General features: G+C 42.7%; 6 protein-coding genes across 6 annotated transcripts in view; 4 read left to right on the top strand and 2 right to left on the bottom strand.

The window, feature by feature from the left end:
* The window catches only part of LOC123997751 (hepatocyte nuclear factor 6-like), a 12009-nt gene extending 1917 nt beyond the window's left edge, over positions 1-10092 (top strand). Inside the window, exons 2-3 of the mRNA XM_046302276.1 lie at positions 1-149; positions 5879-10092. The exon at positions 1-149 is cut by the window's left edge and continues 1234 nt beyond it. Coding sequence (XP_046158232.1) covers positions 1-149; positions 5879-6189 — 460 coding nt within the window. The 3' untranslated portion in view covers positions 6190-10092. The remainder of the gene's footprint in view (positions 150-5878) is intronic.
* A 165-nt stretch (positions 10093-10257) lies between these two features.
* LOC123997753 (cathepsin S-like) lies at positions 10258-19619 on the bottom strand. Its single transcript, XM_046302278.1, has 8 exons — positions 19479-19619; positions 18584-18708; positions 18040-18162; positions 17224-17376; positions 15567-15791; positions 15240-15405; positions 14927-15029; positions 10258-10740 (listed from the first exon to the last, which is right to left on the bottom strand). The coding sequence occupies exons 2-8, from the start codon at positions 18704-18706 to the stop codon at positions 10641-10643; spliced, it is 993 nt and encodes a 330-aa protein (XP_046158234.1). The 5' UTR covers positions 18707-18708; positions 19479-19619; the 3' UTR covers positions 10258-10640.
* A 784-nt stretch (positions 19620-20403) lies between these two features.
* On the bottom strand, positions 20404-27525 carry ctsk (cathepsin K). The gene is made up of 8 exons (XM_046302277.1): positions 27367-27525; positions 26409-26535; positions 25487-25609; positions 24388-24540; positions 23344-23562; positions 21466-21631; positions 21212-21320; positions 20404-21017 (listed from the first exon to the last, which is right to left on the bottom strand). Exons 2-8 carry the CDS (start codon positions 26532-26534, stop codon positions 20918-20920), a joined length of 996 nt encoding a protein of 331 aa, XP_046158233.1. The 5' UTR covers position 26535; positions 27367-27525; the 3' UTR covers positions 20404-20917.
* A 14690-nt stretch (positions 27526-42215) lies between these two features.
* On the top strand, positions 42216-59928 carry lingo4b (leucine rich repeat and Ig domain containing 4b). The gene is made up of 3 exons (XM_046302275.1): positions 42216-42697; positions 56481-56597; positions 56726-59928. Exon 3 carries the CDS (start codon positions 56738-56740, stop codon positions 58574-58576), a length of 1839 nt encoding a protein of 612 aa, XP_046158231.1. The 5' UTR covers positions 42216-42697; positions 56481-56597; positions 56726-56737; the 3' UTR covers positions 58577-59928.
* A 10292-nt stretch (positions 59929-70220) lies between these two features.
* Positions 70221-87767, top strand: LOC123996376 (semaphorin-7A-like). The gene is made up of 14 exons (XM_046299760.1): positions 70221-70450; positions 72806-72945; positions 77018-77080; positions 77576-77671; positions 77899-78004; positions 78586-78693; positions 79242-79381; positions 79733-79917; positions 80465-80573; positions 80841-81042; positions 81767-81882; positions 82030-82202; positions 82462-82517; positions 83329-87767. The coding sequence occupies exons 1-14, from the start codon at positions 70369-70371 to the stop codon at positions 83673-83675; spliced, it is 1923 nt and encodes a 640-aa protein (XP_046155716.1). The 5' UTR covers positions 70221-70368; the 3' UTR covers positions 83676-87767.
* Positions 87768-93925: 6158 nt separating this feature from the next.
* Positions 93926-98269, top strand: LOC123997036 (toll-like receptor 2 type-2). Its single transcript, XM_046300983.1, has 3 exons — positions 93926-94920; positions 95140-96322; positions 96522-98269. The coding sequence occupies exons 1-3, from the start codon at positions 93926-93928 to the stop codon at positions 97008-97010; spliced, it is 2667 nt and encodes an 888-aa protein (XP_046156939.1). The 3' UTR covers positions 97011-98269.
* The last annotated feature ends 9520 nt before the right edge of the window (positions 98270-107789 follow it).

The following is a 107789-nucleotide window of genomic DNA, read 5'->3' as shown; positions in this document are numbered from 1 at the left end:
GCTGTGTAGGTCACAGGGCACTCTGTCTGACCTCCTAAGGAACCCCAAGCCCTGGGGCAAGCTCAAGTCTGGTCGCGAGACCTTCAAGAGGATGTCCCGCTGGCTGCAGGAGCCCGAGTTTCAAAGGATGGCCTCACTGCGGCTGGAAGGTAAGATCTCTTTCCGTTTCTCCCCATGTTTTTCTCCAAAAATCCAACACGATCTATATGTTGCTCAGAGGAATGAAAAACTAGTTGTGCCTTTCCTATGATCCTAAAGGGTAGATTTGAATGATAGGTCCATAGTTTGTACGGTCATGCCTTTCACATTTTAGGACTCTCACAAAATACATGTTACAAAGCATTCAAGGAGCAAGGGTACACAATGTATTGTGATCTAGTTAAACCTTCAGAATGGACATTTTCCCTTCTTAAATGAACCATGGAGATCATAATTACAAGGATTAATGTTGGTGAAATCTGCCATAAAACCACCATAAAACACTATTTGTTTGTGTATGCCTGAAGTTAAGAGTTGGGGAGATAGTTAGGAAATGTTGTTTCTGTTGTGGAAACATACACTTATGCTTTCACCCAAACTTAATTTGAAATCCCCATATCTTAGAAAAATAAAATGAATATTTGTGAAATGGGAGTACAAGATAAAACAACATTATGAAAAAAATAGGTATTTTTAAAAAGCAGGACATGATTTGGTTGACATTTGATAGTCTTTGCGGATATGCACTGAAGAAGATAGCACAATATGCAGCGCTGTGTTACAGTGTTGTCACTCCATGGAGACTGAGAACCCATCTGATACATGCAGCACAGAAAGAGATCCAAGTGAACACAGTAATATGATATGGGCTGAGAGGAGAGTGTATATGTTGGCAGGGGTCTGTGAGCTGTGTAAGCAAGCACAGTTGATCACAGCTTTTCACTATCTGTCAGCAGCCCAACTGATTAAGCCCAAAAGCACAATAGGGCTCATAAGTAATGATTGTGCACTCTTGCAATCCTCTTACAATTATTGATCTTTGATTGTTTAGCTCTCTGAACACATGTGTACATCCTCAGTTTGACAAACATTTCCACTAATCATACTCAACCCAGTTGCAAGTGATGAATTATCTTGTTTAGATTTGCAGAGTTTCTGTTATGTGACATGTTATTTTGTCTTCAATGCATCCAATCTTGACTTGAAAGCAGTGTTATTGTGCAAGGAGGACATGTGTCCACTGAGGTGTTGTGCCATCTGTAAACATGATCTTTTTTTTTCTTCATTTTGTGGAAACACCACCTTTTTTATGATAGATGACCCAACAATTTGGATTATCTCACAGTATTCTTGTTATTTTACCTCAACGGTCATAGATTTATTTTTCACGACTCACTGCTCAAAATTCAAGGAGCAGATCAATCCCAGTCATAAAAAATGAAGGAGCTTACATGGGGGATGTATTGCAAGCGTACTAACATTTGACAACGTTTCTCCCCCACACAGTCTAAACTTGCATATTTAGTTAATGGCAAAGGCACAATTTGGACAGCTCTGCACTTTTCTAAATAACCTACTTTCTGAGGGGGTTGTTTTTCCCTTCCCAGCCAACCCCCTTTTGTTTAATTACAAGCCGCTATTGATTTCCATGGGAAAGAGCAGCACGCCATGCCCACACACACCTCGACCGCATCGGCAGATCGAGACAGGAATTAGAATGCACAGTGCCCTGTGCTCCCTAGTCTGAAGATAGCTCAAGTGTTCTTTCCGTCACGCCTCAAGTTTTAAGATGATCTACCTTAATGCAGCACTTCCTTAAATACCCATCAGCTCCTTCAGCATGTCAGTGTCTCAGCCAGCTCTCCATGTTTATTTTTTATCATGCCAGTTATCTTCCCTCGAGAATTCTGTTTGTTATGCAAAGCTTTAGGATAAATGGTGGACCTGATTATGTAATGTCATCATCTTTTAATATTCCTCTTTATGAGACATTCTGAAGGACTTACATTGGAGAAGGTTATTTTTTCTTTCTCCTGTTTAGTGGTTATGCTCTCTGGCTCTGTATATTAGATGCATCTTCAGGCCAACCACAGGCTTTGGAGGAGGCAATCAGGCTGTAGTCAGAGAAGAAGGCAGGGTGCAGCTAAAGACCACACAGTGGTGCTTGAACACTTTAAGTCGCGAGGGATCAGGGAACCTAACTTTAAAGATGATGGCTGAAGCCCTTGACTGAAGGTCTAAATTAATAAGAAAGGTCAATGCGGTTTATGTCTCAGGTCCAGTGGCTGCGCCATCCCCCAGCAATGAAAGCTATGAAGCCAATCCACTGTATATACGCTGCTATATTCAGTCCAGTTATCCTAGCTCAAAGGTCACAAGGGAAACATTTGCATATAAAAATTTGTGGTTTTAACAGCCCAGTCTCCCAAACAAATAATGTTGTTTTTATCGGGTTGTTGCAGCTCCCCATTCTGGCGCTGAAGGGGTTAACCAGCCTCTATGGGTCGAGGAGTCTGAGCTGCACAGATTTAATCAATAATTTCTATCAGCCCCTGGCCCAAGAAATCAGCAGGGGGTGGGCTGGGGCTGGAGGGGGGGAGACAGGGAGGGGGTCGGCTAGGAGGGGGGGTGGAGGTTCAGACGCCGGGGGGTAGGGAAAGGGCTTTCGATCACGTTTCACCAACACGAGACAAGGGCATACATCATGATCAGGGGCTGTTCCCACGATCATAAGAAGCCTATAGGGGAATATTTATGTCTCCAGGAGTAGCCCCAGTGCCAGGGATTTATAACATGGTAATTGCAAGCCTTTTACACATGATTACAGCATAAGGAAGCATTTACTTAATGGTCGGCGTTATGATCGCCAGCCAGGGAGGCAGAAAAGGATAGGATGAAGGGGCAGAGGAAAAAAGGAGGTGTAGGACAGCCTGACTCCTCCAAACAACCCATAATTCCACAGTACAAGCAAACTAACCACTACTTTCATGTCATTGCTTTCATTACAATGTGTTTCTGAGCACAGGGCAGTATGGGTTCTATAGCTGCAGTCTTCGTATTGACACGGTAGGAATATATAATGCCAGTAAAACATGTAGCAGTTGGGAAAACCTATATATTTTAGTTGTGGTAATATTGACATGTTTCTGAAATTTCAGGCCGTTCAGATTTGAATGAGACTTGGTTCGATAACTCTCAGAAATGTAAATGAGCTGTAGATGCCTAAAAGCTCAAGTTGACAAGAGGTTAGACATCGCAGAGTCTAACATTTCCTTCAGATAATGATTCAGAGTAAATAAGTGGGAATTACAGCACAATGTATTAAGGCACAACATTCACATTTGCTAAACTAGACCTCAGCTATAGGCTAGTGAATTGGAAATGTCGTCGTTATAATGGCACTGCTAATAAATGTCCTAATTATAAAATATGTATAAATTGTCTTTGAATTGCTGTTTATCATTTGCACTACTGTGGGTTTAATATTAGGCCTATCAACCCTCAATGTTTGAGATGATTTTCAATGGGGAGATATACAGTAAGCCAATCTATCTATTGAACATCTCAGCGCCTTTTTTTGAGACTGGGGGCAGCCTCGCTGTGTGTGTGTGTGTGTGTGTGTGTGTGTGGTGTGTCACTGCTTACGCTTTAAAAACCCCCTCACCATCAGCAAAAAAGCAATTCAACCACACACTGCTGATTGAGACGTCTTAAAAGTGTGCATTTAGGTAATTACAAGAGTCACCCAAATATGTTTTAGTCCACTTAGGGCTTCTGAACACTCGGAGCAGTGCAGACTCTGCTTGTTTCAATCCTCTCTGACGTAACCTATTTAATAGAAAATAAATGAGTTCTCCCTACAGTGATTATCACTCACTCTCTCCGCCTCATGTAAATGACTTTTATGAGAAACAAATGATGTTGGAGTGTCCACTAAGACAAGTCAGCGGGGAAGAAGAGGGAAAAGGAGGAAGAAGGAAGGGGGGGGGGTCTTCATTTACAAAGACAGCGGTGGGTGTAGTGTTTCCAGTAAACACTATTGTAGGCCTACATGTATATGTGGTCAAATGTTTAGTTGTGGGCAGAGTAGCCCATACACTTTGTATTGTCTAATCCTCATATGGATGCACTGCAGACACAGGCCATAGCCTATAACGTTTTCTCTCAACACTCTAATTAGGCTACATGTAAACATTGAACAATATATATAGCAATTACTGCATTTTCTCTCAGACATGATGTTATTTTTCCTTATGAGGACTGCACTGGATGCTGTATACTATGATCTGGGACTGCACTGGATGCTGTATACTATGATCTGGGACTGCACTGGATGCTGTATACTATGATCTGGGACTGCACTGGATGCTGTATACTATGATCTGGGACTGCACTGGATGCTGTATACTATGATTTGGGACTGCACTGAATGCTGTATACTATGATCTCGGACTGCACTGGATGCTGTATACTATGATTTGGGACTGCACTGAATGCTGTATACTATGATCTCGGACTGCACTGGATGCTGTATACTATGATCTCGGACTGCACTGGATGCTGTATACTATGATCTCGGACTGCACTGGATGCTGTATACTATGATCTCGGACTGCAATTGTGTGTGAATCGCATAAACACTTTTCACCCTCCTGTGAATGATGCACAGACTTGCACATAGACAGTCATTTACCATCCTAATGCAAAAAGACTTTAGGGATTTTACTGCAAAAAATGCTTGTTTATTGTCTACATTTGGATGCTATGAGGTTGGCATGGCTAATTTTGCCTGCCTCAAGTTGGCTTCTCTTTTTTGCCTTGGAAAATCTGTTATTTCTGTAGAATGGTAGCCTCTGCCCCCATTGCTACATCTCCATCCTCTGTCCTGGATAAGTGTAAATGGAAAACAACGACTTGGAATTTAGTCGAACTGAAATTCGAAATGAAAGCGAAGCGAAATTGTAGCGGAGTCTTACCAGTAAATGTGTGAAAATGTTTAGGTAAAACTGTAACAGTAATTATTAAACAAACCTTTGATAGTCAGTAATAGCAACAACATAAGCCAGAACTGCAGGTAGGCCGATTAAAGAAGCCAGTGTTGTTGTGCAGTATGTAAAATTGACATTTTATTTCATGCTCTAGTCTAGCGTAGGCTAATTCTGAAAACTCCCCATTTGCTAATGTACATGTGCTGTGTTAACCTAATTTTCCCACCACACGCAGGTCAGGTGTCACTCAGGCACACTGACCTGTCACAGGTCTGCACATGCCAACAGAAAACAGAGTAGCCCAGTGACGTGTACACTGCATTTGCCTTTCGTGAACTAACACTTGCACTTGACTCCCCCCACTAGCACGGACTTTGCTGTTAGCCACTTTATTGAGGAACAATATACTTGCTATGACTGAGATATGTGGTTGTCCCACCTAGGTATCTTAATATGAATGCACTAACTAATCTGGATAAGAGTGTCTGCTAAATGACTAAAATGTCAATGTTGACCTATTCAGTAAAAAATTCAAAGTGTGCCTAGAACAAATTCTTTATTTGTTATTTATCTGTAGACTATTTTATGTTTTTTCTTTGCTGGTGGGGGATAATGTCCATGACAACAATTATTTTTAGGCCTAGTCTTGTTGTCTATTAAGCATTTATCCAAGTTGAGTGGCCTACTAGTAACAGTGTGACAGCCTAATGTCTTGATTTCTGGTGGATTAGGTTTACTTTACCAACTGTGCAGTGAAACAAGTTGCTGATTCATCTCTTTTAGCGAATCAAACTTGCTTAGCTAATCTGTTTTCCTTCAAGAAATCCACTTTCTCTCAGCTAATCCATTTGTCCTAGTTAGCTAGCCAGTCTGTTTTAGCTAACCCATTTTTCTACTTCTTCTTCTTACAGCTTGCAAGCGGAAGGAGCAGGAGCAGAGTAAACTGGAGCGCAACCAGGGCCCCAAGCGCACCAGACTGGTGTTCACGGACCTCCAAAGGCGTACCCTATTGGCCATCTTCCGGGAGAACCACCGGCCAGCCAAGGACCTCCAGATCACCATCTCCCAGCAGCTGGGCCTGGAGCTCTCCACCGTCAGCAACTTCTTCATGAACGCCCGACGCCGCAACGTTAACAAGTGGGCGGAAGAGGGCCGCCCCTCCTCCACAGGCTCCTCGGGCTCCAGCGTGTCCTCCTCCGCCGTGTCCTGCAGCACGGCCTGATGGGATAGAGGTGGGCTGGGTGGGCGTCCTGGCAGCAGAGGGCACATAGACTGGTCTAGGTAGAGATCAGGCGTAATAATGTACTCCTCGTTATTAGAGGGAGTGATGGAGTTGGCGTAGTTGAGTTTTTATGAAGAATTATCACAGAGCATTTCAAACCAAAGTTGATCACTCCTTGATATTGAAGGGGTGATACCCAGAATAATATGAGAACTTGTATGAGACAAGTTCCTATAATTTGAATGGTCGTGGGTGAATAGTTTATTCAAATTTTAAGAGGGTAACAGTGAGCACCCTTGATTTCTTTCATTTCATCACATTCAATTTGAATATGGTAGGTTATGAAATCATATACAATTTCATTTGCCACATGCTTCGTTAACAACAGGTGTAGATGCTTACTTACGGGTCCTTTTCCAACAATTCAGAGTTAAAAATTCAACTTTTTAATTTTTTAAAATTTAATTATGACACAAGGAATAATATGGTTATGAGGCTATTAATAATCAGGACTTTTTTTTTGCCCTCAGGGCTAATTTAATCTCCCTTAGTAGAAAGAGAAATCAAGAGGCATCACTGCATTGCATAACACACCTAATTCAAATTTCCACCACCCGTTACATCGACAGATCTCCATCTTCTGTCCTTTGTTTCTCTGAGGAGTCATGACAAAGGTCACAGAGAATAACATGGGGATTGTGACAAAATCAGAGCTCCATCACGTTTTCTGAAGAATGCGGCATGTGTTCCCATATAACAGGGTTCGCAGGACTGCAGAACTCTCTGGATGATCAGGAGGTTATTTCTCTCTCCACGATTCTCCGTTTTCAATCATTACCTGTCACGAGAACCTTGACTTTTATTTTACACTTCTTGACAACGGTTCCAGCTTGAATGAATCACAGTTTTCAAGGAGCAACCTTGGTGTGTCTCACTTTAAATCGGGACAGAATCAGTAAATAAGGGCAGAATTTCAAGGGATGCCAAGTCAGAGACTTTTTGATGCAACCCTCCAGCTTTAAGACATTGACTGACCTACCAAACAAAAGCTCTGTAGCCATTTTGACTCAACCAAAACACTTTGAACACGACGGACGTAATGGAAAGAAGTACTTGTAACACAATGTATAGTAATGGTGTAGTATTTTTTCCACTCATGTTTCAAAACACTTAACTGAACAAACCTCGGCTCCATTGCAAATCTTTTTTTACAGACGCCTGGAAAATGGAGGAATGTGATTCTTTCAGCCCTTTTGTACAGATTTCAAGCACATTGCTCTATTTATAGAAATCCAATGGAAGTATGAGTTGTTGTTCCAGTCCTGCTACGTACACCAAGGTCATTTTAGTTCCTCGAGGGACGGTTTTAACATGCCTCTTTATAACCAGTTTCATTGGAGCAAGAATTTAAAATGCCATTGCTGAACTGATCAATGTATTTATTACTGCATTTCTGTATTTATTGTTTTTCTTTTGTTTCTCTCTATTTATTTGGTTGTTTATTTATGCTATCTATATACTGTAAGTATTTATTTAATAATGCTTTGTATGTCTGTGTGAAACATAATTTTTTTCTGATGGGTACTTTTAGTTGTAGAATCCCATCGTAATACCAAAGATTAAGATTGTCCTCCCTGAATGTATGGCCTAAACCCCTTTCCTCTCCCCCGACTCCCAGTGATGTTATGTATCTCTCTCTTTAAGGCCTTTGTTTTATAGAATAATGGGGATTTCTTTACTATTGGCAAATGTCTCTGTGGTCAGGTCTTATGCCAAGACTAAGCTTGTTTGAATGTTGTGGTAATGTGACATCTCATAGGTTCACAGGTTGCTTGTAAAATTGTGTTCAAACATCATTCGGCAGAGTGTCTAGAGAGTCCAGGGATGCACTTACGGAGCTTTTCAGGCTCTTAAGTGTGAATCCTTTGAGACCCCATGGAAACATGCATGCTGTGCATCTTCCTGGGGTTTGCATAGCAGTGACTCCCCTTGATGCACTGCACACACTCCTATCTATGTCCTGCTCAATGTGATTTCACCATCCTCCAGACTCATCCCTTCTGCCAGTCTTCTCAGTTCCACAGGCTCCTCTAGCGTGTTCTCGGTTTTGCTTTGTAAGGTAGTGGGGAGGGACAGCTTGTCCACCAGCTAGCGTGCACCTCTCCTGTCTTTAACCTTGGGAGGGGCGTGTTGTCGGGGCCCCTTCACAGCGTGCACTTGAAAGATGGGCGGTCATGAAAGAGGCCATCGACTTTTGCAGACTTCAAAGGGAGCCTTTTTCATCCGTCTCCTCTCTGCGTATCTGGTCTAAGGGTCTGCTCCTGGCCAGACCCGTGGGTTTAGGGGTATTCAAAGGGGGCGGGGAGATCAGAGAAGTGGCTGAATCACCCCTGAACAGGGTGCAATGTTTTGGGAGAGGGGGTGGAAGGGCACAATAGAGTAGAATTAAAGTTTAATGAGCAACAATTGTAAGCATGCTGGGACCAAGGGAGGGGGCCAGTCTGGTGCAGGGAACATGAAAACCCCTACCAGTTTTGATGTTCCTTGTTTTCTATCTTGTCATGTGGTGTTCTATCAAAGACAATAGAATAGGTCCCCATGACACCTTTATTCTTTTCCCACTGCCCATATTTTAGAATAGAGTCTGCCTTCAAATGGGAGAGAGACTTCTCAGTCATTGTCTGCTCTGTTTTACCTGAGGAGAGATCTCTCCTTTGAATGGAGAGTTGATAAGACCATTGCAGATGGTCTGTCATCAATTTAGCCTGTTGCACCCCCTAGTGGATCGTAAAGAAATGTCTCTCTAGATTAAAGGACATCTTGGTCGACAATGTTTTCAAGCTCTTCTGGGGCTTAAAAACACAGGTACATTATATACCAAAGTATAACTGAATATGCATGGATACCCTCTGATATTGTTTTTGTACTATACAAGGGGTTATCATTCCATCTTAATTAGTACACCAGAAAGCCAAAGATAGTGAAGTCCAGTGAGATGTGCACAGTCTTTTTAGGTTCAGCATTTGAAGTTGGAACTGAGAGATTGACATGAAGCTGTGACTGTAGAGGAAGTATTTGGACTCTGTAACCCCAGTGTTCCCTTTGTCCCCCTGTGTACGTGAATACTTACCCATCTACCTCAACTGTGTGAGATGTTGTGTGGCAAAGAAGTTTCTTAACCAAAGATTCCATCCTTTCTGTCTATCTGTCTGTCCATCTGTCTCTCATGCTTTTCGAAAACCAAATGTGCTGGAATCAATCTGTTACAGGAGCAACCAAGCACCATCCAGCCAAAGCGTAGTCCAGTGGACTACAGAAGTCATATTTACCAATAATCTGTATATAATCATTTTCAAGACCCAAAAAGTAGGTGACAATCCAAGCAAGGAGGATCTTGCTGTAATCAACGTTGCCTATTCCTTGTACCAAACTAGAATCATGTGACTTACTGTAACAGTTACGAAAGCCCAAGAATCAAGACTTCAACCAAAAACAAAAGGTCAAGAGGAGACTAAAGCTATTTTTTCACATTTGTAAAACCATTACCCCTTTTCCAATATGTTAGTGTATTTGAAATACTGTTTGATCCCACTGTTGGAAGCAGGAATAAATGACTCAATTCAAAAGCTTTAACGAGGCCAAATTGAGGGAAATATTGTATTTGACATGGGTTTGTGTCTGGGTTCCTAAACTAGGACTCGCCCACCATACTTATCGTGCCATTCTCGTCCATGTGTTAGACTAACTAATGAATGTGGCTAACCAACCAAAGGCTTAAAACACAACACTTTAAATGTCAATCATGGTGGGACATTTTGTAACAGCTAAAGAGAATCCCTTTGAATACCTCATGTGAAATTGTTTGTTGTGATGTTGCACCAAAAAATTAAAATGACTCATTTGTAACCCAATTTAGTTTGCTGACTTCATTCACATTACATGGCAACACACATGATGTAGGTCTACATACTTGTCATTTTGACTGACGGAGGAAATGGAAATAAACACACATTGCAAATTACAGTCACTACAGTTTGGAGGTAGAAATATGTATTCAATTCAAATCAGTTCTTTAAAAGTTATATTTATTCAATGACAAAATATACTTACATTTAAGCAAGTAAGTAGCTTTGCACGAGCCTTGGCATGTGCAAGCTAAAACGGCTCATACGAGCAAGAGCCTAGCTCCTGTTTCTGTAGTGTGAGGCAACTTGATGTACTAGTACACCCCCTGGACAGGACGCTAGATACAGTAATAATGTAGATAATCACATTTGCCTTATACATGACTTCTAAAAACTCTTTTAAAGAAGTACTGTCTATATAGACAGAAAGTGACAGAAAGTGAAATGGTAAAACAAGACTAAAACAATGGAGCTAGTAAAAATGAATTATATTCAATTAATAAAAGGGCTCAGTTTTTCCAGTTAGGCCACGTTGATTACCAGGAGTTACATGACAGGGTAGCAGCCGTACAAGGCGATGCCACACTGGTTGTCCTTGTTGCGTGACATCCGTATATATCCCTGGTCTCCCCACGATAAGCCCCAGCTAGACAGAGGGTGAGAAAGATTGAAACATATTTCCAATGAACATCAATACTCAATAAACCTGAGGTCTTCAAGGTTTTCTTGCCCAGGGACCCCCTGCCAGGCAAACCTGGACCCAGGGACCCCCATCCTACATTAGCAACAAAATAAATCACCTGTCTTGTTTTATCATCAGGTGAATCATAATGGAATAGATTTAATAGATAATTTTTCATTATTCTGACCTCCCCACATTATAATTGTAAGAGGAAATGTAAACTCTAACATAGCCTATTAGCAGGGTTCGAGAGTAACGGATTACATGTAAGGGATTACCAAGAAAACGGTAACTGTAATCCGTTAAATTACCAGCTAAAATATTGTAATCAGATTACAGACACTTTTGAAAAAGTAGATGATTACTTCGAGGATTACTTTTTAAATTCGGAAAGGAGGTTTACGAAAAAAAATCTTTGACACTTCTCTGTTTTCTCAATGACATTCAAATCAGCATTGAAGAAAGGCGCAAATTTTAATTTGTTCCATCTAAGCGAGTCTGACCACAAGTCAGGGACCCCTATGATGACTCACCAAATGGATGGGTTTGATGGATCGCGGGAAAAGAGCAGGAATATTCTCCAAGCTATGTCTTCCAATGGTACGACTGCTGTTGGCATCCAAAGATTATCCAACTTGAATAAACGCTTGGAGGTAAGGATGACAGCAGTGGTGTAGTCTACGGCGATACGGATATCACTTATTATTGTTATCTGCATAGCGCATTGACGTGAACCACACTGCTGCTCTCTCATTTAGCTATTTGCGCCTTGCGGATTGTGGTTGTTGTGGATGGCTGTTCACAAATCTAAATGTGTATTTGAACCCAATAATGGTTGAATTCAAGAAGTTTAAACTGTCTATCAATCATTGTTTTTGAAACCAGTGGACAGCCAGTGAAACATGCGCTCTTGCAACAGCTGCACAGTGCATATCCAAGCCTAAGGAATAAAAGTGGGGCTTGTATTGCTCAATCTAATTCATGCTGATAATACAATTAAATCCATAGGCCTAATTGACACGTTCCAACTCGCACACTTTTGATAGACTTAAAGGGGCAATCTGTAGTTGCTACATCCATTTGTGGATTTATAAATTCTATTCATAAACATATATATACATTTATTATTGAAGAATACAACTTATAAATGCCTCATGAGTATAGTTCAACTGTCACACTCCATGAGAACCCAAAATATAAGCTTGTTTTACTCCAATGTTTGTAAACATTGTAAATGTAAACACACACGGTATAGACTCATAACATGGTTAAAATAATAATTGTGATATCATGGATAGTCAGTCCTTGCATCCGTAGCTCTGTCTATGAATCTGAGAGTGGTTACATTTCTCCAGGCCCATCCCTCAGCTTTTTGCCAAAACAGAGGCGGGGCGGCCGTTTTGTTATTGTTTCATCTGTGGACTTGCCCATTAAACAGCTGCATATTATCAAGATATCAAAGTGTCACCAACAGAAAGGTAGACAATAGGCCTCTAGCAAATACAGCATATGGCATTCATTTTCACATGTAAATATCAGTAGTGCTCAAAGCATGCCATTCCATGAGCGCAGCATTTATTTTTCAACTCAAATCAACGAGCCTAATCAGTCCTCCATGACAACTAAATCATAAACAACAGAGTAAGGCTGGCTAATTAGTCCTTAGTTTTGGGGTTATGCTCGGGTAAAACAATTAGGCTAATCTATACTTACATATTTCCAAGTCCTATTCTTGAAGATCAAGGGGTATAACATTTTTTGTAATGACTGGAATTCTGATAGACTTTGGTTTTTAACGTAAAGATATAATTTAATGGTATTATATGTAGTAGAAAGCGATGGGTTAGAAGAAGCCTACATAACCAACCCATAGAGTAAAATGTAACATCCATATATGGCCAGCTATGTAAACTTTAACATTGATTTATCCTGCAATAGATGTGGTTCAATTGGTAACATACATTTGAGTCTTTTAAGAGGAAAGTAATCGAAAAGTAACTGAATGTAATCAGATTATATTGCTCCGTTTGGGTAATCCAAAAGTTATGCTACTGGTTACTGATTACAATTTTGCACAGGTAACTAATAACTGTTATGGATTACATTTAGAAAGTAACCTACCCAACACTGCCAATTAGCTAGAAAGGTAACTCCAAAGGTTAGCCAGCCATGTATGTCCAAATCAAGAAAGTATCCCAGCAGCTAGCTGACTAAACTCAACTCCATCGTGAAGGAAGTTTATGATAAACTCCAACAACGGAGTTGAGCAGAGACCAGGCTTTGTGAATTCAGCTCCGACTACATTGATTCGCTCAAGGTCAATACTTAAAAATAAGTACATTCTGAAACGCTTACCTTGTACCTATGTTTGTCCTCTGTAGTTGTGTGACTTTCTTTTTCAATTAATGTTAATCAAATACAACCACCGACTGTTTGCTCGTTTCTGTTTCTCGAAGGCGGCAAGTCATGCCAAATGTGCTAATTGAATTTCTGATGATGTAGGCCAAGATTGTGCGATTTGATCGGACATGAGCATTTGGAGACCTAGGCCTACTTCATCTGAGATTCAATTGGCACATGCACAGTCGCACTGAGTTACCATCTTCGAGCAAACAGTCAGTGGTTGTATTTGATAACATTTATTTAAAAAATATGGATTTCATCAAACAAAGAAAGACATGCAACTACAGAGGACAAACATTGGTAGGTACAAGGTAAACGTTTCATAATTTACTTTTACTTTTACATTTTTTTAAAGTATTGACCTTGGGCAAATCAATGTAGTCAGAGCTTAAATTCCACAAAGCCTGGTCTCTGCTCAACTCCGTTGGTGGAGTTTATCAGAAACCTCCTTCACCGTGGAGTTGAGTTTAGTCAGCTAACCAGCAGCCAGTGGCACGTGCTGCACTGGTTTGCCCATTCGCTGACGCTTTTTCAAAGCCTATGTTAGATACTCCAGTGAGTGTAATTGGCTCCAATCAGTGTAATTTGCTCAATATTAGGAGTTAAGAGATCAAAGGTACATTATTATACCGAACAAAAATATAAGACAAACGGTGGTCACACCAGATACTGACTGGTTTTCTGATCCAAGCCCATACCTTTTTTCTGTATTCCCAGTCATGTGACATTCATAGATCAGGGCCTAATGAATTTATTTAAATTGACTGTGTCACGCCTTGGTCATAGTATTTTGTGTTTTCGTTATATATTTGGTCAGGCCAGGGTGTGACATGGGTTTAAAATGTTGTGTTTCGTATTGGGGTTTTGTAGGCATTGGGATTGCGGCTGAGTAGGGGTGTTGTATAGGTTTGGCTGCCTGAGGCGGTTCTCAATCAGAGTCAGGTGATTTTCGTTGTCTCTGATTGGTAACCATATTTAGGTAGCCGGGGTTTCACTGTGTATTTCGTGGGTGATTGTTCCTGTCTCTGTGTTAGTTATTCACCAGACAGGCTGTATAGGTTTTCATGTTCCGTTTGTTGTTTTTGTATATTTATAAGTTATTTCATGTATCGCGATCATTCATTAAAGAACATGAGTAACCACCACGCTGCATTTTGGTCCGACTCTACTTCAACAAACGAACGCCGTTACAGACTGATTTCCTTATATGAATTGTAACGCAGTAAAATCTTAGAAATTTTAGCATGTTGTTTTTATAGATGTTTTTAGTGTAGAAAGAAGATATTCTCCTGTTTTCTACAGTAGGTATGTTGTTTATTCTGTTGTTGCTAGAGATATTCATAAAAACATTGGGGGAAAAAAATAATATTACAAGTATTATTATTTTGGCAGACCCCCTGCAGTAACCCTAAGGGGCCGCAGACCCCTAGCTGAATAACCCCACAATAAACAATAGCATTAAATCCCAAACTACCAAGGTTCATTTGTCTAAAGCTCAATTTGAGTTTCACTTTCTCTTTTGACTTCCATTTTTACCCTTCACCATGGTCCTGTTTGTCAGAGTAAAACAAAGGAGCAGACGGAGTTTTGAAAAGGGTAATCTAGTTGAATTCTAGTCCACTTGGAGGATCTTTTCATCTCAGCTCTGAACAGTAGCCCTGTTTGACTAAATATCTAGATACAGAACAACAGAAGAACAGATGAAGCTTTGAAAATGGAAACTGAGTGAAGTTCTAAATCCCCTTACCTGTTCTTCACCAGCCAGTAATCCTGCCCGCCCAGGGTACCGTATCCCACAGCAAGGACAGCATGGTTCGTCTTGTTTGTGCAAGTTGGATCATTGTAAACTCCTACAATTATACATGGGTTGGACCATGACAAGTCTAACCTCAATATATATGCATTTCTCCACAAGTCAAAGCCGAACAGTTGACCATAAAGTGGACACACAATAAAATCCACATAGTTTCAGATTGAGATATACATGACCAATGTCAAGACCATACTGTCCTTAAAATGTAAAAACATGACCCAAGAAGTTGAAATAAAGTTTTCCGTACCTCTGCGGTAGAAGGCAAAATTAGGTCGGGTGGAATCAACGCCGACAGAGATAGGTCCGATGATGGCCACTGCTTCTTTCAGAACCCCCTCATCCCCCTCAGGCAGAAAGCTGTATCTGGAACAGTTTGCAGCACCCTGAGCAGGGTTGTAGCCACACTGTTGTTGCTAACAGGGGAGACAAGACAACAAAGGGGTCAGATACTACTGCACAAGGCTAATGTGGCGTGGGAAATAAGCTACAACCAGCTAGTTACTGCAGCTACTTACCAAGGGCAGCTGACCCCAGCTACACACTATTAATACTGTTAATACTCGTTTATACTCACCACTCCCTTGTAAGGGTAGGATTGGTCAGAGGCAATGCCCTGGTTGTCGATGACATACTGGAAGGCCTTGGTCATGAAGCCACCGTGGCAGCCCTGATTGCCGTATTTGCTGGAGCAGTCCAACAGGTTCTGGGGGCTGAGATCTATCAGTTCACCTGTGGTCTTCATCAGCTGGCCCTCCAGGGCCCCGACAGAGCTGAATGCCCAGCAGGAGCCACAGGAGCCCTATGGACAAGACAATTGTTAGGGAAGCAATCCACATCTAATACCTGGATAAAGTTGATTTGACAGTCCTATTAGTTGACCTTTTTTTGACTGTACTGTTTCATTACTATTACATCTACAAGAAATAATGTGGTGGCAACGGTTTCTGAAACATTCAATAAAACAAAAAGGGGGAAAAAAGTGCAATATAATTCACAAGTAGGTTTCAAATAGTGCTCAGCGGTATTACTATGTAATACATAAACGTTTTACTGGCACAATAAAGTGTAACGGAAATGTTTGTGTCACATGCAGTGCTTGTCACTCAGTGGTTTTAAACTTGCACACCCTAGCACTTAAGCCGACGACTTCCTCACAAAAAAAATGAAATAATGAAATGACTGAGAACAAGGAAGAGGCCTTACAGTAAACAAACAGAGGAAGGAAGTACGACCTGAAAAGAGACAGCTCTGTGTTTTAACATCCTGATATCAGTTATTCTACTGTAACAACAACTTTAATTCATCCCAAGGATATTTACCAATAGTTAAAAAAGATAATACATATAATGTATGATATACATACAACAGTACAATGTACACAATGTATTTGATTTATTTATTATTTATCCCCATTAGCTGTATGGGTGGTTTTGTGAAATAATAATATAGCAAAACAGAATCATTAAAAGCTTAAAATAAACCTATAATTACACCTATATAGCATGAGAAAAGTCAATATACCAAAGAAATAGACACACATTGTAATCCAGATGTATGCCTGGATAAGAAGGGTCATAATCAATATAATGAATGTACTTACGACTGCAGCTTGGTGGGGGTTGAAATGATTTTTTAACCAAACAGTCACAATTGCACCACCAATATAATCAAGCCCGCCCGCAGGAAGGAATTTAGAGTGGGAAACCGAAGTGGCATGAAGCCAAAATGAGCTGATTATTAACATAAAGGGGAAGAACTATAAGATATATGTAAACTTGAAAATGTATAAAGGAATGTGCTGAGACTGGGGAAGGCAGTTGCTCCATGGACCAGCTCAGCTTGTTACTTTGTAATAATGTCTATTTCAATTCACAAGTTCCGGTATCTGAGAGATATTATTGAAACAATATTTCTACGATAGCCGATGCCATTGGCGACAGCTAGTCTTACTGGGGCCCGACACATAGCGAAAAAGACATTATAGCCAAAGACATTACAATTGACAAACATTAACATGTAGTGTGTGTGTGTGTGTGTGTGTGTGTGTGTGTGTGTGTGTGTGTGTGTGTGTGTGTGTGTGTGTGTGTGTGTGTGTGTGTGTGTGTGTGTGTGTGTGTGTGTGTGTGTGTGTGTGTGTGTGTGTGTGTGTGTGTGTGCATCTATCAGTTACACATACATGTCAGTATATAAAGGAGCAGGCACAAACTGCACTGATAGCTGTTCATCATTACCTGCATTTTGACTCCAGTGACATAGCCCTTCTCTCTCCAGTCAATGCTATCAGGTATGGGGGCACCGGAGAATCCTACAAATGCAGAGGGCTCCCTCTTGAGGTCAGCAGGAACAAGCAATGAGGCAAAAGACTGGACAATCTCCTCCTGGGTCTGAAAATGGTTGGCAAGAGAGGCAACACGTCAACCAGACTGAGCATTTAAAGAGCACTTACTTTAATCAGTATAATAAAGCCATCCCATGAACCCAAGGCTACATCAACTGGGGGAAGATACACGTTGAAACAGGATCACACATACATTTAAAGGCACATACTGTAGTGCAATGGGATGATACTTTTACTTGTGTATTTACAGAAGACCAATCAGATGCGTACTCATGCAAGGGTACATCCACTTGTTATACATACTAGAGGCACAAGGAAGTATATGTGCAGTCATGCTCATTAATCACTAAGATTAGGAAGGAATGCATGCACTGTCTTGTCTTCGGGAAAGCAGTTTAAGCAACATTTCAACAGCTATTAGCCAAGAAAATCAAACACCGGAAAACAGCGACAAAGGAACTCAACAAAATAAATAGTAATGTAGGTCAAAATCTAATTGTTTGACTCTTCCTTCATGTAAACCGGGCTGACTGCATTACCTACTGAAAGTATCAAATATTCTGCATATGTTTTTTTGGAAGCACTATCCATACAAGCACTATCAAAATTGTATGGAATCAGGCCAAGATAGGTGCTAAGTTTACTAACAACTTCAGATATCAGAGTTCCAAATTGTCCCTTGGCATTTTCAGTGATCTGAGGCCCTCACCATGTCCCCCATGTGATTCATGCCCAGGTCATAGGTGTGCAGGTCCATGGATGCCTCAAGGTTGTGGAGGCTGATCAGCTGAAGATTCCTCATCCAGACCTCCCTTCGGCCCAGCTCCTCAACCTACACGGTATCCACACACACACACACACACACACACACACACACACACACACACACACACACACACACACACACACACACACACACACACACACACACACACACACACACACACACACACACACACACACACACACACACACACACACACACACACACACACACACACACACACACACACACACACGGGTAGAAAAATCACAGTCTATGACAGGTAAAACAGTACACTTTCAAGTATGTAAACCACACAGGTTGAATCACAATGCATTCAGTGATAGCTAGTTATATGTAAGAAATGTATGTGGGAAAGGTGGTGGTACTTTCAACCTATAAAGCAACAGAACCTGTCTAAATGCCACTATAGTAGCAGCTTGGCCTTATCCTCGCCAAAACATCTGACAGTGATGCTGGTTCATCTCACCTCAGTCTGGTAGTTCTTGTCATGTGTCTTCTTCCACATCTGCCAGTGCTGTTCCAGCATCGGGTCAAACAGGGCAACTGCTGTGCCACATAGCACAGCGAGCAGCAGGCTCCACAACATCATGCCTGCACAGAAGATAGACAAGTGTTATACAACCAGGAGGCAATTATATTGTAGTATTTCATTGTGTATCCAAATAAGGAATTAATAGTGTATGTGCGGCTCAATTACGTCAACTACTGTAGCCTATACACAAAGACTGATGTCACAAGACCAACCATCAATGGTTATTGAAACCGTTCCGCTAGCAAACTGTTGATCAAGAGTCTTTAAACGCTGATCAAATAAATAACTCCATCACTCAGATTCTACAAAAACGTTGCATATAGAAAGATGTTTATGGGCTATTCAATAGGAAGCTTCAGTGCTCAAGATTAGGCTATCTGTTAACCCATCTCTACTGCGTAAAAGAAAGCCCCAAAACGGGTCAAATGATCTAATTTCATAAAAAATAAGAATATTGTGTCGTTGGGTAGGCTTATTATTTAGTTAAATAAGTATCTCAGTAGGTTTGCCACTAGGCTATCAGTAGAAATCATCTAGTTTATGAAACAACTAATTAATGTTGATGTCGTCCAAGTTACAAAAGAGGTTGTAATGAAAAGCGGAATTTGACAATTCCACGAAAGGAAGATAACACAAATGCTGGAATGGTTATAAGCAAATAATGTTACACTGACAAATTAAATACGAAAGTAAAGCGAATGCTTTATGAAAATGTTTTTAAATAAGGGCAAGTTAAAACCAAATTCCTAATTAAAACGAGTCGAGCTAACTACATTATGAACTGGAAATAGTCTTATCTGCCTCGACTGAAAACGGAGAAACGTTTTACCTTGTAAAACTCGGTTGCACCTGATGATGACTTCAGAGGAGAGCAAGGCGAGTCAATTGATTTCAGTGGGATCTGTTTTCCTGCTTGATATTTATTTGTGCAAGTCATGTGGTAGAACTTCCTCACTGACCATTTCTAATGTGTCATCAATAAATGTCTATGTTGACCATGCTAAAATACTATTTCTCATTGCATTAAAAAAAACAATATTATAGACCCCTTAATTATAATGTGTATGACTTCTTGGGGGAAAATATAAAAATATATAGCCAGATATCATACTATTAGCTAGCCCACTATTCTTAAATATCTGTTCAAATATATAAACAACTAGGGTTAAGTGACTTGCTTGGGGGCACATCTACAAATGTTTCACCTAGTTGGCATAGGGATTCAAACCAGCAACCTTTTGGTTACCGGACCATTGCTCTTAACAGTAGGCTACCTGCCAAATTCTGTTTTAAACATTGCCATCAGTATATGTATAAACATTACATTCAATCAACACTTCATTAACTATACAAGAGCTTTCATTTGATTTTGAAGACTAGATCACAGGAAGTCTGTTGTTTGAGGGGGTGAGTCTGAGGCAGGAAAAGGCGTTACTGGTATGAAACTGTTATGTGACATTTTCACCTGTTTATTCTCTCATTGTCCCTCTATCTCATGACCTCAAGAAGGCTTCTTATCAGTACTACATTCATCATCATCAGATTGAACAGTCAACACATGTACATGTATACTTCCTTCATATGGTTGTGTATGTATACATACAGCACTGCAATAAGGTACACTGAATGATTGTTGATTTGAGATACTTAACATCGCTGAAAAACCTCAGGAACCTTAATCTTCCCTTTTCTGTTGGTCTTTCTTTCACATCTCTTCCCTTCAATGGGGAAATGTACAGGCACATACACTCACATTTCAAATGAATCAACTTTTATTCCATTTCATAGCAAGCAATGTTACAATTCAATCATCAGATTTTGGTGTAAAAGTGCTGAACAATAAAATAAAAGTCAACATCATTCAAAGAAAAACCCACCGGGAGCAATCTTGATCGACACACACTTACATTTACTAAGTTTAATACTTTTTTGCATTGACAGGAAAGTGAGACAAAACTCCCATTGCACAGCAATGTTACCCGACCTGACACACTGAATACAACCTATGCAAAGTGCTGTGCACTACACAGATTCCTCATCACAATCATAGTTGTTCCACTGTAGATCAGACTACAATTGAAGTCTGGCAGTTTGAAGATATAACAGTAAGACTTGAGTAGGTTGCAAAAAAAAACTCTGGGATACTCAAACTTCCAGACTATATGAATGTGCTATTCCAGAAACATAGTGTTATTTTTTGTATCGTGTGTAGTCATTGATATGTGGTTTGGCTTCCCTGCCTCCATGGTGCCCTCCGCCACTTGGTGTTCACATGATGGGGTAACTGGCCAGGTTGGCAATGCCACACGCATTCCCGCGGTTACGTGCCATCATGATGTAGCCCTGTTTGCCCCAGCTCTCGCTCCAGCTGTTAGAGAGGGGGAGAGAGAGAGAGAGAGAGAGAGAGAGAGAGAGAGAGAGAGAGAGAGAGAGAGAGAGAGAGAGAGAGAGAGAGAGAGAATATAGAGGATGAATCGTGGTTTTGAAAAAATACATTTCAAGTCAACCGTGTGTAACGTGTTACCTGATGCCATTGAATAAGCCCAGTGCATTGTGACCCACCTGTTCTTGACGATCCAGAATTTCACGCCCTTGGCAGTTTGTCCATAGCCCACTGCAAGCACGGCGTGGTTGATGTCATCCTTGTTGCAGTTGGGGTCGTAGTACACGCCTGAGTAAATGACAGTGTAAAGGAATGAGCTTCAATAAGCTTTAAGAGAAGTGCTTTAGGAGTCTACTGGCATGTGTCGTGTGTTAGACCACTACACGTGGTTGATTCTTCTGTCCATGGTACTTGGAGGCAGAATGTCACTCACCTCTCTGGTAGAATTGGAAGGTGGAGAGGGTGGCATCAATGCCCACAGCCACAGGCCCCACTTTGACTACAGCCTTGGTCAGTGCCCACTCGTCTCCCTCAGGGATCTCCTTGAACCCGCGACACTGAGCACCCATGCCAGACGCGTTGTAGGCACACTGCTCATCCTGTAGACAGAGTGGTAGACATGGATTGGTTTATTTATGATTTAGATTCCGATCGCTTAATGGGCACATGTACAGGATTGCAGGGGTGATTGCAGGGTAGAGTGAACATCTTAGGCTTCGAGCTCCAACATGCAGGACTAAGTGAAATAAAATGATGAAAATGGTAATAAAAACAATAGAAATAGAAATAGCACTATATACATAATAACAACTGTGGCAGTGGTGAATAAATACATGGTCATTGGGGTGGAGGCAGAGTAAAGACTGTTGGGGGGGGGGGGGGGTAGAATGACCACAGGGGGAGCAGCAGCATGATCATTGAGTGGAATCAAAACCAAAAAGTAATAATAAACATATTAACAACTGCAACAGTGATGAATGTTGGGGTGGGGGCAGAGTAAAATCCATTGGGGGTGGGGGAACAGCAGGAGAAAGAATGTCCATAGGGAGAGTAGCAGGTAAGATAAGTGACAGTTGAAGATGTGGGGGATGTCCATTTGCGGGGAGTAGCGGGGGATGTCCATAGGGGGAGTAGCATGGCGGGGGGGGAGCAGATAGCTGACTATTGGTGGCTGTTCAGCAGCCTGATGTACTGAGGGTAGAAACTATAGGCTAGGCTTTCAGTTTTTGCCATGATGCTCCTGTATTGCTCGCGTCTGAGTGATTGAAGTGTGGAGAACAGGGCATGGTTTGGATGGCTGGGATCCCCAATGATCTTCTTGGCTTTCCTGTGACACCTGGTGTTCTAGATGTCCTGTAGGGCAGGCAGTGTGCACCCAATGGTGCGTTCGGCTGCACGTAGTTGCCGTACCAGGCTTTGATGCAACCCTGTGAGGGCCCTCGGGGACATGTCAAATTTCTTCAGCATCCTGAGGTTGAAGAGTCGCTGCCTTCTTCACTACGGTGTCCGTGTGGTTAGACCATTTCAGCTTCTCTGAGATGGCCGTCTCCACAGCAGACCGTCTCCACGGCGGCCCCATTGATGGGGATGGGGCGTGTCCAGCCTGGTTCCTCCTGAAGTCCACAATAAGCTCCTTTGTTTTGCTAACATTGAGGAAGAGGTTGTTTACCTGGCACCACGCCGCCAGAGTGCCTACATCCTCCCTGTAGGCTGTCTCATTGTTGTTGGTGATCAGGCCTGCTGACTTTACACTATAGCTGGTCTTGGTACTATGTTGCTACTGTACATTTCTAGCAAATTACTAATAACTTTCATAGCACCTTGGTAGTGGTGTGTTCTGTATATCCTAGGAAAATGTGGACAACTCTACAGAAGTGGTAAAGAAAGAGTTGCCAGTGTGGTATGTTTTTTACATACAAGCAAAGTACTAAACAATATGGAAGTGAGCAAAGTGCGTGTGTTGTTTGTAGTTAGGCCATTGGAGAATACATAAGACCATGGATGTCACCACTTCCCGGAATTGGCCTCAGAGACACATTTTATGACTTTTTGGTGAACAGCATGTGATTATTAGCTTGTTTTGGTGAACAGCATGTGATTATTAGCTTGTTTTGGTTGAAGAGCATGTGATGTGATAGCTCAATCAGAAACTGCAACTGTCATCCAGCACATTCCAACTTACCTGGCATGTTGTAAGAAAACACTGACTGAAAATGTAATTTCAACAAACTAAAACAGCTGTTTTAGTTTGGCGAACAAACTAAAACGACAGTCACATTCTGTTTCAATGTCAGCCAAACCATGCCCCTACCTGGCCAAGGTAAGGGTATGTCTCCTCTGTGTCGATGCCTCCGTTTTCCTCAACATATTCGAAGGCGTTGGTCATGTAGCCTCCACCACAGCCATTGTTCTCAGTGACACAGTCCACCAGGTTCTGGGGGCTGAGGTCTATCAGTTTGCCTGTGGTCTTTGCCAGCTGGCCCTCCAGGGCCCCAGCAGAGCTGAAGGCCCAGCAGGAGCCACAGGAGAGCTGAGAAAGAGAGGACATAAACATTTACATTAGGGTCAGAGCTGCCTTCTCCAATTTGTCCATCAGGTGGTGCACTTTGACAGAGAGTCAAAGGCCCTGATTGAAAAAAAGCTTTCAGAGCGTTTCAGCAAATAATGTTTTTTCGTCTGCCCTCAGAACGTCTGTAGTTATCATATTCACCACTAGAGGGTAGACATACTGCACTCACACCTCACTATCACATCCCTCCTGAACCTGACAGCTCTTTGTTGATACCACAGATTATTAGTGCTCATGTAAAGTGACCTAATGTTCATTAATGGTATAAATCTAGGGCTAATCTCCTAGTGTTCCCTGGTAGCAAAGATGTACTCCATATTTCAGCCTGGGTACTTAATGTACCACTTAACTAAATACCATGTTGACATGAATAATAAATAATGCCTTAGTGTCCAATTAGATCATAATGAGTAATTACCTTTCATAATCAAACATTCTTTACTTGTCTAAGTCAATTAGACAAACCATGGGTTTTTATTGTCCTAGACAGGTTACGTGACTGTACTGTAACTGTGATCATTTGCTACCTCAAGAAAACAAAGAGGCCTGACTAAACTGACTGAAAGCAAGGAGGAATATGAAATCAGTTCATTATAACCCAGTGTTTCCCCTAGACATTTTCAGATGGCACCCCGCCTAGACTGTTGCTCTCTACCTAAAACCATTATTTTGGCCTCAATTAAGCTTGTTTGAACATTTTGGTGCAATAAATCTAGGAAATAAGAAATACATCTAGAGAAAACAGTGGATTTGAGTGACAGCTCGTTGTTGTTCGCATCCTCTAACCTGGTTCTTGACTGGGGTCACCATGCCCTTCTTGCGGTAGTCGATGGACCTGGGGAGCTTCACCACATTGTTGTCAGGGATCCAGGTGTTGCTACGGTCCCTGTTCATGGGCACCTGGAGGCCAGTCAGCTTCTCAACTATCTCCTCTGACGTCTGGGGAGAGGAGAGGGATGAGGATGAGGATGCATGCACAGCAATAGACTACGAACCATTTACCCACTATGAGTAGGGACAAGTGGTTCCATGTTTATAGTCCAGCAGTTATCATATTAAAAAAGCAATGGTTTATTAATCCCATTGGAGATCATGAAATAAAAAATAAAATAAAAACTGACACAATTTACATAATTTTAAACCCATCATGCCCTGATACCCGTACAAGTGCTAAAACATGTTAGGTTACTGCTAGTCTCTGTGAAACTTTAAGTACTATACATCCTTGTTTTATTTACAGAACATCTCTAAATAGAAGTGAAACTGACATTCAGATGAACTGATCTCTGTGTACTCCGATGGATAAGAAATGGACAAAGCATTAATAAGTGGCATAGAAGCCACTCAGTAAAAGTCAAGCTGCTATATATCAGGTTGTTTTTCCCTACCATTTTGATCTACAGCCCGTTCAGGGATTTCAAGTCTCACACTAACACAGTCATCACTCATGACCCAACCTGACATGCAAGTCACGGCTAGGGTATATTTAATGTTCACTAACCTAACAACCTCCATTTGAATCAGTAAGCCATTGAGTGAGTAAAAACACAGATGGCTGTGCTCTGCATCAGCTAAAAGCCACTACTCTGTTCTGTGCTTGATCTTGTTTGTGAAATAAAACCATAACTACAACTTGAGGGATATTCCCCTATTTGAAACACATACCCAAAATGATAAGCCTTGGACAGTAGGGAGACAATGGTTAGAAAGGATAACTGAGGACAGCAAACACAAAATAGTTTCCCTCGGACATATCATTCCAGACGTATGCTTTCACACGGAGTTCCATAGATCCTTTTTAGACCCTCCCATTTTTTGGTACTTTTTCTCCATGTACGCAACAACAACAAAAAACACCCATAGAGGATGTGGCTCACTAACTCACCATGTCTCCCAGGTGGTTCATGCCCAGCTCGTACGAGTGAATGCCCAGAGCGGCCTCCTCATTGTGGGCTTCGATCAGACGCATGTTCTTCTCCCAGATGGTTCTACGGATCGCTTCCTCCCCCTACCATGAAAACATCCACAAAACACGAGTATCAATCATACAGCTGGCCATTCGTGTGTTCTTTGGTCCCTGTGCTCACAGTCTCTACAGTGCAACTGAACTGATTCATAGAGACACAAAATGGTGGAGGTGAAAGGTAGTTAGGAAAATATTTATTGTCAACTCTTTACAGTGCCGTCGATCACTCATTACAGTGTGTGAGGAATGATGCTTCAAAGCTGGATGTAGTAGGGGAAAAAGTGCTGTCTTGTGTTTTCTGCTGAGGAATGTGCTGACCGTAAATCGTGGGGGACACGCATCCTGAAGCAGTGAGGCCCAAACATTGTCTTGTAAGGTCAAGTTAGCTTATAGCACTGAAATACTTGTGTTCCTAACAGCTTGGCTGATAACTCTTTACTGTAAAAACAAGGAAGTTGAAATTCTGAACGGAGGATTTAGTTCTCATGTTTCCTGCTTTTCTTGCTTGCAAGGTATAATAACAAAACATTTCAAGGGACAACAACACATACAGAAGCGTTCCACAATAGTTTGTAAACTATTGACTTAAAGACAACAGTGTTCTCATACGTATAAGTGACACACTATATTATAACTCATTTCATGAAGATGAATGGCTTTGATATTGAAAAGCATTTTCACCGTCAAAGCAAATAAGAAACATCATGAGTATTTGTTATCCAAGGCTGAGGTAATCGTTCTGTAATTACCAACCTTTAGAGGAACGGGCAGAATTGAAACAAAAACCACTGCAGAAATGTGAGGAGTAGGTAGCCAGGCAGCCAGAAAGACGGACACTCACCAGGCCGTTGTACTCTCTCAGGTGGGTGGTCTTCCAGGAGTCCCATTGTGTGTCCAGTGACATCTCGTTCAGGGGATGGGCTAGGACTGAGCCCAAGAACAGCAGCACACAACCACACAGCAGCATTCTGAGAAAAGACAAAAGGGCTGCTTTAGTCATTGGTGTATACATATTGCATTGATAAATACAATTAGATAATTGCATTATGCATTATATTTCTACATTTCAATATTGTGGCAGCACCTAAGAGTCTAGACAAACCCAAGGAAGGGCACTAATTACAGTACAAATACAGAAATGGTTGTTGACTTTCATACTGACAACGTAACATCCATAAGAGAGGTGAAGTACATTGGGCTTCAGTTCATATTTTTCTAGCTCTGCCTTATTTATTAAGAGGTGTCATAACAAAAGACAGTATCTCTTTGTTCTATGGGAAATTCCTCAGATGATTCATAGGGAACTTCATGCTACTGTATAGGCCTTTGTTGCACAGTAATAATGCTAGCAACTTATGGTTTACTCAATGTCTAATATTCCCATTGTTTCATGGTGCTATAAATTAATGTAGGCTATACAGGCTATAAAGGTCTCATAGTTAACTTTAGAACTGTTTCATTTCTATGATAAATGTTTGGCTACACCATGACCAACGTGCATTCTGTGTTGCAAACAGAATATAGTACACTTATAATCACATCACTGCTCTGCAATGTTTTAACTATAAAACAAACAAAGTCTACTATTTGTCGAAATGCAGTGATTACCAATGTTATTTTTAACAACTAATTCGATGTGGTAATTGTTTTATGGGAACAAAATCCCAAGTGAAACTGAAAGTTCTAAGGAACATAATTCTACAAAAATGCCTGCTTGAAAAAATAATGTAGACATAAAGGCAACATCAAAAGTTTGCGGGTTTAAGAAATTGAAAAAACGTGGAGTTGACAAATTCTACCTTGGTCGTAGACTTGAAGAGAAGATGTCGGATGAATTCCTTTGACCAGTTGTTTCCCTACGATGAAGTAGGTCACTGTGTGAGCAGTTATATAGTCTGCAGTTTGAGGAAGTGCAAAGGGAGCTCTAAATTTAGGAGGGGAAAAAGTTTCCGCAAAGGGGAATTACATCTGGATTCGCTCACCTAAAGGAGCCAACCAGATGATGTCAGGTGTCAAATTGCAGGGGCGTCTCTAACTTTTAAATCAATATTTAACATTCTAATAGGCCTTTATTCGCTGTGCACATTTATCTCAGTCGCTTAGGTGTATAACAAGTGTATAACGATTATTTGAATTAAAATATGTATGCAAGCAGTAGCCTCTAACTGTTTATTTAGAAGATTCAGAAAATAAAGAAAGTGAACGATTGTGAATATATATCAAACAACAAAATATTTGTATAGTATTTATTATTTCAGAATGAGTCTACGTTGTAAATAGGCATGCTGGTAAAATTGAGGGTATGAGCTGTGAGTGGGGTGTTGTTGTCTGGTGGTGGGGGGATAGGCCATTTGGATAACTTTGGACCTTCACTTTGGATAGCTGATGTAACAGTATAACTTTAGACCATCCCCTCGAACATACCCGGGCGCGAACCAGGGACCCTCTGCACACATTAACAACTGACACCCACGAAGCATCGTTACCCATCGCTCCACAAAAGCTGCGGCCCTTGCAGAGCAAGGGGAACCACTACTTCAAGGTCTCAGAGCAAGTGACGTCACCGATTGAACCGCTATTTAGCGCGCACCACCGCTGACTAGCTAGCCATTTCACATCCGTTACACGATGCAAAGTTGAATTTTTCCATGTGACTCAAATCAGGGTTAAGTATAATATATACTGTATACAAGTTTCAAGGTGGCCTCTCTATATAGAATGTGACATACTGTCTGTAGCAAATCCCAACAATTATATGCTATGGTCTCCCCTTCTGCATATGATCACCATTGCTCTGAAGTTTGAACGGGTACTTCCGTGTGTTAGTCAACCCCCTGTGGTCCTGAGCCAATGTGTCAGGGCTGTATGTATATGTAGACTGTCTCGTGATGTTAGGTACATGCAGTCAGACATGACTCTACATGCTTAAATCACTCCTTAAAAAAGAATGCATCTCGTGACATACACTCAACAATGAGAACAACACACTAAACTGCATGTTGATTACTCACACTTGTTCATGTAAAATGGGGCCCTATTCAACCCAAACTGTTCTCCTGTGCTGAATGAATGCATGTTTAAGTGGATTTCCTCAAATTTTTGCATCGTAAGAACATGTTTCTTAGTCAAATCCATTTTTTTATAAGACATTATCATTATTTCAACATAAAACACTAGCTCTCTCTGTTTCAAAAGTAGAAGGTTGATGTTTAAGGTCAGGCCATGTGGAGTCTCGAGTATGAGAGTCATTCATGTGCAAGGGAGCTAGCCAGGCATTCGTCAATGACCATTTGTAATCTGTCTGATCTCTGGTATAGACTTGGGCACCTGGATCATATGCCCTTGGCCCTCCGGAGCTCACTGGGCAGCAGAATGAGACTTAAGCTCCTTTAAGACTCTTTCAGGCACTGTTTGATTGGGCCAGCCACTCTAGATAATGAGACCAGGACTGTCTGCATCGTTCAACCAGCAGTCTCCCTCTCAGGTCGAGAACATGTCATAGTGACGTGGTGATGTGTGTGTGTGTGTGTGTGTGTGTGTGTGTGTGTGTGTGTGTGTGTGTGTGTGTGTGTGTGTGTGTGTGTGTGTGTGTGTGTGTGTGTGTGTGTGTGTGTGTGTGTGTGTGTGTGTGTGTGTGTGTGTGTGTGTGTGTGTGTGTGTGTGTGTGTGTGTGTGTATGTGCATGTTGGTGTGTTTGTGGAGTGGGGGGCGTTGGTATTTTATTAGGTATTTTCTGATTGACCATGTTTATGTGACAGTGCCCATACTTGAATTAACTTGAATTCCAATGGAGGGTTCACTTTGAAATTGCTAAGCAAACAAATTAAATGTGAGAAATATAGTATTCTTTCTAACAAGGAAATCTACATATATAGTACCAGTCAAAGTTTGGACACACCTACTCATTTAAGGGTTTCTCTTTCTTTTTACTATTTTATACATTGTAGAATAATAGTGAAAACATCAAAACTATTAAATAACCCATATGGAATCATGTAGTAACCAAAAAAGTGTTAAATAAATTAAAATATATTTTATATTTGAGATTCCTCAAAGTAACCACCCTTTGTCTTGATGACAGCTTTGCACACTCTTGCCATTCACTCAACCAGCTTCGTGAGGAATGCTTTTCCAAGAGTCTTTAAGGAGTTCCCACATATGCTGAGCATAACTCAGCTTCACTCAACTCATCCCAAACCATCTCAATTGGGTTGAGTTTGGGTGATTATGGAAGCCAGGTCATCTGATGCAGCACTCCGTCACTTTCCTTCTTTTTCAATAGCCCTTACACAGCCTGGAGGTGTGTTATTTTGGTCATTGTCCTGTTGAAAAACAAATGATAGTCACAGCAGAATGCTGTGATAGCCATGCTGGTTAAGTGTGCCTTGAATTCTAAATAAATCACAGACAATGTCACCAGCAAAGCACGCCCACACCATCACACCTTCTCCTCCATGCTTCACGGTGGGAACCACACATGTGGAAATCATCTGCTCACCTATTCTGCGTCTCACAAAGACACTGCGGTTGGAACCAGAAATCTCAAATTTGGACTCATCAGACCAAAAGACCGATTTTCCGCCAGTCTAATGTCCATTGCTCGTGTTTCTTGGCCCAAGCATGTCTCTTATTATTATTGGTGTCCATTAATAGTTGTTTCTTTGGAGTAATTTGACCATGATGGCCAGATTCACACAGTCTCCTCTGAACAGATGATGTTGAGATGTGTCTGTTACATGAACTCTGTGAAGCATTTATTTGGGCTGGAATTTCTGAGGCTGGTAACTCTAATGAACTTATCCTCTGCAGCAGAGGTAACTCTGGGTCTTCCTTTCCTGTGTCGGTCCTCATGAGAGCCAGTTTCCTCATAGCACTTGATGGTTTTTGCGACTGCACCCCTACCTTGCAATGTTACACATTGACTCCCATTCATGTCTTATGGTAAAGAAGGACTGTCATTTCTCTTTGCCTATTTGAGCTGTTATTGCCATAATATGGACTTGATATTTTACCAAATAGGGCTATCTTCTGTATACTACTCCTACCTTGTCACAAGATAACTGATTGGCTCAAAGGCATTAAGAAGGAAAGAAATTCCACAAATGACCTTTTAACAAGGCACACCTGTCAATTGAAATGGATTCCAGGTGACTACCTCATGAAGGTAGTCACCTCATGAAGACTTCCACATCAAGTAACTCATGTAAGCAGTAAAATCAGATTTACAAAACAGATAAAAATACACCTTATTGAACAGTGGGGACTGTGAAGAAACACAAACACAGGCACAGACACATGCATACACACACGATAACATACTCACTGTACACACACATACTCATGGATTTTATGTTGTAGATATGTGATAATAGAGTAGTGGCCTGAGGGGACACACTTAATGTGTTGTGAAATCTGTTGTGAATGTATTGTAATGTTTTACAAATTGTATAACTGCCTTAATTTTGCTGGACCCCAGGAAGAGTACCTGCTGCCTTGGCAGCAGCTAATGGGGCTCCATAATAAATACAAATACAAACTCAACTGAGGAAGGCATTTTTCATAGTTTGAACTTGACTAATCACACTAATGCGAGGTGACTTCAAAAGGGGGCAGGAAATGTCTGGGACAGGGATGTTGTTTCAATGTAGAAATTCGTAGGCAAGTTCTCTGCATCTGAGGCTACTAAGCCCATGAAACTGGTTGGCCAGATTCTTGATTTGTTTAGCAAGCTCTGACCCATGTCAGACAAGATCTTGTGTGCCACTGCTACTCTCTCATAGCCTCTCTTTCGAACAGGTGCATGTTCATTTTCTTTTTTGCCTATATAACTCTTAAGTGTAATTTGGTCCATATTCTTCATCCCTTGCTGTTGCTCGAATGGACTTCTTCCTTTCGCTCACTTCTTTGGCTGCTCTTTCAAGAACCTCAAGGGGCTAGACCCTTGCTTGTTTTTCGTTTGTATACTTGGGACATGATGTTTGCTCTGTAACAATAAAAATGCATCTTCAGTTCCTATGCATGACCAACTGCAAAAATACGATGCGTAATATGCATAAAACCAAATAGCGCAATTTATCTTAAAGAAACCATTTGGACTATATTAGCCCACACAGCTGAGGAAGAGCTTTCATGCTAGGTTTAGGACCTCATATTGTAGTTTATAGAGACCCCAACTAATGTATAAAAAGCCTTAAAACGATCTACTTGGTTTAGATATAAGCATCACGAAACCTATAACACAATAAATTAATTTGACTTAGTGAAAATCATTTTTTGGGACCTAACTTGCTTACCACTTTTTCCATGTGGTTTCTTCCTTCACAGACTCCATGAAAAGATGACCTCTTCCCAAATATTTGGTTACATGGTTCATTTTGTGTACGGTATCCTAGAAACAAGGGGTGGCTAAACTAACCTTTTGGCACAACTTTACCCCACTCTCACCTACAGTCCCTTAAATGGTCTGGTCATTGTGTTACTACAGAGTTTTATGTTCTGTACTAAATCCTGGTCCCATTACATTAAACATATTCAATTTCCTATTTACTTGAATTTCCGTTCAATATTTAGTGAGACCTGACAGAGCTGTTGGAGGGGAGGCCACATCTGTTTCCTGTTTTTGTGCATACCATTGAGCCCACCACAAAACTGGAAGCAGATCACCTCCCAGGATCCTCTGCTCTGATCATATGACCAATCCCGTGACTGAGTCATGGGATGGGATCTCCAGTTTGACTAAGCTGGTCTGGTACTATAATAATAAGTAATCTGACATCATTGTGTTGTTTTATGAGAGCAACAAAGTAATCATAAACAACCATATATACTCCATGTTTATATATACACACCAAGATCCATAAGACCGCTCCTTTACCATGTTTTTACAGCAATTCCACAGTAGAAGCTTTGGAATTTACAACCAATCCATATATTTTGTTATGAGAATTATACATCTATTTTGTTTATTCCCTGTCCAGTATCTGTATATGGAGTAACATTCATTCAGATTTTTTCTAATCTACTGAAATATGTGTATGCCTGGGTTTGAATTCAGATGTGAACTGTGTGCACTTGTGACTGACCAATTCAGAGAAATGCATTTAAACTAGAGGGTTTGAATGTTTTGACAACAGATTCAAGTGTAGTCTTTATTTCATTCTCAGCAGAGATAGTTTATAAAAGGAGAAGCTGGATTTTAATTCCAGTACATTGATTTTTAAATTGACTGTTTAATATATTCTGTATCATCTCTCAATAAATCTACGATAACACATTGTATTACAACAAAGACTTGAGGCCCTAGATGGGAAATCTATCATTGCATAGAATGCATCCAACCACATTCTGATCTTAGTGTTGGTAGACCTTAGTCTGTACTGAAATACCATCAGTGACTTTGACACAAAATCCACGTGACAGCTGTTAGTTTTGGGGTAACTAGTTAAACCGTAAGGCTTGGGATGTAATATCACTTAGGGGCTTCCTCCTTTGGCTTTGCACATGGGGAGGAATGGCGCTGGAACGTATAATTTTGAATGGTTTTCTTTTGCGATGATCTTAACTTTTTTTGTACCAAATGTTTGTGATATTGTTTCCTATGACCGGAAAGAGCTTCTGAACATCAGAACAGCGATAACTAACCTTGATTTGTAGATGGATTTCTACTTCAACAAGTCGGCGGCGCTGGGCATACTGCTCAACCCGGACCAGGCCCTAATCCTAACACTCGGAAGAGAAAGTGAAGACACTTTCCAGCTGGTCAGCGTACTCAGAACATGCGCTGACCAGCTGGAAAGTGTCTTCACTGACATTTTTAACCTCTCCCTGACCCAGTCTGTATTACCTACATGTTTCAAGCAGACCACCATAGTCCCTGTGCCCAACATCCCAGACACACTCCAATTCGAATAACGCCCCAACAGATCCACAGATCCACAGACGCAATCTCTATTGCACTCCACATTGTCCTTTCCCACATGGACAAAAGGAACTCCTATGTGAGAATGCTGTTCATTGACTACAGCTCAGCATTCAACACCATAGTGCTCTCCAAGCTCATCACAAAGCTAAAGACCCAGGGACTGAATATCTCTCTCTGCAACTGGATCCGAGACTTCCTGATGGGACCCCCCCTAGGTTGGGAGGGTAGGCAACAACACCCCCCTCAGTGGTGCGTGCTTAGTCCCCTCCTGTACTCTCTGTTCACCCATGACTGTGTGGCCGCACATGACTCCAATACCATCATTAAGGTTGCTGACGACATGACGGTAGTAGGCCTCATCTCTAATGACAATGAGACAATCTATAGGGAGGAGGTCAGAGACCTGGCAATGTGGTGACAGGACAACAACCTCTCCCTCAACGTCAGCAAGACATAGGAGAAAATTGTGGACTAGAGGAAACGGAGGGCTAAGCACGCCCCCAATCACATCGACGGGGCTGGGTGCAGCGGGTCGAGAACTTCAAGTTTCTCGGTGTCCATATCATGGTCCAAACACACCAACACAGTTGGGAAGATTGCATGACAATGCCTCTTCCCACTATGGAGGCTGAAAATATTTTTCATGGGCTCTCAGATCCTCAGAAATTCTACAGCTGCACCATTGAGAGCATCTTGACTGGCTGCATGGTATGGCAACTGCTTGACCGCAAGGCGCTAGAGAGGGTAGTGTGTGCGGCCCAGCACATTACTGGGGTCGAGCTCCCTGCCATCCAGGACCTCTATACCAGGCGATGTCAGATGAAGGCCCTGAAAATTGTCAAAGACTGTTCTCTTTGCTACCACACGGCACGCAGTACTGTTGCACCAAGTCTGGAGCCAACAGGACATGTACAGCTTCTACCCCCAAACCACAAGGCTGCTAAATAGTTAGTTAAATAGTTAACCAAATAGCTACCCGGACTATGTTCATCAACCCCTTTTTGTACTCATTACATATGCTGCTGCTACTGTTTACTGTCTGTCACTTTATTCCAAGTTATATGTACAGTGGGGAGAACAAGTATTTGATACACTGCCGATTTTGCAGGTTTTCCTACTTACAGAGCATGTAGAGGTCTGTAATTTTTATCATAGGTACACTTCAACTGTGAGAGACGGAATCTAAAACAAATATCCAGAAAATCACATTGTATGATTTTTAAGTAATTAATTTGCTTTTTATTGCATGACATAAGTACTTGATACATCAGAAAAGCAGAACTTAATATTTGGTACAGAAACCTTTGTTTGCAATTACAGAGATCATACGTTTCCTGTAGTTCTTGACCAGGTTTGCACACACTGCAGCAAGGATTTTGGCCCCTCCTCCATACAGACCTTCTCCAGGTCCTTCAGGTTTCTGGGCTGTCGCTGGGCAATACAGACTTTCTGCTCCCTCCAAAGATTTTATATTGGGTTGAGGTCTGGACACTGGCTAGGCCACTACAGGACCTTGAGATGCTTCTTACGGAGCCACTCCTTAGTTGCCCTGGCTGTGTGTTTCGGGTCGTTGTCATGCTGGAAGACCCAGCCACGACCCATCTTCAATGCTCTTATTGAGGGCAGGAGGTTGTTGGCCAAGATCTCGCGATACATGGCCCCATCCATCCTCCCCTCAATACGGTGCAGTCGTCCTGTCTCCTTTGCAGAAAAGCATCCCCAAAGAATGATGTTTCCACCTCCATGCTTCACAGTTGGGATGGTGTTCTTGGGGTTGTACTCATCCTTCTTCTTCCTCCAAACACAGCGAGTGGAGTTTAGAGTGGAGTTTAGTCTCATCAGACCACATGACCTCCCATTCCTCCTTTGGATCATTCAGATGGTCATTGGTCAACTTCAGACGAGCCTGGACATGCACTGGCTTGAGCAGAGGGACCTTGAGTGCGCTGCAGGATTTTAATCCATGACGGCGTAGGGTGTTACTAATGGTTTTCTTTGAGACTGTGGTACCAGCTCTCTTCAGGTCATTGACCAGGTCCTGCCGTGTAGTTCTGGGCTGAACTACACCTCACCTTCCTCATGATCATTGATGCCCCACGAGGTGAGATCTTGCATGGAGCCCCAGACCGAGGGTGATTGACCGTCATCTTGAACTTCTTCCATTTTATAATAATTGCGCCAACAGTTGTTGCCTGCTCACCAAGCTGCTTGCCTATTGTCCTGTAACCCATCCCAGCCTTGTGCAGGTCTACAATTTTATCCCTGATGTCCTTACACAGCTCTCTGGTCTTGGTCATTATGGAGAGGTTGGAGTCTGTTTGATTGAGTGTGTGGACAGGTGTCTTTTATACAGGTAACGAGTTCAAACAGGTGTAGTTAATACAGGTAATGAGTGGAGAACAGGAGGGCTTCTTAAAGAAAAACTAACAGGTCTGTGTGAGCCGGAATTCTTACTGGTTGGTAGGTGATCAAATACTTATGTCATGCAATAAAATGCTAATTAATTACTCAAAAATCATACAATGCGATTTTCTGGATTTTTGTTTTAGATTCCGTCTCTCACAGTTGAAGTTTTTTATTTAATTGATTTATTTCACCTTTAATTAACTAGGTAGGCTAGTTGAGAACAAGTTCTCATTTACAACTGCGACCTGGCCAAGATAAAGCATAGCAGTGTGAACAGACAACACAGAGTTACACATGAAGTAAACAATAAACAAGTCAATAACACAGTAGAAAAAAGAAGAAGAAAAAAGAGTCTATATACATTGTGTGCAAAAGGCATGAGAAGGTAGGCGAATAATTACAATTTAGCAGATTAACACTGGAGTGATAACTGATCAGATGGTCATGTGCAGGAAGATATACTGGTGTGCAAAATAGCAGAAAGGTAAATCAATAAAAACAGTATGGGGATGAGGTAGGTAAATTGGGTGGGCTATTTACCGATAGACTATGTACAGCTGCAGCGATCTGTTAGCTGCTCAGATAGCACATGTTTAAAGTTGGTGAGGGAGATAAAAGTCTCCAACTTCAGCAATTTTTGCAATTCGTTCCAGTCACAGGCAGCATAGAACTGGAAGGAAAGGCGGCCACATGAGGTGTTGGCTTTAGGGATGATCAGTGAGATACACCTGCTGGAGCGCCTGCTACGGGTGGGTGTTGCCATCGTGACCAGTGAACTGAGATAAGGCGGAGCTTTACCTAGCATGGACTTGTAAATGACCTGGAGCTAGTGGGTCTGGCGACGAATATGTAGCGAGGACCAGCCGACTAGAGCATACAGGTCGCAGTGGTGGGTGGTATAAGATGCTTTAGTAACAAAACGGATGGCACTGTGATAAACTGCATCCAGTTTGCTGAGTAGAGTATTGGAAACTATAGTGTACCTATGATGAAAAATTACAGACCTCTACATGCTTTGTAAGTAGGAAAACCTGCAAAATCGGCAGTGTATCAAATACTTGTTCTCCCCACTGTACATATCTACCTCAATTACCTCGTACCCCTGCACATTGGGGCGGCAGGCATCCTAGTGGTTAGAGCATTGGACTAGTAACCAAAAGGTCGCAAGATTGAATCCCCGAGCCGACAAGGTAAAAATCTGTCGTTTTGCCCCTGAACAATGCAGTTCACTGTTCCTAGGCCGTCATTGAAAATAAGAAAACAAAACAATTACACCTTCGGGTAATGCACACCTGAAGTAATGCCAGGGAGGGAGGAGAGTCAAAGGACTTGCCTAGTTAAATAAAGGAAAAAATAAATAAAATTGACTCTGTACTGGTACCCCTTGTATGTAGAAAAGTTGATACTCATTGTGTATACAGTTCATTACTTTAATTATTCCGTGTTTTACTTTCCTATTATTTCTCTATTTTCTTTCTCTCTGCATTGTTGAGAAGGGCCCGTCAGTAAACATTTCACTGTTAGTCCACACCTGTTGTTTATGAAGCATGTGACAAATGCAAATTGATTTGATTTGACATGTGCTGGCACATGTGTAAATTATCAAGGGATACCATCATATCTGGCAATGGAACAAAGCCATTCATGGTTCCTAATATCTAATCATAATAGCTGGGATCATTGTGCAGACGTCTGTTATTTTGGTTCCCTTTAGTTTTTATGGGATTAAAGTTCATGCACCGCAGCAATGGCTAAACTCCACATCACACAGACAGAATGAAAATCCCATTTCAATGCCACAGACTGCCAGCTTTTCACTATTTTATTCCAAAATTGGTAGATCTCATCTGCCACGTGCTGCTCCATCTCCAAGTTCTCTCTTTAGGGATTAGTAGTCCGAGCCAAGATTTAGGTAAAGTGGTGCATGCCTCATGCTTCGGCCTTCAAAGCATATTTTTAGACCAGGGTCAAACACTCACTGTGCAGAAGAGAAAGTGAAATGAGCTGGGAGACTGTAGCTAAGTGACATTCACTTCATAGCGGTGCCAATATTTTAAAGAATACTTGAGCGCTCTGCATTATGGGCCTGCTCATTAGAAGAGCCAAGCAGAGCCAGCAGAGAAAACAGCTGAGGCCTCACTGTGGGTTTAAAAACTGATAGGTGTAACGATCGTCGTGGGTTGAAGAAGGTGAGGACCAAGGTGCAGCGTGGTAAGTGTTCATGTTACCTTTATTAGAACAGAAACACTAAACAAAATAACGAGAGTAAAATGAAAACGAAACAGTTCTGTAAGGTGCAGCAACACAAAACAGAAACAACGTGCGGGAGACTCCGGCAACGCTGGAGTGAAGGGTGGCTCTGGCGGCGGCGGAGTGAAGTGCGGCTCTGGCGGCGCCGGAGTGAAGGGCGGCTCTGGCGGTGAAGGGCTCTGGAGGTGAAGGGCGGCTCGGCGCCGGAGTGAAGGGCGGCTCTGGTGGTGCCGGACAGGGCGGCTCCTGCGGCGCCAGACAGGAGGGCGGCTCTGGCAGCTCCTGACTGGAGGGCGGCTCTGGAGACGCCGGACAGGCGGGAGAACCTGGAGGGAGGAGAGACAGCCTGGTGCGTGGGGCTGCCACAGGACCCACCAGGCTGGGGAGACCTACAGGAGGCTCGGTGTGTGGAGGAGGCACCGGATGGACTGGGCCGTGGAGGCACACTGGATGTCTCGAGCAACGAGCCTGCACAACCTGTCCTGGCTGGATACCCCCCTGTAGCCTGGCAAGTGTGGCGGGTTGGAACAGACCACACTGGGCTGTGCTGGCGAACCGGGGACACCGTGCGTAGGGCTGGTGCCATATAACCTGGGCCGAGGCGACGCACTGGTGACCAGATGCGCTGAGCCGGCCCGGCCGATTTGTGGAGCTGCGATGTAGCGCACCGGGCTATGCACGCGCACTGGGGACACACCGCATAACATAACATGGTGGCTGCCCGGTCATTCTCTCAGCACGGTAAGCACACAGGGAATTGGCTCAGGTCTCCTACCTGACTTTGCCAATCTCCCCGTGTCCCCCCCCCCCCCCCCCAAAACAATTCTGGGGCTGCCTCTCGTGCTTGCGCCGCTGTGCCAAGTCCTTTCTCCAGTATCCCTCCTCGCACTGTTCCAGAGAATCCCAGGAGGGCTCCGGCACTCTCCCTGGGTCGACCGACCACCTCTCTATCTCCTCCCAGGTTGTCTCATACTCCAGATAGCGCTGCTCACCTGTCCAGGAGTCCCTTTCACCACGCTGCTTGGTCCTTTTTTGGTGGGTAGTTCTGTAACGATCGTCGTGGGTTGAAGAAGGTGAGGACCAAGGTGCAGCGTGGTAAGTGTTCATGTTACTTTTATTAGAACAGAAACACTAAACAAAATAACAACGAGAGGAAAACTAAACAGTCCTGTAGTAAGGTGCAGCAACACAAGACAGAAAACATCTACCCACAAACCCAGGTGGGAACACGCTACCTAAGTATGGTTCTCAATCAGAGACATCGATAAACAGCTGCCTCTGATTGGGAACCATACCAGGCCAAACACATAGAAATACGACACACAGAACAAAACAGAGAAAGAAAAACATAGAATGCCCACCCCAACTCACGCCCTGACCAAACCAAAACAGAGACATAAAAAAGGAACTAAGGTCAGAACGTGACAATAGGTCTATTTGGAGTTCCATGCTTTGACCACGAAATAGTATTAGGATGATTTTTGACATCATCTGAAATTCCATGCACCACAGTAACTATTTTGTGTGTGGGCATGTGTGTGTTTGTTTACTTGGTTGGTTGGTTTGGATCGGTCTGTTAAGATTTTAAACTCAAATCTCAAATTGAAATGGTGGTCAAACTATTATAACAGATGAAAGACAGTTTAACAAATTCCCAGTATCCCAGAATCTATTATCTGCATCAACCAAGCAACATTACAAACACAGGATTCTGTTTTGCAAAAACATTTAACAAATTCATCACAACAATGTTTCACTAATTATATGTTTGTCTGAGATTAGCATTTACATTTAATTCATTTCTTGAGTCTTGCTTTGGAGAAGGGAGTGTGTTTTGTTTTTGTTTTTCCCTTGTTTTCATTATATAAAAATATTTAAGGATGGATCAGAGCCACCCAAAACAAATAATCCCAATGTAATCTTCTTGGTTACAAAACGAAGTGCTGGCCGCTAACCAAGCAGAGCCTGTTAGCAGGTCTTTGACCAGCTGTCTGTGGCAGCCGCTACAAAAAGAAAAACCCTCAGGAAAAAGCTCATTCTTAATTTCAGGCTCCTTCCCGTGCAGAGAAAAACATGAAGATTATTCATATTATACAGATTATGATCCTTTACGGTATCATTCTGATGAAGCACAACATTATCTTTCTGTTATTGTGTACATGTTTTGTTTTTGGCTAGAAATATATATCTACATTAATCGTCAATGTTGATATAAAGATTTTGACAATGATGCAAATCCTTCCTCGTTGTGTTTTCTCAGATTTCGTTCAGGTCTGATATATATGTGAAATGGAGCATGTGACACTAATGTAGTCCACTAGATTGTTTTGTTGTACTACTTTAATTCAGATTAAAGTAAGTGAACTCCATTCGGTGGTAAAGGTGAACCTGGCTAATTATAGAGAACCGGCTCCATCTCCCTTTGTTCATTTTAGACATTCTCCCCCCAGTGGCCAAACGTAATTAAAGTCCTTTGGGCTTAGCCAAGAGTGCCACTGTCCTCCCAAATCACTAATGGACGGCGCACCAGTTTCAGATACAGATAAATAAAAGGCCACTCACGATCACTACAGCAAATGTACCATACTGGTCATTAAAATGAATTAAGTGACTGTCAGCTACATTGTGTCGGCAAAGCAACCAACGCCAACTAATGCACCTCAGAGACAAAACAATGTAACAGAATGTCATGTGGAGAGCGTGGTACTCCTGTACAATCAAGACATAATGTATATCTAATGCATTTTTAAATATCAATCCCATTCTATCTGAATGCTGGATATCGCAGGCAGGCCACCCATGATACAAGTCAGTATTCTGACGTCCATCCATGTCCGAGGATGTCAGGAGATGACGTGGAAACCAGCCACTAGGGGCAACAGTGAGCGATGTTACGTTCAAGCATCTGCCTCTAATTCCAAAAGTTGCATGTTTGAATCCAGTGATAGAAAGTCGTTTTCTATATTTTTGTTTTAAGCCTATCCCAAACCTTAACCCTTACCTTAACCTATCTGAGTTCATGCCTAACCTTAAACATTACCTTAAAAATTTGAAGCTGATGCATAAACTTAACCTTAAACACTTTGAAATTTGACATTTGCGAAACATGGATGAATGTCTAATTCTGACGTGAGAATGTGAGAGCTTGTATGGATATCATCTGTTCAAAACGAACTTTGACAAGGCCTCGGGCAGTTTCTCCAAATTAACATGGCCATGTGTTGAGTGTTGTTAAACTCAATAACCTTCTGCACCTGCCTCAGTTTCAGACGCACTTTTCCTCTTGCTCCTCATCAGGAACATACCGGCTGGCAGATGCTCCATGTTATGCTCCATAGAGAGGAACCGCAAGGCTGCCCTGCTCCAATCAGAGAACACCAGGCAAATTGATGAGGATTCTTTAAAATGGAACGTGAGATTGAGACCAAATCTACTATTTACTAGCGGGAGCCAAGGCCCAACATCTAGCCCATCTGGCATCTTTCTGAGAAACAGTCACAGTGTTAGATTAAAACAAAACCCAGAGTATTTTGCCCGAATCCCACTGATGGGGAGTTCACAGGGCATTGTCAGGTTGGCCACACTTGATAAGGTGCTAGACATAATTCTTTTTGAACACAAATCTCTTGTATAACCTAAAGGGAATGCTTAATGTCAGGTTAGAATCAACCATACTAACATGCTTTTGTTCCAATTAAAATATCAAATAGTGTTTTGTGAGGATTATTGGGGCAAATCCACGAATGATTGCAGGCATTTGTATGTACACTTTTGAGGCATGGACTCTCCAACCTAACACTGAAGGGGATGAATTTAGTCTGTGATTGCCCTATAGTTTTTTATTTCTATATATTTCTTTATTTTCTAACCAGCTGGCTGACCAGAGTGCACATTTGCCCATCATTCCCAAATATTGGCCTACCTAGCGCGATAGTAATGTACTGTCCTGGATCATTTCCAGAACTCAATCAGTCTAGTGGATAAAATCACAAATCCTGTCAGAATGCTGAGAGCTCAGGGATTTCGCCACCATATTCGCGCATCAATGGTAGCCTACTATGAACCCGTTGTTGCACACTTGGCCGTTGCTCTCTGTCCTCATGGACAAGTGTTTCATTCATGTCGTTGACTGGTTCGTTGATTCACACCTATAGGCTACTTTCTCGAGTTCGCTTGAGGTAATTGTGATATTTTTCTGTGGGATGCGATTGCGACTTGAGCAAGAGCATCACTACCACGCAGAAGAGCACGAGCAGGGGCAAGAAGGCGGGCTTTCAATAGCGTCAGAAGAGAATAAAGTAGTCGACCTAAATTATTTTCCGTAGCGTAATTATCCTACTACTCCCCGAGGGTGGTGCAGTAATCAGAAGAAATTAATGAAGGAGGACGAATTAAATTGTGTGAGGTCTCAAGGCATATGTTTTAAAGTATTGTATGATAAATCAACCAGCAACCGAACGAAAAGCTTAGGCGAGAAGGAACCCGAACGTTTGGAGTTGTGGGTAAAATATGGAAATGTTGTACTATCAACGTTTCATTGAAGTCATTAGCTGGTGAGTTTTCGTTCATTGTTTACAATTTTCAGTGTACATTTTTAAATTGTGTAACCATAACCCTAATTGATTCTGCAATTGTGTTTTTATATGAGACAGTTCATAAACTAGGCTGATTTACCGATCTGCATTGTAGGCTACTTGTCAATAATATGAACTAAGCACCTGTGGGCAACAATATTTTTGTAACGTTACATATTGTGAATTACATCATACTTGTTTGTTTCTGGAAACTCAAGCAAGACAGTCGTCCAGGAGCAAACTTGTGTTGTCGCCCTTTGACGTCGATTGATTTATGGGTCAGCCTAATTCAGATCCCATGTAATAGTTTTATGGTCAACGTGGGTTTCTGGACAGAGACCTGACCAAAGAGTTCTTGACATGGCTTTCGACTTTAATCCCACAATAAATGCCAAAATGGTGACTGTCATTTCCATTTTGTTCCTTTGACACAACATTTGAACAGGTCCACAACCTAATATGGAAGGAACAAAAACACAGAATATAAATAAATATACAAAAATACAGTACCTGGGTTGGCTACGCTATATTGTCAAAGAAGCAAAGGCTAGACTACTTGATTTATCTTCAGATGTGAGTGTATGCATGATAAGTTTTTCCGGTGGTGACCATTTAAAAAAAACAACATTTAAAGCAATCCTGATTGAGCATGGTAAATGTTCTTATCATTTAGAATAAGTTGGATGAGCCAATCATATGAATATCCATTAAAATGTATAATTAGATAACTAGACGTTTATGATATATTTTCAATTTCATAGTTGATTTTCATCTGTAGCCTGATAAACTAAAATTAACATTTCAATTATAATTCATCAAGGGAGAGAGAAAGATACAATAATGTTATCCAGCCTGTAGATTTTTTTTCTTATTTTTCTTCCCCCCAGCCAGAGAGAAGGCGAATATCACAACAATGAAGTGCGACTGGCAAAGCTGAGTGCCAAAGAGTACGTTTTGGTGACTGGCCAAATAGGCACTTTAATCAGGAGGTGCTTTATGCACAGGAAGTATTTCAGTCTCCTTGTTAGGGGACTGATTTATCCTGACTTTTAATTATTAACGAGACTTGATCTGGGTCAAGCAAGAAAGTATTTTTCATCAGTGCCTTCTTTGTTTTGCTTGGTCATCATTACCGAAGTGTAAAGCCAATATTTAGAATGTACTTGTTCTTCATTTCAAATTTCTGTGAGGCAGGGCTGCTTATACAGTCCCAACAATCCAGGAATGGGAATATATTTTGACGGGTTGCTCAGCTGCAGCTTTTAGCTTAATCTGCAGTCCTTAATAATAAGTTTAGCTAGAATGATTGGGGCAAGGTCACGCGGTAACGAAGTCACACCCACTATAGAAACGGCCATATCTTTTGAGATGTGTCATGGAACAATATGGGAGTCATTAAATGCATACAATTAAGATGCATTATTTCGTTGCTGGGCAGCTGTGACTCCATCAAGCACTAATCATTATTTTGCATTAAAGATATATTTGAACAATTACTTGTTAGTATTGCACTAACTAGTACGGCACTAAAAATACATATATATTTATAAATATAATCATTAAAGATGCAATACATAACATTTTGGGCGACCTGACCAAATTCACATAGAAATGTGGGTTATAGATCTCTCATTCTCATTGAAAGGAAGTCTAAGAAGCGGTAGATATGTTCTATGTGTTTTATTAAGTTTAGTTTTTGCGTCTTTTACTTTCAGTTTTGTATACCAGCTTCAAAGAGCTGAAAACACAATATTTTTGGTTACTGAAAATATATTTCAGAGGTTTAGATGGTACAATAATTTTCTCTCCATTGCTTGTTTTGTCACGTAAACTACATTTTTTAAATTTTAGCAACCAGGAAATGGCAGAACGATTTCTGCATATAGCACCTTTAAGATGTGGCCCCAATTATAAAAAAATATATGCCCATTTTTAAAGTGGGAGTGTGACCCCTCTACCTGCATGGCCTTACCCTTTGAACCCGAAAGACTGCGCCACACATCCCTGCACACTATCATCCATTCTGCTCCAATTTGACTCTTCTAGTCCAGGGGATTAACATCAAGGCAATTCCACAGTAAAATAATGGTGGTGAGACGACACTTTAATAGTATGCCAAACAAAAAACATTGATTTCAAAATTAAACAAACCATACAAGTCTATGCACAAGGACTACTTTTTATTTCCACAGAACATTAAAAAAATACATTTACTCAAAGAACAGTGCAGATGTAAAGTTTGGTAACAGAATGACAGTGAAATCCCCATCAGTGTCTTATGTTACCATGTTATCCAAAAATGACTGAATTAAGATTCGAAGATGTCTGCAGAAATAATGGGGTGTCAGCTATGATATGCTGTATATACAGAAGTATGTAGACACCCCTTAAAATGAGTTAGATTTGGCTATTTCAGCCACACCCGTTGCTGATAGGTGTATAACATCGAGCACACAGCCATGAAATCTTCATAGACAAACATTGGCAGTAGAATGGCCTTACTGAAGAGCTCAGTGACTTTCAACGTGGCACCGTCATAGGAGGCCACCTTTACAACAAGTCAGTTGGTCAAATTTCTGCCCTGCTAGAGCTACCCCGGTCAACTGTAAGTGCTTGTTTTGGGAAGTAGAAATGTCTAGGAGCAACAACGGTTCAGGTGCAAAGTGGTAGGCCACACAAGCTCTAAGAATGGGACCACCAAGTGCTGAGGTGCGTATCGAGTAAAAATCGCCTGTCCTCAGTTGAAACCCACTACCGAGTTCCTGAAAGCAACGTTAGCACAATAACTGTTTGCCGGAAGCTTCATGAAATGGGTTTCTATGGGCAAGCAGCTGCACACAAGCTTAAGATCACCATGCGCAATGCCAAGCGTTGCCTGGAGTGGTGTAAAGCTCGCCACCATTGGACTGTGGAGCAGTGGAAACGCGTTCTCTGGAGTGATGAATCACGCTTCACCATCTGCCAGTCCGACAGATGTATTTGGGTTTGGCGGATGCCAAGAGAATGCTACCTGCCCCAATGCATAGTTCCAACTGTAAAGTTTGGTGGAGGAGGAATAATGGTCTGGGGCTGTTTTACATGTTTCGGGTTAGGCCCCTTCGTTCTAGTGAAGGGAAATCTTAACGCTACAGCATACAAGCATTTTATATGCTTCTGTGCTTCCAACTTTGTGGCAACAGTTTGGGGAAGGCCCTTTCCTGTTTCAGCATGACAATGCCCCTGTGCACAAAGCGAGGTCCATACAGAAATGGTTTGTCTAGATCGGTTTTGAAGAACTTGACTGGCCTGCACAGAGCCATGACATCAACCCCATCTAACACCTTTGGGATGAATTAGAACACCGATTGTGATCCAGGCCTAGTCGGCCAACATCAGTTCCCGACCTCAATGCTGTTGTGGCTGAATGGAAGCATGTCCCTGAAGCATCTAATGGAAAGCCTTCCCAGAAGAGGGGGACCAACTCCATATTAATGCCCATGATTTTGGAAAGAGATGTTTGTGTAGTGTATGGCACCTTGAGTTAAAAAAAAAATATATATATTTTTTTTGGTTATTGAACTATAGTGAAGTGGATTAACACATGGTAACAGAATAATGGTAACAGAATGACATCATGGGTCCCTGATCTGTACTATAGACTGGTTAACAGATGTCACAAAAACAATGCAAACACTTTAATGGGGCAGAAGGCAGTGTGTTGTTGTGATTCTGGATGGCCAGCTAGCTAGCAATAATGATAAGAAATTGCCATGAGGGGAGTTGTTTCAGCTAGTTTTATGTTTTTCTTGATACCATGTCTTGTTTTGAGGTGTTTTGACTGATTTCATGTCAATGCTAATATGGCAAAAAATGTGCTAGCTAGCTAACCAACATCTGTAACGATGTATTTGAAGGACAAGTTCTCATTCTGCAAATGTATTTGTTTTCAATTAACATCGGAGATTAAATATATACTGAACAAAAATATAAACACAACATGCAACAATTTCAAAGAATTTAAGGAAATCCGTCAAATTAAAATGAATTCATTAGGCCCTAACCTATGACTTAGAATACAGATATGCATCTGTTGGTCACAGCTACCTTAAAAAAAGATAGGGGTGTGGATCAGAAAACCAGTTAGTATCTGGTGTGAGCACCATTTGCCTCATGCAGCGCAACATCTCCTTCACAGAGTTGATCAGGTTGTTGATTGTGGCCTGTTGTTCCACTCCTCTACAATGGCTGTGCGAAGTTGCTGGCTATTGGTGGAAACTGGAACACGCTGTTGTAAATGCCGACCCAGAGCATCCCAAACATGCTCAATGGGTGACATGTCTGCTGGGTATGCAGGCCATGGAAGAACTGGGACATTTTCAGCTTCCAGGAATTGTGTACAGATACTTGCGACATGGGACAGTGCATTATCATGCTGAAACATGAGGTGATGGCTAACGGATGTCTGGCATGACAATGGGCCTGAGGCTTGAAATGCAATCATTTTCATTGTCTGTAGCTTATGCCTGCCCATACCATAACCCCAAAGCAACAGCTTTGGTGGACATTCCTGCAGTCAGCATGCCAATTGCAGGCTCCCTCAAAACCTGAGACATCTGTGACATTGTGTTGTGTGACAAAAACCGCACATTTTAAAGTGGCCTTTTATTGTCCCCAGCGCAATGTGCACCTGTGCTGTGGACAATGCTGTTTAATTAGCTTCTTGATTTGCCACACCGGTCAGGTGGATGGATTATGTTGGCAAAGGAGAAACTCTCACTAACAGGGATGTAAACAAATTTGTGCACAATTTTATTTTCAGAGAAATAAGATTGTGTGCGTATGAAACATTTCTGAGAACTTTTTTATTTCAAATCAAATTTGTATTTGTCACATGCGCACACGGGCTATTATTTGAATGAGCTCTGCTGCCAAGCATTCCGTTCATTGACTACAGCTCAGCGTTCAACACCATCGTGCCCACGAAGCTCATCACTAAGCTAAGGCCCCTTGGACTAAAAACCTCCCTCTGCAACTGGATCCTGGACTTTCTGACGGGCTGCCCCCAGGTGGTAAAGGTAGGCAACAACACGTCTGCCACGCTGATCCTCAACACTGGGGCCCCTCAGGGGTGTGTACTTAATCCCCTCCTGCACTCTCTGTTCACCCACGACTGCGTGGCCAAGCACGACTCCAACACCATCATTAAGTTTGCTGACGTCACAACAGTGGTAGGCCTGATCACCGACAACGATGAGACTATAGGGAGGAGGTCCGAGACCTTGCAGTGTGGTGCCAGGACAACAACCTCTCCCTCAATGTGAGCAAGACAAAGGAGCTGATCGTGGACTACAGGAAAATGCGGGCTGAACAGGCCCCCATTAACATCGATGAGGCTGTAGTGGAGCGGGTCGAGAGTTTCAAGTTCCTTGGTGTCCACATCACCAACGAACTATCATGGTCCAAACAGCTACACCATCAAGTGGTCCTTCTGTAGCTCAGTTGGTAGAGCATGGCGCTTGTAACGCCAGGGTAGTGGGTTCGATTCCCGGGACCACCCATACGTAGAATGTATGCACACATGACTGTAAGTCGCTTTGGATAAAAGCGTCTGCTAAATGGCATATATTATTATTATATATTATCAAGAGCATCCTGACACGTTGCATCACCGTCTGGTATGGCAACTGCTAGGCATCTGACCGTAAGACACTACAGAGGGTAGTGCGTATGGCCCATTACATCACTGGGGCCAAGCTTCCTGCCATCCAGGACCTATATAATAGGCGGTGTCAGAGCAAGCTGTACCGGAGTGCCAAGTCTAGGACCAAAAGGCTCCTTAACAGCTTCTAGCCCCAAGCCATAAGACAGCTGAACAATTAATCAAATGGCCACTGGACTATTTACATTGACCCCTCCCCCCTCCATTTGTTTTGTACACTGCTCCTACTCGCTGTATATTATCTATGCATAGTCACTTCACTCCTACCTCGACCTACCTGTACCCCTGTACATTGACTCGGTACCCTCTTTATATAGCCTCATTATTGCTATTTTATTGTGTTACTTTTTATATATTTTTTTACTTTAGTTTATTTGGTAAATATCTTCTTAACTCTTCTTGAGCTGCACTGTTCACCTCTTAAGGATCAGACCCTTCAATTTTCGCCTAAAATGACATACCCAAATCTAACTGCCTGTAGCTCAAGCATTGAAGCAAGGATATGCATATTCTTGATACCATTTGAAAGGAAACACTTTGAAGTTTGTGGAAATGTGAAAGGAATGTAAGAGAATATAACACATTAGAGCTGATAAAATTCAAATAAAAAAACATTGTTTTTGTACCATCTTTGAAATGCAAAAGAAAGGCCATAATGTATTATTCCAGCCCAGGTACAATTTAGATTTTGGTCACTAGATGGGAGCAGTGTATGTGCAAGGTTTTAGACTGATCCAATGAACTATTGCGTTTCTGTTCAAAATGTTGTATCAAGGCTGCCCAAATGTGCCTAATAGGTGTGTTAATAACTTTTAAAGTTCCTAACTGTGCACTCTCCTCAAACATGGAATTATTTCACTGTAATAGCTACTGTACTTTGGACAGTGCAGTTAGATTAACAAGAATTTAAGCTTTCTGCCAATATCAGATATGTCTATGTCCTGGGTATTGTTCTCGTTACTTACAATCTCATGCTAATCTCATTAGCCTACGTTAGCTCAACCGTCCCGTGGGGGACCCACCTATCCAAAGAAGTTTTAATAAACTGCTATCTTTTATGTTCAGTACATTTCCGTACAGTACATTAGAGTAAATTATATTGTACTCTACTCTAGTGTGCTCTACTGTACTGAACTCTACGGTACATTACTGTATTGCACTGACCTACTTTTCTGTACTGTACTATACTGTGATGGGCTGTACTGTACTGTGCTGTCCAAACTTGTGAAACAGATGCCTATGATTGGTTCAGATTTGGGCTGACCAAATTTCAACTACTTTTCAACATCCATGGATGTCCGGTGTAGGTCAGTGCTCAGTGGGTGGGTGTCAGTAAGAGGTGGGTTATCCAGACTGTTTTCAAACTCTTGCTTTAACCACCACGTGACAAAGAAAACAGTTATGAGCTGAACAAAACAGTATGCCAGTGGAAGGGAGGACAGGATCAGGTGACCCAACTGTGGTTTCTGACTACTATGAATTCCCATTGTAGCCATTCAGTTGCAGTCAGCCTGTTACAGATATTTTTGTTATTCTTTTTTCACCGATTTGGTAACAGAATAATCACTTCATTTAATCACTTAATAAATAATTAACCAAATTGTTATCAGTAAAAACATGAACTAACTGGTTGGTCTACCTTTTACTTGTTACTTCTGTGAACTTTCACAATTTTTGTTTTTAAATATCTTAAAGATATGTGGGTTTTTGGTCACAGAATGACAAGATACTAGGCAATATTTCTTAAACTTACACAAGGCAAATCATATTATTTTAAATGTGTCCCCCTGTTAATGGAGGATAATGTATTCTGTTCACACCAACTCTGTCCTGGGTTGACCATTTCAAAGGATTGTTTCTGTCGTTCTTTTAAAAATATTTTTATGCCATATCATTAGCCTCAAACAATACCCATTTGGAACGATTGTTCATAAACATTATGCATACATAATTAAAGTCACAATATGAATATTTAAATGGCAATACACTTTGGCTCATGTCAAACCAGCAAATTACTTATTTTCATCATTGCAGTGGTTATGAGAGAGGTGCTAAAGGACTAGGACTAATATTTACGCATGTTTTCATTCCACCTTTAAATTGGATTATGTTCAGAGAACTTATTAAAATAATCAATGATGTAAACACAACATCACAGCATTATAATAAATCTTCATTGTTAACTTGCCAACCAATCTATTTGAGAAAAAATTAAGCATGTTTGAAACAAAAACCTGCATACTTACTCTGAGGTCACAAGGAAATGGACTCTTGTCTCTGGAGCCTTTATTTGATGATGTATTATTTTAGACTCAACCGCAGTTGTCACATTTATTGGATGAGAGAACAACCCCAGTATGTGCTATACCCAGAGAGTACAGTATGTGAGTTTTATTACCATTCCACATGATTTGACCCACAGTATAGCTTTAGCACCACCATAGCAGGTTACCTTTATTGGAATCAAGTTAGGATTGTGAATGGCTCTGATCAGATTAGCAAGCAGCCCGGTAAGTGTGCCAAAGGGAAAAAGCTCCACCTGTCCAGTGGTGTGTGTGTGTGTGTAGGATTATGTAGTGTAGTTGCTTTTCTGTGAAAAACACAACCTGTAACAAACTGTTGTGGCTCTCTTTCAAGAGGTTGATATCTTTGTCCTCTCAAAGCTGTTTTGGAATAGTGAAAGCAGAGAGGGTATGCTGAAAATGGAAGGACTTTCTAATGAAAGTGTAGCCTAAAGGAGACCTTGTAACAGAGGCCCAATGTAATCCACAAATGGTATAATTGTCCGCTGTTATTTATTCTTGGTATGTTCCCCATAGGCAGAACATTTCCTGACCGCTGAAGTCCACCTTCAGAAGAATCCAGCACCTTTTGATGAAGCGTGCTTGCTGGAATCCTTGTTTACCATCCATCTCCTCCTGTCAGACATTGTTCTTTCTCTCATTGTACCTCGATGGATTCAATCCGTCCATGCTATTAACTAAAACGACCTCATTTGGCATGTCACATCTGTGCTACACTGAAACCAATTAACTTTTCTAATTTATTTGTGCTATTATTAATTTTTCAGATAGTGCACTTTGTGCGAGCAGTGACTTAACTGACTGCCTTGATAAAGAATTATAATATAGTGCACCCTGCAGCACGACGGAACAGTGTCTCTGGAACCAAATTTATTTAAGTGGGCTGTCACAGTGACCCACTTCTGCCTCTGCCTGTGATACAGAGTGAGAGTGTAAATACAAAAATATTCAGAGCACACACACACACACACACACACAAAATGCATAACGCCTAACCCTAAGCATACCAACGCATAAACACACATTCCACCATACAAAGACCAAAAACTCCCCCCAAACCCACAGACATTTAAGTTGCAAATACACACAAAAAGCATTTGAATAAAACACATTTAATCCATATGAAACAAATGCAATTGCAAATGTGGGCACAGTGTCACACAGTTAATATAATCATATTTGTCACAGTTGCAAGCTTACAGTCAGACTAACATACTCTTCTTTATGGCTTCCCTACGTGCAATATTATTGAGATATACCTTGTCTTTACAAAATGTTTTAAAGTGATTGAATCAGAAATGGCTCGCTTGACTTGAGGTTGTTTACGAGCCCTTTCTCCTTTTCCTGGCAGACCCAATGGAAAAAGAATCTGGCATTCTGAAGAGCACTGCTATTCTCTCCCCCTCAGCCTAGCAGCTGTTCTGCTCACAAACCTTTTAATACACGCTTGTAGAACTCTGGTGCATATCACAGGGGCTGGTACACTGTGGCAGGTGCCAGGAGCAATAAACAATGTCTTTCTAGCATATAAAAACATACAGATATACACACAGAGACACTTTCAACAGAGTGTAACACACACCTGGGCCCCCAGGTCCGTGCTGTTGTTTCATAATTGGTCTAAGAATAGCACTTAGGCAAGTGTCAAAGTGTAGCCTGGCTTACATTGTGCATTCTCTTTCTAACCCCATGGCGATATAGAGAGTGACCAATGTGGGGAGGGGAGGAAAAGTCTGCCAGGGTGTCTGTTTGGAGGACAGACTTCTATACAATGAATGAACATAAGACTGTTCTCGTGGCCCATCCAAAGCGGCCCCTAGCTAGACATCATGCACCGGTTCAATTGGGTCTTTTTGCCTATAATCTCTAAGTGTTCCTGCCAGTACTGATTGGGAAAAATATGTCTTGAGGTAGGAAAGACCAAAGGCTCTGGGAAATACTAGGCAGGCTGCAGAGCAGATGTCCCTTAAAAACAACGAATCACATAAAAAAACAGATTAAACTTAGTTTGGGGTTGTTGTTTTGCTCCGTTTCTGCTGCGGGTCATGTCAAAATGAGAAGGAGGCTCTTGAGCCACAGTGCTGAGTGTGTTGGTTACCTAAAGTGATTCCATGGCGTCAGCAATGGGGATTCTGTAGCTAGGCACGCACTGCAAGGTCACTGTTTTGACACTCAGAATGTTCTGACATCTGTCCACAGTTTGATGTAACACGATGACAGCTGAGCAGACTTGATGAGTTTTGTGTGATGATGGGGGAGAGCTGAGTGGGAAAGTCCAAATGTTTGAAAGAATTAAGGAACAGTGGGGACCAACCCAAACACCAAACATGGTTTCTAGATCTGCCATGGGATTGTCTGAGTGGATGTTACATCAGGTTGGCTTTGATATTGTTTGCATTTGGCATTGTGGTTGTCTGTTAGATAAGAGCTGGCCGCTGCGCAGGTTTGGACGGCTGGGTTTTTGTGTTATGCAAAAGGTTTACAGCTGCATCATATCGGCCAATCAGGCAACAAAACAAACCCAATACCCTTACCACCCAGGACAGACTTCATTCAGCAGCTTCCTCAACAACAACTATTTAAATCGGAACAATAGTTGAAATTGAATACTATTTTTACCTGTTAGAATGTACTTAGCATAAATAAAGAGGAATATGATACCGTGTGACTGTGGAATCTAGATTCCTGATACTGTCTAATTTGACAGACTGGGTCAGGTCTCTTTGTGACTCCTAGGTCATGACCATTGACTGCAATCCAACTTCATGGTGTATGCATGGACATACAGTACCAGTCAAAAGTTTGGACACACCTACTCATTCAAGGGTTTTTCTTTATTTGTACTATTTGCTACATTGTAGAATAATAGTTAAGTCATCAACACTATGAAATAACACATATGGAATCATGTAGTAACCAAAAACAAATAAGAAATATATGATGTATTTTAGATTCTTCAAAGTAGACACACTTTGCCTTGATGACAGCTTTGCACACTCTTGGCAGTCTCTCAACCAGCTTCATATGGAATGCTTTTCCAACAGTCTTGAAGGAGTTCCCACATATGCTGAGCACTTGTTGCCTGCTTTTCCTTCATTCTGCAGTCCAACTCATCCCAAACCATCTCAATTGGGATTGAGGTTGGGTGATTGTGGAGGCCAGGTCATCTGATGCACTGCTCAATCACTCGCCTTCTTGGTCAAATAGCCCTTACACAGCCTAGAGGTGTGTTGGGTCATTGTCCTTTTGAAAAACAAATGATAGTCCCACTAAGAGAACCAGATGGGATGGCATATCACTGTAGAATGCTGTGGTAGCCATGCTGGTTAAGTGTGCCTTGAAATTTACATTTACATTTAAGTCATTTAGCAGACGCTCTTATCCAGAGCGACTTACAAATTGGAAATGTAAATAAATCACTGACAATGTCACCACCATCACACCTCCTCCATGCTTCATGGTGGGAACCACACATGCAGAGATCATCCATTCACCTACTCTGTCTCAAAGACACAGCAGATTTTTTTGTTTAGATCAAGATGGGGCACAGTCATGGGTGTATGTTTCATTACAGTACCAATCCCTTTTAGCCTGCAACTTAGACTGAGGATATAAGGTGCAGAGTAAAGGTGGGAAAGGATGTATTATTTGGTGATCAATTAGTCATCAATTAGTGGTTGGAGCCAAAAATCTCAAATTTGGTCTCAGACCAAAGGACAGATTTCCACCAGTCTAATGTCCATTACTCGTGTTTCTTGGCCCAAGCAAGTTTCTTCTTATTATTGGTGTTTGTTACTTGAACTCTGAAGCATTTATTTGGGCTTCAATTTCTGAGGCTGGTAACTTTAATGATCTTATCCTCTGCAGGAGAGGTAACTCTGGGTTTTCCTTTCCAGTGGTGGTCTTTATGAGAGCCAGTTTATCATAGTGCTTGATGGTTTTTGCAACTGCACTTGAATAAATGTTCTGCATTGACTGACCATGTCCTTAAGTAATGATGGCCTGTCATTTCTCTTTGCCTATTTAAGCTGTTCTTGCCATAATATAGACTTGGTCTTTTACCAAATAGGGCTATCTTCTGTATACTACTCCAACCTTGTCACAACATAACTAATTGGCTCAAACGCATTAAAACGGAAAGAAATTCCACAAATTACATTTTAACAAGGCACACTTGTTCAATTAAATGCATTCCAGGTGGCTACCTCATGACGCTGGTTGAGAGAATGCCAAGAGTGCGCAAAGCTGTCAAGGCATAGGGTGGGTACTTTGAATTATCTCAAATATAAAATAGATTTTAGATTTCATAGTTTTGATGTCTTCACTATTATTTATCAAGTACTTTTGGGTGTCCGGGAAAATGTATGGAGTAAAAAGTACATATTTTCTTAAGGAATGTAGTGAAGTAAAAGTATAAGTAGTCAAAAATATAGAAAGTCGTTTTTGGGGGTATCTGTACTTTACTTAAGTAGCACTTTAAACTATTTTTACTTAAGTACTTTACACCACTGCTTTTAATGTGGTTGATTTCGATGTTGCCCTTTGGTGTTTTGAGGTCTACTGTAGATCTACATGTAGTTGCAGTTACGACTAATGTTTTTGGCATTTGTGTCTGTGTAAGAGTTAGTGCTTTAGTCGTCATCAGGATTAAAACTTTTTAAAAGCATTCCCAAAATCTGATTTGTACCGTAGTTGAATCACAGATGTTGCTGAAATGTATGTCATATTATATTTTATATATTTGTATTTAAAAGGATATTTAGAGATTTTGTCAATTAAGCCTTTTTTCTACTTACCCAGAGTCAAATGGAAAAAATGTATGTGTCTGTGTGCAGTTTAAAGGAAGTCAAAGATCGTTTCTGGAGCAATTGCTTATTAGCGTTAGTGCAATGACTGAAAGTCTACAGTAGCTGCTAGCATTGTGTTCATGAGTTCATCTGACTCTGGGTAAATAGAAGGAAAAAAATCTTGAACTATCCCTTTTAATACAGTGTAGTGGAAAATGTTCCCTAATTTCTTGTCCTGCTTAATTAATTGAAAATGAGGCTGCACAGTACGAACAAAAATATTTTTGTTTCTTGGGGTATGTAAGATATCCCTCCATGGGAATGTTTGACTATTCCCTACTCGACCTTCTCAACTTGGTCCTGTATCGCTTACGTGCGCACATCTGCCGTCACATGTCACGTGTCACTGGCCCTTCCCCAGATAGCCTGTCTAATCCAGATGTCTGGCCAGGGGGCACAGCTCCCATCCGAACTGGCCTTCATCGGAGTTTGTAGAATCAGTAAGCATAGGTCTGGATGCACTAATGATGATTTTTTTTTTTGTGCAGATCAAGATGGGGGCACAGTCATGGGCGTATGTTTCATTACCGTACCACTACCTTTTAGCCTGCAGCTTAGACTGAGGATATAAGGTGCAGAGTACAAGTGGTAAAGGATCTATTATTTGGTAATCAATTAGTAGAGATGCTATCAGTATTAAACAGAGATGTAGGCCGATAGTAACTATGAAATCTGCTCTAAATAGTATCCTAATTATGCTCTGATGTTAATAATAATTTTTAATACATTTTTTATTCTCTTGATTCCACACTCAAATTCACCACTTTGTTAGGTTTATCTCAAAATGTTGGAAACTCATGCTTTGTCCATAAATCTAGCATTTGCAATCCACGATTTACAAATGCTACAAAGAATCATTGCTTATGTTTTTTTGGGAGGGGGAAGATTCATTCCTGTCTCTCTTGTCTCTCTAGGCCATTTGCAAGGACATGTTTTTTACAGAACATCATCTCTTATAGAAGACTTAACTCAAGTCTGATCCCAACTTGACCACCACTGGTTATGAAAACCTGCATCCTCATAGTAAATCGGTAAGTTCCTTAACAAATACTAAAATATATTCATACCTTTGTTTTCATTTGTTATGGCATTGCAAGTAAGCATGACTGTTCTTTAGCTATTGGTTCATAACTTGTGTCTTTTTTGTTTCCCTTTTTAGGCAGGAGGCAAGATGTTTGTGGAGTCTGTTGTCCGATGGGGGGCATGGAGCATCTTGCTCCAGTGTGGATTATTGGGTGTGTCAGCAGGGGACTTCCCCTGGCCTTGCCCTGCCAGGTGTGTGTGTCGGCTTGAGACTTTAGAAGTGAACTGCTCTGGCAAACAGCTGACTTCTGTGTCTCAGGGCTTCGCTAGTGGCACCCAGCGAATTAACTTATCTCGTAACAAGCTGAAGACACTGGGTCGTCGCCAGTTCTTTGGATTGACCCAGCTAGAGGATCTGGACATTAGTGACAATGTCATCACCATGATTGAAGTGGAGGCTTTCCAGGGCCTGCAGAACCTCAAGACCCTGTGCATTAGGAGCAACCGCCTCAAGATCATCTCTGTGGGGGTCTTCTCCGGACTGACCAGCCTGCGCTTCCTGGACCTGAGTGAGAACGAGATCCTAGTCTTTCTGGACTACACCTTCCGTGAATTGGTGAGCCTGCACCAGCTGGAGGCTGGGGAGAATGACCTGGTGTTCATCTCCCAGCGGGCCTTTACCGGCCTGCAGAACCTGCAGGAGCTCAATCTGGACCGCAGCAACCTGACCTCCATCCCCACCGAGGCACTGTCCCAGCTCCAGAGCCTGACACGGCTGCGCATGTTCCGCCTCACTATTTCGGCGCTGCCCAACAATGCCTTCCGCCACCTGCATCGACTGCGCAGCCTCGTCATCTCCCACTGGCCCTTGCTGGACACCCTGGCCAGCAACAGCCTGATTGGCCTCAACCTCACCTCGCTGGTCATCAGCAGCTGCAATCTCAGTGCTGTCCCATACCAGGTGCTGCGCCACCTGGTCTACCTTGGCTACCTGGACCTGTCCTACAACCCCATCACAGCCATCCAAGGTAACCTGCTGGGGGATTTGTTGCGGCTGCAGGAACTGCACCTAGCTGGGGGTAACTTGCTCCGCATCGAGCCAGGGGCCTTCAGAGGGCTGGCTTACTTCCGTCTGCTCAACGTGACATCCAACCAGCTCAGCACGCTGGAGGAGAGTGCCTTCCACTCGGTAGGGAATCTGCAGGTCCTGCGGCTAGATGGGAACCCCCTGGCCTGTGACTGCCGACTGCTCTGGGTGGTCCGCCGGCGACAGCGCCTAAACTTTGACGGCCGCCAACCCACCTGCTCCACCCCGGACATGGTGCGAGAGCGGGAATTCCGGGACTTCTCAGAGAAAGAGCTTCCGAGACTGTTCACCTGCCGGCAGGCCCGAATTGTAGACCGCAGGTCCCAGGAGGTCAGGGTGGAGGAGGGCACTACGGTGCTCTTCTCCTGCAAGGCGGACGGTGACCCAATGCCCTCCTTTACATGGTTGTCAGCCCAGCGGATTCCGCTCTCCACTACGGGGCGCATCAGGGTGTTGTCCAATGGGACTCTAGAAGTACGCTATGCCCAGGTTCAGGACAGCGGCACATACCGGTGCACGGCGGGCAATGCAGCTGGCAACGACAGCCTGTACGTCAGCCTCTATGTGAAGGGTTTCCCACGTAACCGCACCATGCCCTTTTTCACCGACGAAGGCTGGATAGAATCCTCACACGCTCCTACTGCCAACTCCTCTGCCCAGGTGGCCAATCAGTACCCGTTTGATGCCAAGACACTGATCATCGCCACCACCATGGGCTTCCTGTCCTTCCTCAGCTCAGTGGCTATCTGCTTCGTCTTCATGTTCTTCTGGAGCCAGAGCAAGGGGCAAATCAAACACACAGCCACCATCGACTATGTGCCCCGTACCTCAATGGGGGTAGGAGGAGGAGGAGGAGGGGGTGGAGGTGATGCTGGCAAGTTCACCATGAAGCTTATCTAAGGTTATGTGGGAGAGGACTTGGGACACATTGACTGTGTCACTCCCTGAGGGTGAAGGCTCTACAGGGACACTGCCTACCTTCAGAAAGCTAGATCCTCAGTGCACCCTTAACATACTGAAATTATACATATCATCCTAAATATCTTGGAGAAGAAAATAATGAACAGTGGTCATCTAGAAACGGGTTTATTTAAACTCTGTCAATTTTTTTTAAATGGTGTCAGTATTTATTCAACATTACAATTACAGTGCTACAAATCGAACATGATGATATGAAACATTATACATGTTCATGTGTATAAGGAATGCTCTTAAAGTGTCAAGGTTAATTTCACTCATATCAGGTGTGCTTGGTGGATCTGATGTATAGTAAGTGTGGATATCATGTGTCAACTTGCCAATACAGGTCAAGCAAGAATTGCCCTCTGACCTGAGGATAACTATTTATGCTTATCCACATAGGATCCATTCAGAGACTGCATACTCACCATTTGCTTAAGGCTCTATGAAACTATAATAATATGCAAACACATGACTGTAGTTATATAGTTATAATAGATGTATAGAATATTGTACTAGGTTATATTCAAATACGGTAGATAAATAAGTTTCACTGTACAGTAACATTTCATGGCTCACTTTTTGACTAGCCTCTAGTTTACGAAAATTCATGTTGTTTTGGGGACGGGAGTATTATTTAGTTATCAGAATTTGACAGTGTCCAGCGGGTGATGAAATTCTAATCTGTACATGAGAATGTATCCAATTCCATGTCATATTATAAACCATCTTTTAAGCTTTAAATCCTATTTCCATTTTCTTTTTTACAACAAAGTAAGAGTTTGCACACATCAAATACAGAGAATTCAAGATTATTTTTAGCAAGTCATTTTCTTTTTATACTGTATAATTTGGTAAGATATTGCAATCAGCAACAATGCTTCAATGATAATATAACTGTATAACATTCATGTAACCTCACACTGTTTATTTTTCCTGAATGTTAATCGATCACAGGGTATTGAAAATATGTGCCTGAGTAATCTCACTCGCCATTCAAGAAACAATGATGAACTGTAATGGCGAACAGTACCTTGTACAATGTCAAATGTAGGTCATGGACATTTCCATGCTATAGGTTACTTTATGGCTGTATCTAGTCCTGTGGATTAGTGCCACTTAAATATACCACTCTTCTTTCATGTACACTTGTTGTGTAGGTACACACAAACCTAAATTCCAATACAATGTAAATGATGTACACATCTATAGTTAAGTCTGTTGTTTTGCTATCTTATTTGAAAAATATAATCTTTTTGCATTTTGAAATGATTAAAAACCTATTTAACCTGCCTTATTGCCTTGGATTGATTCAGCAATATTCCATAGCCTTTCATGAAATGACAAAAAAACTATTCAGTCTGCTACACCATACAAATCTCAGTGGTTCTGAGTTGGGCTCTATTTTAAATGACTATACAGTACATTGTTAAATAATTGCTATGAGGGAGAGACATCCTTCCCTACATAAGACACAGTACGTTATTGATCTCAATGTTTTGACTCTGTTCTGACCATTTCAATCGATTAGAGCAGAGAAAATAAACAGATTTGTTTCATCGCCTCAGCGCAAACGCAGATGGTTATTTGATAGAGCTGTGTTTGTCTGTTACCCTTCCTTGTTAGTCTTAATTTTATGATGGGAAAGGGGGAAATAGTAAATTAGAGTTTTGCTGTATATTGTCTCATTAGTTCAATTGAAGGTGACAGGATGAAGGTCAACCTCAGGAGATCCACGATCCACTGACAATTTCCTGTCCAGACAGATATGAAGCCCACCAGCTCTAAGTGGATTCGGTGGAGAGCAAATCATTTTTTCTCTCTTGCCCTTGCCCAGAATAATCTAGAAAAAATGATAATCACGTGCATGAGCAGAGATTTAAACCCTTTTGGATTACCTCTGCATGTCTCAATCTGTTATATAGGTCTATCTGGTGGCTGCTAACCCAAGGCCTGGCCTGTCATATTATCTGTTTTAATGCAACTATTTCCTCTCATGGAATGGAATCCAAAGGTTTTACTGTAGCGTCATAATCCAATGCTCCCTATGTTAAAGACAGCGAGGACAGGAAATCATTTTTTTTTTGTAGGTATAAATCTATTTAGGTTTACAACAGGCTCCCAAAGAAAAATATACTCTCAAGTAGGTCTCATGGTTTACAGTACAGGTCTACAGTATTATTGCACCTCTACACAGATATACCCACAAGAGAAAGAATGTGTCTGGTGACTGAGTTCTAACATGGTTAACACCTTTGATGAACCCACAGTGCAGTTTTTCTTTACCTATAATTGATTGAATTGGGGCCCTTGTGTCTGAATTCCAGGTGATAAAATAACGATGATGCTTTGTGTTCCCATTATCTGGCCAGATGCTGGCCACTGAGTGGTGCTAAAACGCCACGGTTAAAGATTCTCAAGTCTCATCCATTACACTTACCAAACATATTTTATTTTGTATTAATTATAGAAAGGTGCTGGGTCACCGTTTCTTGGGAAATCATTTTGTGGAACTCCTGATTGGATTTTATAAGAAGGGAAATAAAATGTAGTTTTAGGTGACAATGACTAATTAATCTAGGCGATGGGTACAAGTATGGCATATGCTGCAGATACAGTAGCCTATATCTAAAATAACAGATGCCAAGGTCTGTATTATGTAAATATCGTATTTTGCTAAAAGTGTCTAAATATCTATCACTCCGGAGTTGCTGTGAATGCTCTTCTTTAGTGTCTCAGACTAGCTGGTGTATTTACGGACATATTCAATCAATCCTTATCCCAGTCTGCTGTTCCCACATGCTTCAAGAGGGCCACCATTGTTCCTGTTCCCAAAAGAGCGAAGGTAACTGAGCTAAATTACTATCACCATGTAACACTCACTTCTGTCATCATGAAGTGTTTTGAGAGACTAGTCAAGGACCATATCACCTCCACTCTACCTGACACCCTAGACCCCCTCCAATTTGCTTACTGCCCCAATAGTTCCACAGACGACGCAATCACAATCACTTTGCACACTGCCCTAACCCATCTGGACAAGAGGGATACCTATGTAAGAATGCTGTTCATCGACTACAGCTCAGCATTTAACACCATAGTACCCTCTAAACTCGTCATTAAGCTCGAGACCCTGGGACTCAACCCCGCCCTGTGCAACTGAGTCCTGGACTTCCTGACGGGCCGCCCCCTAAACATCCATCACTAACATTGAGTGGCTGCTGCCAACATATTGACTCATCTCTAGCCACTCTAATAATGAAAACATTGATGTAATAAATGTGCCACTAGCCACTTTAAACAATGCCAATTTATATAATGTTTACATATCCTACATTACTCATCTCATATGTACAGTGGGGAAAACAAGTATTTGATACACTGCCGATTTTGCAGGTTTTCCTACTTACAAAGCCTGTAGAGGTCTGTAATTTTTACGATAGGTACACTTCAACTGTGAGAGACGGAATCTAAAACAGAAATCCAGAAAATCGAATTGTATGATTTTTAAGTAATTAATTAGCATTTTATTGCATGACAAGTCTTTGGTCACCTACCAACCAGTAAGAATTCCGGCTCTCACAGAGCTGTTAGTTTTTCTTTAAGAAGCCCTCCTGTTCTCCACATTACCTGTATTAACTGCACCTGTTTGAACTCGTTACCTGTATAAAAGACATCTGTTCACACACTCAATCAAATAGACTCCAACCTCTACACAATGGCCAAGACTAGAGAGCTGTGTAAGGACATCAGGGCTAAAAATTGTAGAACCGCACAAGGCTGAGATGGGCTACAGGACAGGCAAGCAGCTTGGTGAGAAGGCAACAACTGTTGGCACAATTATTAGAAAATGGAAGAAGTTCAAGATGACGGTCAATCACCCTCGGTCTGGGGCTCCATGCAAGATCTCACCTCATGGGGCATCAATAATCATGCGGAAGTGAGGGATCAGCCCAGAACTACACATGTGGTCTGATGAGACAAAAAGGATGAGTACAACCCCAAGAACACAATCCCAACAATGAAGCATGGAGGTGGAAACATCATTCTTTGGGGATGCTTTTCTGCAAAGGGAACAGGACAACTACACAGTATTAAGGGGAGGATGGATGGGGCCATGTATCGCGAGATCTTGGCCAACAACCTCCTTTCCTTAGTAAGAGCATTGAAGATGGGTCGTGGCTGGGTCTCCCAGCATGACAACGACCTGAAACACACAGCCAGGGCAACTAAGAAGTGGCTCCGTAAGAAGCATCTCAAGGTCCTGGAGTGGCCTAGCCAGTCTCCAGACCTGAACCCGATAGAAAATCTTTGGAGGAAGCTGAAAGTCCGTATTGCCCAGCGACAGCCCAGAAACCTGAAGGATCTGGAGAAGGTCTGTATGGAGGAGTGGGCCAAAATCCCTGCTGCCGTGTGTGCAAACCTGGTCAAGGACTACAGGAAACGTATGATCTCTGTAATTGCAAACAAAGGTTTCAGTACCAAATATTAAGTTCTGCTTTTCTCATATATCAAATACTTAGGTCATGCAATAAAATGCAAATTAATTACTTAAAAATCATACAATGTGATTTTCTGGATTTTTGTTTTAGATTCCGTCTCTCACAGTTGAAGTGTACCTATGATAAAAAATGACAGACCTCTACGTGCTTTGTATGTAGGAAAACCTGTCAAATCAGCAGTGTATCAAATACTCCCCACCAATATACTGTACTCTATACCATCTACTGCATCTTGCCTATGCCGTTTGGCCATCGCTCATATATTTGTATGTACATTTTCTAATTCATTTCTTTACACTTGTGTTTGTGTATAAGGTAGTTGTTGTGAAATTTTTAGGTTAGATTACTTGTTAGATATTACTGCATGGTCGGAACTAGAAGCACAAGCATTTCGCTACACTCACATTAACATCTGCTAACCATCTGTATGTGACAAATACAATTTGATTTGATATGGTTGCCACCATGGGATACACTGACACTACCATTAAGATGGTAGATAAATGGTAGCCTAAATTTTTCCCGGTTTGGATGATTGTGTTATGCTATAGATACTTCTGTGAATATCTGAACATTGCATCCAGAAATAACTGCTCACATTCTGGACATAACTTTGTCAGGACTGTGTTTGTGTAAATAGTTTCTGGAAAAAAGTGTGGCCAGCTCAAATGCTGATTGTTGCGTCATTCGAAAGTGGCCATTCTAAATAAGCATTCTAAATGAGTGTTCTAATCACACGCATGTGATTTTTACATTTACATTTAAGTCATTTAGCAGACGCTCTTATCCAGAGCGACTTACAAATTGGTGCATTCACCTTATGACATCCAGTGGAACAGCCACTTTACAATAGTGCATCTAAATATTTTAAGGGGGGGGGGGTGAGAAGGATTACTTTATCCTATCCTAAGTATTTCTTAAAGAGGTGGGGTTTCAGGTGTCTCCGGAAGGTGGTGATTGACTCCGCTGTCCTGGCGTCGTGAGGGAGTTTGTTCCACCATTGGGGAGCCAGAGCAGCGAACAGTTTTGACTGGGCTGAGCGGGAACTGTACTTCCTCAGTGGTAGGGAGGCGAGCAGGCCAGAGGTGGATGAACGCAGTGCCCTTATTTGGGTGTAGGGCCTGATCAGAGCCTGGAGGTACTGAGGTGCCGTTCCCCTCACAGCTCCGTAGGCAAGCACCATGGTCTTGTAGCGGATGCGAGCTTCAACTGGAAGCCAGTGGAGAGAGCGGAGGAGCGGGATGACGTGAGAGAACTTGGGAAGGTTGAACACTAGACGGGCTGCGGCGTTCTGGATGAGTTGTAGGGGTTTAATGGCACAGGCAGGGAGCCCAGCCAACAGCGAGTTGCAGTAATCCAGACGGGAGATGACAAGTGCCTGGATTAGGACCTGCGCCGCTTCCTGTGTGAGGCAGGGTCGTACTCTGCGGATGTTGTAGAGCATGAACCTACAGGAACGGGCCACCGCCTTGATGTTAGTTGAGAACGACAGGGTGTTGTCCAGGATCACGCCAAGGTTCTTAGCGCTCTGGGAGGAGGACACAATGGAGTTGTCAACCGTGATGGCGAGATCATGGAACGGGCAGTCCTTCCCCAGGAGGAAGAGCAGCTCCGTCTTGCCGAAGTTCAGCTTGAGGTGGTGATCCGTCATCCACACTGATATGTCTGCCAGACATGCAGAGATGCGATTCGCCACCTGGTCATCAGAAGGGGGAAAGGAGAAGATTAATTGTGTGTCGTCTGCATAGCAATGATATAGGAGAGACCATGTGAGGTTATGACAGAGCCAAGTGACTTGGTGTATAGCGAGAATAGGAGAGGGCCTAGAACAGAGCCCTGGGGGACACCAGTGGTGAGAGCGCGTGGTGAGGAGACAGATTCTCGCCACGCCACCTGGTAGGAGCGACCTGTCAGGTAGGACGCAATCCAAGCGTGGACCGCGCCGGAGATGCCCAACTCGGAGAGGGTGGAGAAGAGGATCTGATGGTTCACAGTATCGAAGGCAGCCGATAGGTCTAGAAGGATGAGAGCAGAGGAGAGAGAGTTAGCTTTAGCGGTGCGGAGCGCCTCCGTGATACAGAGAAGAGCAGTCTCAGTTGAATGACTAGTCTTGAAACCTGACTGATTTGGATCAAGAAGGTCATTCTGAGAGAGATAGCGGGAGAGCTGACCAAGGACGGCACGTTCAAGAGTTTTGGAGAGAAAACAAAGAAGGGATACTGGTCTGTAGTTGTTAACATCGGAGGGATCGAGTGTAGTTTTTTTCAGAAGGGGTGCAACTCTCGCTCTCTTGAAGACGGAAGGGACGTAGCCAGCGCTCAGGGATAAGTTGATGAGCGAGGTGAGGTAAGGGAGAAGGTCTCCGGAAATGGTCTGGAGAAGAGAGGAGCGGATAGGGTCGAGCGGGCAGGTTGTTGGGCGGCCGGCCGTCACAAGACGCGAGATTTCATCTGGAGAGAGAGGGGAGAAAGAGGTCAGAGCACAGGGTAGGGCAGTGTGAGCAGAACCAGCGGTGTCGTTTGACTTAGCAAACGAGGATCGGATGTCGTCGACCTTCTTTTCAAAATGGTTGACGAAGTCATCTGCAGAGAGGGGGGGGGGATTCAGGAGGGAGGAGAAGGTGGCAAAGAGCTTCCTAGGGTTAGAGGCAGATGCTTGGAATTTAGAGTGGTAGAAAGTGGCTTTAGCAGCAGAGACAGAGGAGGAAAATGTAGAGAGGAGGGAGTGAAAGGATGCCAGGTAGGGAGGGAGGCGAGTTTTCCTCCATTTCCGCTCGGCTGCCCGGAGCCCTGTTCTGTGAGCTCGCAATGAGTCGTCGAGCCACTGAGCGGGAGGGGAGGACCGAGCCGGCCTGGAAGATAGGGGACATAGAGAGTCAAAGGATGCAGAAAGGGAGGAGAGGAGGGTTGAGGAGGCAGAATCAGGAGATAGGTTGGAGAAGGTTTGAGCAGAGGGAAGAGATGATAGGATGGAAGAGGAGAGAGTAGCGGGGGAGAGAGAGCGAAGGTTGGGACGGCGCGATACCATCCGAGTAGGGGCAGTGTGGGAAGTGTTGGATGAGAGCGAGAAGGAAAATGATACAAGGTAGTGGTCGGAGACTTGGAGGGGAATTGCAATGAGGTTAGTGGAAGAACAGCATCTAGTAAAGATGAGGTCGAGCGTATTGCCTGCCTTGTGAGTAGGGGGGGAAGGTGAGAGGGTGAGGTCAAAAGAGGAGAGGAGTGGAAAGAAGGAGGCAGAGAGGAATGAGTCAAAGGTAGACGTGGGGAGGTTAAAGTCGCCCAGAACTGTGAGAGGTGAGCCGTCCTCAGGAAAGGAGCTTATCAAGGCATCAAGCTCATTGATGAACTCTCCGAGGGGACCTGGAGGGCGATAAATGATAAGGATGTTAAGCTTGAAAGGGCTGGTAACTGTGACAGCATGAAATTCAAAGGAGGCGATAGACAGATGGGTAAGGGGAGAAAGAGAGAATGACCACTTGGGAGAGATAAGGATCCCGATGCCACCACCCCACTGACCAGAAGCTCTCGGGGTGTGCGAGAACACGTGGTCGGACGAAGAGAGAGCAGTAGGAGTAGCAGTGTTATATGTGGTGATCCATGTTTCTGTCAGTGCCAAGAAGTCGAGGGACTGGAGGGAGGCATAGGCTGAGATGAACTCTGCCTTGTTGGCTGCAGATCGGCAGTTCCAGAGGCTACCGGAGACCTGGAACTCCACATGGGTCGTGCGCGCTGGGACCACCAGATTAGGGTGGCAGCGGCCATGCGGTGTGGAGCGTTTGTATGGTCTGTGCAGAGAGGAGAGAACAGGGATAGACAGACACATAGTTGACAGGCTACAGAAGAGGCTACGCTAATGCAAGGAGATTGGAATGACAAGTGGACTACACGTCTCGAATGTTCAGAAAGTTAAGCTTACGTAGCAAGAATCTTATTGACTAAAATGATTAAAATGATACAGTACTGCTGAAGTAGGCTAGCTGGCAGTGTGATCATATTCTTCAGGGACCACTGTCAAACGATCACACCTGTGTGTTGGAACGTGTGAAACATAGGCTACATTTGTCCTAGCGCTAACTGAGGAAAGATTGATGTAACACAACCGGTCATATTTTCTAACTCTCGGCTGACATAAACTACAACATGAATTAGCTAATAGCAATTAATATGTATAATTAATCACATCACGCGTGAGCTTAACATTGATAGAAATGATTGAGTAAAACATTTTCTCGAAATCAAAAGTAATTCGATAACGATTAGTTTCAGAGCGCAGCCATGCTTCTTTTCCTCACAGACACCTGAGATAATAAGAGAAGACAAGACGAGTTTGGTCTGTTTATAGTATGCATGTTTAAGGGGTGTGTCGTCTACCATCGTTCAATTCCCACCATTCACTTAAGTTCTCAAAAAATGAGTGTACCCTTACTCACCTCCTTTTGTTATAGCATTTTTGGTGCGAAAGACGATTACGTGAAACCCAGAATGCATTGTATGTCAACAAACATGGCTCCACACATAGCTGAAAGTATCTTAGCTCATCATAATCAGTACAACCTTCAAAAAAGTATTTTACACACATACTATGTGCTTATTACAATCCATGCAAGAATCGGAATGCATGATTTATCACCGGTAATTGAAAAACATGTTAATAAAACAGTAAATATATCAATAATTACCACAAAAAAACATTTTCTGATAGTGATTTATTGATACAAATGGCGAGCGCAGGCAGTCAATCACGTAACCTCTCACTCCCACTCTGAGCCATTCGGTGTTGTTGTTTTATGGATGTAGCTAGTGAGTTAAGTTGTAGCATTAGCAATGTCTTTCAAAAGGAGACAACTCACAAATGTGGAAATTCTGGAGATGTAAAAAAATTCTGACAATGTGTCTGAAAGTCAGGAATTAGATTCTGACAGTGACAGTGAGGAGCTGCCCCCTAGCCATTGAGAACCCTGAATCCGAGGACCCCTTGTCCACTGACAACGTCCTAGTTCCCTTTGAAGATGCTGGTGGTGATGGAGGCAGACCGACAGTGGATGAAGTACAGGAGTTCTGTGTTAGCTGGAAGGCTGTCAGACATTTCACCCCTCCTGGCCCTGTTGTTTGCTTTGATGAGTCCCAGTCTGGAGAGCACCGCCCCTTGCCATTTCCATCTGAGGCAGAGTGCTTCAAGTTGTTTCTGACAGAGGAGCTGGTGGGAGACATAGCAGAGACTAATCGCTATGCCTTGGAGCTACAGGAGAAGAGGGAGCCAGGAGTGGGGGGGACAACCACAATTAGTGAAATGTATACCTTCCTGGTGACAGTCCTTCTCATGGGGAGAGTAAAGAAGAACTCCCTAAGAGAGTACTGGAGCACAGATCCTATGTTTGCAACTCCCTTCTTTGCCACCCTCTTTTTCTTCTCCAGCTGGCAGTAAAGTGACATGACAAACGAGACATCCATGTCCTCTCCACTGTCCATACAGCAACCATGTGAGCCACAGGGAAGGTGGACCATCTGACGGGAGAGAGAAAAATCAAACCAGACTGACTGCGTGCTTGACTATAGCCTTAAAATGGGGGCAGTGGATAAGGAGGACATGATAAACAGCTTTGTGGAATGCACTCAGAAAACGACCTAGTGATATAAGATGTATTTCCATTTTTCCAGGGTAGCTTCAAAATACAGCAAGTCCTGCCTCTCTCATCTCCTCATTGGTGGGTGACTGAAAGACGAACGAGGTCAGTGGCGGTAATGCACCTACTTTTTTAAAGTTTCCAATCGCAATATCAAGTCAAGAGAAGAAAAGGCCTGGAAGGAAGAGAGATGACTAGAAACGATTCGGTTGACCGTTTTATATTTTAACCTGCGTGTTATACCCACGTGGGTGATTGAAAGACGAACTGTGTTGCCGGTTGTCGTGGTAACACTATAAAGGTTTAGATGCCAATCACCATATAACGTAAACTCACCCCATTTCATACAAATGTGCGCAACCGCAACATTCAAACGAGGCTACAAAGAAAACTATTGGGATGTAGCGACTGTGTTTACTTCAAAATTGGGGGTGTGAACTAGGTTTCTATTCAAGCGTTGACCAGCATGGTAATGGCTCTATAGTATTGGAGAAAAGTTGAAAAAACTGACACTCCATTACATCTTGACGTGTCATGTCGTAACTTACAGCACGCATAAAGCTACTATTTCTGTCTTACAATCTCTCTTACAAAATAAATGTATGCACGATGCCGCACACGCGCATCCGGTTTGGGTTCCGTGTTAGTAAAAGTGACTACTTTTATGTGACTGAATGAGGCGGAACACACCTCAATTCAAACTGTTCTTAGAAAATTAAAAAATGGTTAGAAAATAATTTGAAATTGACAAATTGAAAACAGCCTATAAATAAAAACAGGCTGCATGCTTTGATTTGAGGGCAGAGCAGATGAAATGTACTGTTGCGTAATAATCACATTCTGGAATGGAGAGAACGTTCTAACATCATGTGCATAAAAAAACTCACACTGGGGTGACCGTTACACGGAACCCAAACCGGCTGCGCGCGTGCACCATCATGCGCCAACGTGCGCCATCATGCATACATTTATTTTGTCCTCCTACACCAAACGTGATTGCGACACGCAAGTTAAAATATCAAACAAACTCTGAACCAAAAGCATTCATTTAGGAACAGGTCGAAAAGCATTAAACCTTTGTGGCAATTTAGCTCGCTAGCTTGCATTTGCTAGCTAATTTGTCCTATTTAGCTAGCTTGCTGTTGCTAGCTAATTTGTCCTGGGATATAAACATTGAGTTGTTATTTTACCTGAAATGCACAAGGTCCTCTACTCCGACAATTAATCCACACATAAAACAGTCAACCAAATCATTTCTAGTCATCTCTCCTCCTTCCAGGCTTTTTCATCTTTGAATTTAAATGGAGATTGGCATCTAAACTTTCATAGTATTGCTTCACTGACCTGCAACACAGTTCTTCTTTCAATCACCCATGTGGGTATAACCAATGAGGATATGGCACGCTGCATCAGAAATAGAAAGGAGTTCTATTTTACACAGACGCTCGTTGACACGCTGAGCAGTGTGGGTACAATAATTGAATAACATAGATTTCTACATTTATTTTGCAATGCTCGCGCACGCGACGCCAGCGGTGTGGTCAACCTATTAGAGAGTTTTGGAATTCACGCATGAAAGGGTTCGGGCACATTGAGGACGTGGAATGATGAATTATATCATATTGGCGACCGTTTTTTCCATGGTTTTTGCCGAAAAATCACCTCGGCTGAAATTCATTGTGAAAGGTATGTGCTAATTTAGCTATTTGCGTTTAGAGTGGTCAGATACGCCCTGTCTGTGTATTAGGGTATATGCGAGAACCTTGTTTTTTCCTCCATGGAAATAGTTAGATTAACAATGAACAATAGACTGTAGTCTATTTGAAAATCAAAGTAGTGGATCACTTTCCTCATCACGCGTTTATACATGCATGGCATCATGCATGATTCAAGGCAGACAATCATGTAAAATGTTCCACAAAACAGGCTATACCAACAAAATAGAAATGTAGCCTAATAATGATAGTAGGCTATATTAAATTGACAGAATGAAAGGCATTGTGTCAATGAGAACGGATCTCAGAGAAACGCAAATAATGTGCTGAGAGAGAAAACATATTGGACTTGGTATAATTATATAATTTGAATAGCCGATTTGTCAAATTTATGCGTCCCAGTTCTCAACTAAAGGAAATAAAATAAGCAATTTGTATTAGATTAAATGGAATAAATGAAGCACTGTGTATTCGATTAGATTAATCTTCATGTGGGCTAATTTAGGCCCAGTTGCCTATTCCATTGTAATTAAATGGAAGGGACAGAACTCTTCATACGTTTGGAACAGGTTTATGGCAGCGGGAACGGTGGAATTATTCAGAACCAATTGTGTTTTACAAGAAATTAGCTTAATTAAGATAGCCTATTATTGCTATTTAGGCGTTGATTATTCGGGTCGCCTGTCCTATACAATAGTGACCCACTCCTACGAAGACATCTAATCTTGAATTCAGAGCGCACATCAGCATGTCAATGCAGAGGCTGTATGTTAAAGGCCCAGTGCAGTCAAACATATTTCGCCTGTGTTTTATATATATTTCCACAATATGAGGTTGGAATAATACTGTGAAATTGTAAAAAAAAAAATAATAAAAGTTGATAATGCCCCTTTAGTGTAAGACCTGTTTAAAAAGGCCGTTTGGTGGGATGGAATTTTAGCCTGCCTGTTGAAGTCAACATCACCAAATTCGGCTGCATTGGTCCTTTACGTGTTTTGACAGCCTCGCAGTTTTGCACGTTTTGCCATTTCGGTCATTAATAATCCATGTGTGAGGTTCAACCTAGCGCAGTGGGTAGACGTTTGCCAGTTGTCATGGAAACGCAGTCCTGGTGTTGTTTACCAATCAGACAGCTGTTATTTGTGATCAATGCCCGGATATTTCTTCTGATCTGCACCTCATTTGGTCTTCAAGACAAAATATAAGGCTAAATGATACGTGCTAATTGAAAAGAGTGTCGAGGGAGCTCTGCATGTAATGCCATTAAGTTTACTTAAACACACAATGTCAGTGAACGTATTACAAAACCACTACATTACAGTTAAAACCCAGCATTATGGTGAATACTTAGCTCGCGCTGCAGAACTGCAATGCAGGTGCACGAGCTGACGCGTTGATGGTAGGTACTGCAGTAGCTGACGCTTGTTGAGGACAGAGCAGCAGCATTAGCTCCAGGACCTCATTAACACACGCGAACACAAGCGCGCGCAAACACACATCCACACAACCCAACCCAATTAATATTTATGAGAATTCCGCGAACTAACAATTATATTTTCAAACTCATGCCTCACACCTTGCACAGTGGTCTCATATATTCACAATCAATAGAAACAGGGCTATCAAGTTTTAAGATGCACGGACGCTATAGTCGTTACAGGTGTAAAGGACAGTATTCCTCTTGGCAGATCAGCAGTCAAATACAGAACAACATGGTGTATTTTCTTGACATATCAAACTTATATTATACAAACCTATAAAGGGATGTCATGTTAACGACATTCAGTCTTAGTGTACCCGACAGAGACATGTCAAAACAGAAAGATTAAATTGATTGATTAAAATGAAGCATTACATTCCTCTCAACATGGAGGTTTAAATTACTAAAGCCTAAGTCAACACCTGGGACAGCGCCATTTGCCACTCTTTTGTCGGCCAATTGAGGAACTTGTGGTCTACTTTCCTGTATCATTGAGAACGTCAGTCACTGAATTGGTAGACACACTAGTGTCAGATTTGCTTGTGCCTGTAGGAATAGGAGTCCCGAGGGTAAATTGACCTTAACCATGGCAACCAATTCAATTTCAGTAGAGACTCTCTCTCTGATCTGTACAGCTTTAGCCTCATATCAAAACTAAAAGACTTGGGCCAAAAGGTAGACTGGCAGCTTTTTGAATTTTATTTTAGACGTTACATGACCACACCAAAGAGCTCAATTAATACATTCTTGTTAAATCCAATTAATGAATGACACTGATCTACTCGTATATCATATAACGAATTTGTAACAACACCTTCTCCTAATTTACTTTGATATGGCCCACAGAGCCGGCCAGGTACCACTTCTCGAAACCGGAGAACTACATGTCAGTGTACCACCAGGAGGGCACAAATGTGCTGTACGTGGGGGGCCAGACAGTGATCTACGTGCTGACTTTCACTGACAGGGGGGTCCGCGACCTGCAGGTGAGTTGCTGGTAACCATAGAGATGAACAGAGATACTCGGTGGTGGTGACACAGTAACCCAATGCAGGCACAGGAGACTGGCTTAAAGAGGAGGCAGCAGCTGTCGACCTAGTTCAACAGCCTCCGTAGCACGAGATGGGTCATGCATACATTTATAGAGCAGATCTCATCTCTGTCTAATCGGAAGGAAGTGATTATATAGTGTGGGCTTATGAGGTCAACATACTGTGGTAAACCGTGGGGTGTTGGGTTGAGCGTGCAGAGATTGACACAGAGACAGGGAGGCTTTAGTCCGCAAAAACAACTTTACTAAGACAGAAAATAAACATAACAAAGATCGGGTCCTTCTTCTCTGCTTTTGCTCGGTGCCGGTCTCTCCCCGTTCTCTCCCTCGCGATGTGCCACAGTGCTCCTTTTATTTGGCCTCCACGGTTGGTTGGCACTTTCCCCTAATTACCTCCACTTGGTGCTATCTGTGTCGGTGTGCCCAGCTCACGTACCGGGTGCAAACATAGCGCATCCTTCAGGGCCTGGAACACTGCCTCTGTGTCCTCCGTCCATTGCACCGTCTGGGGTAGTTATGCTTTTGTTAAGTCTGTGAGGGGAGAAGCTATTGCGGCAAAGTTAGGTACAAATCTACTGTAGATGTGACTCCCAACTGTCACTGTGCACAATTAGGTCATCCAGATAAGCTGCCGCATACTCACTGTGCAGCCGCAGGATGCGGACCATGAGTCGCTGAAAGGTCACTGGTGCCCCGTGGAGCCCGAAAGACAGAACTCGGTAGTGGTATAGCCCCCCGGAGTGGAGAAGTCAGTCTTCTCCCGGGAGGCCACTGCCAGTGGCACCTGCTAGGACCCCTTTGTCAGGTCCAAGGTGCTGGCGTATCTCGCCATCCCCAAGCGGTCAATCACTTTGTCCACCCGGGGCATGGGGTAGGCATCGAACTTACTGACTTCGTTCAGACCCCGGAAGTCATTGAAGAAGCGGACGCTTTACATCCCGTTTCGGAACCAGCACTATGGGGCTAGACCACTCACTGTGGGACTCCTTGTTGTCACTTCCCGCTGGTTCGCCACCCTCCGGGCTTCTGGTAACCAGTATGGCCACTCATGCACTTTTTCTCCCAGACGTGTGTGGATATGATGTTCCACGAGATCCGTGAGCCCTGGCACCTCGGAGAACACGGCCATATTCTGTTGGACTAACTCTCGGAACTCTTGTCGTTGGGTCGGGCTGAGGTCTTCCCCCATTGCAACTTCGACAGTGAGCGTGCCATGCTGTGACCGGGTCCACGTTACGCACAGCACCTCACGTGCGTGCCATTTCTTCAGTAAGTTCACATGGTAAAGCTGGAGGGGTTTTATCCGCCCCAGTTGGCGGACCTTATAGTTGACGCTCTCTCACCACTGGCCAAGTCGCCATCATCCTCCCCCTCATCTCCTCCACATGTTCGACTATGCTGCGAAGGGGGGGGGGGTCGGCTGCTATTCCCAGACCTCCTTGGCTAGGTCCAGCAGCTCGCGGGGCTGATGGCCATACAGGAGCTCAAAGGGGGAGAACCCAGTGGATGCTTGGCGTACCTCGTGAACTGAAAACATCAGGTGGGGCAGCAGCTGGTCCCAGTTCCTCCCGTCTCTCTCGATGACCTTCTTCAGCATCTGTTTTAGGGTCTTATTGAAACCCGTCCATTTGTGGATGGTACACACTGGTCCTCACCTGTTTTATTCGTAACAGATTGCAGACATCTTTCGTCACACGAGACATGAACGCGGTGCCCTGGTCTGTCAGGATTTCCTGTGGAATACCCACCCGGCTAAATAAATGGAAGAGCTCCCATGCGATACCTTTTGCTGCCACCATGCATAGCGGGATTGCCTCAGGATACCGGGTGGTGTAATCCACGATTACCAGGATGTATTGGTGTCCCCTCGCGGTCTTCACCAACATATTCACCAGATCCATTGCCACCCACTCGAATGGCACTCCTATGATGGGCAAGGGAACCAAAGGGTTTCTATACTGTACCCTTGGAGCTGTGATATGGCACTCCGGGAAACTATGGTAGTAGTCTTCCATGGCACACTTGACTCCGGGCCAGTGGAACCGGTTCTTTTCTCCATCCCAGGTGTGCCCCAAGCAGGTGGGTGTGGGCAAGCTGCAACACAGTCCTAACATACTGGCTGGATATGAGTAACAAATCTTTTGCCTCCCCATTATGGTTTACTGCCTGATACAATAAATTATGCTTGATTGCGAAGTGGGGGTAACGCCAATCACTTACCCCAGGTAATAGTACGCCATCCACCGCAATAACCTGGCCCCTAGCGTTCTGGAGATTGGGGTCTTCTAACTGGGCCATCCCAAACTGACCTGTGAGGATTCCAGAGTCGGGAGGTCCGTCTAGGGCCTCCACCTCCATGAAGCTGTCTTTGTGTGCGCCCAACAGGAGGTGACCTAACTCGCCATCCGGGTTACCCCAGAGCTGGGGGATGCGGTGGGCATGGCCTCCTCCCGGCTGGGACAGCTCCATGCGAGGTGCCCCGGCTAACCTCACTCATAACAGTGTCTCTGATCTGGGTCCAGCAGCCGCCGACGTTGTCGGTTTGGGTCATCCTCCTTCTTCACAGTCTCGGCTGGTTCCGTCCAGGCCCCCTTCAGCCCCTCGCCTCTCTTTGTGTTGTTTGTCCCCCTCTCTCTGCTCGGGCCCCTAGAAGGTCCTGGGAGTTCTGGTGAATTTCCACAGTGGTCAGCAATTCCTCCAGGCTCTGGGGGTTCTACATGCTCACCGTATTCTTCATCTCGTATGGTAGGACCCGAAGGTATTGATCCAGGACGAACTTGTCGAGCATCAGGGGGGGCGGTACTTTGTCAGTAGCCAGACCTTGGTCAGGTGCACCAGGTCGCTCATCTGAGCACGGGGGGAAAGGGTGGGGTGCAAAGGTCCAGTCGTGGACCAGTTGTGCACGGCGGGCGAGGCTGAGCCCATAATGGCTCAGGATCTCCCATTTGAGTCCCTCATAATTCGCGGCCTGGTCAGCGTTCAATTCAAAGTAGGCATTCTGGGCCTTCACAGAGAGGTAGGGTGCCAACAGGCTGGCCCATTTGGGCTTGGGCCATCCTTCCCTCTGTGCCGTCTTCTCGAAGGTGCACAAATACGACTCTACGTCATTTTCCTCCCTTAACTGAACCAGGAACTGATTTGGGCCAGACTCCTGAGCCCTCCCAACCTTCAACTGGGCTACCTCCACTGCCAGTCTGCGGTTTTGTTGGTGCTGCTCCTGCTGGCTGTTGCCTGCTGGCTGAGGATGAACTGAGCCACCAGCTCCTCCATGGTAATCTCTGTACACTTGACCTCACTGCAGCCAAAGCTACTGAGTAGCTCACATTCTCCACCGTATGTGGTAAACCGTGAGGTGTTGGGTTGAGCGTGCAGAGATTGACACAGAGACAGGGAGGCTTTAGTCCGCAAAAACAACTTTACTAAGACAGAAAATAAACATAACAAAGAAAATTCACTTAGGTTTGGCTCAGTCCTTCTTCTCTGCATTTGCTCGGTGTCGGTCTCTCCCTCGTGGTGGGCCACAGTGCTCCTTTTATTTGGCCTCCACGGCTGGTTGGCACTTTCCACTAATTACCTCCACTTGGAGCTATCTGTGTCGGTGTGCCCAGCTCGCATACTCCCAGCAGAGGGACCCAGCGTCGGCTCACGTACCTCCCCTCCATTACCACCCCTCGGGGTAGACCTACTGGGATACCATAATACAAAATAGATAATACACTGAGCTAATAATGTCAACGTTGACTCGACAAACATGAGCAGGAGGTAGCCTATCATTTGTGTTGTGACTTCTGATTGTCTGTGCCCTATAGTTACGCGTAGTTGATCAAATATTAGAGACAGTAAAGTAATCCTCCCTTTGTTCGTTTATGGTACAGGACCAGACTTTTGTCATTTTCAATCAGCACTGAATCTGATTGCAGTTAATTGAGTATTTAAAAAGGCCTAATTTGCATACGACTTATGGATAAATTGTATGACATCCTGGAATGTATCTTATATTATTACAGATCCCTGTGGTAACCGATGAAAACGCAAAGGCAGCTTGCATCGCCAAGTCAGACCCACCAAAGGTAGGTGGTCACCACCATCATCCCCATCATCAATCTTCATCATCATTATCACCATCATTACAGTGAGGAAAGTTTGTTGCTACTGAGAATATTAATTAAACCGAGACATAATATCAACATGATATCGACACCAGTAGAAACTGTCCCAAAGGTTAAAGGTTGGGACAGGGTAACGGTACAATGCTGTGTTTGGTATTCAGAAACAAATTCCATCTGGAAGTTTCTCTTGAGATATAAGTCCTGCCAGTGTACTTAATGAATAAGTGATGCAATGCATATGAAGTTATGCAGACAATGCATTCCCTCAGTACTGCAGAGGTAATTGTTGCGCTATCTGCCAAATTAGGGAAAATGGATCAGTTCCAATATTCTCTCTCTCTCTCTCTCTCTCTCTCTCTCTCTCTCTCTCTCTCTCTCTCTCTCTCTCTCTCTCTCTCTCTCTCTCTCTCTCTCTCTCTCTCTCTCTCTCTCTCTCTCTCTCTCTCTCTGCTACAGTTGGAGTGTGACAATTTCATAACAGTCATTCAGAAAGTCAATGACACTTTTGTGGTATGCGGGACAAATGCAGGAACCCCCAAATGCTGGCTGCTGGTAAGTTGACATGATGATGAATAGAATAGCTATTGTCTTCAACATGTGTTCAGTGTTCTCACAACGGTCACACTTTCATCTTACTTATCTCCTGTATCACTTTTATAAAAGTTGGTAATAGTGTTCAATAAAAACTTTAACTTATATCTCTATTTGTACTGTATACAAGGAGGTAAGAGCATTCAGGATATGGCTTGTGAGGTTGTGATGTAATTTCCTCTCCATAGGTAAATGACACTGTGCTGACTGACGCCCCCACCAATGGACAGATGGCACCAGCCTCTGACATCTCCCCTCCCTACCCCTCCCAGAGGTCCGTCAGTCTGTCCGCAGGTACGATGAGAGGACAGACAGACACTCCAGCCAAACATCCATGGAAACTCTGCTATTGGCGCAATACCAAACCCGTCCCTCACCCCTCCATCCAGCCATTATGTTCATAATTATACAGACCAATCAGATCCTCAACATTGGCTTTGGTATGGGATAGGAGATCTGTTTAAAATGGTACTATAGTACTACAGATGGTTCACGACATGTAGTGAAGCTGTAACTCACAGTATTATCGGAATCATGGCAAGGTTACTTTGTATATCAGGTTCTGGGATAGCGCAGACCAGGCTGGACTGGAGTGATGAACCAATGAGCCATTTGCTAGAGTGGTGCAGCATTCTGATAACGTTCAGTTCTCATTGAACCATTAATGTCTTGATCCAAATTACTGCCCTTATTGCTATGGAGACAGTGCCCTAAGTGGGGTAATTGTAATACGGTTATGGGAGGGTGTTGGCGCAGTCAGCTGTCTTCTGTTGACTTATTTTTTTATCTCTCACTCTAACTTCTGTTTTTCTCTCTCTCCCTCTCTCCTCTTTATCTCTCTCTTTATCTTTACCCCCCCTCTCTCTCGCTCTCAGATGGGAATCTATACTCTGCTCTGTCAGCAGTGGGGCGTCACCCTGGCTCTATCCGCCGGACCTACGGCACTCAGAAGCTCCTGAAGACTGAGACCAAGTGGCTGCAGAGTGAGTGGGATGAGAGCAACATGGGACTATAATGATGTAGGAGAGCTGCATGAGGCACTGGAATGGATGAGCATGGAAATAGCAAGTCTATATGATCTAATATCTTGTAACTGTAACATGCTGCATGGAGAAATGTAATCCCTATGAATTCTTCCATTTTAAAGATCACAAGTTAAGTTCACAGTTATGATAGTCATACAATGTTTGAACTCCCTGTATTATGTACTGGAAGTCTTTATTAGCCTATGAAACTTCCAAGCAAACACTTTTATCACAATGTATTTTTTAAATACACCTTTGTCTCCGTACACACTAGATGGCCCTGCTAGAATGAAATGCATTAGTTTGAAATGGGCCCAGATAGTTACAACCAGTGACTGAGTTGGCCTGGTGCTCACTGGCTTCAAATGTTTCACTACCTGATTGAGTATTAGCGCTTATAACATAGTGCCTGTTAAATAGTGATGAGTACCAGCTCCCAAATATAACGAGTATTATTTCAGTCCACTTCAAGCACTGGTGGAAGTCCTTTCTCTCTCCTGCTGCAGGCCCCCAGTTTGGTGGAGCAGCAGTGATGCCAGCCTCTCAGAAACACAAGGAGGAGATCTACTTCTTCTTCAGTGAGATCAACAAGACGGCCATGGTGGACGAGGAGCCCTACAGGTCGCGGATCGGCCGAATCTGCATGGTAACCACAACAACATCACTATATCAGCTGCATTGCAACGTTATTGCGTATTAAAGCTGAGCTCCGCGAAAGGAGAAACAGCACCACTGGTCACTCCATGCACATTTGTTATTGTTGAGGTTTTTTCTAAACAGAAGAGATGAGCATCCAGCCTCATGGTAAAAAGAAAACGTAGCACATACTCTGATGTTCACCCGTGCAATGATGTCAGAGGGGAGACAAAACTGGGTTTGTTGTTTGAAGTAACATCTTTGTTGTTGTAATATTGCAAACGAACCTGGCAGTTTCACCGCTAAGGGTTCCAGCTTTAATGTTATGGTGTACTGTTGTATACTGTGTGTCCGTCTCCAGGTGGACGAGGGGGGCATAAAGAACCTGCTGGCGGACTCGTGGACTACCTTCCTGAAGGCCAGGGTGATGTGTGGTGCGGGTAGCACCCCCCAGCAGTACAACAACATCAGACAGGCCTTTGTGCTGTCTGACGTGGCCCACGAGAAGAGGACTGGGGTCATGTACGGCCTGTTTGCCAACGCCTGGTGAGTAGACACCTTACACCTTACACCTTCAACACCCTCCAACCCATATGGCTGCTTAAGACTGTATCATGCTTAAAATGCAGGAGAGGAATGAGCTGCACAAACAACATAATCAGAGGAAAGGAGGAATTATGAACAGCACATCCAAATGGGGCACAGGAGCTGGATAGACATGGACAGCAATGAAAAGTTTCAGTGAGGAAAATATTTGATTGTATTTCAAAGGGAAAGGGACAGGGGGATACCTAGTCAGTTGTACAACTGAATGCCTTCAACTGAAATGTGTCTTCCGCATTTAACCCAACCCCTCTGAATCAGAAGTGGGCTATGCTCTGTGGAGGCGGCCAATTATTTTTGAGCTTGAGGGCTTTTATTAGCATATTTGAGCGGCCTTAAATCTTTTACGTCCTTTTAGAGAGTCATAGTAATCAGTCATAGTAATCAGTCTGTGATTGAATTGCTAACAACATTCCGATTCACATTGAGTTTGAATTAAGTAAGTAGAAGGAAGGAAGGCTTTTAAGTGTTGTATTGTTTGGTTGACCAGGGACACAACAGTGATATGTGCTTACTCCATCGAGGACATTGACCAGGCCTTCGCCACGTCCAAACTGAAGGGCTACAGCAGTCCTCTGATTGGACATCGCCCTGGCACAGTAAGACACCCACTGAATCAGTTAAATTAACTTTATTTTAATTAACGTTTTGTAATGCCAATCAAAGTCATTTTACAAAGGCCAATTGCATAAGCTCATGCATGTGAGTCCGTCAATTTTGGGGAAGTGGAAGACTTGTGTTTCTATTTTGGAACAATTGCAGATGACAGACGCTGGTTGTGAAATTATTGTTTAAGGCAAAGCCACAGCCTAAGTCTGTCTCCCTTCCTGATTACATCACTTTCATTACATCACTTCCTGTCCCAGTGTGCCTTCAAGAACTCCACGGCAGCCCACAACCCTAAGACCCTAGTGGTGATCAGGGACCACCCGGAGATTGAGGACGTGATTCGTCCGGTCGGGGGTGCTCCACTGAACCTGCCCACCGACGATCACTTCACACACACTGTCGCTGCCATTGTACTAGCAGTAAACGACGAGCACTATAGTGTGCTGTACCTGGGAACAGGTGTGTGTGTGTGTGCGTGCGTGCATGCGTGCGTGCGTGCGTGCGTGCGTGCGTGCGTGCGTGCGTGCGTGCGTGTGTGTGTGTGTGTGTGTGTGTGTGTGTGTGTGTGTGTGTGTGTGTGTGTGTGTGTGTGTGTGTGTGTGTGTGTGTGTGTTTTTGCCGTCAAGCTGTATCCCATGTACAGGCGTTTGGTGTAACCTATTTAAAAGTTATCTTTTAGAAGACGTAGTCTCCTTGAAAAAGTAAATAAATAAGTTGTTTGCTCAATGCTGGCATGAGTTGGGGCTTATTATAAGAGTGCTATTTTGGCATGAATCCCAGATAAATTGACTGAATTTAAAATAAAATAAAAAGTACCTACAGCCTAATCGATGTGCTCTGATAAAGAAGTCAGTCGCTACCACAGGGAAAGTAGTGATAGAGCTGTGAACAGAGCCATGGGTCTCTGAGGGCCTAATAACAAACTAGAGCAGTTAGTCTTCTGTGGGAAGTAATAGCCTCTCAATGTGGGGAGGAGATAAGAGAGGACAGGCCGGCTCCTCTCCGTAAGTCACCCACTGATGAATTGACCAGTAGAGGAAAAAGGCAGCATGTGCTATTATAAACCTGGGGCCATATTCAATCAAAAATAGTCACTGAGTTTCCGGGATACATAAAAAGGAACAGGTCTCGACCATGGTGTCTCTCTCTCCTCTGATAATGTTCTCTCTCTTTCTGGTGATAGAACAGGGGAAAGTGCTCAAGGTTCTGCACACTATCGAGGAGGCCTTTATCATATCCCAGTACTCCCTCTTCCACAACGAGGGTCCTGTTCTAAGCATGGCCATCGACTCTAAGAAGGTACTGTGAGACCATCAGCGAACACTCCTTAGCAGCTCACACTAATATCCGTAGAATAATTGGTTTATGACGTAGCTGCAGTCCAATCCATTTAAACAATGCACTTCGAGTCATAACCACTGTGTGTCTCCCTGCCTTCTCCCCCAGGGCCACCTTTATGTGGGCACGGCAATGGAGGTCCAGCGCATACCATTGGCTGACTGCGGTCGCTATGGAGACAGTTGCAGGGAGTGCATTCTGTCTCGGGATCCCTATTGTGGTTGGGACGCAGCCAGGAGGAGGTGCACACCCATCCCAGCTGGATACAACATCAGCACTGGGTATGAGATGTGATGATGTCACTCCTGGAATACAGTTTAGATACCTATGGAAAACATGCAGTGTACCAAAAAAATAACAATCAATACCAGCCATAACATATAATTTCTTGCCGAGTGTCGAGGTTCCAACTACTATTATGATTATTATTATTATTATTATTATTATTATGATAATTGTTTCATTCACATAAAATGGTTGATTGTTCAAAATGGTACATGCTAATTTGATGTTCCTTCAATAATTTGTTTCGTACTGTAGGGCACTCACTCAGAGTCTGGACCACTCCAATGCCTCTATCTGTGGTGAAGCTGCTGGTGAGTGCTCCTCCGCCTCCACTCTGACTCTCTGTATCTTTATTAACTGAAATAAGGAACCTTTTTTCAGGAGACTAACTCAGAAGATGATATCATATAATTGAGCGGATGCTCAAACCCATTGGGTGGTCTAATATCAAAGTTTGCCCTCACTTCAAAGCCCAATAGATTCAACCATATTATTAACCTCTAATAATCCAAACAAATGATGGGATATATACTGTCTTTGTTAGCAGTCTCTTTTTTCCATTTACTTCTGTTGGTCGCAGTCTCAGTGCAGCTGTCATACATATCCGTTGACTGTTTCCCTTTCTTCCATTCCTAGAACAGTGTTTTTTAAACTCAGGGAGTGGAGGATGAAAGGTGATGCAATATCGTATATAAAGATATTATATTTTAATCTGTTATTTTAGCTGATATTTTCCAGAGAGAGCAAGTATCAGAACACAGAATAAAATAGATGCATCTCTGTGTCAGTTTGTACACGTTAGTCTGGTTTTAGGTTTACCGGGGTTTGAGTCACAATTGTCCTACTAACTGAGAGCAAAGTTATAATTTACAATAACCTGTATATTTTTTCACAACTATAGTGTGGCCTCTTACCCACACATTTGTCACATAATGCAGCAGTCAAGGCCAATCCTGTCCTTCCATTCCCATTTTGAACTCACCTATGATTGTTACCGTATATATGTAAACAATCCATATGTATGAAACCATAGGCTACTCTCTAGTCTAGGGGGCCCATAAGTAAGTATTTAATTTGGGTGAGATCAATGTTAACCAGGCTGTGCCATCTGAACCCCCACAGCACCGAAGACCCATAGGACAAACCCCAAACAGGTGGTGATTGACTCGGATGGCCCCGTTAACCTCCCCTGCCCCGTGCGCTCCTTTCACGCCACCTACCGCTGGGAGAAGGACAACTGTATCCAGCACTACCCCTGCTTCATCATTGGAGACTCCTGTGTGCTGGAACCAACCCCTGACCTGCCCCTTAAGCAGGGGGTGTTCCGCTGCATGGCCACGGAGAACGGCTACAAGGTGGAGGTGGTCTCCTACAGGCTGGTGATCAACAGTGGGCCTCTGCCTGCCTCCTTGGCCTCCACCCTGGGGCCCTGCCTCCTGCTTGCTGCAGCCACCCTCTGGCTCCTGTAACCATTGCAAATGCTAAAGCTAACCCCTTAGCCTCTAAGGCCCTCTCTCTGTCAGACAAGAGAGGAGGGGCCACCATACCCAGATTAGGTTCGCAGAGCATTGCTATTAATGGTCGGGTAATGCGATCAGTGTTGCCCACAGAGATTATTTTCAGAAAAAGTGTTTTTTTATTTAATTTACATTGTTCAGGAAATGCCTGAAAATAAACAAAGCCACTTATTTTTAAATTATATATGGGCTTACCATACTAACCAATACTGTACTGTTTAAACAAACAAAAAATACCTAAAACAAACTGAAAATACACAACATTTAAACTTAATTAATACATTAACATCAATATGGGTTTTATGGAAAGAAAAACTATAATATCATGTCTTAGTCTGAATTTTAAATACAGATTCAAACCAGAAGATGTGCTTTGCGAACCTTGCCTGTTCCACCCAAGAGATGACATCTCATGCGTTGTGTTAAATACAATATCAGGCCAATTCCTCAACTTATTTTGAAACTTGATTGTCCTACTTTGTGAATATTTGAAGCTTGAATACTGCTCTAACATCCAAACATCCTGTTGAATGTCATAAGTACAGGATAGTATTTAGAAAATGTCTGGTATTGTGTAGAAAAAAAGCCTTAACAATTCTGGGACATACCTCCTAAGCACAATTTGCAGTGGAAGCCAAACTGATCAATTATGTTGACTTGAAACTCTGAATGAGGTGGCCAAGCCTTACTTTGATGCTGGGAGGAAGTGTCATCATTTTGACAAGAAGTCATATTTTTGACAGGAAGTAGGTAGAAGAACATGAGCTCATCCTCGAACATCACTGTGTCTCGGCAAGTCCTCTGCAGTAAAGGCAGTTTTTGCATAATGTTATTGGACAGTATCAGACATGAAACATCATTCAGTGGCAGGTGAGGCCAAATTAGAATTGAGTAGATGACATGTAGAGTTAGTGGCATTTTGTAGTTTGCTAAATATGAGAAAAAGCTTGTGATTATATGAGTACTGTGTGTTAAGTATTTTATTGCTCCGCAAATGCTGATTTCCACCATTGCTGCCTATGTTTATGAAAGTTATTCTTGATGGTTCAAGGTTTTATACTGTGCGGAAGTCCCGAGAGGACAATAAAAAAATCCTTGTCATGGCGAGATAACTTACTTATCTCGTGAACACGACATAACAAAAGTTGTTTTGTATAAATAGGAGGAGACGCATTGATGATAGATTGACATTATGGCAGAGGCGGTAGAGTCCATGGTGGATCAGCACATATATTTTTATTGATTGCAACACTAAGGGATGGTACATTTCATGTTAACATGTTGCTCATTGACAGTTTATAAATTAGAATGTTAGCAAGCTAAATGTCCCTTATCTTGAGCTAAGAGTGGCAGGTAGCCTAGTGGTTAGAGCATTGGGCCAGTAACTGAAAGGTTGCTAGATCAAATCCCTGAGCTGACAAAGTAAAAATATGTCGTTCTGCCCTGGAACAAGACAGTTAACCCACTGTTCCTAGGCTGTCATTGTAATAAGAATGTGTTCTTAACTGACTTGCCTAGTTAAATAAAGGTTCAAAATAAAAGAGTGCTTGGGGCATCTGAGCCTTCATGGGGCATTTGAGCCCTGAATGATACCTGAAAGGCTGGCTTGTTTCCCAGGTGGTATGCCAATTGCATGCAAGCAACAATGCAGCTAGTCTTGTGAGTGTGTTAGCTAGGTAGTCTTATTATCTAGCTAGCTTGTTATATATGCTGGTTGTTAGCTTGCATAACTAATGTGTATAATTGTAAGGGTCACTTAATGTTTTATGGATAATATTACCATTTACAGCGTGTGTGAGCTCAATTCCTCACTGATAAGATTATATTTCTTCCTCAGAGCTTGATCAGATTCAATAGCAGTCTCAGATACCTTGTAGGGTGTTTCATAGGTACCGCTTCTTGCAGGCAGATTAGCAGTCAGTGCATTATGTATATGATCAAGATTGAGTGCGCTCGTTTCCTGGCAGGCTGATTTGATTCAGTAGCCTCAGAGGCTGATAAGTCAGGATGCTGCCTAGTAGGGTGTCTGCAAGGAGCCTTACATATGAAACAGCCTACAAGGCAGCACCCTGATTTATCAGCCTCGGAGGCTTCTATTGAATCTGATCAACTTGCCAGAAATAGAGCTCACCCACTTTGGATTGTATGCATCAGTCTTTACAGCGCTGACGGCTAATCTGCCTGCAAGGAGCCTTACCTATGAAACAGCCTACAAGGCAGCATCCTGATTTATCAGCTTCTGAGGTTGAAATGTAATCTGATCAGCCTGTCAGGAATGCAGCTCACCCACTGTAAATGTGTCAGGCATCGTTCAGGGTTTAAATGCCTCACTTTGCGATCAACACAGCCACAGGGCTCCTTGATGAAGTGGTTATCGTGCATCTGAAGAAATGAATGGATGATGCGTTGTACTTTTGATTATCTCGTGATCTCGACAAAACAACGTTTGTTATGAAATTAATATGTCTTGATCTCGACATAACGAGGGAACTTTAAAAAAAATCACATGTCCTCTCTGGGTTTCCGTAATACTGTGGTTATACAATGATATAACTCTTTGACTGCTTTAACTAACCTATTCTCAATGGGAAAATCCAATGCATAATTCTCAAAGGGGTTATTTTCATACTTGTATCTGTATGCTGTGACAAGCGCTTTATATAATTTGATAGGCTCCTTTTGTGAAGTAGAACACTTTGAGCAGCCACCATACTCTGGAGAGAAAGACTGAAATTCATGATTTACATATTTGGAAGATATGGAACAAAATTCCTCTTTAAGCAATAGATGTTTTTTTAATTTAGCACCTGACCTCAAATAATAATAGTATGTTGGAGGCAGAGAATATTTGCTGGGAGGGAGTAGTTTACTCAGAGCAAATGTTGAATGTAACATAGTAATATGAATGTAGTTGCAACAAAATGCAAGTCTATTGTTCCCATTTATTGATTGTAGTATCTCAGTACTGAAGCACCATCTTACAACCACTACTGTGTTTTGAACTGTGCCACTGAGCTTTGTGGCAAATTTTGAAACTGCAAAAAACCACTGTCGCCTGAAAATATTGGTAGAAAACAGGCTACATAATGCTGTTCTTAGAACAGTTTTAGCCATAGTTCTGCAGGTTCCATCTTTCTCTCTGGGGGTGGCTGTACGTAAATGTTGTCTCGAGGTCTAAGGAGGATCTGCCTGCTGCATTGCACTGATGCGGGATATTGACTGTGCCAAACATAAGCTGTGTTGTGCCGCCTGCCGCTTCTCACTCACTTAGCACTTGTGAGTAATTGGTTTGCCAAATCTCTTTCTCAAACTCACACATATTCTTGTATATGTCACAAATACACACAGGCATATCGGTGCGCGCACACACACACCTCTTGTTTACCAATCACTCACTTCAATCTCATTATTTTTACTGAAGCTGGTGTGTCTCTGAAAACAGTGAACACAAAGCCTCTCATACGCGAGCCAACACTAATTAGGCAACTGAACCTGTATCGCTCACTGCAGAGAAATACAAGCTCTTTTACCAAGACAGATGGCCTAGAGTCACTGGGTATTGTTCAAAAGGGTCAATGAATCATGTCTGTGCAGAGTTGATTGTATTTGGCCTTTCATGGATTTCAAAATTGATATGGGAGTTTAGTTTCTCTGGAGCACTTTATTTAATGACCACCTTCGTAGCCAGGAGTCCCTGCTATGACGTGGACATAAACAGTGGCTATATCGCATGCGGGCGATTATCATTATCCTAGAAAGATTTAAACCGGTTTGTTTTTGTTCAGTTTACCCGTCTGATAAATAATGCCAGCGGAGAAATAGAGTGAAGTGAATCTATTGTCTTTCAATCCTTTCTCTGGCGCTTTGGACAGCGTTGATTCTGTGTCTTAGTACGTTTTATTACCATAACCATTCTTTGTTTTAAGGACAGATGTCTGTCTATATGAAGTGTTAATACATGTCCATGTAACACATCTGTAACTCCAGATGTTTCCCTTTACTGAACATGTACAGTGAAAATCAATAAAGTAATCAACTACAGTATTTCATTTTTTATGGACTTTTATTTATTCAGGGTAGCCCAATTATGTATTTTTTCACAAACTGGAAGAAAAATGTATATCATTGGTCTTTTTTTAATTTGCATGTGTGACCGTGAAGAGAGGGAGGGAGAGAGAGAGAGAGAGAGAGAGAGAGAGAGAGAGAGAGAGAGAGAGAGAGAGAGAGAGAGAGAGAGACGAGAGAGAGACGAGAGAGAGAGAGAGAGAGAGAGAGAGAGAGAGAGAGAGAGAGAGAGATGTGGACAAGCATATCAAACGAGGAGAGGGAGAGAGTGATTCATACTTAATGGTATAACACATGAGCATGGCACAGTTTGCGGCACAGTGGAAAGTTGGGTTACTTTAAATTGTAGCAGATTGTGTTAAATTCATGCTTGAGAACCACAAAATGGTTGAATTCCACATTGAGTAAACTATGTTAAATGTTGCACCATCTACTGGTGTAGAAATGTATGACAGTTCAGTGTCAATGCTCCACGTGTGATTTTCATATTAGTAAAATAAAATAAAAACATCACTTAAACCATGAAACAGACAGGTGAACCATATTTATACCGGTGAATGCCTATTCTAGGACATTCTAGGACATACTATTTTTGCCAACTCACTGTAAGCTCATTTTCTATCCATAACGTTCTACTTTTTCTCCCAAAGGATACTTGGCTTGACATTGTGATGGATCACTTATGATTAATAACAATACCTTACAAGACAGCTTGCATTTGTTATGGGCTGTCATTCACTTTTTAACACCCACCAACAAACGGAGGCAACCATAATGAAGAACATATTTATTTCTCCCAATATACAACCCACGACAAACCCCCATCCCCCTCTCTTTTCCATTAAGATCGTTTCTATCCATTTCCCATGAAGTTAGTTTCCTATTCGGGATGAAGAAGAGAAACAACTAATCTTATTCAATAACAGTCAGACTTACTTATCGACTGCCAGAGATAGCCACACGAAACAAAATCAAAACACCTGCTACATACAAACATAACAGTATATTAATCATCCATTTTATAAGGTTCAAGCTTTCCTTGGTGCAAAGACAACCACAATACAAGTATATCTAATGACACGTCTCACTAAATCAATATAACTGACTTAGCATTTTCTCCAATGTGTCAGAATACCCAGGGTGGAATAATAACAGAGACAAAACTATTTCAATGTACTATTGCACAAGATGGCCCCACATCTTATTTTCCCCACAGTCACCTCAAAAGACATCGTATGCAATTAAAGGTTGCAAACCCTGGAGGTAATGCTTGACTTGGACTGAAATAGGTGCCGGTACTCATTTTGGGTGCAGGTACCTGTTATATCTAGATGCAGGAGCTCTGCAATACTTTTGAGCTAATATTCTATGAGGTGCGGTAGAACATTTGAGGTGCCGGTACTCAGCTCCAGTACAAGTCAAGCACTGCCTGCAGGAAAGGGTATGGCTTTATCCCCTACATTCCACATTCCTGAGCGCTTACATACAGAGCAATGTGGAAAATAAGACTTAAAGGGCTGGTCTTCTTCCTTCACGATCAGTCACTGACAACACATGTCAATGTGTTGTTGAAAACTGGTAACTGAAGGGCTGAATTGGTTCACTAATATTTCATCTTTAAGGTGAGTCCTGAGAGTTTGTCTGACTACTTAATGTAAAATGTTGATCATTTTAACAGTATGAAGATATTCACATTAGGGAGATGGTGATAGCACCAGCCATTTTCACATATGTAGATATTTTTTAGATTCACATTACCTCAAATATTTTTACTGTTTAAGTGACTGAGAAATCAAACAAGTTCAAGTAAGCATGTCTAGACAGGCTGTAAAACACAATTATAGAACCACACTGCAATTATAGAAGGAGTCACCATCATGAGCTTTGCTCTGTCAAATGTTTCCCTCAAGTTCAGGAACAGTGATCTGCCAGGTGGATGAGGGTGCGTTTGACTCCATTAATATTGTGCTAACTAACTGAAGGACTCAGGTGAGGGCCATCGTTTCGTGCAGTCTGTGCGATTGAGACATTTTATCACACATGTATTTAATGTTAATGTTTCAGGGTACAACTTTATATTGAAGACCTTTGACCAATTCTCTTGAAAAACAGATTCTGTCAATGAGACTAACCTGTATGAAAAAATATATATATAATTGTAAAAACTATAGCTCAAGACAAAGTCATAACTTAACATTATGCGTGTCAGGCAATCAGACAACGGACAGTACCATGACAGAATAGTTTGGGGCAAGTCATTACCTGGGAGCAATGTGCAAAGCTGTCATCAAGACAAAGGGTCGCTACTTTGAAGAATATCAAATATGAAATATATTTTGATTTGTTTGAACCCTTTTATGGTAACTACATGATTCCATATGTGTTATTTCATAGTGTTGATGTCTTCACTATTATTCTACATTGTAGAAAATAGTAAAAAATAAAGAAAAACCCTGGAATGAATAGGTGTGTCCAAACTTTTGGCTGGTACTGTATGTCACTCATTTGTAGATAATAATCAAAAGTGAACTTTTGTATTTGTAGTTGTAGTGTAAATCACACATATTTGGGTAGGCAAGTCATCTGATCCCAATATTAGACATTCAGAAGCACACAACCAGTGAGTTGATGGCTAACCAGGCTAACTAACAGAGTTCATGTAGCCTATTAATACTCTAAACATGTAGGTTAGAGGCACATAGCTCAGGGTTGACTGCTCTGACCGGGTGGTAAGCAATAACTTTAAGTAAATAGAGACCAGCTTTAGAAGGAAGCTCCTCCTACTTTCCAGTAAAAAAATCCTTCCCTTCTCATCAGCCACTCATTGCTTCATATTTATGAGTTACCATGCGGTCTGACATTGGTCCGTGGGACATTAATCAATCACTCCATTACAGTTGGCTGATATTGATTTAATCACTCTGCAAGGTCTCGTGTTAATCTAAGCATATTTTAAAGGAGGAAGACCTTTCCTGAGTTCCTGGTACAATAACAATAAGTTTGGTAAATACTTATATTGAACCATTTCATGATTGGCCTATGCTTTATTTTGGTAATTATATTGGGTTATTATTTTGTAATGGGGTTATATTAATGTGTTGGAATTTTACTGAATCAATATTAATGACATAATTGATCTTTTTTTCACTAATTTGTAGGAATAACTATCAGTGTTGGCTAGAGAACTGATTCCTCTAAACTACTGGTACAGTAGGTACCATTGTGAAATAAAGCTATGATTTTTTACACCCATAGAAACATAGAAGGGCATATTTCCTCTATGTTAAATTACAAAACAACCCCACATAGTAAGGAAATATTTACGAGTCAAGGAACCCTGCCAGATATGAATGTCAGTGATGGCGATGCACCTCAGAAAAAGAGGTCAAGATCAAGATAAAGACAGCAGTCTAACAGACTGACCAATGAATTACAAACATCATAAATGAACCCCTCCAGCAGAAAGAAGGCATTCATTACCTGAAGTTTGAAAGGGTTAGTCGCAATTGCTGGTCTCCAGGAAGCATTCCATAGCCTAAGTATATGCCACCCAATGTATACAGTAAACAAAGTGGAGGCTAATGGAATACCTTAGACATTTTGTTATCAGAAAATACGATATGCCACAGATAAAAAATAAAACAAATCCAGAATCTTTATTGAGAAAAGCAACGGCTTCTGAAAATAAAATGTTTTTATTTCATGTTTCATCAGTTGGAATTATTCAAAATATCATAAAACATTGATAGAATACCAAACTTACTGTAGGCCATAGCAGGGGTTCCCAAACTTTTTCACTCTGGGCCCTTCTTCCAGCATTGGGGAACATCCCACGCCACGTCTCTTTCTATGGGCACAAGCACTGTTCATGACACAAACTGTTCGAAGTCCTCTTGTTGGTGAATAGAATTTTGCAGATTTAAAGCTCATTTCCTGCAATTCTACACATTTTGTCATGGGTGCAAATAACATTTTGCAGTTTTAAAGCTAATTCACTTGCAATTCTATACATTTTGCCATGTCTAATGTGTACTCATCTTATATTGCAGTGACAAAAAAATTACAACAATATTTATGGGCTAAAAAAACGAGATAAAAAACATTAGCTGACATGAGCTAGCTGATCTGGACATTTCTGACAAGTTAAAAATAGCTCTCTAAGGTATGCTATGACTAACATGAAAAGCAGAAGTGATGACGCACTACCCAATTTTGAAACTGCACCTTGTGCATTCTACTATTACAACTTTCCATAGTAAGTTTAGTTTGCCCCAGGGAGCGCGCCCCTCAGTTTGGGAACCATTGGCCTATAGAACAACAGTCAAAGGGTTCACTGGTTCACTTTGATGAGATGTCAGAATATGTCATCCACGACAATCAGATATCAATTTTCTTAAATATTGGCGAAGAAAGTGTTGGCTGATAAGTCAGGTGTAAATATAATGAAGCAATAACTCTGAAGCCAGTCAATATTTATTCATTACATAAATGTTTACTCCCTTCTTGTCACTGGATACAATTTTACTAAAACTGTTTGTGGTGTGGGAATAAAACTTGATATATTTCCCACGTGAAGGGAATGCCAAAACAGTGAGTTACCGTTGGTTTTGTAGTATAAATGAAGGATTATGAGGACTTGGGGGACTGTACTTAACAGCCATGAGCAGAGTACTGTGTCTTATGAGGGTTAGTAGAAACATTCAGTCATGAGAATTAGTATGCAAGAGGATTTTCATCTCAGTCAAGGAGGATGAAGCAGTTCAGTCCCTTGTGTAAGGCATATCAACACGTCAGCTGGTCTTGAACAGATAACAGCATCACCTCCACTAACAGGTACAGCTAAATGTTTTTAAAAGATGTATCTTTAAATGTACTTTAAAGGTTCTCCATTGAGCATTTTAGCACATAAATAGGTTTAAATCTGGGTCCTTGAAATAGCCCCCTAGAATTGCATATCCTTTTTTAGTTTTGCTATGGAAATTTGAGCATTTCATTTCCCAACACCACAACAGATCAGGTGGTGAGCATGCCAGAACTAACATAGAGTCCGTGTTGAGAAATATCACGTTCAATTGGCATTTCCTCATTTTATTGCCCACAAAGAGAGAACTATACATAATGGGCAGGAAATTATTGGTTGTTGGTATTCTTCATCTGGTTGCTTTTTGCCTATATTATTAATACTTTGCTGACTTCTACACTAAAGCCTAACTTGAAAGATGCACACTGTTGGACCATTCTTCACTGCAAGCATGTTACTATTCAACCTGTAATAATCAAGACAGTGATGGTAAACATGGATGTAAACATCAAATCAAATCACATTTTATTTATCACATGCGCCGAATACAACAACCTTACAGTGAAATGCTTACTTACGAGCCCCTAACCGGCAGTGCAGTTTTAAAAAATATGGAGGTAGAGTTATTAAAGTGACTATGCATAGATGACAACAGAGAGTGGCAGTGGTGTGTGTGTGGGGGGGGGGGGCATGTGAATAGTCTGGGTAGCCATTTAACTAGATGTTCAGGAGTCTTATGGCTTTGGGGTAGAAGCTGTTTAGAAGCCTCTTGGACCTAGACTTGGCGCTCTGGTACCGCTTGCCGTGCGGTAGCAGAGAAAATAGTCTATGACTAGGGTGGCTGGAGTCTTTGACAATTTTTAGGGCCTTCCTCTGACACCGCCTGGTATAGAGGTTCTGGATAGCAGGAAACTTGACCCCAGTGATGTACTGGACCGTTCGCACTACCCTCTGTAGTACCTTGTTGTCGGAGACCGAGCAGTTGCCATACCAGGCAGTGATGCAACCAGTCAGGATGCTCTCGATGGTGCCGCTGTAGAACCAAACATGTATCCATAGACAAGAGTGTCATGGCGATATTTCACAAATCCCTTCTCTTGGCTTTGAAACAGAAATGTGTGGGTAATGTTGGGCACAGGCACATAAATACTGGGTAACATCAGAGTGAAATCCATTTTCTCCCTCCCTATTACCTCTAGTTGCAATAGAGGATTGAAGGACGTAAAGAGGAGACTATAGTCAAACTTCAAATGATAAAGACCTAGAGAATGCAATAGAATGCAATCTTGTCATTTGTTAAACTTGACATATTTTTACATTCCTTTACAGATCCAAAATGTTCATACACAAGATGATTCTACTGGGCTTTGTGTGGTTTAGTCCACCACTTCTTGTGATCCTTCCCTCACCAACCCCTGCTTCAAATGATAAGAGAGGCCCCTGTCAAATCTACAACTCTGGTCGCTCCGCAAACTGCCTTGGTCAGCGACTGGATCATGTTCCATGGAAGCACCTCCCTTCCATGCTTGAAAGGATAGATCTCTCCTACAATGAACTTCATACCATTCATGTTAATGACTTTTCTCGCCTACCTCATCTTCGTGTCCTCGAGCTGCAGTTCAACAACATCTCTGTGATTGAGGACCGTGCCTTCCACAACAACCCCCTCCTGGAGCATCTTAACATCTTTAACAACTCCCTAGAGGAAATCCCTGCCAACGCCTTGCAGGACCTCTTCAATCTAAGGGAACTCCTTATGTCGAATAACCTTTACACCCAGGCTACATTGTCAGCTGATGTTTTCTCCAGATTGACCCACCTTAAGGCCCTGTCCATGGGCGGCCCCTTGGTCAAGGGTCTAAGGAAAGGGGACTTCCAGGCATTGAGGAACATTCAGTTGCAGGACTTTGCCATTAAAACTTCATCAAATATCAGTTACTATGAGCCGGGTAGTCTGAAGGTAATCCAGACAGGTAGAATGGGTTTTGACATGGCCATAGATCAGAAGCCGAATATCCTACCTTTGATTCTACAAGACTTGGCCAACAAGACTTTCAGTCTCATCCAATTCAGGAACCTCTTTGAGTTCATGTATTACTTGGGAGATGAGGATATTTTCAGAGGCTTGCAAGACATCAAAGTAGATTCGCTCATCTTTCACCGTGGAAAATTCAATGAGAACCTTATGAGGATGGCTCTGTTTAATCTACAAATCACCCCCCTTAAACGTCTGACACTTCAATACATTGACTTTGCTCGCTCGCCCAACTTTGTGGATAATGGCTTGGGCTCCAGTATCAAAGACCTTGCTCTGAGTAGACTAAATCTGTGGTAAGCATATCTTATTCTACTATTCTATTACAAAAGCACTATGCAGACATTTCTACCCAGAAGATGCAAAAACAAATACAGGTTCAAAGTTATAAGTGTATTTTTTCATCAATTGAAATCTGTTTCTATATCTATGTAGTGTGAAAGTACCAATTATGTTATCATCTTGACCACATGTTTTTTTTCATGCTTACATGTTTTGTCTCCATTACTCCTCAGGCACATCAGCAATCCAGATATTTTGCGATTCGACTGGCGCTTCACATGGTTCAACAAAGTCCGACTGTTGTCCATTCAGAATGTCAACTTCAAATCTGTGCCTTGCGATGCCTGGCTTAATATGGAAGGCATGGAGGTTTTGGACATATCAAACAACCGCCTGCAGGACAACATCCTCTTCAACCAGAGATGCGACTACAGGGGCACCATGCCGGCTCTTCGTTCCTTCAATGTCAGCACCAACCAACTGACAAGCCTTCAGGACTTAGCCTCCCTGACCAGGGAGTTCAAACAGTTGAAGGTCCTGGATGTCAGCCACAACATGCTTGGCTCTGCTGAGAAGAGTCGCAACTGTAACTGGATGCAGAACATCACCCAGGTGATCGCTCACCACAACCGATTCGAAAGTGGTGCCGTCCAGTGTCTGCCCACCACAGTACAATTCCTGGACCTCTCGTACTGTGACCTGGACCAGCTGGACATGGCCTACTTCCAACAAACCATCAGCCTCAAGGAGCTCCTGCTCAATGGGAACAAGATCAAGTTCATCCCCTCTGGGTGGAGAAGTCGCTCCTTGCGGTCACTGGCTCTGGATGGGAACTCCTTTGGGCTCATCAGCATGGGCTCCTTTCAGGACATGCCCCAGCTTTCTCGACTGACAGCAGGGAACAACCCATTCCACTGCACATGCGACCTCCACGCCTTCATCCAGGACACAATTTCCAAGAGGAAGGTCAACATCACTGACTGGCCAGAGAACTACAAGTGTTACCACCCAGATGCCCTGCTCAATACTGCTGTGGCAAATTTCTTCCCGGGTCACGTGGCCTGCGATATCAGACTGGTCATCATCATCTGTGTGGCTACTACTGCTGCTGTGGTTTTAGTGTTGATGCTTATATGCTACATATTCAATGTTCCCTGGTACACCAAAGCCACATATCAGATCCTCAGAGCCAAATACAGGGCTCATCGGGAAGGAACATCTGGAAAATCACAAATCTATGCTTACCATGCATTCATCTCCTATAGCCACCCAGATGCAGACTGGGTCAGGGACCAGTTGTTGCCCTGCTTGGAGAACAGCAAGCCCCCCTACCGACTCTGTATCCATGAGAGAGACTTCATGCCAGGAAAATGGATAATCGACAACATCATTGAAAATATTGAGAGCAGTGAAAAGGTAAGGTTGAGGACCCACGAAGACAAGTTAGAGGTGTTTTAACAAATAAATAGTAACAGACTTTTGAATATAAAAGGTCAATTGAACAACCCAAAATGGCAGATGTATGTTTTGTTTAGCTTTGTATCCTAATTCCTGCACTGTGCATTTGCCTAAATGAATACACCCTATCCTCTGAATTTTTTGTTTCCAAATCCAGGTCATATTTGTGTTGTCACACCACTTTGTGAACAGCGATTGGTGCAACTACGAGCTCTACTTTGCCCAGCAAAGAGCCATCGGCAAGACCTTCAGCGATGTTATTCTGGTGGTTAAAGAACCCATCGACCCTGAATCTCTGCCCAGCAAGTATTGTAAGCTCAAGAAGATGCTGAACACCAAAACGTACCTAGAGTGGCCCCAGCAAGCCAAGCAGCAGACCTTCTTCTGGGCTCAACTTAGGAGCTGCCTGGGCAAGCCCACAGTGACTAGAGAGCAGGCTCTTAGTGGTAGGAGCAGCAGTGTATCCTCAGTTGGCGCTGTGCCTGTGATAGAGATTCCTCTAGAGGATGAGAAGCCAGCGATAGCTATGCCAAATTTAGACAGAGAAGCAGAGCTCCACAAAGTAGTTCCTCAGGAAATCAAAAATCTTTCAGTGAGAAGTGCAGAGTTTTGTGGGCAAAGACTGATCCCTGTAGCCGTGGCATGAGACAAAATAAGCCAAGCATGTAGCTTGTAATGTGCAAAGTGTCCCAAGACCAATCTCTCTCTGAAGTGCTGAGCTTGAGTGACTTCTTGGCCATGCTGTGGCAGATAATGTGTTTCCAAGCTGCTTGTGGCATTAGCATGTGTTTCATAATGATGACAGTGAATAACATGATCCATCTGCCACCCACCCTTCTGACATGTACAGTGCTTACTCCCCCTTGAACTCTTTACATTTTGTTGCGATACAAAGTGAGATTGAAATAGATTTAATTTTTTTTTTTGTCATTGATCTTCACAAAATACTCCATAATGTCAAAGAGAAAAAAAAGTTATACAAATGTTTACAAATGAACACAACTTAAATATTAAGTTAAAAATCATCTTAACAAATCTCATAATAAGTTATATGGACTCACTCTCTGTGAAATAATAGGGGTTAATGTGATTTCTGAATGACTACCCTTTCCTTTGTCTCCCACACACACACACACGCACACGCACACGCACATGCACACGCACACGCACACGCACACAACATCTGTAAGGTCCCTCAGTCAAGTCTTGAATTTCAAGCACAGATTTAACTACAAGGACCAAGGAGCTTTTTGAAAGAAGGGCAGTGATTGGTAGATGGGTAACAATAACAAATCAGGCATTGAATATATGTTTAAGCATGGCCAAGTTGATAAGTATGCTGTGGAGGATGTATCAAACAACCCAGACACATCAAAGAAACAGTTGTCCTTCTGAACTGAGCTGCAGGAGAAGAAGGAAACTGCTTAGGGATGTCAACATAAGGACATTGCTGATTTTAAAACAGCTACAGAGTTCAATGGCTGTGATGGGAGAAAACTGAGGATGGATCAATAACATTGTAGTGACTTCACAATAAATGACAGAGAAAAATAATAATACAAATACACATTTTCCCCAAAACCTACATATGTATGCAACAAGGCACTAAAGTAATACTGAAAGAAAAAGAAACAAGGCAAAGGAATACAGTTTTTTGGACTAAATGCAAAGCCTTTATCTTTGGGGAAAGTCCAACACAACAAATCACTGAGTAACTGCCTCCTTATTTGCAAGCACGGTGGTGGCTGCATCGTGGTATGGGTATGCTTAACATCGGCAAATACTGGTGAATTGTTCAGGATAAAAAGAAACAGGATGGAGCTAAGCACAGGAAAAACCGTAGAGAAAAACCTGCTTTACACCAGACACTGGGAGAGGAGTTCACCTTGAAGCAGGACAGTAACCTAAAACACAAAGCCAAATCTACACTGGAGTTGTTTACCAAGAAGACAGTGAATCTTCCTGAGTGGCCAAGTTACAGATTACTTAAATCTGCTTGAAAATCTAGGGCAAGACTTGAAAATGACTTTCTAGCCATGATCCCCAACACCTTCCCAGAACTTGAAGAATTTTGAAAAGAATAATGGGGAAATATTGCACAATCCAGGCGTGCAAAGCTCGTATAAGACTTACCCAAGAAGACTCAGAGCTGTAATCACTTCCAAAGGTGTTTCTAACATGTATTGACTCAGGGGGTGAAAATGTATCTAATCAAGGTGTATGAACGTTTTATTTTTCAATTATGCTAAAAAAAACTTTGACAGAGTATTTTGTGTAGATCGTTGACGAAAAAAAAAGACCATGAAATCAATTTGAAATCAAGTTTGTAACACAATAAAATGTGAAGAAATTCAAGGGGGGTGTAGATATTTTCTATAGGCACTGTAAGCTCTCTGCCCCATGTGCTCTCTAAGCGACCCAGGCCAAGGGCCCTGCTGACAGGTGTTGATAGACCACAAACTCAACAGCTCAAATGGGATCTCCCGTGTCACACTTCAGATAACAAGCAAGGTGCCAGGAAGATGTGGTGACAGGTGTCATGCAGCGTGGTTACACTCCCAACACCACTCGGCCAATGATCACAATTACTGTAACACAAAATGGATGCCATTTAGCAGACATTTTAATCCAAAGCAAATGACATTTTATGTGCACGTGCCACATACACATGCCATGTCGAATCTGCTCTGGGTATGCAAGCCACAAATCTCATATGAAAGAGGGAACCAGTGGGGACTGCATGTTAAATGACAGTTGTTTAGAATGAAAAATGTAGCTTATGCAATGTATTCATGTCCAGTCATTTTGAGAAAAATGTGATCCAAATATTTAAAACAATATAAATACATTATAATAATGAAATATAGTTTCCTAAATATGTTTTACTTTTCTATACTCTTTACATGCTTTAATGTACATGTGAATGTTATTGTTAATGTGAATGGTATTTACTAATTAAGTAAATAACAAACAAGTTAATTGCTTATCATAACATATTTCCTAATGCAAATGAATTTAAGCCAATAACTCTAATAAAACAGTGGTGTGTTTTATACTTGACTGTTGAGTGGGTATTTAGAAATAGGGATGTGTTAAAATGCAGTGTAATTCTGTTTTACAATATCAGTGTGAAGGGCTGCTTTGTGAAACAATAGATGACAGATACCCTTTTACATTTTCTGGAAGTCACATTTATTTGATGTGTGTGTGTGTGTGTGTTTTGAGGAAGAGATCCGACTTATATCACAGACACTGGCAGATGTCAGACATGATATAACAAACAGCATCTGCCTGTAGTTATATGCCCAGCAAGACAACAAACATGACATAATGCCACAGGGGTCACATGAAGTTCAGATTGATTTTAATAACGATTCTGGGAAGAATATGCTGAGATCCTTTCGCATGGGATATTACTATCTGGGTGTATATATATTTTTATTTTATACCATTTTGATATCTTGCAATGCTTCCAGATTCAATATCCAAATATTTGAACGTTGATTTGATGTACATCATTAAATATGGCTGTTCCTATTCTAGTACGTCTCATTTTGTGTTTTTCCAATTGTTTAATCAGAAAATTGCTACTCAGACTAAATCCAAATGTATTATGTGCTGAGCACAGAACATAAGAAGAAAACATGGTATCACTCTATGCATTTTTCAATCCCATGTGCATTATCATTGCTACCTGTATTGTCAGTATTCTGGAATAATACGTGTGAACTGTGTTTATCAACAAGATAATTGAAGGTACGATTAAATTGAAGATTGCACAGGCTGTAAGAGATTCTAACAGTTGGTTCTGCTTCTCTGCACAGTAATGAGAGACGGTGGCTTTAGTTTCTCACACAAAAGGGAAAGGTGAGTGCTCTTTTTCCGGGTCACTCAGGTTGACATCTACTTAAGTGAGATCACCTCGGAAACGCACTCCCCACAGCCCGCTTTTGTGGCCTCGACATGGCCAAGCCTCGATGAATGACTTCCACCAGACTTACAGTATTTGTCCTGGAGCTGTCTAATCTTGGAAGGTTAAGCAAAGTATAGCTATAGCCTACAAAGTAATACACAAAGTAAATGACATGTGAATACTTATGACAGAGGTCTGTATTCTGACAACATGGACAGTTAACACATATCAGGCCTAACACCTTTGCCAATATATCCTATAAACCACGGCTTCTCGGGCATTATCACTTAATTGACCCCTTGGTTTTGTATTCTGCAAATATACTTCTGAAGTAGTGTTTGTTTTATTGCGTGTGTTTATCTAATCTACCATAGTCATAGCATAAGAGCATGTAATCTTGAAAAAGGACAGAATTACAATCTCATAGAATATAGCATGTGTGATGAAAGATGGCTCATTCATCAGCTACAGCTGATTTGAATTAGGTAGTTAGCGTCTGATATGAGCGCAGAAGCAGAGGACAGAGGGAGATTATTTCCATGTGATGTCATTTGAGGTGATAAATGCTGGCAAACCATTTTGGGTGCCCAGCAAGGGACAATGGTGTGTGAGAGAGAGTGAATGTATGGAACATACTGTAGTAGGCCTATACATATCTCACCTGCTGCTGTTATATCCCATGGCTAATGTACTGTCATATCCCATGGCTAATGTACTGTCATATCCCATGGCTAATGTACTGTCATATCCCATGGCTAATGTACAGTCATATCCCATGGCTAATGTACAGTCATATCCCATGGCTAATGTACTGTCATATCCCATGGCTAATGTACTGTCATATCCCATGGTTAATGTACTGTCATATCCCATGGCTAATGTACTGTAATATCCTATGGCTAATGTACTGTCATATCCCATGGCTAATGTACAGTCTTATCCCATGGCTAATGTACTGTCATATCCCATGGCTAATGTACTGTCAAATCCCATGGCTAATGTACTGTCATCTCCCATGGCTAATGTACTGTCATATCCCATGGCTAATGTACTGTCATCTCCCATGGCTAATGTACTGTCATCTCCCATGGCTAATGTACTGTCATCTCCCATGGCTAATGTACTGTCATATCCCATGGCTAATGTACTGTCATATCCCATGGCTAATGTACTGTCATATCCCATGGCTAATGTACTGTCATATCCCATGGCTAATGTACTGTCATATCCCATGGCTAATGTACTGTCATATCCCATGGCTAATGTACGCCTATCCCCTAAATTAGGATTCAATTTACACGGACTTAAAATATAAACACAACATGCAACAATTTCAAAGATTTGACTAAGTTACAGTTCATCTATGGAAATCAGTCAATTTAAATAAATGAATTATGTTCCAATCGATGGATTTCACATGACTATTAATACAGGTTGCATCTGTTGATCATAGATACTTTTCAAAAAAGGTAGGGAGTGGAAAACCAGTCAACATCTGGTGTGACCAGCAATTACCACATGAAGTGTGGCACATGTCCTTCGCATAGAGTTGATCAGGCTGTTGATTGTGACCTGTGGAATGTTGTCCCACTCCTCTTCAATGGCTGTGCGAAGATGCTGTGCGGTAATTGGCAGGAACTGGAACACGCTGTCGTACACGTCTATCCAGAGCATCCAAAACATGCTCAATGGGTGACATGTCTGGTGAGAATTCAGGCCATGGGAGAACTGGGACATTCCAGGACTTGCGTACAGATCATTGCGACATGGGGCTGTGCATGATCATGCTGAAACATTAGGTGATGGCGGCGGATGAATGGCACGACAATGAGCCTCAGGATCTTGTCACGATATCTCTGTGCATTCAAATTTCCATTGATAAAATGCAATTGTGTTAGTTGTCCAAAGCTTATGCCTGCCTATACCATAACCCACCCACCACCATGGGGCACTGTTCACAACGTTGACGTCAGCAAACCGCTCGCCCACACAACGCCTGCCAAGATAATTGTGTTGTTTAGGTTTAGAGTGTGTAGTCTTAGAGTGATTATCTTAATTTACCGAGGTTAGCTAGCCAGCTATTTGTCGTCCTTAACGTAGGTGACTCTGCTAGCTAGCCAACTCTGCTAGCTAGCCAACAGCTAGCCAACGCTAGCCAACGTCTTCTGTATAGAACTCAACTACCCGGTCGCATTCACAGGTTGTATCACTTTTTCACTTCATTTCATTACAGTACAACGGTTTGATTTGTTTGATCGTAGCTAGCTACTTAGCTAGCTACATAGCCGTCTTTGTATCAAAGATAATTGTGTAGTCTAGAGCGATTTTCTAGGTTCGCTAGCCATCTATTGTCGTTCTTTTAACGCAACGTAACGTAAACAACACTGCTAGCTAGCCTGCTAGCCCCCGAATAGTAACACTGCAGAAACTATTACACTCAACGGAACGACTTGATTAGTGTAGTGTCAACAACGCACCCACTGCCAGCTGGCCTATTTCAGCAGTACTGTATCATTTTAATCATTTTAGTCAATAAGATTCTTGCTATGTAGCTTAACTTTCTGAACATTCGAGACGTGTAGTCCACTTGTCATTCCAATCTCCTTTGCATTAGCGTAGCCTCTTCTGTAGCCTGTCAACTATGTGTCTGTTTATCCCTGTTCTCTCCTCTCTGCACAGACCATACAAACGCTCCACACCGCGTGGCCGCGGCCACCCTACTCTGGTGGTCCCAGCGCGCACGACCCACGTGGAGTTCCAGGTCTCCGGTAGCCTCTGGAACTGCCAATCTGCGGTCAACAAGGCAGAGTTCATCTCAGCCTATGCCTCCCTCCAGTCCCTCGACTTCTTGGCACTGACGGAAACATGGATCACCACAGACAACACTGCTACTCCTACTGCTCTCTCTTCGTCCGCCCACGTGTTCTCGCACACCCCGAGAGCGTCTGGTCAGCGGGGTGGTGGCACCGGGATCCTCATCTCTCCCAAGTGGTCATTCTCTCTTTCTCCCCTTACCCATCTGTCTATCGCCTCCTTTGAATTCCATGCTGTCACAGTTACTAGCCCTTTCAAGCTTAACATCCTTATCATTTATCGCCCTCCAGGTTCCCTCGGAGAGTTCATCAATGAGCTTGATGCCTTGATAAGCTCCTTTCCTGAGGACGGCTCACCTCTCACAGTTCTGGGCGACTTTAACCTCCCCACGTCTACCTTTGACTCTTTCCTCTCTGCCTCCTTCTTTCCACTCCTCTCCTCTTTTGACCTCACCCTCTCACCTTCCCCCCCTACTCACAAGGCAGGCAATACGCTCGACCTCATCTTTACTAGATGCTGTTCTTCCACTAACCTCACTGCAACTCCCCTCCAACACCTCCCACACTGCCCCTACTCGGATGGTATCGCGCCGTCCCAACCTTCGCTCTCTCTCCCCCGCTACTCTCTCCTCTTCCATCCTATCATCTCTTCCCTCCGCTCAAACCTTCTCCCACCTATCTCCTGATTCTGCCTCCTCAACCCTCCTCTCCTCCCTCTCTGCATCCCTTGACTCTCTATGTCCCCTATCCTCCAGGCCGGCTCGGTCCTCCCCTCCCGCTCCGTGGCTCGATGACTCATTGCGAGCTCACAGAACAGGGCTCCGGGCAGCCGAGCGGAAATGGAGGAAAACTCGCCTCCCTGCGGACCTGGCATCCTTTCACTCCCTCCTCTCTACATTTTCCTCCTCTGTCTCTGCTGCTAAAGCCACTTTCTACCACGCTAAATTCCAAGCATCTGCCTCTAACCCTAGGAAGCTATTTGCCACCTTCTCCTCCCTCCTGAATCCTCCGCCCCCCCCCCCTCCTCCCTCTCTGCAGATGACTTCGTCAACCATTTTGAAAAGAAGGTCGACGACATCCGATCCTCGTTTGCTAAGTCAAACGACACCGCTGGTTCTGCTCACACTGCCCTACCCTGTGCTCTGACCTCTTTCTCCCCTCTCTCCAGATGAAATCTCGCGTCTTGTGACGGCCGGCCGCCCAACAACCTGCCCGCTTGACCCTATCCCCTCCTCTCTTCTCCAGACCATTTCCGGAGACCTTCTCCCTTACCTCACCTCGCTCATCAACTCATCCCTGACCGTTGGCTACGTCCCTTCCGTCTTCAAGAGAGCGAGAGTTGCACCCCTTCTGAAAAAACCTACACTCGATCCCTCCGATGTCAACAATTACAGACCAGTATCCCTTCTTTCTTTTCTCTCCAAAACTCTTGAACGTGCCGTCCTTGGCCAGCTCTCCCGCTATCTCTCTCTGAATGACCTTCTTGATCCAAATCAGTCAGGTTTCAAGACTAGTCATTCAACTGAGACTGCTCTCCTCTGTATCACGGAGGCGCTCCGCACTGCTAAAGCTAACTCTCTCTCCTCTGCTCTCATCCTTCTAGATCTATCGGCTGCCTTCGATACTGTGAACCATCAGATCCTCCTCTCCACCCTCTCCGAGTTGGGCATCTCCGGCGCGGCCCACGCTTGGATTGCGTCCTACCTGACAGGTCGCTCCTACCAGGTGGCGTGGCGAGAATCTGTCTCCTCACCACGCGCTCTCACCACTGGTGTCCCCCAGGGCTCTGTTCTTGGCCCTCTCCTATTCTCGCTATACACCAAGTCACTTGGCTCTGTCATAACCTCACATGGTCTCTCTTATCATTGCTATGCAGACGACACACAATTAATCTTCTCCTTTCCCCCTTCTGATGACCAGGTGGCGAATCGCATCTCTGCATGTCTGGCAGACATATCAGTGTGGATGACGGATCACCACCTCAAGCTGAACCTCGGCAAGACGGAGCTGCTCTTCCTCCCGGGGAAGGACTGCCCGTTCCATGATCTCGCCATCACGGTCGACAACTCCATTGTGTCCTCCTCCCAGAGCGCCAAGAACCTTGGCGTGATCCTGGACAACACCCTGTCGTTCTCTACTAACATCAAGGCGGTGGCCCGTTCCTGTAGGTTCATGCTCTACAACATCCGCAGAGTACGACCCTGCCTCACACAGGAAGCGGCGCAGGTCCTAATCCAGGCACTTGTCATCTCCCGTCTGGATTACTGCAACTCGCTGTTGGCTGGGCTCCCTGCCTGTGCCATTAAACCCCTTCAACTCATCCAGAACGCCGCAGCCCGTCTGGTGTTCAACCTTCCCAAGTTCTCTCACGTCACCCCGCTCCTCCGTTCTCTCCACTGGCTTCCAGTTGAAGCTCGCATCCGCTACAAGACCATGGTGCTTGCCTACGGAGCTGTGAGGGGAACGGCACCTCAGTACCTCCAGGCTCTGATCAGGCCCTACACCCAAACAAGGGCACTGCGTTCATCCACCTCTGGCCTGCTCGCCTCCCTACCACTGAGGAAGTACAGCTCCCGCTCAGCCCAGTCAAAACTGTTCGCTGCCCTGGCCCCCCAATGGTGGAACAAACTCCCTCACGACGCCAGGACAGCGGAGTCAATCACCACCTTCCGGAGACACCTGAAACCCCACCTCTTTAAGGAATACCTAGGATAGGTTAAGTAATCCCTCTCACCCCACCCCCCCTAAGTTTTAGATGCACTATTGTTAAGTGACTGTCCCACTGGATGTCATAAGGTGAATGCACCAATTTGTAAGTCGCTCTGGTTAAGAGCGTCTGCTAAATGACTTAAATGTAAATGTAAATGTAATCTACACGGTACAGTTGAAACAGGGATTCTTCCTTGTAGAACACACTTCTCCAGTGTGCTAGTGGCCATCGAAGGTGAGCATTTCCCCACTGAAGTCGGTTACAACGCTAAACTGCAGTCAGGTCAATACCCTGGTGAGGAAGACGAGCACGCAGATGAGCTTCCCTGAGACGGTTTCTGTCAGTTTGTGCATAAATTCGGAGAGGTTATTTTTCGTGGACAGATTTTGGGCAGAGTAAAACCTCTTGCTTCGCCTCTTCCTCTCTGCTTACAGTCGGTCCCTGTCTTGGGTTCTCAGCAGATGGTATGGAAGACAGCTGGCTCCATGTGAACATTTCTGTTTAAACATTTAACAATCCTCCCTTGCGATACGGTTTTGGAAACATAAAGCCTTTCACTTTCACATCAAAATAATTTCACAAATGCAAAACAAATACTTACTGTACACTGTTTTAACCGGTTTTAACACAGTTGCAGCCGACAGTATTTTTCAGTTACAACACTATTACACACAAATGTTAGGAGATGCTTCGATAGCTAATTAGAAGAGGTGGTCGCATCTTCTTCTCTTCATCATCTTCTTCTTCTACAAATTTGTATTGGAGGACCGCAACAAACTGAAAGGTACATACACCGCCACCTAGTGTACTGGAGTGTGAGGCTGGTCACAGCCTACCTATTCAATTCAATTCAATTCAATTCAAGGGCTTTATTGGCATGGGAAACATGTGTTAACATTGCCAAAGCAAGTGAGGTAGACAACATACAAAGTGAATATATAAAGTGAAAAACAACAAAAATTAACAGTAAACATTACACATACAGAAGTTTAAAAACAGTAAAGACATTACAAATGTCATATTATATATATATATACAATGTACAATTTATTCATCTATTTCTCTTATCTAGGCCTGTGTTTCCGCCTAATATTCTGGAGTGTGAATTCATTACACTTTGTGACACAAAAAGGGAAGGGGACGGGGAAAAGGGACCAACTAACCTTATGCCCATTTAAAAACCTCACCACCTTTCCACTACTTGGCTCTATCTGATCCGACACCAGGCCAACAATCCTGGGAGGACGAGACACTATCATTAAACACACCATGTAAATCTTCTGCAGTAAAATCTCATACACCCAAGTACTTCTCTGCAGCTGCCACCACAACATCTATTTTTTGTGATTTGCGTTCCATTTCTGTGGTACAGTTGATAACCATGGCTATACTCTCTGTTGGCCTCAGCCTCCTCACAGGGATACTCTCTGGATCTCTAGCCCTGTACCCTTTTTCCTCTCCTACTCTCTTCACTATATCTCAGCATACCACACCTTCTGTACTACTCTGATCCTGGCAACTTCAGTCTGCCTTTCTCTCACTGGAAACTTCTGATCCTCAGCATCATGGGTACCCCCACAGTTAACACACAACTGTTTCCACCGAAACGACATATTCCTTTGTTCCATGCCCTCCTGCACACTTCTTACGGTTGCCTCTGTCTTCCGTGGGCCTAAACAAGCGCTATAACATGGAAATATGGCCGCCCGGAATGGGAACTCTAATCCTAAAAATGTGTGTAGTCATTTAACCTTTTGTATTTATTTTTATAAATACTTTCTCACAGACGTGAAAGTTATTCCAAATCTTTCCAAAACGGTATCCTTCGTGCAAGGCATAGGCCTATTTGCATTTAGACAGAGCATTTGGGAAGCGTCATGGCATTTCCCTCAGAAGACCGTCTGATGGCTCATGTGATGCAATAGAATAAGTGTTACATGGGGTATATTCATTCACTACGTTCATTATGTTGCAAGTTTCTTGAAAGTT

The sequence above is a fragment of the Oncorhynchus gorbuscha genome, linkage group LG15, assembly GCF_021184085.1.
Source record: "Oncorhynchus gorbuscha isolate QuinsamMale2020 ecotype Even-year linkage group LG15, OgorEven_v1.0, whole genome shotgun sequence".
Classification (NCBI taxonomy): Eukaryota; Metazoa; Chordata; class Actinopteri; order Salmoniformes; family Salmonidae; genus Oncorhynchus; species Oncorhynchus gorbuscha.
The sequence above is the reverse complement of the archived record's forward strand: the minus strand, read 5'-3'. Positions and strand labels throughout refer to the sequence as shown.

What these genes read in the sequence shown, in the direction of transcription:
- LOC123997753 (XM_046302278.1), bottom strand. Translation starts at nt 18,706, where the DNA reads ATGATGTTGTGGAGCCTGCTGCTCGCTGTGCTATGTGGCACAGCAGTT. An exon ending in TCACTGGAGTCAAAATGCAG is followed by an intron (nt 15,792 to 17,223) that starts GTAATGATGAAC and finishes TCTTGTCCATAG; the next exon opens with GGCTCCTGTGGCTCCTGCTG. An exon ending in TACTGGCTGGTGAAGAACAG is followed by an intron (nt 10,741 to 14,926) that starts GTAAGGGGATTT and finishes CCCTCTGTCTAG; the next exon opens with CTGGGGCTTATCGTGGGGAG.
- ctsk (XM_046302277.1), bottom strand. Translation starts at nt 26,534, where the DNA reads ATGCTGCTGTGTGGTTGTGTGCTGCTGTTCTTGGGCTCAGTCCTAGCC. An exon ending in TGAACCACCTGGGAGACATG is followed by an intron (nt 24,541 to 25,486) that starts GTGAGTTAGTGA and finishes TCCTCTCCCCAG; the next exon opens with ACGTCAGAGGAGATAGTTGA. An exon ending in TGACCCCAGTCAAGAACCAG is followed by an intron (nt 23,563 to 24,387) that starts GTTAGAGGATGC and finishes TCTCTTTCTCAG; the next exon opens with CTCTCCTGTGGCTCCTGCTG.
- lingo4b (XM_046302275.1), top strand. Translation starts at nt 56,738, where the DNA reads ATGTTTGTGGAGTCTGTTGTCCGATGGGGGGCATGGAGCATCTTGCTC.
- LOC123996376 (XM_046299760.1), top strand. Translation starts at nt 70,369, where the DNA reads ATGATGAATTATATCATATTGGCGACCGTTTTTTCCATGGTTTTTGCC. An exon ending in GCTGAAATTCATTGTGAAAG is followed by an intron (nt 70,451 to 72,805) that starts GTATGTGCTAAT and finishes TATGGCCCACAG; the next exon opens with AGCCGGCCAGGTACCACTTC. An exon ending in GTCCGTCAGTCTGTCCGCAG is followed by an intron (nt 78,005 to 78,585) that starts GTACGATGAGAG and finishes TCTCGCTCTCAG; the next exon opens with ATGGGAATCTATACTCTGCT.
- LOC123997036 (XM_046300983.1), top strand. Translation starts at nt 93,926, where the DNA reads ATGTTCATACACAAGATGATTCTACTGGGCTTTGTGTGGTTTAGTCCA. An exon ending in CTGAGTAGACTAAATCTGTG is followed by an intron (nt 94,921 to 95,139) that starts GTAAGCATATCT and finishes ATTACTCCTCAG; the next exon opens with GCACATCAGCAATCCAGATA. An exon ending in ATATTGAGAGCAGTGAAAAG is followed by an intron (nt 96,323 to 96,521) that starts GTAAGGTTGAGG and finishes TTCCAAATCCAG; the next exon opens with GTCATATTTGTGTTGTCACA.